General features: G+C 38.6%; 1 protein-coding gene across 4 annotated transcripts; it reads right to left on the bottom strand.

Moving 5' to 3' along the window:
• Window positions 1-26,962: 26,962 nt before the first annotated feature.
• Cnot6l (CCR4-NOT transcription complex subunit 6 like) lies at window positions 26,963-102,875 on the bottom strand. 4 transcript variants are annotated; one of them, XM_041671191.1, is made up of 12 exons: window positions 102,404-102,875; window positions 81,321-81,442; window positions 78,421-78,607; window positions 76,482-76,567; window positions 61,974-62,063; window positions 55,608-55,676; window positions 51,649-51,806; window positions 48,422-48,576; window positions 41,695-41,846; window positions 39,784-40,011; window positions 36,565-36,767; window positions 26,963-34,027 (listed from the first exon to the last, which is right to left on the bottom strand). In XM_041671191.1, the coding sequence occupies exons 2-12, from the start codon at window positions 81,430-81,432 to the stop codon at window positions 33,815-33,817; spliced, it is 1,653 nt and encodes a 550-aa protein (XP_041527125.1). In that variant the 5' UTR covers window positions 81,433-81,442; window positions 102,404-102,875; the 3' UTR covers window positions 26,963-33,814. The 4 variants fall into 4 exon arrangements, with proteins under 4 accessions (XP_041527125.1, XP_041527124.1, XP_041527128.1 ...); XM_041671190.1 differs by lacking the exon at window positions 102,404-102,875 and adding an exon at window positions 102,146-102,201; XM_041671194.1 differs by lacking the exon at window positions 102,404-102,875 and adding an exon at window positions 101,842-101,955.
• Between the last annotated feature and the right edge of the window lie 41,304 nt (window positions 102,876-144,179).

Raw genomic sequence — 144,179 nt, 5'->3', positions numbered from 1 at the left:
CCTGTTTTTTTTCAATAGTCTTTTCAATCACTGCACAGTTATTAGCAATAAAGAAGACAGACACATGATAAAGGTGCGCCTTCTTTTGAAGAGGTAGAGTGAAGGGGAACAGTGTTCCTCCCGTTCTGGAATCCACTGGGAGCTAACACCAGCTTCTGAGTTGAAACAGAGTCCAGCAGGTCAATTGCTGACATTACTAGGAGAAAACCAACCCATTTCAGGAGGCAAGCTGAGGCCCTGAGAACTGTAAGTCTGCTAAGCCTTCCATAAAGAACGAGCGTGAGGGAACCGAACGTCACTATTGCCGACCTCCACTCTGTCAAAGAAGCCCCAGGAGTGTGCTGCACCTCTTGCTCTTATCTTTGAACACACCTGATTGCGGTGCAAGAGAACGCTATTTCAGCTCACAGCCCTCATAAGCATGAGGCACAGGGAGAAGGTCTTTCATATGGAGCTTAGCTTTGGAGTGTGTAGGTGACATTCAGGCATGTATACACGTCTGTGGATGACACGGGAACAGAAAACTATACCAGAATAAAATGAAAGTGGAACTTCAGAGCATTTTGAGTTAACCTTAAAAGAAGGTGAGCCTGGCTTACTTCCAAAAGAGCTTTGGATGAAGCGGGGAAGCTGATAAGCACTCACATGTCATGGCCAAGATGAACAGAAAACTAGTGTTTATAGGTGTTTGCTCTTTATGTCTGTGATGTCTTCAAAAACATCCGTAAATGCAGGCTAAGTGTGAAAAGTATCACAAGTGAGAAACAGTCTACAAAATTCCTAACCAGTAAACTATCAGGATAACGAAAGGGGGGTGTGGAAAAGCAACAGAGACAAGGGGAGCCTGTGCTGCTGGGACAGCCAAATCAATGAGGCATCCTGAATGGAATCTTGGAACAGGAAAAAAACACAGAGAAAATTAAAATTAAGGAATCTGAGTAATTTATGGACTCATGTATCAATTTTGTTTATTTAATATAAAAATGACCATACTGCTGTCGGATGTCAAGAGTAAAGTAAGGAATGCGGTTTTTTGAGAAACTGATCCATGGTAATTTAACATGGTTTCCAAAATAACACCCTCACTAAAAATAAAGAGAAACCTTTCTTGATGTCTGTAGTGTTAACCCTTAATGCACTAGTAAACGAAAATAAGTGCAAACAAGAAACTTGGCAGTGACAAAATGTCCTTTGTCACACTCCACAGGACTCCCTTTCAATTTTATGCATGTGTTCCTGAGTGTATATATGTGTACTACATACTGCAGAAACCCTCTGAGGTCAGAAGAGACGCCGGATCTCCCAGAACAGGAGTTATGGAAGACTGTGAGCTGTCACATGGGAGCTGAAAAATGAAACCCAGGTCCTGTGCATGAGCAGTAAGGGTCTTGACTGCTGAGCCACCTCCCCAGCCCAGCACTACCTTATAAGAGAGAACACTCGATGGTAAGTTCCTTCTCAGACCTTAGCAATCAGATGCCCCATAAAGTTTCCCTTCTAATAGCTTCAAACAAAGTGGGTAAATCTATGGGTCTTTCTGAACTTGATCTGAGAATAGATTCGCCCTGTCCCATGTCAATTCCAATACTATCTTAAACTGTTTTTTCTGCTGTTAGCTCTTTTTTGTTTTTGTGAGATGGGGTCTCATCCCAGTCCTCCTGCACCAAACTCCCGAGTGCTGGGATTACCGGTATGCACCAGGATGCTCAACCCTACTAGTCACTGGATGCCGTCAACATTACATTTTCTTAATTAAAGAAAAAAGAGCTTAGTCTGTAAAATAAAAATGTCACCGGTCTTCAAACCCTGGATATAAATGGTCAATTTTTAACTGAAAAATAGATATTTTCATACAGTATATTCTCATTATAGTCTCCCTGCCTCCAGTGCTTCCCAGATACTTCCAGCTTTCGCATTCAACCAAATCCACACCCTTTCTTTCTCTCTCTCATTAGGATACAAATAGACATTAAATAATAATTAAATGAAATTAGGCATAATATAAACAAAGAAGCCAGAATAGGACAAAAAAAAATGAAGAAAAAAGAGTCAAACAAAAAGTTCAAGGAACACAGACACCGAAACACACATATCTCCTCACAGAGAAAAATCCATAAAACAAGATCATAAAAACCATGATATATAAACAAAAAGTCTCTAGAAACAACCCAGAGAAAGCACTGTGAAACAACAACAACAAAAAAAAACAAAAATATCCTGACTTTGTTTTATGTTGGCTATCTGTTGTTGGCTTGTATACCCAGTGAGACTCCTTTGGAGAGAACTAACTTTGCCTTTACAGGTACTTATCAGCTGGGGATAGCTTCTGGGTTCTGTCTACTTTCCCTCTCAGATGGGTTCCATCTGGCTCAGACATATGCAGGCCCCTGCATGCTGCCATAGCTTCTGTGAGTTCAAGTGTGTGCTAGTCCTGCTATATTTAGAAGGCCTCGTTTATTTACCGTCTTTCATCCCCACTGGTCCTTGCAATTTTTCTGCCTCCTCTTCCACAGAATTCCCTGGTTCCTGAGGGGAGGGATTTGGTGGAGACATCCCATTTAGGACAGAGTGTTCCAAGGTCTCTCATTCTCTATATATTGTCCTGTTGTGACTCTGTGGACTTGTTCCCATCTACAGGATGGAGTTTCTCTGATGATGGCTGAGCAAGACATTGATCTAAGAAGATAGCAGAATGTCATTAGAAGTCATTTTATTGCTATGTTCCTTTAGCAAATTAATTTGATCTTTCCCTGGGATCAAGACCTACCTATCTTCAGGTTCCTGGCTACCGGGGCAGATTCAGGTGTGGGTTCCATCACATGGAGCAGGCCTTAATTCCAACCAGATAGCCATTGGTCACTCCTACAACTTTTGGGCCACTATTACATCAGCGTTGAAGGCAGGTCACCATTGTAGAGCACAGAGTTTTCTCTGGATTGCTGTTTCTGTTTCTCTTTTGATAGATCTTCCAGTGTCATGATCACCAGCCAGCAGGGGTGAAGGTTCTAGGAAGGCACCGGTTTAACTTCACTACATTCAGGGAGTTATGTAGACATCTTCAGCAAGAAGGCCTTAACACTAGTTTGCAGAGAGCAACCCAAAGCCTTGGAAATGGCCTGAGTTGTTTTGGGGTTTTCACAGGGTCCCTGTGGCCAACAACTTGATTAGCTATAAGCGATTCCCAGCACTGGAAGTTCCATTTGATGGTAAGAGACACCTACTAGTTGCAGACTTCTCTTCCCCATTATTTGGAGATTTCAATTTAGAATTTTTCGTGTGTGTGTGTGTATATATATATAAAATATATATATGAGAGAAATCTCTATAAACGTCCTTCAGTATTCCCTTCCTTATCCTCCCCTTTTCTCCTCCATTTGATCCTTACATTCCAGTCTCCTGACCCCATGTCCATTCATAACTATCTGTTCTATCTCCTTCTCCTAGGGAGATCCTTCTCTTTCCATACTTGTAAAACTTTGCACTTCCACTTGCGACAGATGAGTGTTCCTCTTACTCCACATCCTCACCAGCATGAGGGGTCACTTGTTTTATTGGTCTTGGTCATTTTGACTAGTGCAAAATGAGACCTCAGAGTAGTTTTGATTTGTGTTGCCCTGATGGCTAAGGATGTTGGACATTTCTTTAAGAGTTTCTTAGCCATTACTGTTTTGTCTTTTGAGAAGTCTCTGCTCAATTCTAGACCCTATCTTTTAATTGGGTTTTATTTTTGTTCTTGATGTTTAGATGTTTTAGTGTTTTATATGTTCTAGATGCTAACCCTCTATCATGTGTGTGACTGGTAAAGATTTTTTTTTCCAATTTGGTATTCTGCCACTTTGCTGGAATGATGTGTCCTGTGCCACACAGAAGATTTTTGTCTTCATGAAGCCCTATTAATTAATTGTTGGTCTTAGTGACTGTGGTGGTTTGAAAGAAAATGATCCCCAAGTGAGTGGCACTATTAGGAGGTGTGGCCTGGTTGGAGGTGGGCTTTGAGGTCTCATGTATGCTCAGACCATGCCCAGTGAGGCAGACCACTTCCTGTGGCCTGTGCAAGATGTAGAATTCTCAGCTACCTCACCAACACCATGTCCGCCTACATGCCGCCATGTCCCGCCATAATGAGTATGGACTGAACCTCTGAAACTATAAGCTACCCCATTAAATGCTTTCCTTTATAAAAGTTGTCATGGTCATGCTGTCTCTTCACCACAACAGAAACCCTAAGACAGTGCCTATACTGTCAGTGGCCTACTCAGGAAGTCTTTTCCTGTGCCAATGAATTCAAGGCTATTCCCTATTTTCCCTACTATCATATTCAGTGTTTCTGAATATGTTGACGCCTTTGATTATTTGGAGTTGAAATTTGAGTTTAAAAATTGATATTAAATTTGTGTATGTTGAACCATTCCTGCATCTCTCAGATGAAGCAAACATGATCATGGTTGTAATATGTTCTCAGATTTGGTTTGCAAGTATTTTATTTTATTTATTTATTTATTTATTTTGGTTTTTCGAGACAGGGTTTCTCTGTAGCTTTGGTGCTGGTCCCGGAACTAGCTCTTGTAGACCAGGCTGGCCTCGAACTCCCAGAGATCCGCCTGCATCTGCCTCCCAAGTGCTGGGATTAAAGGCGTGCGCCACCACTGCCTGGCCGGTTTGCAAGTATTTTATTGAGAATTTTTGATTTATGTTCATTGTTCATAAGGGAAATTGGTCTGTAATTTACTTTCCTCATAGGTGTTTATTTCAGCCTCAAAAAATATGCAATGTTCCTTCTGTTTCTGTTTTGCTGAATAATTTGAGGAGTATTATTGACATTACTTCGTCTTTGAAAGTCTGGTAGAATTCTGCACTAAAACCATTTGGCCCTGGACTTTCTTTCTGTTAATAAATGTCTTAGCTAGGGTTTCTATTGCTAAAAAGAGACACCATGACTACAACCACTCTTATAAAGGAAAATATTTAATTGTAGTGGCAGCTTATGATTCAGAGGATCGGTCTATTATCATCATGGTGGGGCACATGGCAGCATACAGCAGACATGTTGCTGACTACATCTTGATCAGAAGGCAACAGGAAGTGGACTGACACACTGAGCAGTACCTTGAGACTTCAACACCCACCCCCACAGTGACACACTTCCTCCACAAGGACACCTCCTAACAGTGCTACTCCCTGTGAGACTATGGGAGCTAATATCATTCAAACTATGTCAGGATACCTGTAATTACTGCTTTAATTTCACTAGGGGATATGTTATAGGTTTGCTTAAATCACCTAATCTTGATCTAACTTTGGTAGGTAGTCTATATCAAAAAAAATCTATCCATTTGTTTTAGTTTTCTAATTTGGTAGAATTCAGATTTTTATTTTTTTATTTTTTTTTGAGACAGGGTTTCTCTGAAGCCTGTCCTGGAACTAACTCTTGTAGACCAGGCTGGCCTCGAACTCACAGAGATCCGCCTGCCTCTGCCTCCCGAGTGCTGGGATTAAAGGCGTGCGCCACCCCCGCAGGGCGAATTCAGATTTTTAAAGTATGTTATTATGACTCTGGGTTTCCTCAGTGTCTGTTACCACCCCTTTTCATCTCTAATTTTATTAATTTCTTCCTTCTCCAGTTTTTAGTTAACTTGGGTAAGAGTTTATCAATCTGAATGATTTCTCAAAGAATCAAATCTTTGTTACATTGATTCTTTGTATTGGTTTAAGTTTTTATATTTATGATTATATTTTGTTTGTTTTTATCTAGTTTATTGATCTTGGCCTTGAGTTTTATCATTCCCTGTCATCTACTCCTTTGGGGCATTATTTCTTCCTTTTGTTCCAGAGCTTCCAGGTGTGCCGTTATGTTACTAATATGAGAGCCCTCCAATAATTTTATGTAGGTATTTAGTGCTGTGAACTTGCCTTTTAGAACTGCCTTCAGCATATCCTGTAGGTTTAGGTATGTTGTGTTTTAATTTTCATTCAATTCTAAAAAGGTTTTAATTTCTTTCTTAATTTCTGTCTTGATCATTTTTTTTTTCAGTTGTGAGTGATTCAGTTTCCATGAGTTTGTAAGTTTTCTGCTGTTTGTTGATATTCAGCTTTAACCCATGATGGCCAGATAGGATGCAGAGTGTTATTTCAATTTTCATATATCCCTTGAGACTTGTTTGTCCAAGCATGTGGTCAGCTTTGGAGAAAGTTCCATGAGGTACCGAGAGAAAGTATATTTTTTGTGTGTTTGGGAGAAATGTTCAGTAAATATCAACTAGGTTTATTTTGTTTATGACATTGTTTATCTTGGGCATTTCTGTTTAGTTCTTGTCTTGATGACCTCTCTATTGGCAAGAGTAGGGCACTGAAGTTACCCGCTATCACTGTGTGAGCTCAGTATATGATTTTGGCTACAATAGAGTTTCTTTTATGAATGTCTTTGTATTTGGTGCATAAATGTTTAGAATCATAATATCCTCTTGGTGTATTTTTTGTTTGATGAGTATGTAGTATTTGGATGAAAAAAATAAAAGGAGATGGGCATGGCTACTCCTAAAGCATGGTGAGGATTTTTATTGTAGACATAATAGAAGAAGTAGGCTGAGGGAAGTGTCCAGGCTGAACATGGATGGCAGACTAAACGGGTCATGAGAGGAGGGGGGGGGGGGACAGCAAGAGAGAAACCACTGACCAAGAGAGTTACCTGGACCAAGAGGCCAAGAGACTTGCAGAGCCAAAATGGCAGAGTTTTATAGCAGTCTGGCTGGGGGAAGAGAAACAGACGCCCAACTCCTGGGAGGAAGAGGTTTAGTTAGGGTAGGAGGGAGGAAAAGGAGTACTGGGAGGGGCACAGGTACCAGTGTGAGACTTGTCCTGGGTTTGAGATCTAATAGTGTTCTTCTTTATCTCTTCTGATTAGTTTTGGTTTGAAGTCTATTTCGTAACATATTAAAATGGATACTGTCTGGGAAAAAAACCAACCAACCAACCAATCAAACAAATAAAAATGACTATACCAGCTTGATTCTTGGATCTATTGACTTGGAATATCTTTTCACATCCCTTTACCCTAAGATGGTGTCTATCCTTGATATTAAGGTGCATTTTTTAGATGCAGCAAAAAGATGCATCCTGTTTTTGTCTCCATCTGTTAGTCTATGTCCTTTTATTGAGAAGTCAGAACCAGTGATACTGAGAATTACTGTGAGCAGTGTTGTTCTTATACTGTTTTCCCCCCACCCTCTTTTGATTTGCTGATCTGCTATTATTTATTCCTTACATTTTCTTGGTTGTGGTTAAATTCTTCAACTGAAGTTTTCCTTCAAGTGCTCTCTGCAGACATAGACTTGTAGGTCTACAGAAGTCACTTGAAGGTCTACTGTTTAAATTTGTTTTTATTGTGGAATGTTTTTCTTTCTCTATTTATTGAGATTGAAAGTTTTACTGGGTATAGTAGTTTGGGTTGGCATCTGTGGTCTCTTTGAGTTTATAGAACATCTGTCCAGGCTCTTCTGGGTTTTACTTGATCTTTTTCCCTTGCAGCTTTTCAGTACTCTTCCTCTGTTCTGTATATGTTGTGTTTTGATTATTATGTGTCATTGGGGAAATTCTTTTCTGGTCCAGTCTATTTGGCGTTCTATATGCTTCTTGTCCTTGACAGGCAGCTCTTTTTTAGAGTAAGGAAATCTATGATTTTGTTAGTGTTGCGGGAGGTCCTTCCGCTCCTCCAGCCTATAGCCGCTGAGATACCAGCCTATTGGGGTGTGGTCTCTCTCCCTTTAAAAAAGTGGCCACTTCCCTCTCCTCTCTCTCTTCACTTCCTGCTCCACTGGCGACTAGACTCCCTTCCTGGTTGCGCAGAGGGCTGTTGTCTGGGATGGTGATCTGTAAGTTTTTTCCCCTTTAAATAAATACCACCCTATTAATCATAATTCCAAACTGGTGTGGCATTGTTTGTGACTTACGCCTTCACCTGGCGCCCAAGAATATTTTCTGTGCCTTTGACCTGGGTTTCTTCTCTTTCCTCGATGCCTTTTGTTCTTATATTTGAGTTTTTCACGCTGTTCTAGATTTCTTGGATGTTTTGTATCTGGATTTTTTTTTTTAGATTTAAGATTTTCTTTGATCCATTTCTTCTATCTTGTGTCTTGTTCTCTGTTGGTTAGGTTTTACCTCTAAATTCTTCAACTTCTAAATTTTTCATTTCCAGTTTTACTTCAGTTTGGGTTTTCTTTACCGATACCATTTCACTTTCATGCCTTGAAGAGTTTTCCTCATTTCATTCTACAGTTTGTTTGCATTTTTATAGTATTCATTAATGGATTTATTTGTATCCTCTATAAGGTCCTTGAACATATTCACAATGGCTATTTTGAAGCCCTTGTCTTATGCTTCAGCTAGATTGCATTCCTTGGGGCCTGCTGGAGCAGGGTTGCTGAGCTCTGGTGGAGACACATTGTCCTGGCTGTGCTTTTGTTTTTATACTGGTGTCTAGGCATCTGGGTTTGGGGTGATTGTAATTCTAGGTGTTGATATTTGCTCGTTTTTGTTTTTTTGGTTTTTTTTTTTTCTGAATGAGTACTCAGTTTTTTGGTTTCTATTATGATCTCTGGATCTTAGGAGAGTGTGGTGGCTCTGAGTTGCCTGGTAGGGTGTGCTTCTGATTTCCCAGCAAGTGTGACCCCCAGGTAGGACAGTTTTCCTAGGTATTTGGGTGTGATAGGAAGGAATGGGGATGGACTTGAAGGGGAGTGAATGGAGAGTGTCTATGGGAAGGAGGAGGTCTGGGTCTGCTCAGAGGATTTGTAGGGGGGCATGGACAGGGTGGGAGGGGGGAGGACAGACCCCTGCAGGTGGTCTGCTACAGGGCTGGGGATGAGACTGAGGAATCCTTAATGGAGGAGAAGATGGAGAGGGATTGCCCACCTGACTCTCAGGCTGTCTGTTAAGTAGGCTTCCAGGTAGAGAGAGCCTCACCGTATTGGTGGCTGATAGAAAGGCCTAATGGTCAATTCTTGGCTCCTAATTACAAAGTGAATCAATTTGGAAAGAAGCTCTCAGCATGTAAAATAAAATATTTAACACACCAAGCACATTGTCTGTGCTTTTCTTACCTTCCAAATGCCATGAATGAGCTAACACCAATCTCTAAGATGAAAGTGGAAACACTGTAACTTTTACTTGTTACTTTGAAAGACCCCCACAGTATAGACAAACAGCTAAGCAGCAGCAATGCCAGGCTTAAACTTTGGAGCAACGCAAGTAACATTAGAGCAGGGAAGTTCGACTTGAGAACAAGGGCGGAGAAGCCAGGCAAGATATCTGCGGTCAGCCGGTCAGCCATCTGGCCCCAAGCGATAAGGAACCCGCAGCTGGCCTGCTCTAATGAGAACCTCCCGTTTGCTTAGGGAAACAGGATGCCTATAGTCAGCACATGTGCCCAACTTAGAATATCAGTAATTCACAGAAGAGACAACTCCCCCTATGAAAGATCCCAGCTTGGCTGCTGTAACGTCATTTCACAAAGCTTTTGATGAACGACTGTAAGTGCAGAGTAAGGTCAGGGTCCCTGGCTGCAAAACAGGATATTTATATCCATAGATTCGGGCAGGACATCAATTAACAGGATATCTGTTCCCATACATCTGTGCTGGGAGAGGAAAAACCACCTGTGCCCCTTGCCCCATTCCAACTGACCACTAACGATGCATTTGCTTCTGTAATCTGCTTCTGCTGCCCTCTTTCCTATAAAAAGACCTTCCCCCAGTCTGCAGGCGCGCTTTGTCTTTCGAGAGACTAAGTCGCCCCAGGTACCTGTGTACTGAATAAAGCCTCTTGCTGTTTGCATCCGAAGAGTGATCTCGCTGTTCCTTGGGAGGGTCTCCTTAGCCTGAAAGACTGCCCACCACTGGGGTCTTTCAACTTCTTAAGCATGGAAAACCAGATTTTGTTCAAAATATGATGCAAATTAAATAAGATAATAATATGCTTCTGCAAAGGATTGATTCGGAAACTTTATTAGGGCTATGCAATTTTTTCACAGTGGGGGTACAAAACTGTAGTAAGCAATCATTCATGCTGTACAATGAAAACTCTCAGCCAGCATGAATGTAATATGTCTCAGGCCTATGCTGAGCACAACTGATGTGGGCTCTGTCCTACTGCAGAATAACATCAATCATCATGCCAGATTATGTAACCAACTTGACTGAGCAGTCTCAATGACTTCAGGATAAACACAACCATTCTATTTTTCCAGTAAATGTTTTAAGTCTGCTCTGTGGGTCTTTCTTGTTACTGGATTGTAGGACCTTTCATGTGATCTTAGTCCTAGGCCGTCTTTTGTTGTCCTTCCAGCTATTAAAGCAGAATATTTTTGATTAATATTGAGTTCCATTTATTTCAAGACTTCAGTCATTTCCTTGATTAAGGCTCCCATCGCATCCCAGGAAACTAGATTTACAGTTTAGGGAAGGATATAGCTGGAGTGTGGTAGGATCTTCCACACCACAACCATTCCTCTCTAGATTCACTCCTAGCTCTGACCCAGGACAAAGAAGTTTGGTTGTGAGGCACCTCAGAAGATGCTGGTATTTCTTTTCTCTTGCAGTCATAGCAAACACCATATTGGACAGGCTATGGGAACAGGCATACTCAGCCCTACCAAGACAAGAGAAGAGAAGTACTTGGGCCTGCTGCCCTCAGATGGCCACTTAAGTCAGCTAATTAAACAAAGCCCAGAGCCTGACGATGCCTAAGGGGCTGGAGAGATGACTCAGCACTTGAGAGCCTGCTCTTGCAGAGGATCTGAGTTCAGTTCCCAGCACTGATCTCAGGCAATTCCAGCTCCAGAGCACCTGATGACTTCTCATGGCTGCTGTGGGCACCCGTGTTCATATGCATACTCCTTCCCACAGATACACATGGAAGCATGTAATTTAAAAGAAAAAGAATAAAAGATGTCTAAAGCTGGCAGGCATCTAGAAAGGAGATGTAGAAAATGACACAAGTGTGTGGAAGCAAAGCCTGGGCAATGGAGAAACAGGGTATGCATTTTGTTGTATCTATTAAAGCTGAACTCATGACTACCCTATGGGCCAGCAACTCTATTCCTAGGCATATAATACACACCACACACACAAGCACACACACATACACACATGCACACACACGTGTACACACAAGCACAAATGTGTACACACATACACACAAGCACAAATGCACACACATGTGCACACACAAACACATACACACATGCACACACCATACACACATACCATACACACACACCAAAAAGTTGATGATGGCACAAAGTTGAAAAGAAACAGTGCAAACACAAGAGAGGGAGTAAATCAATAATCAATCACAGCATCACAAAGGAATACTTTGCAGCCAAGACAGAAGCCCAACCGAATTTCATGCAGCACAATCGAATTTCAGAAATGTATATTATCAATGGAAAGGAGCCAAAATCAGGGAAAATGCATAATCTATGATGTGATGTATAGGAAGTTCAAAGCTGGTAATTCAGAAAGATGGAACCTAGCACCAACAACACAGCATTTACTGCTGTCAGGAGGCTCATAGCAAGTTGAGAGAATGGGATGCAAATGTTATTCTGCTCTTGGGTCCGAGTTTCATGTATAAACTTTTTCTTATACTGAAGTTTCATGTATAAACTTTTTCTACATATTTTCTATAAAGTTGGTGATTTATGTTGATGGAGGTTTTCTGTCCTGCCTGGTTTCTGTCCTCCCACCAGGTCCCACAGCAGTGTAGCCCCCAAAGAAATCACAAAGAGAATCTACATTAGTTATAAACTGATTGGCCCATTAGCTCGGGCTTCTTATTAACTCCTATAACTTTTATTAGCCCATTATTCTAGTATATGTTAGCCACATGGCTTGGTACCTTTTTCAGTGGGGTAGATCACATCTTCCTTCTTCTGTGTCTGGACAGGACTGGGGAGGAATGGGCTTCTTCCTTCCCAGAATTCTCCTATTCTCATTGATCCACCTCTACTTCCTGTCTGGTTGTCCTGCCTATACTTCCTGCCTGGCTACTGGCCAATCATTGTTTATTTAAAACATAATTAACAGAATATAGACAGTTGTCCCACACCAGATTTATACTTCAGTAATGTGTTTACTAAAAACAGAAAAATAAGGTGTTCCTAACAATAAAAGATGAGTAGCTACCACAGAGACTGTGTCCAAAGAAAGCAATGTAACGTAAGCAACAGTCATATTCATACTGACACATTAGCCAGAAAGGTGTAACCTATGGAGCAAACTGTCTTCATTCCATACATTTAGAACGTTTGTTTTATTAATTTTTACAGTTTTCAATTTTAATTTATGAGCATATATTTTAATTTTTAAAGTTAGCATATAAAGTGATGGACTTCATTACATTTTCATACATGTGCCACTATATTGTGATTCTTTCTTTCCTAATTCTTTCCCAAGAAGCTTTCATCGATTTTTGTTTGTTTTGTTTTGTTTTAAATTTCAGTATGGGGGCTACACACATGTATGGTTGCCTAAGGAAGCCAGAAGACGGCTTCAGATCCCCTGGATCTATAGTTACAGCATTTGTGAGCCACCCAAGGTGAGTGCTGGGAACCAAATCCTGGAAACTCAAAGAGCAGCATGTACTCTGAACCAATGAGCCATCTCTGTATCCCAAGCAGAACTTCCTTTTAAAAAATTGTTATCAATATGTGTGTGTGTGTATGTGTGTGCCTTCTCAGAAAGTTTATTATTGGTACATAGAAAAGATTCTGATTTTTGTATAGTGATTTTGTATTCCGCTACTTTTCTGAAAAGGTGTGGCAGGCAGGCTTAAGCGTTTTCTGGTAGACGCTTTAGGGTGTTTTACATACAGGATCATGTTGCCTGCAAATGTGAATTCTCTGGCCTCTTCTCCTATTTATCCCCATGTTTTCCCCCTTGTCTTACGTCCTCACTGAAATTTCAAGCACTGTATTCAGTAACAGTAGGAAGAGTGAGGAGTCTTGTATCATTCTCGATTGCAGAGGAGATTCTCTCATTATCACCCCCCAATAGATTAATACAGTGTTGGCTATAATGTTTGTCATGTATAAGCTGTGGTATTTGAGATATGTTCTTATTTTCTTCAGGGCTGTTATCCAGGAAAAAAAAAAAGCTGAACTTTGCCAAGGGCCTCTGTTGAGATGACCATCTGATTTCTGTCCCCACATCTATTTATGTATCATATTACATTTATTGCTTAAAGCATGAACTTTGGATGTGTTAGCTCTATTAGCAGAAGAATGTCTCAGTGTGTTAAATGATAACAATTGTGTATGAAGGTTTTCAGATGCTTCAAAGAAAGCCGGGGGAGTCCAATAATAGCTCATTGTGATCATCCGCAGGGAATCGGGGTTGGAAGTTCACTCTGACAAAAGCAAGACAGCTCTCATTATTGTGAATCTTATTGAAATTCAGTTTAATTCCCACACTGGGGATAAATTTACTCAGCTTTTGTAGTGATATCTTTTTTGTTTAATGTATATCAGTCTATAATATTTTGTTTAAAATAGATTTTACTAAATTTGTAGTTAGCATACCGAGGAACGGTTTTCATTCTGGTATTTTTACTTTCGTACAGATACCATTATTATACTTTGTTCTGTCTTGCCCTCTCCACTGCCATCACATGCCACCCCTGCAAATGATTTAAAGTGGAGCTATTTTGTACAACTGCCAATAAAATAAAACAAACGTTAGAGCCATGTACACGCATATATAATTCTAATGAGGCTAGCAACACTTATTTAAACACTTCCAAACCTTGATCAGGAGAATTAGGTTTGAAACTGCATGAGTAATAGTAATTAATAATCACAGTAAAGGTGCACAACATATCTTAACTGTATTGATGACATTTCATTTCTCTGAAAAGTATAGAAGATTGTTAGAATTTGATAAAAGGGCAAACACTGGGGCTTGTCACAGATGTCTTAGAAACATTTTGCAATAAGAAAATGTCCACTAGTTTGGAGGTGGTGGTGCATGCCTTTAATCCCAGAGCTCAGGAGGCAGAAGCAGGTGGGTCTCTGTGAGTTCAAGGCCAGCCTGGTCTATAGAGCTAGTTTCAGGACAGTCAGGACTGTTATATAGGAAAATCTTATCTCGGAAAACTTAAACATGAAAAAAAAAAAAAGAAGGAAAAGAAGGAAAATGATGGAGGAAGGTCATTGGCTAATAAAGGAACTGCCTTGGCCCATTTTATTGGTTGAAAGATAGGTGGGAGGAGTAGGCAGAACAGAACGCTGGGAGGAAGAGGAAGTGAGGTCAGTCTCGACAGCTCTCCTCTCTGGAGCAGACGCCAGAGAGAGACGCCATGCCCCGCTCCCGGGATGAAGCTCCGACCCAGGATGGACATAGGCTAGAATCTTCCCGGTAAGCGCACCTTAGGGTGCTACACACAGATGATTAGAAATGGGCTAAATTAATATGTGAGAATTAGCCTCTCTTCCCAGCCTGCTAGCCTCCACATTCCCTGGAAAAGAGAGATCCCTGAGCCCAGCTTGGACCAGATCTCAGAAAGGAGAGAAAAGGCCAGGATCAATGACTGGTGTGAGTTCTGGGCTCATGCAGAAGAACCACAGTGTGGTCCCTGAAGAGGGTATCCATCCACCTGAACAAAGAGTTCCTGCCTGAGAACCAATGTGATCCTTGAGAGGTATCCATCCACCTGACATACCGAGTTCATGCCGGAGAACCAGTGTGGTCTGTCCCTGATGTATCCATCCACCTGACATACCGAGTAAAACAGCCTGCGAATCAGGGCGTTCTGAGAGGGAAAGGATGCTATTAAAAGTCACTCTAGGGCCACACAGGTTGAACCCAGGACAGTTTCCGGCAAGGTGAGACTCCACACAGTAAACCAAGTCTAGCAGACTTCTAAGAGCTGGCCTCCCAGGATAGGGACTTCCATTAAGATTCTCAGTAAGAGGCTCCTATGTTCCCTTAGCAACAAAAGCCTCCCTGGCCCAGTTGGCCAAGGAAGATTGCTAAGATGGGAGATCTGCAACACACAGCTGTTGCCCACAGCAGGCCATGGCAGCAGCTGTCCTCAGCTTCTCCCAGGGTTTGTCCCTCAGTGTCCTCTTTATCCTCTGGAACACAAGAGTTCCTTTCCCCTCTCTCGCTCAAATATTTCTAAAACTCCTGTCGGCAAAAAACATGACTGATTCCAGGAAACCTTGGGTAGAAGAATGGGGTGATGTTGCCCTCTGCTGTTACCTAGGAAGCAATGAGCAGCCACACAGCCAGTCAGGGGAAGGGTGAAGAGAAGAAAAGCAGAAAACTCAGCATGCAAGTGTATTTAATGTCATCCTGCTTAATCCTCAGTTTTGGAGAGCTCACTCTTAAATTACTCTGTTTTACTTAGAGAGGTCGGAAAGTTTATTTACAGTGCCATAACAAGGAAGTAGGTCCAAGTTTTAACTTAAATCTTTTTTGTTGTCATTGTGTGTGTGTGTGTGTGTGTGTGTGTGTGTGTGGACAACTTATAAAAGTCAGTTATCTCCTTCCACTATTTGGTTCCTGGGGATTAGCCTGGGCATTCAGGCTGGGCAGCTGGGCACCTTTACTTAATGAACCATCTTTTCTGCTCCAAACTAAAGCCTACCTAGGAGTAAAAACTCATGCCCTTTCTTTATATCGTTCTGTAGGCTTTCTGTAAGTTTCTTCAAGGATTTAAAAGATATTTACTGGACACAGGCTTACACCAGAAACTGAACATGTGCTCCAGAGACCTCGGCATATGTATGCAGTGTGTCTGCACCCAGATGAGAAGCCGACCTTCATGTATGTGTTTATGTGATTTCTTTCATTAGTAATGATCTTACATCCCCTTGACCCTCTTTCTTGCATCCTTTATAAAAGCCATCTTCTTCACAATCCTGGTGTCACTCCGATCTTCCTGACAGTTTCTTTGCAGCCGTCTTCTTGGCTCCCTTGTGTCACAGCCGTGGCCATCAGTCTGATCCCGCTGTCACTCTCACCCGGAAGCTGAGGCTGTCTTGCTTTCATCATCTCCACCTTCTACAGCACTTCGCACAGTGCTCCGCTGTGAACAGACCCGTGAGGCACACGCAGAAGTCGGCCGGCAACAGTCACCAGCTAGTTTCCTCCATGGAATCTGAAGCCCACAGAGGGCTTCCCTAGAATAAAGGAGGTTCTGGGTTGGCCTGCCAGCACTGAGGAAACAAACAGAGGCAACAGGGAGCCAGAGGCTACACCAGCCACAGAGGAGTCAGGATTTTGGGTGAGAATGGGTACTAGAAGTTGGGTTTTCAGGCAGTTACTCTTTTCCAACTGTATCCTTATACTGTATAAACTATCCACGTTAAATACCCTGGAAGGGTAGGAGCTCTCCAATTCATATCCACACACTGCTTCAAAGCACGAGACACCAAATCATGTTTCAGGGAAGTGGGGAGGTACAGACAGTTTCCCTGGGGACGCCCTCTCCACTTCCAGGAGTACTTCTGTCTCTTTCACTTCCCCTTTCCCTTATTTGCCAGCATGGCTGTACCCTGCACCATCCCCCATCATGCAACTGTCCCTTCAATAGACCCTTCCTGCTGCTTTCTTTTCCAGAATGGCTTCTACTGATCTGAACTCCAGGATGTAGTCAGACTGCTTTTAGGAAAATGTGACCAATCTCCTCACCTCTAATTCTGTTCCAGCCCAGCTGTCTTCCCACAGGCCACGTTTAGGCAACTCTTTAAATTCCTGGCATGCTCAGCGTGCGACAGCATTCAAGACCACACCATCTGTCAGGAGTTTAAGCCCTGGCTCACAGGGAAGTCATGGACTGAAAACTCAAGAGTCCACGGGCAGTCAGTCAGACAGAAACTACATAGTGTCTGAATGCTCCCTACAACATCCTAGCAAGGCAAAATTTAATGTTGGAATGCAAACATTCTAGCACATGGTATTTTCACTCACACCAGCAAAACACTAGAATTAATTTAAATATTAATAAATACAAAACTGAGTACTATTACAACACAGTCAAATGTTTTACAAGGCTTCAAAATATTCTGCTGCTTTGAAATGTATTTAATAACCTGGAGAAGGACTTACTCAAGTTCCTCAGGAAAGAAATAGCCAATTTTCTACGTGTATATATTTAAAACCATGGATCTGCTTGGATCTGGTTAATTTAGGAGTATGGAATTTTATTTCCAATTTTTAAAATAATAAAATTAATTTTTAAATGTTTTCAAAACATGGAGAAAGAGCTGTTAGTATAAATGTTATGTTGAAGGCCAACAAGATGGCTCAGTTAGTAAAGCACTTGTCAGGCAAAGAAGGAGACCTGAGTTTGAACCCTGGACCTACCAGAAAGTGGGAGAGCCTCAACTCCACAAGTTGTTCTCAGAACTCCACATGCATGCACTCTGGCACGTTCATGCCCACATACACATCATATACGCACCCAATAGCAAAATTAAATGAAAACTAAAAGTCAAGTGTATATATTTATAATAGTAGTAAATGTCAACATTCCAGCTCTGCTGTGGGTACAACATGCTAAAAGCACAAACCTACAACCAACAGGAGGAACAAATCATTTTATTCCAGGTCTTAGAAAGTGTGTGTGTGTGTGTGTGTGTGTGTGTGTACCTCCTTTCTTATCCTCCTCCTCCTTTTTTTTTCTTCCAGGATCCCCTTCTTAGCTCCTCTCTAGGTCACAAAGAGGAGAGCAAGAGAGGAGTAGAGCAGAGCTGATAATTCTACCCTCGTCTCTGTTCATCAAGACTCCTCCTCTAAAGGAAAGAAAAACCATGAAAGACACAGGGCACTGGTGGTCTGTGAGGACATGGTCCCTGGAGAACAATGGTTGAGCTATGCAGTTCTGAAAGCTTTGTAGAGTAGTTGCATAATTCTGAAAAAAAGGGGGCAAAATCTTGTGGTTGCTTTTGTAAAAGCACAACTCAAGGCACTCCCTGTGCTCTCTCTCATACATGTGTGGTTGCTTTTGTAAAAGTACAACTCAAGGCACTCTCTGTGCTCTCTCTCACACATGTGTGGTTGCTTTTGTAGAAGCACAACTCAAGGCACTCTCTGTGCTCTCTCTCATACATGTGCCAAAAGGATTTGTTTTCAGGATGTGGCGAGTCACTGAGAGCCCACACGGCATGGCATTTGTCCCCACAGACAGCTGAGTATTTCCATGGATAGACCATGGCATCTACTTGGAAGGGCTCCTTTAGTGTGTGTTTAGACAGCAGGTGTTCAAAACACTCAATCCTGGCAGACAAAGAGCCATTTCTAGCCATCCCATTAGGATTTCAATTAAAGAAGATACTTAAGTAATGGAGAAAATGGGAGAGTCAATCATAGATTGTAGCTAAGGCCATCTGCTGGGACTTAGAACTTGAAAAGGAGGTAAAAAATTAACATCAGATTCAAGATGAGTGTTTTGTTGTGCTTAGTGTTTGGTGGCAGGGCAGAAGTGTTTGAGATGAGGTTTGGTAGGTCCAAAGAGTATTTAAGAGGTCTTGGTAGGCAGACCTGGTTGGCCTAGAACTCACTATATGAACCAAACTGGCCTCAGATTTATTGGCGGCCCTCGTGTTTCTCTGCCTCTTGAGCCAATATTGAGACCACAGGCATGCTCCAGCATGCCCAGTTTCTTTGATAAGTTTTCTAATGTTATGAGTTCTTGATTATATATAACCATCCTTATTTTAATATAATATAATAAACACACACACACACACACACACACACACACACACACACTCCCCCTAATTCCCAACTATGGATTAAGTTCCTAAATATCCCTAAAATGGAAGAGGTTGCATCTGAGAAACTGGAAAGCCTAAATCCTAAACTGAGTTGATAAACAGGTTGACAGAGTTTGAGTATAATACTAAACTTATTGGCGTTCCTTACAAACAACAGTAGTGTAATCAGAAGACTGGTAATTAGTAATAGTGGCCTGTACTTAAGAGAATACAGGGAAAAGATACAAGTGTTCAAGTCCTACTGCTCGTTCACAGGTTCATAACTGTGCCTAATTTCCTGGCTACAAACTAACACATTCACATATTCAGAACATGAAGTCCTTCTTTTTCTGAACACAAACTTTCCAAATTTATCTTATCTTTATATGTAAATCATTTTTCCAACAAATGATTAAGGGCACAAGAAAAAAAAAACAAATAGGACTGTTTTTGGCTTAAATATGTGACATTTATATACCCACAGAATATAAATAGATGTGCAAGTACTAAAGTTTAAAAAAAATTCATGATTTTAGCAGAAATAAGTATTTCAAAGCAGGATTCACCAGCCTCTTTCCTCCTCATTTTCATAACATCTTGGCGCTACAGTTACACATTACTAAGGAGAAACAAGCTAGTAGTGGGAAATGTGCTGTGCTTTGCATCTCACAATAAAGACTACTTGGATCTAATTTCATTTAAAAGTTTGCTATTTTAACTTCAGGACTCATAAGAGGTTGTCCTATAGTGATTTTCTACATGTGGATTGCCAGAAACTAGCGAGGATTAGACAAGATCTAATATTCATGTTATGACTAATGGCCTACACACATTTCATAAATACAGGTACTAAGTATAAGAAGTGAGGTCCTTTCTTGTGCTGTCATTTACCTGCTGGATTTGATTCTGCCCCTTTTTACCTTCGTTTGGACTGTCTCTCAGCATCTACATTCCCCAAGCTCCCTTGACAAACGTCTTACAAGTGTGTTTGGCAGATGTCTTTGGGTTTCCTGGGTTGCATGGGTAAAAGGAGAAGATAAAAAGTCAGAGTATTTCTTTGCTTTCATGACATACCTGACATGGCTACTTCCTCTGTATATATTGCTGCAAATGATAGAATTTCATTCATTTTATGGCAGAATAATATTCTATTGTGTATATATACTAGTTTCTTTATCCATTTATCCACTAATAGGCATATAGGAAATTCTCTATCTTGGTTATTCTGAATAAAACTTTAATAAGTGTGAAAATAGATTCTTGAAATGCAATGATTGATTAATATATGCAAGTCAATAAATATTTAAACCACTATAAATACAGAGAAAATCATATTATCTTCTCAATAGATTATGTGGGATGTCCTTCTGTATATGTGTTGCTCTAATTGTTTAATGAATAAAGATGCTTTGGCCTATGGCAGGGCAAAATATAGCCAGACTGGAAGAGATACATAGAGAGAGTAGGCAGAGTCAAGGAGATGCCATGTAGCTGCCAAAGGAGACAGACTCCAGAACCTTTCCAGTAGGTCACAGCCTCATAGTGACATACTGATTAATAGAAATAGGTTAATTTAAGATGAAAGAGTTATAATTAATAAGAAGCCTGAGGTAATAGGCCAAGCAGTGTTGTAATTAATATAGTCTCTGTGTGATTATTCGGGTCTGGGTGGCTGGGAATGAAAGAACAGTCTCTGCTTACAAATAGACGCAGAAAAGCCTTTGATAAAATCTAACATGCCTTCATGAAAAAAAGTCTTAGAGAATATAGGGCTAAGGAGATATTTTTATATGGCTAATATAGGGAACATATTTCAACACAAAAAAAACTATACAATCATCCTAAATAGAGAAAAGCTTAACGTAATCCAACCGAAGTCAATATAAAACAGGGATGTCCACTATCCCCTCCTTTTCAACATTCACTGTTGGTGGGATTCCAAACTGGTGTAGCCACTATGTCAATCAATGTGGAGAATTCTCAAAAAGGTAAAACTAAATCTACCAGCTATCACCACTCCTTGGCATCTCTTTATTTCCTTTTGTTGACAACTACTCCAACGGTGATGAAATAACTCATTGTAGTTTTGATTTGCATTTTCTTAGTACCCATATTTTCTAACAGCTTCACAACTGGTGAGACTTTGCATTTTTCATGTATTTGTTCAATCAATTTGTATGTCTTCTTTTGAGATCTAATTCTTTAGTTCATTTTTTATTGGTCTGGTCTGTGAGGGACTGACTTTTTTGAGTTCTTATTTATATATTCTGGATATTCATCCTGTTTGATAAATAACTTGAATATTGTCTCATTCTGTAGTTTTATTTCTCTAACTTTTTAAATACATTATGTGTATATTGCATGATGTTATGTGTGTGTGTGAGTGTGTGTGTGTGTGTGTGTGTGTGTGTGTGTGTGTGTGCATATGGAGATCAAAGGACAAGCTTATGGATTCAGTTCTCTCATTCCACCTGCATGAGGGTGGAAGGGATTCAGATTACTAGGCTTGCACACACAGCAAGCACCGTTACCTGTTGAGCCATCTCAATATCCTGTTGTTTAATTCTCCAATTTCTCTTAATGTGAAAAACTTAGCTTGACAGAACATTTGTCTCTTTTACTTTTGTTGCCTATGCCTTTGATGTACTCTCTAAAATCATCATGACCTACATTAATGTCTTTAAGTGTTTCCCCTATCAGAAACTGTCAATTCAAGTACACAATTGTTGCATAAGCCAGTGGAACTGTATTGAGTAGCACAGCAAAAAGGGCTCTAGAGAATCTTAGATACCAGTTTACGGAGGAGTCATGATCTGTTTAGCTACTTCTAGCCACATGCTCATCCAGAAAGACTGGAGAATACTCTTTAGTCAAATAGGTATGTACTGTGGAACAAGGCTACGGCCAACTAAAGGAAAAGTGCACCATACGACAGTGTTCCCTAGTGAGCTATGCCTGTGCAACTACATGACTAATTCACCTTCACCGAAGAACACATTTCTCAGAAATTATTTCCATAATTAAGTGACAGATGGCTCTATTAAGCATATCATCAAGAGGAACATGTTTACACAAAGGATAATTGGATCCTATTACATAGCAGCACTGAATTATCGTATTAAAGTTACAATGATCAGACTATAAAAATGGATATGTAGTAAACACAGTCATATGTGAAATTATTTGCTTGCTTGCTTGCTTTCACATGCATAGCCCACCATCACTTTGTTCTCAAAGGATTGGGGACATAACATTTTTTAGGCTTCTTACTGATAACTTCTTGCTAGGACCAGCCACTGAAGACATGGAAGAAAACTAGAGGGGAGGAAAACTAGGGTCTTTTTCTTGTTTAGAGCCTTGAGTATCATTTCTAGTCAGCTCTGGGTCAGTCCTCACAGACAGTCCTCCTCTGGGCCACAGCCTACTCTGGGAAGGATCTGCTAAGGTTCTAGCTGCATGGCTCTAGGTAAATTCAGCCTCTTGGATCTGATTATCTCTTCCCAATTTCCAGTTTATTGCCTTTTAAAACTGGTAATACGTGGAGCTAGAGAGATGGCTCATGGTTAAGAGCATTGACTGCTCTTCCAAAGGATCGGAATTCAATTCTCAGCACTCAAATGGTGGCTCACAACCATCTGTCATTCCAGCCCCAAAGGATTCAACACCCTCCTGTGGGCACTACACATATGTAGTGCAGCCATACAGGCAAAACATCCATGCACATAAAGGTGGTAATATCTTCTAAACATTACTATTTCCCTCACCGTTTGAATTTATTGTTTCCTTATCTTCTTATGGCTCCATGCATTATATAATTCTGATAATTGCTAACCCCTTACTGTAGACTACCTGCATGGAGAGCCTGTGAATACCTATAAATCAGCTTACACTGGCCTTTCAATAAGGTCAGCATGTTTTTACTGATGCATCTATTATTTATTTACTTACTTACTTATTTTGTTTTTTCAAGACAGGGTTTCTCCGTGTAGCTTTGGAGCCTGTCCTAAAACTAGCTCTCGGAGACCAGGCTGGCCTTGAATTCAGAGATCCGACTACCTCTGCCTACCACGTGCTGGGATTAAAGGCACATGCCACCATTGCCCAGCTTACAGATATATTTATGAGCTATTTATACACAGTGTGGTTGTTTTAATGAGAATGACCCCCATGGGCTTGTATTTAAATGGTTGGTCCATAGTTGGTGGAACTATTTGAAAGGATTAGAGGTGGCCTTGTTAGAGGTGAGCTTGAGTTTCAAAAGCCTACACCAGTCTCAGCTCTTCCCTATGCCTCATGCCCATACATCAGATGCAAGCTCTCAGTTAACTGCTCTACACTGTGCTTGATTGTTTGCCACCATGTTCCCTGCCCTAATTCTCTGAAAGTCCCCAAATACTTTCTTTGAAAAGCTGTCTTGGTCATGCTGTCTTGTCACAGCACCTGACAACTAAAACAGAGAATTTATCTTCTATGTCAAGTTTTGTGGTTTTCCATAACAAGACTTTTATAACCCAACAACCTGGTATATGGAACCTCTTCCTCCTTGCCATGGGATAGATTCTCCAGGAAACCAGTTTTTTAGATGCAGACTGACAGTGAGAACGTTTTTATTATACTTCTCAGGATCAAATTTGTTGAGGAAACTGTACTGCCATAACAGTCTTAGAAGTTTGCACAGGGAACTTTGGTGTCTTCAAAATTGCCTACACATTGATACAAGGGAGCTAAGCCTTAATTAACTCCCTTTTTTTGCCAGGGACTGGTTGTAAGTAACCACTCCATAGTAGGTCATGACCTTGAGCAAAGTAGCTCCCTGTCCTCAGGGGAGGAGCTGCCAGCCAACAGCTTCCTACACTCCCAGAGGAGAGAATTAGTATTTGAGTCTTGAAGAGACTACAAGCATTGCCTGAGTCACTTGATATGGTGGGTGGCAAACACATTACAATATTAAAGAATTGGACCACTGCAGCTGCACCACTAATCCAAGCATTCTACAGAACCCATGGTCCAGTAAGAAGGCCTCTTGACCGGTCATGTGCTTCACAGCCCTTTCCTTCAGTCACCCATGCCTAAGAACGAAAAACAGTCTCATCTGAAAGGCCAGCTGGCTTACTGTGAGAATCGAATGAGCTAATATATATTATAGTGTATGACACACTGTGAGCTCTTTAACAATAAACTGTATTTTTACCATGATCTACAAATAGGAGACAGCAGCATAAAAGATAATGCTCTAAAATACATGGGATTCTGTTTGGTTTCAGTAAGAACCTCATCATTTGCTGTTGTAATTGAGTGTATGTCCTTTATTTTCTTCAACAGAAAATTTAAATCTCTATTCAATCAAAATTATAAAAGTTAAACTTTTATCTGTGAAGTTAACCTCTAAAAAAAATAGAAAGAAAAAAAAAGGCAACCTTTGGCCAAAAGAGTGCAGGAGCTATTGGCTACCGTCCAGATGGCTCCTCATAAGGTTCCACATAGGTTCAAACTTCAGTGGCATATAGGTGATTAGTTCAGCAATTCATCTGTGACTTTTTCCCCTTTCTGTGCTATGTGACACTTCCCAGGACCCATCCTCGTTTCTTATGATCACAAGGCAAAATAAACTATTGAAAAGATGATCCTTCGGGTTCTGTTATTTGTAAATGAAAAGGAAGCTAATATACCAGAAATAGTTAAAACAACAACAAACAAACCAAAACCAAAACCAACAACAAACCAAAGACTCAAGATATATCTCACCAGCTTATACGGTTGAAAACTACAGATGCTCTCACTGATGGCGGGTTTGAAATGAATGAAAAAGAAGCACTGGGTTATTGGGGAAGCAGTAGAACTTAAACAGGACAGGAAAAAATTCTGGGGCTGCCTGTGCAGTTTTCAAAGTTAACTTTAGAAAACTTGGGGGGGGGACCTCAAAAGGCTCAGAGCAGCCAGCTATAAGTCAAGGCATATTGTAAAAGTCAGAATGCATAAAAAGACAGTGTAAAAGACCACTGTACTAGTAATTATTTCAGGACAAACAACATTAAAGATTAGACTCAGAAATTCCTTATTAGGAACACATACAACAAATATTGCCTTCAATTTCAAGGTACTGCATGAAACCCTACAATCTAGGATGGGAACATTTGGTTGTGACAGCAGAGAACTTGAATTTCCTAACTATCCCTAACCCTCAAAGCACTATCTCTTCTAGAGGAAGAGAAACTATAACCCACAAAGTTCTCATTGGTAGCAGCTGCTCAGAGTTGTGCTTGTCTCCTTCATCTCTTCTCACTGAAGACCCACAATCTTAACATCACCTGAACAAAAGAATGTATTAACAGTATCTACCTCCAAAGAAAACAGTTGACAAAACCAACCGATTTTAAGACCCAGGCTAACATTTTAGGAACTAAAGCAGCACATAAAAGTGGACTCTATGTATCGTAACTGTACCTTAACTGATGGGGTGGTCCTCTCTGGTGAAGCAAAGCAATGTTTCAGCAGAGTACTAGAAGTAGTACTAACACATCTGAGATGGACTAGGAGTAGACAATGGGTCCAAACTTCTCAGGGGTAGATTCCCCTTGTGCTCAGCCTCACACCATAACTTTATTCTTTCTGTTGCCTCGGCTACACGTTCATTTTCAGCACCCTTACTCCATTTCTGTTGTCACTGAGACAACTGGATGTGATGCATGCACAAACAAGGACAGAGCAATCAACACCCAAAGTACTCGTGTGTCATGCAGACAGGCTCCATCCACAAGTAAATTCTCTTTCCCATTCCTCTAAAACAAAACAAAAACTGTTAAGAAGCATTTTACCCAGTTCCCGAGTTCTAAGAAGGTACTGTTGCCCACAGAGATAATGAATTAAAAAACATCTCCCCCGATTTGCTTCGTTTTCCCTAAATTCATTCTTTCCAGGTCTCTAGGCTTAGATCACTTAAAACACCATTAGCTACTTTGTCCTGGTCCAATTTTTAAAAATGGGCCAGGTGCTGGAATGATGTAAGAGTGCTTTCAATACATGAACAAGGACCTCAGTTTGGATCCCCAGCACACTAAACTAATCCCTGAAGATTTAAGATTATTGCTTCAACTTTACCAACAAGCCTGTTTTGCCCAAGGCCATAAAGTGCACAAACACGCAGTGAATGATTCCAATGTCCTCTCTTAAGAGCTTCTTGAGGCAGTCAATTTGAAACCTGAACATCAAGATCCACTTCATAAATGGCTTCTTAGAGGCAGTCCAACATAATGGCTTCTGAGAAGAGCCCCAGGGTCAACTACAGGCTTGTAGCAAATCTTTAAGTGCCAAGGAAGTAGGCACTGGGCTCCATAGCCTAGGGATTTCTTTGGATGCCAGCAATCTGTTCCAAAATAATCTAAAAGTGTCCTTTCAAGTACTAAGCTGGTTACTTCAATTTCCTCTCTGAATCTGACTCATACCTGAAAATCAGTTTTCAGTTGAATATATCCAGTTCTTTGAATTTCTAATTATACTGCATGACCTCTTCTTACTTTCTTTCCCAGATGCAAAGATTTAGAACTATTTTTATACTTACTCAAACATTTGGGTATCTTCTTGTATCATAAACAAAATATATGGGAAATTATTTCTGGGAGGAGAGGAGTCTATCATCTTTATAGATGTGTTATCAATGCTGAATGAATTTGCTTTGGGTCTTGGCAGCTCTAACCTATCAAGCTTGTTCAGGTCTATTTAACTCTGCTTATTTGTCTGACGGTTGTCACACTGGTCAGACTAATGGCACTAAGATCTAGCAGTTGCTTCATATTCATAGTACATTCCTAAAGCTTATCAGGAGACTTCTGTTCACCAGGAACTCAAGGACATAGGATGAGAAGCTTCATCTCAGCATAAACTTCCATGGGCACCAAGGCACCAAGGTAAGAAACTACAACATGGCATAACACATCCATTTACTACAAACTCAGGGTATTACAAGTAAGTCCCTTTGCTTGATTTCTTCTGGTAAAGTATGTCACATAACTTCAAAATCTATCCTATCTGAAATCCTTAATTTAATTCTCACCAAATAACAAAAAAGTAAAACAAAAAAATACTCAAGTATGAATTTGAAATTGTTCTAGCTAAATCACCTTGATTTCCTAGTTTGCCCTACAAGAAAAGTACCCACCCCAAAGCAGGAACTTAGCATTGCACAAATAATCAAAAACCAAGACAAAAGTATGCAGTTGCAAAATGGCCATTTATTGCCTACAGGGAAAGGAAAAGTGGGAGAAGGGGAAGTACACAGGTGCAAGGAAACAAGCATATATTTAGCCCTATACATCATGTGTGAGCAGTACCCAATCTCCAAAATGGAAAAAAAAATATTTTGTCATCTGACATAATAGTTAAGGTTCTTAAGCACCTCCCTTCTGAGCTGCCACAAGATTTAAAAGGCAGGACTGCTTTGTTTAGTCAATGTTCACATTAATGAAAAAGAATACCACCACCCAACTGTGTCCTTTTTCACACACATCTTCTATAGTGTCTACTATGAAAAACATCTCAGCTAAGCATTTCGGTCAAGATCCAGACCTTATCAACTGTTTAATAAATAGAAAAATAAAGCAGCTGGTGATTTTATCAGAGAATGAGAGTAGAACCATCTTCTCCAGTGATGACAAGAGTTAAATGTCAAGAGTATCACAGAACCAGTCTATCAAACATTAATTATTAGTAAGCTACAATTACATGGCACTTCATTGAATTCTCTAGTAAAGAAAAAAGAAAAAAAGATTGGCTTGTAAATGATTATCAGAATATGTCCATTTAGTGCTTGGCTTTTTCTTAAAAATAAATACACAACTTGAAACAGTAGAATTTACTTAGAATGATATTAGTAGAAACAACCAACTATTCATGGGGAAATTACTAAAACATTTTGTGTAGTTTCAGGATCATGTGCTTTGCTTTTATACCATTGTATGAGTTACAAAAACCACTATATAGGACACAGAATAACTCAAGTGTATGCAAAATAATAAATTAGTCAACTTAATGCCAGGAAATAAAAATAAATAATTCCTTCCCTAGTCAAATGGTAAACTGAGTGGAAAGGTCCATGGACAACTACTTGGCACTTACCCAGTTGAAAATAAGATACAACTTGACCTCTAGTGAATGTAAGCAAATAGCCTGGCCTTTCCAAAGAGAAAAAAAAAAGTGTACATATTCTTTCTTTAAAAAAAAAAAGGAAAAACAAGCAAACAAACAAAAAAAAAGCAAAACATGCTACCCCACGTCAGAGACAGCAGAGCTAATAAAGCATTTGCCCTCCTTGAAATACTCCAAGTATTCCTACTGAACCCAACACCTCAGCTTCTCCTGGATGATAGAACTGTTTGCATTTGGGCAACTGTACGAATGCCCATAGTGCACTTCTCAGTGCTGCTGGTGTTTAAGAAATCTGCCACTCAACACTGAACAATTCCAGACCAGTGTGCAGGAACAGCCATCCAAACCCCTCTCAGAAGATGGCAGAGCACCGCTCAGGAATACACTTTTAGCAAATTAAGCACAGAGAAAGGACAGTAGTTTCTGGATAAGGAGCAATCCACACACTGCATCACTTACCGCATTAAAGTTGAAACAGTAGCAGGACACTAAGTCTGTCTGGTAAGAAGCAAAGTCATTGTTTGGCACACCAATGCTGAGCCAATATTCTGAGCTCAAGTAACTACACATAAATTAAACAAATGTGGTACACTGAACAATTGATAGCTAAGAAAATATGTCAGTGCTCTAATATAGCGAGCAAGAAAGAATCATTTTTTGGAGGGCTACCAGGAGTCCTATACTTTTAGAAGTGACAAATAATATAAACAAGGAAATTAAATTCAGGGCTCTTGCTGATGAAAATAACCAGTAATAGGTGCCAATTGATATCTTTTCAAATATTCTGAAAAGTTGAATATACCATGCTACCATGCCAAGAGGCATATGATTTCTGATGACAAACTTCTAATTCCAGTTCAGTGCTATTCATTTTGTAGGCTGTGCCATAAAAAAAAAAATCAACATTTAATAGGCATGCCCTTAATTCATATCCTTTGAAAGTTATCTTACTTCAGTTTTTCCTTTGGATCCAAGAATAAACCAAGTCTAGTGTAAACCAAGTTAAACCAAACTTATGCCAAAAGAAATAATTATATTACTTAATTATATTACTAAAACATTTTGGGAAGCCATTTTTTCCTACAGGCCTTTAACTGAGACATTTACAGGAATGCATTTAGTTAAAGTAAGAGTACACATGTTCTTCCTTATCAGTGTCCTGAACAGGTTCCTGACTTTTTTCTGTTTCTCTTCCCATCCTCCTCTTTCTGCAGCTCTTGCTCAGAACACCCAAGGGTTTTCTTTTATCTTTTATGCATTTAGTTGACAATTATGAAAGATGCTTTTGGCATCCTGTTCTTAAACAGGCTATAACTTTGGTAAATGAGGTTAAAGATGTAGTAGCATTTACTTGTGTTTGAAATTAAATTTGGGAATTGCAGTGCAATTACAGAATTAAAATTATCCAGAGCAATCACAGACATAAATGTTCTGTCTATAAACTCAAAACTTCAGTTGAAGTTCCTGATTTAGAAAAATAAGTCTAACTTCTCTACTTAATTTATCTATTTCTAATAGACAAAAGTCATACAAATATGATACAAACCAAACGGAAAGTTGGTAAACAAATATTTTAACACATTAGAAAGGTGTTACTTTGGATTTTATGGGAATAGAGAAGAAAAAACCTTACAAACATGACAGCTCACATTTCAGTCAAAACGTGTTACTTTGAATATGTGACAGAGATTTTGCTTGCTACAGGACCACTATTGTAATACAATTTATGGGATTTTTTTTTGTGTGACTGAAGCTACCAACCAGTTAGTATACTTTGCAAAGCTATTAAAAACATTTCAGAAACTGAGAATATAAAATATTAAAATTTAAATCAGTATTGGAACACAGTCAACTTTTAACACTAGGAAATCTAATTTTGTGTTAGAAATGAAGCTCTATGCTCCTGGCTCCTTCAATACATGTACTCAACCTATTTCTCCTTGTGCTTTCCCTTCCCTTTGCTATCTGCTATTGAGTGTACAGGTGGTTTGTGTAATTTTTATGAATTCTTGGAAATAGAATGCAGACTTAAAATTTCACCTATTGGCAAGACATACACAGGAGACAGAATTTTTAAATGGAGCACAATTTTGTCCATGTTCTGGGTTTAATGTGCCACACCCTCAATTTTAACATAATCTGCCACAGATTCAAGTGATATGAGTCTTAGTTTTCAGCTTTCTCCCTTCTCAGTGATATATGACTTTAAGACCAAAAAAAAAAAAAGCTTCATATTTCTACAATTGTAGCACTAAAACATAGTGGCTTTTGAAATACATTCACAAAGGATGCTTATTAGTAAAATTGAATATCTGCTTATGGATATCAGAAACGTAATTTGAAAATAAAGAGATTAGAAGAAGGCAAATGGGAGGGTAGGGGAAGCTGGTCTCAGAACCCATTGTGCCATACCTGACTTTAACATGTGATATTCAAATGAATGTTCACACGCCTTACATCAAATAAATCAAACAAAAATATTTAGCTATGTTGTACAAAATTTTTTTTTTACATAAAACACCATAAATCTTGAACAGATCTACTGTATCTGAATTCTAAAAAGTTGCCTACAGAATGGTGCTGGGATTCTGTTCTCTGCTTGCTTTTAGGCAGTGCTGTTGCTTAAAAGTTGACACCAGGCACAATATTGTAAAACAAAGTCAACAAGCAAGGAGCAGTAAGTGGATTTGAGCCTTTTTCCAGATGTTAGTCCTGAGGATGCTGCAATATTCCCCATCAAAGTGTGTAAAGCTATGAGGAGGGTACTGATGCTTGACAGTGGGTGACTTGACATGCACTTGTATGACTGTTATAATGGCAAACAGTGCAGTTTCCCCTTCCTCAAACAACACCGTTTTAATAAACTTAACACTCCAGTTCTTAAGAAAATTACCAGAAATCATATTTAACAGTTAAAAAAATACATAGCACAATCTAAAAATGCCCAAATTTTCTTTTATCATCAGATAAAATATGCAGCAGCCCAACGGCATAAAGCTTATTAACTTATTCTGAGAACTAGAAAGTATATGAGCATATATGATTCATTTTCACGAATATATACCATGTCATTCACCTTGTCCTTTGGGCTTCTCACTGCCAAAGTTCCAAATGGCATGCATTTAGCAAGACAATGCTGAGGACAGCAGCATTTCTGATCATCTGAACTGGCAGCTCAAAACTAGATACCACTCCTTTTACAAAGGGAACAAAGGGGAAACAGTGTGTGAAATTTAGGCAAGAGGCTAAAGGGAAACCGTGCACATGGAATTTGGGTTACCATGCCCTAGGTGTGTGCCACCCAAAACAAAACACAATCACCTACCTCAACAGAGCTACTACCAACATTTAAGAAAACCACATTAAAATACACAGGATAATGAATGGTTTGAAAGAGTGCATTTGGAAGCAGAGAGACCCAATTACACACCTTCTTGCAACAGAGTGCCTCAATCATACACAAAATAAACTTAAGCTGTTTACAATGTTTCCCAATTTTTTTATTTTCCCCTCCACATTTAACTATTAAAAAAGATTTTTTTATTAATAAATGGGCTCCTCTGTGGTTCATATACAATCATAAGTGAACTTTAAATTTCATTTTATACAAACATCTCAAAAAATATCGGGAGTGAAGTATGGTAGGAAATATTGCTCACATTGCTAATTAACATGCGTCTATGAAAGAAGAATGTTCTGTTAGTGCATATACCTCCAGAGCAGAAAACCCACCCGAAACAAAAGATCTACAACTAAACATACAGTAGCTGATTACAAAAAAAGGTAATGTCCACAAAATTAAGTTTTTCATGCTATTCTACTTTCCAGTACTATGCTTCAGATAATCAATTTGCATGGCTAGACGTTGGATGCTTGAGGTATATAAGAAGGGATACCTGAACACTGAGGAAAATCTGTCATCAAGGGTTTCTTCTTTTTTTTTTTTTATTCAGGTACTTTAACATTTTTTAAAAGAATATTTTATTTACATCAAACTTTTTTGAACTACATTGACACCCAATTACAATCGATGACAACGCCTCTGTCACTAGGCACTTTTAAAAGGGAATTTAGGCTTTACAGAGCTCTTCTGGATGCAATCCTGTGTGATATTACATCATCCCACCACCCTCATCCCACTAAAATTACCCTTTGGGGAAATATTATTTTATATAGCCTGATCAGTAAACTATGGAAGAAATTAGTATAAAATAACCACAGGAAATGTATTATTTAAGACTAATAAAACAGCCTAAGATGTCAGGTTTGAAAGAGGAGACAATTTGTATATAATTAAAACTAATTAAATAATTTAAATTTGACTTTTACTTTATATATTAGTGAGACACAAATATAGGCTATTTTCTTTTAAAATTTCATTCACATAATGGAAAATTTCTTGTTTATTAAAAATATCACATTTTGATACTAGAAACAGTAAAGTGCATGAAAAGTTTAAAATATAAATTTCAGAAAACTCTTATAGCAGCAAAAAAGCAGAATAAAGAAAAACTTAAAAACACAGACACAACCTTTTTCAATGTTACTGTGCCATAATTAACATCAAGCAGCCAACTAATTTTCTCCCCACAAAATGGTTATTTATACTTTCTGCCTCTCCAGTCAGATTTTAAGTGGCCCCTCCTGGCCAACAACAACAAAAGGGGGGTTGGTTTCCAATACATCTAGAGGCATCAAACTTTGGGAATAAACCAGTAGCTCAATTCAAATCTAGACAGATATGACAACAAAGATTAAAAGCATATGATGGCCATTTGGCAGCTAGAGTCAGAAAAAAAATGATCCAAAGTTTTCAACTACTTCCCCAAATCTGTCCTCTCCATTTGTTACCTCAAAAAAAATCAAAAACAAACAAACAAATAAACCAGCCATTTAACTTACTTTGGAAAACATGTGTAACATTATATGGCTTTCCCTTTTACCAGGGGCTTTTCATTCAGTAATCTTCTTCCTTAAACATTAAAACTGTAGTGGTAAAGACGATATGGATCATATCTTTTTCCAGTACAACCAGACAGCAAAGAAGAATGGACATGAAAAATGACAAATATTAGATACTAATTTTGTGGGCATCCTAAAAATACAAAATTCTACTTTCAATATGTATGGCAGTATATATCTGCTATTTCCTTATAAATGGACTGGAGAGATGAGCTTAAAGTTAATACTTCTAAAAAAATTATAACTAACAGGCAGACCAAAAAGGAAAAGGGGGAGGGGGGAGAGAAGATTCCTCAAACAAAACAACCAGCATTTGGCCAACAAACTATCACAAACTAATGCTTGACTTTGAAAGCATGTTGTACAATTATTTTCATTTCTCAAATTATCTTGTTATGGCTAGTGACTATATCACATTTAATGTACAAATCAAGCAAATTTAAGTGCTTTGTTACTGTGCAAATGACTTGGGAGCCAAAAATCAACTTGTTATAAAGGAAACCAGAAACTCAAAGAAGTTTTTCCTATAAGGCATGCCATAATTCAATTGAAAATCTTGTATTTGGAGTTTTTAAAAATCACTTCTTATAAAAATGATTGGCTTATTTGAAATCATTCCATAGAATGTATTTGTTTTTAGAGAAGAAAACTGGTGTTGGGCCTCAGATTAGTGATTTATCATTTGTGAATGCTGTTTTCTAATATAATAGGAAAAAAAATCCAATTTTAAAAAAGTATATTAAACGTTTGGATAGACAGACGGTAATACTTTGGTTCCAGCCCTAGTGCCAAATGATATCAATATGCACAAAACATACAAAGTCTTATAGCAAACACATAATGAAAGGAACCTGAAGCAGCAGCTTAAGGATGGCCATACTTCACTCCTACATACTTTGATTTACAACTGTACAGGTCCATAGCAACAGATCCCCGTCTTGGCGGGGCTATACTCCACTACCTCCGATTAGGCAAGTGAACACCATTGACAAGAGGCAGGAGTGGAGGGTGAAGTTCAAGTTGTGTTAACAGTGAGAAGTGGTCTGAAGGGATGTGAGGGTGTGGACACCCAGTGATGTTGTTCTCAACCAGCCATTGAGGATCTAAAGGCCCCAGGACACCAAGCACGTTCATATGAGTCTTGGAATAGAAAATGTAGTCAATCACACCCTGGGAAGAGAATAGGGGTAACAGGAAGGAGAAAGAAAAAAATATGTTTAGAAAATGAGAAAAATGCCATAAAAAAAACAAGAACAATCCTTAATTTGGAAAAGCTAAATAGCTAAGTAACCTGTATTCCTGGTGCCTGTTATCCTGACTATATATTAAGCAAGGCTCTAATTTTTAATGGGTTATTACATGAATAAAGGTGGCTGAATAAAGAAACAACATGGTTTAGTAAAATCTGACATATATGCAAGCTACTATACTGCTAACTGTCCTAATTTGCTTAGTTTAAAATACTCATTTCTACAAATCCTGGCACTAAAGAAAAGTATCAGTTAGTAGAAACAGATACACACACACACATGAAGACAAAATCCTGTATATATAACATCTGTTCTATTTCCAAAGCTAGATGATTTGATTTATTTGATTAACAGATAACAAAACTAATGTGTCTCCACTGTCCCAGGCCGTGCATAGATTTCACCTAATCTAATGTTTACATATATCAGGAGAGTCCACAACCAAACAGAAAAAAGTATTTCTACATGTGAAATCCACTCATCCATTCATTTAATGTAGCAAGGACTTGCTATATATATAAAACCCAGCTAGGCTTGAATTTAAGATCTTTCTTCCTTACCCTATCAAGTGCTGGGATTACAGTATGTGCCATAATGCCTAATGCAAGAAGAATATGGTAACTTATATGCCATTTTTTTTAAATTTATAGTTCACGGACAAGTAAAAAGTAAGCTTTCAAAAAGTAAGGAAGAAATAAAATTTTCTCTTAACCTACTCATAGACCAAGACAACAATAATAGTTACCCAATTACTGCACACTTATTTTGAGGAACTTTATTTACAGATTTTCTGAGATATGCTGGCAAATGTTTTATATATTATTATAATTTAAAGACAAGATTTAAACTACAATAAACTATGTATCACAAAGTATAGAAGTGTATCTTTCAACTGCAAAAACCAGTAATACGTTAGAGCTGGCAATTGCCAAATTTAATGGTACCATTCTTAACAATGTGAACAAAAGTTAGATTAGAAAAAGTACTTAACTCATGGAAAACACTACAAATCAAGGCTTATGTCCCCTAGAAAGTTAGTTCAGTATTTTACTGCACATCATCATGTATGAGTTATCAAAACAATACAATCTACCAATGAATAGTTATCTAACAGTAAAACTACATTAACTTCTAAGCAGTTTTAGTTCTCATTTCGTAACTATGAAAGCAGACTAATATCAACATAGAGATTTTTCTCCTTCCTACTTTTGCTTAGAAAGGAGTAAACAAACCTCAAAAATTAAAAAGGGAAGCTAGGCATAGTGGTGCCCACCTTTAATCTTTCATCCCAGGAGGCAAGGCAAGTGGATCTCTTGAGTTAAAAGCCAGCCTGATCTATATAGTGAGCAGTCAGGGCATTACAGAGAAACTTGTCTCAAAAAACTAAACAAACAAACAGAAAAGTGAACAAAATAGGAACAGGTTATTGAAGATGTGAATGAACCTATTTAATAATTTTCCTTTTGTATTGTACTATAACTTCTCTAGGCTTTATATACTAAACATCTTTCTACATCTACATATGTATATTTCGGATAGAAGACATGCAATTCATTCTGGAAATAGCAGAAAGCAAGACAGAGCTAAAAAGAAGAGCTACAAGTATAGGAAACGATCAGAAAACAGGCAAAGGGAAGTGAGTAATCAGAGAGACTGCCACCAGTCTTTCAATGAGTATCTTGTCCTGTACATGAACAACAGGCTCCCTTATTTTTAAGACTTCCTTTTCCTTTTAAAAACTAGTTCCATGGGTGACTTGAGAATATACTAGTAGTACTACATGGATAAGACTGACATTAAGCACAACCTGTAACTCCACCCCTACAAGAAACCTGGGAAATTATAAGATATTAAAAAAAAATTGACTGAATACTATATAAATTCATTCCAGGTGAGTTTAGCCATAGTTATATTAAGGGCTTAAGTTCTTGCTAAGCACTGTTGGTGGTAAACAGGTGAGAATTAACTGTATTAATATATACCCAAGTTCTGCCAACAGTGACTGACAAGTAAAAATTTTAGAAATATCACCTATTATCACTAATATCTAAAATGTAAACAAATGAAAGCTAAAAAAGAATTCGAATTATATCAATAATAAACACAAAACCCAACAAAATTTCCTTTTTAGTTGTATATGCAAACCAGACATTTTTTGTGACTGGATTTTGTGTGTTTGTTTTTGAATCAATAATTTATTTTTTCATGTGTACATATATTTTGCCTGCATGCATGTCTGTGGAACATTTGGGTGCCTGGCGCTGACAGAGGTCAGAAGATGGCATCAAATGCCCTATAAGCTGCCAGAGAAGTGCTGGAAATCAAACTAAGGTCCTCTGAAAGAACAGCTAGTGCAATCTCTCTAGGTCTGCAAACTCTTAATCATATGGGTTTATATTCTTTTTTACATGCTTTTATTTGAAATAGTTCATATGCCACCCAGAGACTGCTACTTACTTTGAAATCAAAGGTGTAATTGGTATAAGGCATCAAGTTATTTTCATAGGCGCTCTTAAGTTGGAAGCCATGTGTGATTCTCCCTTCTGAGCTTCCATTCTTTCCACTACAGCTGAAGTTCATAAGACACTCATTGTACCTTAGTTCCTTGAAGTCTTTATGGTTGTCAGCTACTCCTCCGTTGCTTAAATATTCCACAACACCTAGCAGAATAAAGAAAGGAACACTGTATTTTAATATTTAGTGCAAAGTTGTATTAAGCCATACTTTACAGACACACCAAATTTAGAGAGGCTTGGTTAAGTCCTATGACACTCTTAGCAGGGCTTGGTGGTACATATCTTTAATCCTAGTACCCAAAAGAAAGAAAGGCAGGCTGATTTCTCTGAGTTCCAGGACAGCTTGGTCTACATAGAAAGCTCCAGGCAAGCCAGGCCTGTATAATGAGATCCTGTATCGGAAACAAACAAAAGTGTTCCTGTTGCTGGTTTCTAGTAATTTCATGTAACAACCACACTGAAAGGTATTTGTCAATTTAAGAACAAAGTACCAGGACCATCCAGGTATATTGTCAATCTTAGTGGTTCTTTGGGTTTAGATGATTTTTAGAACCTAGACAGCATTTAGCAGAAGTCTTGACCGTGTTTTTGTAATATTACTCAAAACCACCATCTCATGGTAGTTTGAATGTAAATGGTCCACATACAATAAAGAGTGGCACAATTAGGAGGTGTGGCTTTGTTGGAGTGGGTATGTCCTTGTTGGAGGAAGCGAAGGTGAGCTTTGAGGTTTCCTATGCTCAGGGTACTGTCCAGTGTCTCAGTCAACTTCCTTTAGCCTACATATCAAGTTGTAGTCAGCATCCTATCTGCCTACATTCATGCTTCCCACCATGATGATAATGGACTAAACCTCTGAAACTGTAAGCAAGTCATCCCAACTAAATATTTTACTTTGTAACAGTTGCCATGGTCATGGTATCTCTTCAGAGCAATAAAAGCCCTAAGACATCTCTTTAGCAGTAGTTATAATAATCAACAACATTAAAGATATATAAAAAAGAATGTTAGACTTTTTATTCTCAATAATTCAATACTCAAGAGTTAACTTGGAAGTATCATTTATTTATTTTTAATTATTATTTTCTGTGTATGAGTGTTCTGCTTGCAAGTCTGTACCACATGCATGCCTAGTGCCCCCTCAGGCTAAAAGAAGTTCTATCAGGTTTCCTGGAATTAAGATTACTGACTGTTTTAAGTCACTGTGTGGGCTCTAGGAATCAAACCATGGCCCTCTGGGAGAACAGTCAGTGCTCTTAACCACTAAGCTCTCTCTCCAGTTCAACCCCCCCATTATCTGTCTGACAACTATGATGAACATTTTGAATTTAAATAATATTATATGCCAGAGACCAAAAGTATTAATGTGTCTAAAGAGTTGAAAAGAGTAGCAGCTTCAAAGTTTCTACCGAATTAACAAACATGAAAAAAGTCTTACTCTTTTATTAGTTAGCAATAATATTAAATTCATTTATTAGTAATTAAGAATGATAGCAAAACATGAAGTAAAATGATTATCAGTGTTGTAAATAACTCAAAAGGAAATGCAACTTATCTAGCAGTTACGATTATGCTAGGCAAACAATTTAATGAGGTCAATAAAATTACTCCCAGATTGAATAACATGTATAGCACCTAAAAAACAGAACCAGGATCCAACCATGCTTTGAGCAGTGAACTATGCAATGGTAACAATGATGCTAGTAGTTATTATAAATGATTTCAAGAAAATATGAAATAATACAAGAAACACTTGCAGTTTTTAAGAGTTGTATAGAATAAGAAAGAGGGATGTGGGCTGGAGAGACAGCTCAGTAAAGTGATTGCCATGCAGGCATTGGAGTCTGAGTCATGCTTCAGAACCCATGAAAATATAACTGAGAATAGTGGAGAGCTCTTGTAACACCAGTGCTGAGGATGTACAGGCAGACAAATCACTGGGGCTCACTGGTCAGCCAGCATACCCTACTTGGTGATCCCTAGGCTGGTAGAGACCTAGTGTGACAAACAAGGTGACTAGCACCCGAGGAACACCCAAGGTTGACTTCTGGGGAGTGTGTGAGCACATATGCACAAACATACCACCATGTATTCATGCATATACACGTGGGAGAATGAGAGAGGCAGAGGAAAGAAAGAAGGTGCTAGTTGGCCTAAGGGTCAAAATTAAATATTTGCAAAGATTTCAGCATTTAATTACAATGAACAAGATATTTTCTTAGGCTGGTCATTTATAAATTCCAAGTATAGGTATTTATTTTATATCTGCTATTGAGTGACTATTCTGACTACAGCTGGGGACATAATTCAGCGGCAGAATGCTTGCCTAACATGCAACAATCTTGAGTTTAATCTCTACCGGGGATGTGGATTAAATACCTTAATAATAATATGTAGTATTTAGAATATGTTTTGCTAATAGTATAAGACTTATATTATACTCTTTGTTTTGCATTTGAAATCTAGGATCTACAATGGAGAACTCTGTCTTCCAAAGATGAAATTCAGACATAAGGTAGTCCAGTGGTATGATACACAATCTTACTAGAATTTTGATTATTCTTCTATACTTAGTAGTAAGTACAGAAAGATCACTGGAAACTTGCCAAGATTATTAAGTGAGACAGCTATCCAAAATGAATGTTCTCTAAAGAGAACATTCTCCCTTCTCTGATGAACTCTATGCCTCAGGAGGTTGATCTTGCATGGATGCAAATCCTTCCCTATATCTTCTAGCTGGACTTGGTTAGTGGGTAGCCCTGGCAGATCAGAGCAGAGTGAGAGAGGGTATCTCTTCCCATAGCTTCCTTATTATAATCTAGAAAGCATTGATTCTATCAATCAATTCCAAGCCATCACGTCAATTATTGGCCCTCTTCTATACATCCGCGCTCTGATGACAGCTCCCACCACCTTTCCAGTTAAGAGTAGGAGTGGTAAAGTACAAAAGCAATCATTTTGCTTCATTTAAGCTTGACCACTCCTTTGGAATCAGTTTCCTTACTAAACTTTTTTCAGTTAGCTACTATCTCTCCCCATCCCCCGAAATTCGAACAGACGTTTTCCTTAATTTAGAAGAAAAAGCCCTGTTAGGAGATAGGTGGCCTTTCAACCATGATTAAAAACAAAATTGAAGGCAAGGAAAATATGTTGTAAATACCTGAATCTGGCAATGAGTTAAGATCTGCACATAGCACCAGCGGGATGGAATTAGGATCTGCAGTTGGGCTGCCAGGCCTACTTGAGGCTTTCTCTAGAATGTTTTTAACCTCTGACACAAACATCATGGTCTGAATAAGTTTCACATCAGAATACTCTGGGTCCCAATGCATGTGGGCATTTGCCACTATAAGAAGCTGTTTGTCTGCAGAATGAATCGGCTTCATACCTAAATTTAAACATAAAAAAGAAAATGTAGAAAGTTATGTTTATGTTTCTTAAAGAGTAGTACCTTAAAAGTTTTCTGGAAAAGATCCATTGCTACTTCTTTGCTCTTTTCTATAAATTTATATTGATTTTAATCTCAAACTTATCTGAGAAGCTAAAATGTAATTCTGGAAATTGTGGCATTATTATTCATCATGATCATGTTAATATTGTAACCATGGAATATACCTGGTCTATTACAGATTTCTGTTGCAACCTTTGTGAACTAAAGGTAGTTTTATATTTTTCAAACAGACCCTGTGGGGCCCAAAAGTCTGAAATATTTACTATCTAGATCCTAACAGAACAGCTTTGCTGACTCCTGCTGTATATGCTTACACTGTACGTTATGTCATAATATAATAGGTATTTGAGTTACAGTACTTTTCATCTACTGAGTTCTTAGTTTAAGCAAGCAAGTTATTTTAATTTTAACTAGGTTAAAATTAAATGATATGTATCAGAGTGTGAGGGTGTACATGAATACAGTGCTTGTAGAGACCAGGACAAGGGTATTCTATTTCTTGGAGCTGAAATTAAATTAAAGGGAGCTGTGAACCACTCAATGTAGGTGCTGGGAACCAAACTCTAGTCCTGTGGAAAAACAATGCATGCTCTTAACTACTAAGCCATCTCTACAGCACCAAGCAAGCACTTTTAAGTGCTTCTTATTTAATTAGCATAATAACATAGTGAAAGATGTTTCCAGTTGAATTACCAATAAATAATTTCTTGCCACTTCACATTTCTTGCATTTCACAAGCTGAATAGTGAAAGGTCAATAGGAAAATTCAGCAACATTGTGGGAAACTACAGAAAATAAAATAAGGAAGCAAATCTGCTACCCAAATAAATTCCCAAAAAGAAGTAAACATGAAATCTTACATTAAAGGCTGATTTTGTTTAATGATCAATAAACTGAAGAACTGTAGAAAGAAGAAATCTAACAAAATGTATAGTCTGAATAATTCAAACTAGTACTCAAGACAGTCTTTTATTCCACAGGCAGCACAGGAATAGAAGTGCTCTGATGTGGTCTTACCACCACCTTGTTCTTGCCTGAAACATTAATAAGTAATAAAGTGCTCTGAGGCAGGCAGGAGAGAGGCTAACAAAAGATCTTGATAATGCCAAGTACACAATGAATTTCTGATTGTCAGGGAAGCTATAAATAATCTAAAAACCCTGGAAGAATCACATAGATAAAAGATGTCGTTCTCACCCTAACAAAGCCTTGAGATTTAACAAAGAAAATAAAGAAAACAAGCCAACTATTTAACCTTAAAAACAAAGGGTTCATACTCATGAAGCTAAAGCTACACTGGAGAGGACTAAGTCATTGTAATTTCTAATTCATCGTTAACTAAAACATCCCTATTTCAAAAAACTTTTTCAACTAATAGTATGTTAAAAAAAAAAAGGCAGGTATTACCTTGTAAGTAAAAGTAATAATAGAAACTATAGACTATGTCATGAAATCATAAGAAATAAGTGATAATTTATATAATTAATATTATTTTCTTGTTCATCTCCATCAACAGTTCTCAAAAGAAACTAATTTTGTAATAAATAAGGTTTTGTTCTTTTGTTATGAGATAAGGAAGTCTAGGATCTTTATCTTTAACACTGTTTAGAAGACACTCACCTGTTCCGAAGAGCTCCTTGTGGACCTCCAAGACCACAGCCACACCAATGTTATCTTTTGTCATCACTCGGTTCAGCATTGCTTCAGAGCCATCTGAATTCGCCATTGCTACCTGGTTGAATTCCACTGTATGCTTCTGCACCAATGTAAATCTAAAAGGCACACATATTTAGATGACTTAGGTAGTTATACTGCCATGCTAAGACATTAAAAGTGGGAGTGGACATGAGTACAGACACTGGTAATCTCTTTCACTTTCTAGTTTCAAATGGCCATGTGATATAATTCTGGAAATAAGAAATTTGACTTTTATAAACACTTTATTGAGGTCACATCTAGAAAAGATGAAATATATATCCCCCTCATCAATTTATGTCTTTTCCCCTTTTAGCTAGTATATAAAGGATTAATAATCAAGTGTGAACCAAGCAGATGGGTAAAAGCCAATCTTGTAAGGATGGAGAAACAGCTGAGCCAGTTCTATTTCTAGACTGCCTGATGTAGGTGAAAATTCATTTGCTTAAGCTACTGTTTAGACGGCCTGACATTTAAAGGTGCACACCATTTTAACTGAGTTACCAACTTAAAGAGAATGAATAAAATCTATCTGGCAATTATTTTTATACTGTATCAAGATAATTGTCAAGAAAATGCAGGAATACAACCTATTTCCCAGCTAAAAATTATTACATTTGATTAGTTCTTTTCACTGAAAGACTGTAATTATGTTTAAGTGTTCAAAAAAAATAGATTGTGCTACAAAAAGAAATGGCTCTCTGTGATGTGTGATGATGGCTTCTATACTATAGCATTTTTCTTTCCTTAGTGACAAACTTTAAGTATAATAGAATGATAGGATAGAATAAAAATCTAATGCTAACATTTAAGAATTATAAATTTGGTGAAGCCAACTGTACTGGTTGTCTTACCAGTTGAATACAAGCTACACTTAACTGTAAAGAACTTCAATTTAAATAAAAAAAAAAGCTTCTTTCTATCAGGCTGCCTGTTCGCAAGTTGATGTGAGAGGACTCAGCTCACTGGGAGCATGTCACCCTTGGCACGTGCTACTAAGTGGTATATGAAAACAAACTGAGGAAGCCATAGAGTACAAGCCAGTAAGCAGTGTTCCTTCATGGTTTTTGCTTCAGTTTCTGCCTCAAGTTTCATGTCCTGACTTTGTCTAGTGATGAATGGTCACTTATAAGGGTAAGATGAAATAAAAGCCCTGCTCTAAATTGCTTTCAGTCATGGTCTTTATCAATAATCAGGGGCAGCTAAGTAGACTGTAGATAAATAGCACTTGCTGCTCTTCCAAATGTATCAAACCGAGTTTGATTCCAACATGCACATCAGATACAACACAACCAACTGTAACTCTAGCTCCAGGGGACCTGATACCCACTTCTGGCTTCCATGGGCACTCACCATACATAACATTGACATATACACATAAATAAAAATAAGAGGCAGGCACAGTGCCATGTGTCTTTAATCTCAGCTCTTGGGAGGCAGAAACAGGTGGCTATCTCTAAGTTCAAAACTAGCCTGGCCTACACAGGCAGTTCCAGACCAGTCAATGCTATATAGTGAAACTGAGTCTCTAAATAAATATAATACAATATTCTTGTATTTTACAACACTAATAACACAACCACTTATGTTGCTCCCCACCACCATATACCAAATATGCTCCATGTGGCTTTTACTTTCTGATGTACAGAATGCAATACAGGAAACATTTCTGAAATATAGCATTCTTCCTCTATTCTATTAGAATTTTTCTTTCAACTAACATGCACTGGTTTATAGTTATTTTCTAATTATTTATTAAAGCTAAATAAAAGCTTAAATAAAATCTTAAGCCTGTCATTTTTTTCAGTATTTAAAATTCACTTAGTATTTATATTCTGATTGGTGTACTCTGCTTTATAAGCATTATTCCTGATGCTATTTATCATAAGAATTTTTCTGTATGTTCCCCCTGTTGAAGATTTTAAGCAAAATCTCAAATGGGTATACAAAAGTACATACATAATCAAGAATGATTATGACTAAAATACCAAAACTATAATAAAACAGCATCTAAAAACCTTATATATTTGAGAAAGATGATGACAAATGCCTCATGCGCAGGAGAACATGTTCAAAACAAGGAACAATTTCTTAACATTGTGCAGTCTAGAAGTAATGTTTTATGTTGCCATGTGAGGACTCTAAAGCTAGGAAGACAACAATGAACACGAACTGTGAGCAACTAAAACAGGATTTACATTATTAATCTTCACCAAATTTATCTGTAAGTAAAAGAACACCGAACACCATCGAGAAGACAGTATGAACGAGAGAGATGGTTCTGTGTGGTAAAGATCCTTGTTCCAAAAGCTGATAATCTACACCACAGAGGAAGGAGAGAATGGACTCCTGCAAGCTGCTAATAACTTCTACACACATGGTGCAGTCAGTGGTGTGTGTGCTGACTTCAACGACCCCACATGCATCCAAATGAAATATGAATAGAGGAGGAACAGAAGGGGGAGGAAAAAAGTATAGAACCAAAAGCTAACTAGTATCTTCCTTTCTGTATCATTCCTCTGTAAATTTCTTAAAAGTATATTCAGCGTGAAATATATAAAAGATGACCTTGAGTCTTATCAACTATCAGCACTTAAGAAAACTCAGTGAATGCAAACTTACAGGCTAGAAATAAATATGGAAGAAACATAAAGCAAACACCAGTCTGTGTCTGTATAACATTTAATGTTTTTGTTTATTTGGGCTTTTGAGACATGGTCTTTGAAGAATTGCCTGGCCTGGAACTTACTATGTAGACCAGGTTGATCCCCAAACTAACAGATTTACTAGCTCTGCCTCCTAAGTGCTGAGAACTCTTGAAGGCATTTCTTTACCTTTTATTAATTTAAGGCCCATAATGATAGTAGATAAAACAATTTTTATTAACTCACATTTGAAAAGTAGAACTTTGGCATAAAACCATTTTACATCCCAACTTTATACTATTTAAAAGATTATTTCTATTTATGTGTATGTGTGTGTGTGTGCCTATGTGAGTTTATGTGTACCATGTGTGCACAGTGTCTGTAGAGACCAGAGGGCATAAATTCTCTGGAACTGGTGATTGTAGGCTGCATAACATGGGAGCTGGGAAAGAAAGGCAGGTACTCTGCAACTCCAGAGGCACTCTTAACATGAGCCACTTATCCAGCTCCACATTTAACTGATGGCAAATTAGCATTAGGAGCCAGAAATCAAGACTTCATTAAATTCACAGATTAATAAAGGCAATCAAAATAATCAATAACCCAGAGTCAATGAGAATAATTACAAAAAAGTGTAAAAGGTTGGAGTAGCACTACAACTTCCGAATGCCCCTTTTCCAAGAACAAAACTATATTTAATAATACAAAAGAAAATAATATAAAAAGAAAGAAAGCACCTGGCCTTTCTTAGATAATACCTAGAGGCTACGTCATTCAATTAAATTTGGCATTTATTACCAGGGTTCATAAAAAAATTTCCTTGAAGTACTGTGATATGTGATAACAGTAACATGTCTAACAGCACCAAACTGTTTTCCCACCTAGGCTTTCCTTCTTCTCCTTCCTGCACTACACTCTTCCTTTCCTACACATCTAGATAAAAACCTATTTTTATGCCTTTGTCTCTCTCTCGCTCTCACACACATACACACACTTCACATATAAAATGCACGTATGTGTTTGCCTACTATAGGTCATATTTGACATAAAAGACAGAACAAACCTCACTTCTAGTATTTGATCAATCAAAATTTGATTTTCTGGTATTTTTACCTATTAAGAATAATGGTATTTATGATAATGCCTAAAAGGTACTGCCAAATCTTGAGGTCCCAATGAGCATTGTCAAATTAAAACTAGGTTTAATTACAGTGTAACTCAATAGTCAGCAACCACTTCCTATCTTAAAATCACTAGAATGTTTTATTGTATTCTAGTTCTCTACATGTCTATAACCTGTGTTCTAGCTTTTACCAAAAGTATTCCATTCTTTCACTAAATGGGTATTTTGATAAAGATTACTGTCTTCACTGATTTAAGAGACTTTGAAAATGCTTATGGAATCAAAATACTCTTCTACATTTATCACTTTTATTTTGTTCAATTTGTAAACAACATAAAAATGTTTCTTACAAGGTAAAATAAACACGTGAAGAACAGATCTGAAAGGGTAAATAACTTACTCAAGATTATGCAGCTAATTAAATAGCAAACGAGTGATTTCCAAGTAGTTGCACTATTACCACCACTTCCATGAAGGGAGAAGAAAATAAAAGTGGGGTCCCTGAAGCCTCACCCCCAGACAAAGAGCTACAGTCAACTACGAAATGCTAAAAGCAAGAGAAACAGTGTTCCTGAAGACTGAGCCCCTGAACTGGTTATCCTATACCAAGTGGTCAGTCCTGAAATTACATATGCATAAGCAACAGTAAACAGACTCAGCAGGTTCTATTTAAACATTTATGTGCCTATGTGTGTACACACATATGTGATAGTAAAAATTAAAGAAAGAGGCTAGAAATTTGAGAGGAGTAGGGAAGGGGAAAGACATGGAAAGAGTTGGAGGAAATTATGTAAATTTTAATAATAAAAATATTGGGGCACACAAAAAAGGGGGGTCCCTGAATAGTTAGCAAACAGTTTAATAAAACAGTGTGTTACATTCACTGTTATGGAGTCCATGAGACTATACTATTTAGGAAGGACAAAGCTGAGGATGGAAAGAAAAAGAATGCAAGAAAATAATCTCTGTGTACTCATTTTTAAAAATTGTTCACAGTACTTACATAATTTAAGAATGAATCTGCCACTATCCAAAGGCTAAAGTTTCCTATATTGAAGTTATGTGTTACTTCAAATCGTGAACCTCTAGTAACTATCAAGGAACTTAAATTTCTCCCTTCAGGCTATATTGGGAATGATTTTTGGAACAAGTTCTTCTACAACATCTGTAAAGCAATAAGAGGAAATGGTACAGTGGCAAGCATTGTAGTCACAACACTTGAATAGTGTTGGATAGCTAAATAAAGACCCTGTCTAGAAAGACAGAGATCAGGAGAGGAAGAGAACTGGGTTTAAAAAAAAGGGGGGGGGGCAGGGATAGAGGAAAGCAGGCAGATTGGAAAATAACTTGATGTTAATGAAACATTCTACTGTTACCACATAGTATTTAAGTTTACAGTGCGTCAAAAAATTTTTTCTATGAACATTGGTAATAAAGGTCAATTCAAGCATTTTTCCAAATGAGGTATGCTTGTAAGAAGCAAAAGTAATACCAGAGTGGAAACAAAATGCCAAGATTGTACTGTTACAGAAGTTGATGGTGTGAACTATGAAGGGAGAGCTATCATGCAGCATTGCTCATGGAACCTGTCTGCCTGTGTCTTGATTTCATTATCTACATTAAAAAAAAAATGGATATCAACCTGAGTTACTTTAAAAGTTTAGACAATCCATATAAATAATTAGAAAGGGCTTTTTAATCTAATAAAATATAATTTTTAAAAAATAAACAACTGGGGCTGGAGAGATGGCTCAGCGGTTAAGAGCATTGCCTGCTCTTCCAAAGGTCATGAGTTCAATTCCCAGCAACCACATGGTGGCTTACAACCATCTGTAATGGGGTCTGGTGCCCTCTTCTGACCTGTAGGCACATACACAGACAGAATATTGTATACATAATAAATAAATATTTTAAAAAATAAAAAAATAAAAAAAAATAAACAACTATATACATTCTGGCATTAAGTGTTATAGAGTTCTACATCTTACCTAAATGAGCTCATGTTTATTAAAAATTCATGGAAAAGACAAGAAACCGGGTACATACAAATGAGAAGTGGGCCAAATATCTTTCAAGTTCACTGATTCTGTTCACATAAAAATAGTATATATGATGGAAAGATAAGTTTTTAGAAAAATAAAACTGTCTGGTTTTGTTATAATGAGGATATGGTTCTCCTCTATGTAGATAATTGTCAGTGTACCAAGTACAAAGTGCTAAATATGGAATTCAACCTCTCTCACTTCCACACATTTTCTCTTTTACTAACTGGTGTTTATCTTTTAACTCCCCATATCCAAAGTCATATGCTTCACTTCTGTCCTCTTCATACATATAACTACAACTTTCATATATTATATACACATACTATATATGTATACATATATGTGTATGTATATTGTTCTATATTCCTATCTTTTCCTGTTATATTGAAGTCCTAGTGAGATTAGGAATTACTCATGCTTAGTACAGACTTTTCACAAAAAAGTTCAATTAAGTATTTAGTAAATAATTGAATAGATATGAAATAATAATTAAAAATGACAAAAGGGTTCATTATGTAAATTAAATCTCAGAAAGAAATCCACAGTTATTATTCAAAGGTACTAATTCATTTCACATATAAACTATGGTTTTACTTTATGAAAATATTTTAAAAACTGTATTTTCAAATCTATCTCAAAGTTTTAATCTGCCAATAAAAATATAATAATACAATAAATATCTTTATTTCCAGTATATTTCCTAAGAAAAACAGTTTTAACTTTTATAACACTTGCAATCTCTAGCTTCACCTTTTTAGAGTCCCACTAAAGGCTACTGGAGATGTGAGAAAGTTAGAGTCATTAAGGGTACATCCCTAAGCTTTGTTTTCCTGACTTACTTTTCCGTTTTGAAGAATATTGCACAACCATCAACATGCTTTCTTTCCTGCTCAGACATGATTTTGGCACGTGACTTTGGAGAAAAGAATCCATCATATCCACGATCCTTCAATGCTGGCAGAAAGAGAGTGAAGTATTGCTCTGTTTCCACTTCCTTAGATGAAAAAAAAATTATTATATACATGACATAATGAAAGAATGATTAAGACATAAAAGTATTCTGTATGAGTAAGAGGTGACTAAGATAAAGCACTTCATGTAACATATCATCCAACAATCTTATTGTATCACCGGGAGTTGCATTTGACATGACCAGCATTTTAAACATGAAGACACAAAAAGTTAATAATAGGAGTAGGATTATATTTCAGCTCTCCTGACTCCCAAATTAGATTTCAATATATTTCATGTCCTCAAGACTAGTAATTAAACAAACATATATAATAGGTTATGTGGTAGAAAATATTAAATCTTTCATGTTAAGAAAAAGAGATTACTAATTCTCTTAAACTGTGGTGGAAAGCAATGATACTTGGAGTACGACTGATAGACTCAACAACAACAAAAAAACCCTAAGCTTTCAGAAAATTTTAGAAATAGCAATCATAAAATGTTCTACTAACTTAATAATTAAGACCATTTTTTCTTTTAAAAAAAAACCTTTTCAAATGAGATAATCAAATGTGAAAGTGACGATACTGATATAAAAAGGTGTTCTTAACACTGTGATTTTATAGTGGAAATCTGTAAGTGACTGTCCTACAGTAGGAGCTGTACTCCTGTGACTGTCCTACAGTAGGAGCTGTACTCCTGTAAGTGACTGTCCTACAGTAGGAGCTGTACTCCTGTAAGTGACTGTCCTACAGTAGGAGCTGTACTCCTGTAAGTGACTGTCCTACAGTAGGAGCTGTACTCCTGTAAGTGACTGTCCTACAGTAGGAGCTGTACTCCTGTAAGTGACTGTCCTACAGCAGGAGCTGTACTCCTGTGACTGTCCTACAGTAGGAGCTGTACTCCTGTGACTGTCCTACAGTAGGAGCTGTACTCCTGTAAGTGACTGTCCTACAGCAGAAGCCGTACTCCTGTAAGTGACTGTCCTACAGTAGGAGCTGTACTCCTGTAAGTGACTGTCCTACAGTAGGAGCTGTACTCCTGTAAGTGACTGTCCTACAGTAGGAGCTGTACTCCTGTAAGTGACTGTCCTACAGTAGGAGCTGTACTCCTGTAAGTGACTGTCCTACAGTAGGAGCTGTACTCCTGTAAGTGACTGTCCTACAGTAGGAGCTGTACTCCTGTGACTGTCCTACAGTAGGAGCCGTACTCCTGTAAGTGACTGTCCTACAGTAGGAGCTGTACTCCTGTAAGTGACTGTCCTACAGTAGGAGCTGTACTCCTGTAAGTGACTGTCCTACAGTAGGAGCCGTACTCCTGTAAGTGACTGTCCTACAGTAGGAGCTGTACTCCTGTAAGTGACTGTCCTACAGTAGGAGCCGTACTCCTGTAAGTGACTGTCCTACAGTAGGAGCCATACTCTTGTAAGTGACTGCCCTACAGTAGGAATTGTAGTCTTATAATTATACTCACATTCACATACTCAAGAATTGGAGTAACATTAAAAATGTATTAAGTGAAGAAACAAAATATGCCAATAATAGTAGAATCTCATTTCATTTTTTTAAAAAAACTTTTGTCAACCAACAGTAAACAGTAACAATAAAAAAGTATACCAAAAATATTCCAGAGGCATCAACATACTAGTTCTTGGATGTGCAGGAATGTGTTTTCCTTAGTCATAATTTTTAATTTTTCAACTTTCCTAGAATATTTTATAATACACTTTGGCTTTTACAAATGTTTTTGTAGATTCTGATTTATCTTTCAAAGTACATTTTACTTACAAAGGCACCTGCAGGAGGCCACTATAAACACTAAAGCAAAAGCTACTGAACCACAGTCTAACTTCATTTGCTTTCTTCTCCCCAATTCTGGCTGTTCTTCCTGTTCACAAGAACATTTCATCTTAAAGATTTTTCTTTGTTATATTTCAGGTAACGTAAAACACAAAACAAAGAAACAAAACTACCAAGCTATTTTATTTTAAAAAATTGTTTGTTTTTTCTTTTTTGAGAAAGGGTCTCACTATATAGCCATGGCTGGACTAGGGCCTACCATGTAATTAAAACCAACCAACAAACAAAAACAAAAAGCAGGTCATCATTTTTCTTTCCAGGATGTACTGAAAATGTATAAAATACAATAATTTTAAAACATCTTTAAGAAATGGCAACTATTTGAGGTGATGGAGATGGACAAACCTGATTTAGCCATTCCACACTGTACAGATATATTAAAATACATGTCATATCTAATAAATGCTAATTTATTGTCAGTTCAAAAATTTCAAAACAAAAACATTTGATATGCTTTGAAATTAATAAAATTACTAAAAAACTAGTCAAATATTTTGGGCTAATTACTAGTCAAATATTAAAAAGGAATTTAAACCTCAAAAGAATACGTATTTCCTCTTCAGTAAAATTCAATAAATACAGTATTATTAAGTAGAAGACTTTAAAGCATTCCTCTCCAATTCAAAGCTGTGTAACTTGTACAATTGGGTCCTACCGAGAGATCTGAGCCCTTAACATGTCTTTAAAGTAATTGAAAGGGATTTTTAAATTTTTTTGAGAAATCAAGATATAAAAAATTTACTAATATAGACCTGTGTGAATGAACTAGAAAAAAAAAAGAAAATTAGGTTAAGTCTAAATTCTTAAAATAGTTTATAAAGTAAGGCAAAATTTTTTATTTACTGTGCAGTTTTTTTTTTAATATTTTACTTTAAGGAACATGTTTAAGAAAACCCTTTCTTCTGAACTCAACTCTAAGGAAAACTTATATTCCTGAAAGACTAGTAATTTTTTGCACTTTTCTCTAACAGTACTTCCGATAAATCGTTCATAGGGGAATTGTTAACATGGACAAGAGGCAAGATTTATTTCAGAAAACAGTACATGAAAATAAATGCATGTGTGTCCTCGGTAAGCAAGGTAAGTTACACTGTGGAAATCTCTTAATTTATACTAAAATTATCCCTTTTTAAAGGAAAGGAACTTTTTTTTTTTTTTGAGTTTTGCCTTGAACATAGGCTATCTCCCAGAGAAAGGCTCTTCTACTATTTTAGTTCACCTTCAAGTTAAACACAATTTAATTTCTATAGTGTTACCTGAAGACTAATGATATCTGCGTCCCAGTTAACAATTTCTTCCATAATTCCCTTTTTCCTGTATTCCCAGTTTAATGCCCAGGACGGGCAATAGCCATATAGCTGCCGGGTAGCGTATTTATCACATAACACATTGTAACACATAACCGTGAATGATGCTAAGAAGCAGAAGAAAAAAAAACAGACAAAAGGGAGGAAATTAGGCAACTTTTTGTTAATAAGTATCAAGAATATACCGGCATAAGCACACAAATACAGTTCATACATAATTATGGCAAAATGCCAAAAGTAAATTCTGATAAAGTATTTTCCTTTGCTTCACTTGGAATGCAGGATTTCGCACAGAAGTAAGATCTTCTATGACATTTATGTTCACCTTAGTTAAAGAAAATTTCACTTAAGTTTTACCTGATGATTTCACTCAAGTAGATTACACCAGTGTTTGTTTAATAGTCTGGATTAACTATCTAGAATCAGAATTTTGAAGAAAATTTAATAAATTCAAAATTTAAGAATCAGAGTATTGTTTGCATGTTCTACTGAAAAAAGGGGGCTTAGTTTAATTATAGCAAAAACAAATTTTAGCCGGGCGGTGGTGGCGCACGCCTTTAATCCCAGCACTCGGGAGGCAGAGGCAGGCGGATCTCTGGGAGTTCGAGGCCAGCCTGGTCTACAAGAGCTAGTTCCAGGACAGGAACCAAAAGCTACGGAGAAACCCTGTCTCGAAAAATCAAAAAAAAAAAAAAAACAAATTTTAGTTTTATTATATTTAAGGGTTCTAATTTCATTATTTCTTATCAAAATATTGATAGTTAATATTTTGGGGGGCTATTATTACTGCCACAAATCTAAGCTAGAAAGGTGTGAACTAACAAAACTTAACCATAAGAGAATTCTTTTTGCCAATATAATGTTCATTTCTGAAATAAAATTATCATTTTATAAGATTCTGACTTGTTTAAAAAAAACTGTAAGCAAACTAATAATCTAGATGCCCTCACTACTGCAAAATATGCTCTAAGTCCCAGCAGCATCAATGATCACCTGGATGCTTAGAAGTTCACAACTTCTGGCCCCTAAATATTGGTTAAACTAAAGTTTAACAAAATCCCGATTTGCCCCAAAAATTAACATGCATATTAAACTACAGAAAGACCTAAGGTTAAAAAAAATCATCATCAACAACAATAACAAAAACTGATACCAAGGATGTAACTTTATAGTAAAGTCAGAGCATTAGGTTCTTGGATGTACATTTTCAAAAGTGGTATATTTTCATATACCACTTGGTTACAACAAACCTACATGGATGAGAACCACCAATTTAATAAATTTGTAAGCAATTAAGATCAAGTAACATTTGGTGAAGTTGAATTCAGTTTCAATAATAGGAAAAGCAGTACAGCATCTGGTTCATGGCCACTTTGTAAATTGAAGGCCAAGTTTCAATTGGAGTTATTTATATCCCCTGTATTTACTTTGGAAATAACCCAGAACCATTCACAAGCCACTACATTATGAAGTAAAGCAGCAAGAGTTTACCATATTCTGCCTCTCCAGATATGAAATACCATTTTGAAGAGGAAAAGAAGGCAGATTATTATTGTTTTGCTCACATCCAAGACTTTGTGAAGATTTTCCTAGACAAGTCTAACAGTTATAATTTGTTTAACAAAGACTAAACTCAGCACCAATGACATGTTTACAAGTTATAAATGGAAGTGAAAATTAATTAAGCTGTTATTACAGCTTTCTTATATTTCATTTCTGTCTGGATGATTTTTCACTAACTGGTCTTGATTACTACACAGTTAATAATTACAACTATTTGATTATAAATCATTCCCAACTACCCTCAGATATTATACACATCTCTCTATTCAGCACAAGAAAAGGCATTTTCCAATGATGACAGTTAAAATCTATTCAGCCAACACCAACCGCACACACTAAGAAGAATCTTTATTCATTTTTCATAACCACCAACCCTAAGAATTTATTACTTTATGAATTTAGTGATTAGTTAACATAAAGTTCTATGTATTATCCCTGTTCATAATAAAAATGTAGCTGTATAGTAGTAGTTTTCCTTTCAAATTCTGTTCATTTGTGTTCAGAAGGGATTAAAGAGTTCAAAAATGATGCTCGTTTTTAATGTATGAAACTAATTTTTACATTAATTTTTTAATTAATATATGCTCATTGTACAAAATAATGGGTTTCATCCTGACATTTTCATACATCAGATACTTTGTTGATATTCACCCCCATCTGACTGCCCTGACCCCCTACTGTATCCTCTTTGTAAGGTTCCCTTCCTCTTCCCGCACAGCTCCCTATCCTTCTATCTTTATGTTCTATTTGAATATTTCTTCTTAAATCTGAATTTCATGAAGAGAAAGTATGAAATATTTGTATTTCACTTAATCCAAGGCAAAAATCTAATCATGAAGGTAAGAGACTTTCATTTAAAAAAAAAGATGATATGAATATGAAGGACAAAAACCACACTATGGATAATCAATTATAAAATTAATCCAAGGCATTCTAGAAAACCTAAGAGTTCCTTTTACTCAGATTGTTTAATATGCATCATGCTAAAACAAGTGTTATTAATTTTGAAACAATGTCTACTTAACAAGCTAATGTTTTTCTACACTGTGGTGACTTTAAAACCACACACCTATGGAAGACCAACTGTACTGCATAGGATTATATTTCTCAACATCAAAATACAAAGAGAATCATGATGATGTTATACATTCCACATAATTCTGAATTAAAAAAAGAAGAAGCCAAAAGACCAGATGTGGTAGCACACTTTTAGTCCCAGCACTTGGGAAGCGAGGCAGGTGGATCTCTGTGAGATCAGCCTGGTCTACATAGCAAGTTCCAGGACAGTCAGACCTACATACCAGACAGACCCTGTTTTTAGAAAAACAAAAACAAAAATGAAAAACAAAAAGCAAAAACCAAAAACTCAGAACAGAAGGGGTGAATTGTTCAAAATGTAGCTAGTAACTTCTGACTGTAACAGACCTGTTAAAATCATTAAAGGCCCATTAGGTCTTTAATTAAAATCATTAGGGGCCAAGCTACGAATAGTGAAGTTACACTGAATTTTGAAATGAAATTAAGTATCATAAAAATACTTACGGATGTGATTTTTAAAAGGTACTTAAGCAACAATTCACTGTTTTTAAAAAAGATGTTATTGTATGCATGAGTTCCTGTCCGTATCCAACATGCAGCCTTAGTGCCTAAGGCGTCCAGAAGGGAGAACCCGATTCCCTGGAACTGGAATTACAGATGGTTGTGTGCTGCCCTGTGGGCACTAGAAACTGAACTCAGGCCTTCTTCAAGAGCAGCAAGTGCTCTTAATACCACTGAGTCTTCTCTCTTACTCCTTTTTAAGTAGATTTTCCAAACCTAAAATATCTTAACAGACAGTAAAAAGTCCTACAAAAATATCAAATTGTTACTGGTCTGCACAAAAGCATACTAGTTTAAACTTCAAACATAACTACTGTTTTAAACATGCTAGGTTACACTCTAATAGTTATGAAATATTCTCAACTATTCCTATAGTCAATCTTGTCGAATTTCCACTAAGCTAACTTAAACATTAATTATCAGAAGTATTCATTTCAAAAAAGATAAAATATCTAAGAAATTCAAATTTTTTCAGAAGAAAGCTCATGATTGCTCATTTTTCTTAAATCATCTAAGGTCTCTCAAAAGCTGCAGCACAAGGAATAATTTTCGAGCCCAGAGCACCACAGCAAAAGATACAAGATATTTACCCGTACAATAAGGCTATCTTAAATTAATGTTGGGGTTTTGTTTTTGTCTATCAATACTTTAAAACCCATCTACATCCTGGTTGATAAAATGTAAGTCTACCAATCATAAAGCTCAAATAAGTATTTATTTTAAAAGTCAAAGAGGAAAAAACCTACCTGATGGCAGGATTTGGTCTCGTTCTTTTAATGTAATCCATGGCCTCGGAGGAAGCTGCTCTGGATGAACTGAAAGAAAAAAATTAAAAGCAAAAAAAAAAAAAAAATCCAATGTTTAGTTTCTATTACCAAATCAGCCTATTTACTATTTGGCTATGATATCCACAAAAGGACTTAAAAACCAAATCCTAGAATTTAATTAAGACTTCAAAACCAAAAAAAAAAGTCCCAGCACTGAGAAGGGGAGGTAGACACAGTCCTTAACCAAGGAACTATTTACAACTGATGCCTCCTGGGAAAGAGAAAATCCATTTTCTTCAAGGAGTGTTACTGGGTCTATCAACCACACTTCTGGGCAGGCCCCATCCCATTCCATGCCCAGGAACAGCTACTGGCAAACACAAAAAGGATGCCATCTTTCGTTTTTGTGGACTTTTTGTTTGCTTTGGGTAATTTTTGTTTTGTTGGTTTATCTTTTTTTCGCTTTGTTCCTGTTTTTGAAAGAGAAAAAACACGAAATTGGGTGGGTAGAAAGGTAAGGATGATTTAGATAAGGGTAAAGAATATGGTCAAAATATATATAAAAAAAAACTCTTAAATAAGAAAAAGTATTTTCTATGTATTTCCGGCTAAGCTTCAAATGTACCTAAGGATAACCTTTAACTTATAATCTTCCCTTGTCCACCTCCCAAGAGCTAAGATTATAAGCCTCCATCGGCACCACACTCAGTTTTTTGCTTTTTTATTTAAAAGGTTTTTTTTCATTTTACATACCAACCACAGTTCCCTCCCTCTCCTTTTACCACTTCTCCCCACCTATTCCCCCCCATCTACTCCTCAGAAAGGGTAAGGCCTCCTACGGGGAGTCAACAAAGTCTAGCATATCAAGCTGAGGTAGGGGACCAAGTCCCCCCCTCCCCCCCACTGTATCTAGGCTGTGAAAGATATCCCTCCCTAGAAAATGGGCTCCAAAAAGCCAGTTCATACACTGGGGATAAATCCTGGTCCCATTGCCAGTGGCCCTATAGACTGCTCAAGTCACAGAGCTGTTACTCACATTCAGAGGCCCTAGTCTGGTCCTATGCAGGTTCCCTGGTTCAGTTCAGAATCAATGAGATCCCACCAGTTCACATCAACTGATCCTGTGGGTTTCCCCAACATGATCTTGACCCCTTTGCTCATATAATCCCTCCTCCCTCTCTATGACTGGCCTCTGGGAGTTAGGCCCAGTGATTAGCTGCGGATCTCTGTATCTGCGTCCATCAGTTATGGGATGAAGGTTCTAGGATGACAATTAGAGTAGTCAATCTGATTACAGGGGAAGGGCAGTTCAGGCACCCTCTCTGCTATACTTAGGAGTCTTAGCTGGGGTTATCCTTGTGATTTCCTGAGAGTTTCCCTAGCACCAGATTCAGCACACCCAGTTTACATGACACTAGTGATCCAACACAGGCCTCTTTGAATGCTAGCCAAATGCCTTTAGAGTTACATCAGCCTTTCCACACTTGATTTCTAGATGTAGCAATAAAAATCAGTAATTAACTGAAAAATAGAATTATCAGTAAATGGTTCAGAGTAAATAAGAAATACACATATGGGAGGGTCATTACACAAACAACTCCAAGAAGGTTATAGCTCGAAGTAACACAAGTAAAACAAAGGTGTTTCTAGAGTACACATTCATAATCTTAAGCTAAGGAAAAGCTCTTGGAGAGGACACAGGAGCTGTGACCATACCAGGACTACCACTACCCATCCTAATTCCAAAACCAGTAAATTTTATTATGTTAAAAGTTCTATTCATCAAAATATAAACCAAGCAAAGTTAAGGGTTTTGTAACAGAGATACTACCAAATGACTTAAACAAAAAAAAAACTCCTGAAAAAATTATATAAATGGTTGAGTTAACTGGTGACAATGATAAAAATAAGATATTTGCTGTAAATTAGGAATGGTATGCATGTATTATATACACAACTAAAGTAAACATTCACATAGTCCTTGTTTTTTTTTCCATAAAGGATCTCAGATATCTCAGGCTGGCCTGAAATTTGCAGTGAGCTAAGTGAACTTACTTCCTCTACTGCCCAAGAACCAGGATTAAATGTGTATACCATCATACCCAGATTATGTAGTGCTGGGGATAAAACCAAATGTTTTGAGCATACTAAGCAAACCGTCTACCAGCACAGCCACATCTCTAGACCTATTCTTAATTTCTTACTAAAAGGATTCTGGAAATAAGTTTATTAATTTGTCTCCCATCATTCAAATTTAAGTCACTTTGAATAACATTAACTGCTTTTCCTCTTATTATAAACCTTACATTTTATATATGAGGAAGTCATCTTTTGTGATAAAGTTAATTTAAGAGTATAGCTGAAATACTAATAGTGACCTCTCTGACGAAACTCATAATTTCTTTAGCTCTGTTTACAAACTATCTAGGGGCAGGAGAAATGGTCCATTGGGCAAAGGGAGTAAAAGTGACTACAGATAGTTATCCTCTGACCTCTCATCTTCTCATGTGTTTTACAGCACACATGCCCTCACCACAACCTCCACATGTGTTCTATGGCACACATGCCCCTACACACTAACGCCTACCAGGCCAAAAGGAGCCAACGTGGAGTCTGCCTGGAGCTGTCAAAGGTCCTGTCTGTGTCTAGCCAATAAGGAACAACCAAGCTGTGTTCCCTGAGTGCCAAGCAACAGGCGCTGTCAGAGGTCCTAATCGTGCCTAGTCAATGAGAGACGAGCATGAAGTGTCAACTGTCAGTGGATCAGAAACCCCGGGTGCTGGGACGGTATGTAAGTTTTTCCTCGCTGTTAAATAAAATGAGTCTGCTGTAAACCTTCTACCTGACTCCCAGTGTCTGTAGTAATTGACATCGTGTCTTTCACCCCTCCCCCGAGAAAGACATTAGGACCCAGCAACAACATACAACCTTCATATGTGCTATAGCACACATGCCCCCCCCCCACAACAAATAAAATGTTGTCAGGTGTGGAAGCTCAGTTCCTGAATTCAAGCACTTAGGAGATGGAAGCAGGTCACTCTGTGAGTTCATGGACAGCATGGTGTACATAGTAAACTCTACACCAGGCAAGGCTATAGTGAAACCTGTCAAAAAATTAAATGAATAAATTTTTGCATAGAAGTCAGGAAGACAGCTCAATGAGACTATACCAAATAGCTAGATAATTTTTTGTGTGTATAGGCCAAGAAGATGGCTCAGTATGTAAAAGTGCATGTTCTACAAGTATGAGGGTATAGTGGTATATTATTTGTATTTTAATAAAGCTTTCCTGAAGATCAGAGAGCAAAGCGGCCAAGTCAGCCACATAGACCAAGGAATGCTGACATACACCTTTAATACCAGGGCTCAGGAAACAGAGGCAGATGGTCCAGCTACAGAGCATTTGAATGGGGTTTGTGAGCAGACTGCTACAGCTTTCTTGATGGCAACATGGACGGGCTGTATGCCTGGAACTGGGGCAGTGTGCTTAACTGCGAGAACAGCTCCACCATGATGGACTGGGCAGGGCAAGCAGGCAGTAATTCCTTTGACCTAGTAATGTCGCAGCTTAGATTTTTAAGCTTAGATTCTTAAGTGCTTAGCATTTTAAAGCGCAAAGCAAAAGTGCTCCTGGACAGTCAAGAATTACAGATTCACAATAGGACAGATTCAAACATAAAAGACCTCTAAATGGGTCACAGTGTTGGAAAACTGTACGTAGGCTTGGAAGGGAGAAGAATATAGAAAGTCATAAAATAAAGTTAATGCTTTTTAAATAAAAGGGTAAAGTCTTTAAAGAGACAGAGTACAGATATAGTCATAGATTAAAAAAGTTATAAACCACGTAAAAATGGAAAATTCACTGAGAGTCTGGATTTTGTATATTATTGAGTTTTCTTTGAATTTTTTAACTGTGAAGTAGCTAAGTACAGAGAGACATTTCATTGTATGGGCTGCTAAGCTAAAGCAGCATATATATTGTAAAGGTATCTTGAGTTCACAATTTGGGTCTAAGGACATGTTGCTTGAGAAAAGAGGTTCTTCTTTTGTTTTCACAAAAGAGGAGAAACTGTGGATTACCTTCCAGGCGATTATGGTTTCATACACCAAGACCCCCCTGAAAAATCGCCCTCAAAAATTTACTTCACTCAAATGCTGACTGAGATGAACCTAGCATACAGGATACTCCATGAGAGACCTAATTAACAGTGCCCTCAAACAGCAGGAAGTAGTTTGGAGAGAAATAACTACTCCTATATTCCCAAATATTGTTTATAAATGTTCTTTTACATTTAAAGGGAGATATGATATAGATATAATTTGCATTGGTATGGATCTTGGTTTATTGATACAAATATAAGGTCAATTTTGTTATATGTATTTCTGATCTTCATTAAGGTACTGTGATTATGTAGTTCATTTAAAAATGTAATGTATACTTAAATATAGGCTAATAGCTAATCATCTATAATAGTCAAGTTTGTAGTCATGTTAGATTTTCTAGCTATATTTCAATTAGATAGGTATTCTTCAAATCTTTCAAAGACCTTCAGAATATGGCATTTAAAATGTTTTAATAACTTAGGACTTTTCATGACAATGAGGCACATATGCTCCTGGCAGCACCAATTACTTCAAGAGGAAGATGGGCATTGAAGAGACTCCTTATGGAGTTTGTTAGAAGAACTGAACATGCAGGATTCACAGAGAAATGACTGCTGAACTTGCCGAAAAGTGAGACAATCCTTTGGGGTTCCTGCTGCATGAAAGAGTCTGTGAAACCTTTGCAGGACACAGAAGAAAGTGACTGGCAAACTTCCAATATAGGCAGAATGGTCTTTGAAATTTCCTGCTTCATGGAAAAGTCTGCTGGATACAATGGGCCTGTAGGCTAAAAATGGATGCCCAAAAGGCACAGAAAATCTTTGGGTAACTATCCAGGCAGCAAGATGTCTGTCATTTCTAGAGCTCTGCAAGTTGCTTACATTGCACTTCCTGTTTACTTAGGTAATATATCCTCTAGAGTCTTTGATGGAATTAAAGAATATATAGATAGTTATAGCTATAGTTTTCCTTAGCTATAATAAAAGATAAAGTAAATAGAAATATTGTTACTGTAATTATTGCTTGATACCTGTTTTGTTATATGTAGTTTTGCTATGTTAAAGTTAAAGCCTTCCTTTTTGTTTAAACAGAAAAGGGAAAATGTTGTAGGTTGTAGGAGGTCCTTCTGCCTATGTGTTACTTTCACTGGTTAATAAATGAACTTCCTTGGCCTGTTGATAGGGCAGAACTTAGATAAGCAGGGAAGACAGAACGGAATGCTGGGAGAAAGAAGGTTAGAGTCAGAGAGAGACACCATGGATCCTCCACCTGAGAAAGACGCCGGTTAGAATTTTACCTAGTAAGCCACTGCCACATAGTAATATACAGATTAATAGAAATGGGTTAAATTAAGATGTAAGAATTAACCAATAAAAAACTAGAGCTAATGGGCCAAGCAGTGATTTACTTAATACAGTTTCTGTGTGGTTATTTCAGGGCTAAGATAGCCAGGCAACCAGGACAAACAAGCAGGCCCTCCTCTTACAGATTGCAACAGGAAAACTTTTACATAAAGTCAAAATCATCTTGTCTAGGCACTACTAATAGCAATCTTTTTCATTAAAAATATGTGAGCAAGGTTGCAGGTCATCTCACTAAATTCAAGTTACTAATAACTATCTTAGTGATTAAAAGAGTAAGACAATCGTGATTCATAGACTTGCAATCACTAGCCATTTGTATCTCAAAGTCTATACTTGTAAAATGTAAAGATCCTGGAGACAGAGAGATGGTTCTGCAGTTAAGAGCACTTGTTGCTCTTCCAAAGGACCTCGGTTTGCTGTCTAGCTTTTAATATCAGACAGCTCACAACTATGACTAGCTCCAGGAAATCTGACACCCTGTTCTGGCCTCTTTTGACACCTCCACATATGTGGTATATATGAATAATTCCAACCCTTGGGTGACAGAGGCAAATAGATCTCTTGTGAGTTTGAGGTCAGTCTGGTAATCATTATAATGTCCAGACCAACCAGGGTTACACAGTAAGACTATGTCTCAGTAGTATTAGTAACAATCATAATAAAAATAGATCATTTTAAAAGTGTAAAACTTCCTATTAGATAGTGAAATTAAAACTACTACCACATTGCTTCATAAACAGAAAGTACTCATACATGAAAAAAAAAGTCCTGCATGCAACAGGCAAAGGCAGAAATTCTAAACATATAGCCATTATAAAAGCAATTTGTGATATATCAGTTACTGATAACATCTATAGAGTTCACTGCTCTGAGTTACCTGCAAGATTGTCAAGCATGAAGTTCAGTAGCTTTCGGGTTCCATCTGGGTCCTGGTATAAGCTCATAATATCCTGTGATAAAGGATTGCCTTAAACAGAAAACAAAAATAAAACGAGACAATTACAATTTCAGGGCATACGTTATGTAACAACATACTAATTTCCGAAGCTGAATTTTATTGTTTATCTTTGACACACATCTAAAGAAAATTTTATGAATATAAAGAAAAAACTTTAGATAGCCATAAATAATAACTTTAAAAGAGTTATTTCCAGATTTCAGCGCATGAGCCTTAAATCTGCACTTGTCAAAAAGAAATATATACATGTGTATACATAAATACATACATATTAATCATTATTTATTTTGAAATTATCTTATAGTCTACATTATCTTTAAAGATAGACTGCTAAATAAAACATAACCATCCTCTCTAAAAAGGAATGAATGATATCATAAAAAAGATGTCTCAAAAGCCGGGCGGTGGTGGCACACACCTTTAATCCCAGCACTCAGGAGGCAGAGGCAGGCGGATCTCTGTGAGTTCGAGGCCAGTCTGGTCTACAAGAGCTGGTTCCAGAATAGGCTCTAAAAAGCTACAGAGAAACCCTGTCTCAAAAAAACCAAAAAGTCTCAGGCCAGTGCTTGTTTGCTACCAAACCTGAGTTTTATCTGAGTTTGAGCCACAGGAACTACTTGGTAGAAGACAAAAACCAACTCCTGTGACTAAAACATGTATCTCCCTTCTACACAAATAAATAAATGTAAAATAAAAAAATGCTTTAAGTAAGAGGAATCCTTGGATTTTTTTTTTTCGATGCAGGGTTTCTCTGTAGCTTTAGAGGCTGTCCTGACACTAATTCTTGTAATTCATAGAGATCTGCTGCCTGCCTCTGCTTCCCAAGTGCTGGAATTAAAGGTGTGCGCTACTACAACCTGGCTGGAAAATTTTATTAACACATTACATGAAGAAAATGAGAAGATTTGAAATAAGAAGAAAATTGTTGCCAAGGTAACAGGTGAAATGTGGGAGGAAAGTTTTGTTGTAACAGTGATCAAAAATATCTTGAGTATTGAGAAATGTATCAAAACACCTGTAACAGACTGTATAAGTGAAGGAAGCATTGATTAATGGAAACATACAATTTTCTAGCATTCAGACCCAGAAAAGTAAAACTCATCAAAGGTCTAGACATGGAGTTCCAAACCTAAAATAAACCATCAGTAGTTCATTTACCCATCAAAATGCAATTAAAAAAAATAATGACCATGTTAGGAGAATGTATAGTTCTTGGAAATTTCATATATTGCTGAAGTATAAAAGGATGTGTCTATGCTGTAGGTCTGGTTGGCAGTTTTCAGTTAGTTTCAAAGGGGAAAGGGTGATGGAAATGCTCTGTACCTTCATCTGAGTACAGTTTTCAAGCACACAGCCAGTCAAGCTGGATTCATAAATACTAGGGTACTTTGCAGCATGTCATTATAACTTATATACCACAAGAGGAAAACTTTGACAGACTTACTGACAGGAAAACTCAAGAAAGAAGGAAAATAGATTCAAGGGAATTACTAAAAAGATATAAATGGGTCTCAAAATCCTGAATATCAAATAGTAAAAGATATAAAATTTTAAAAAGAGAGAGAGCTTATACATTAGAGTTCTAGAGGAAAAAAAAAATGAAACCTTTGGTTTCTGCTCCAAAATGTAAAATGAGTGAAAGGTGCAACCAATAACTGGTAATCCAATCCACTGTCTCAATGCAAGAGTAGCAAATTTATATATAGTTATATATGTATATATAGCTATACATTAGACATATAATTATATATACATAAAGATATATAACTATATATAACAAAGTACATATACTCCATAATGACATTTTGTCAAGAAACAATGACATGTAATAGTGGTGCTTTAAGATTACAATGGAGTTGAAAACATTTTATCACCATGCAACATTGCCTTCATATCACTGAAGCATGAAGTATTTATTATTCATTATTCAGGTATTTGTAGTGATGTTGGTATTAAAAAAGCCAGTGTTATCAGTTGCTTAAGATTACAGGATATATAATTATGTAGAGTATATAATATTTAATGACAATAAAAACTGTTGCTTGCCCATGTATTACATTATACAAGACTATTTACACACATTAAAAGTTTATTGTAAAATACAGGCCCTATTACATCACAGCAACTTCATCATTTCGTATTTACCATGTTCTTGGACTGAAGTAAGAGATGAAATAGAGTTCCTAACCTCATCATCTAGGCTTATAAAAATACATTTTAGGGCCGGACGGGTGGAACATGCCTTTAATCCCAGCACTTGGAGGCAGAGGCAGGCGGTTATCTGTGAGTTTGAGGCCAGCCTGGGCTGCAGAGTGAGTTCCAGGAAAACAAAAACAAAAACAACAACAAAAAATACATTCTATGATAGTCACACAAAGATGAAGTTGCCTAAAAGCGTATTTCTAAGAATATACTCCTTTCTACAAGCAATACATACTCTATTTGAGATCTTGAGAAATTTTTCAAATGGCTCCAGCACCCAGAAAGAATTCATTTCAGAAAAAAAAAAGAATTTGATTAAGAAAAATGATTTTTGTTGTCTTTATTTCTGATCCTGCATTGCCAGAGCAGTCCAACTGAAGCTCTTTCAGTTTCATCTCATAAGGACTAGTTACTATCTGGTCTGTACTGTGTTTCTCTGACTGTTGTCCACAGTTGAGGGATCTCCCCACATGCTCTAGTAAGAGGGTAGAGAAAACTATTAATGTCACATTACTGACAAATTTTAATTGTGTGAATAGGGGAGATGGCAGAGGTAGAACAAACAATAGGCTAAACAAATGAAAATCTTGAGAATTCAATATCCATAGGGGCTTGAAAACGTTTGATATTTCCTGGCAGTTTAAAAGACCACTCACATGAAAAGGGCTATATATACAGCAAGGAATGAAAAACAGCTCAAGTTTCACCTCTAACCTTGAAACTATGCCCAGTCAGGAAACAAAGCTAACAGACTGTTATAAAGTTCCAACTTAGTAATGAAAGTGTGTTCCAACAGAATCACAAAGCAAAGAAGGAAGATTTATCGGCTCCAGGCATTTAAAGAAAATCTCAAACCCTGAGTAAGGATTTCAGTGCCCACAATACAAAATTACTTTTGAAAGTTCTCTAAAGCAAGAAGAAAAACTGTAACACTAACACATAACCACAGTACAAGGTAAAATTCTGACTTTTGAATTGTTATGTTTACTTAAAGGTGCAGTTATAATAAAAAAAATCTGTAAAACATACAAAGCAATAATAAGTTATGAGCTGAAGTAAGGGAGGAGAAAGCAACAGATAAGGAATTAACAAAGGAAAGAAAACTGCCATCAGTTACTTATGATACTAACAGTCTGACCTTGGGTGGTTCAACTTAACAACAATGTTAAGCTTTAGGACAGTTCAAAAACAGTATGCATTTAGTAAAAACTATATTTCAATTCAAACACTTCATCAGCATAATAAAATGAACTAAGCAATCTTGTGATAATAGACAGCTGTAACAAATTGCAAATTCCAGGCAGATCCAAGATCATAGGGATTTTCACTGTACTGTGGTTGAGTTCAGTGTAGTAAATAATACTTTCCAATGACAATGGCTTTATTATGATGTAATTTCATTATTAAGAAATCAGCCGCATGTGTAATGAGCTTTAAAAATGTGTTAAAAAAAATCATTGGATGGTGGTGGTACATGCCTTTAATCCCAGCATTCAGGAGGCAGAGGCAGATGGATCACTGAGTTCAAAGTCAGCATGGTCCACAGAGCAAGGTTCAGGAAAGGCTTCAAAGTTACACAGAGGAAAAAAAAAAATCTAAAAGCCAGGTATATAATCCCTGGTCTTGGGAGGCTGAGACAGGAAGATTACATGCTCAGGGCCATGATGAGCAAAATAATGAGAAATTGCTCAAAAACAAAAATTAGAGGATAATTTCAAATTGACTTTTTTAAACACCTGAAAAATGTTTTTAAAAACTACAGAAAAAATAGAAAAGAGAAAACATTGAACAACAACAAAATTTTCTAGAATAGCTGAACAACAATCCTGACAGCTAGAAGCAAAGGACCCCAGGCAAAGACAATATAAGAAACAAAGGCATTTCAGATATATACCATGAAGGATACCAACATGATAGGAATCCCAAAAAGACAGAATAAAAAGGTTAAAGAACTAGGGGCCAAAACCATGTCAAATTTGATGAAAATCATTAGCATACATACCCATCAAGCTTACTAAATTCCATGTAGAATGACAAAATGCAAAAGGTGTAGCAAAACTGTGAAAACTCTTAATAATAAAAATAGAAACATAAACATATAAAGAATTTTCAAAAGAGACAGGAAAAGTAAGATACCACAGGCACATCCTCAGTTGTCTGCCTTGCTGACACGGCTACAAGAAACTCACCTTACCATACAAATAGATTTAAAGTGGGCTTCAACTCTCCACTCTTGCCACTATGTGGAAACTGCTAGATCCAGAGACATTTGAAAACTTCACCTCTCAACTCATCACAACTGAGCCAGCAACTTATTCCATAAGCATTCGTTTTATTTCTTATGTTCTACTATTATTTATTTAATCTTCACTCTCGCACACATAACTCCTGATGGTTTTGCTTGTGATTACTCAGTTAGGCATTAGAACTGTTTTTCATGTACCTCCACCCACTTTACTAGAAACCATTCTTTACTACTCCCTTCTGCCACATCTTACATACTTCTTATTCCTCCATCTTTTCTTCTTTCTCTCATCCTTATTCCATCCACTTTTTATCTTCCACAGCTTTAAAAATCTCAAAAATCTGGACAGTGTAATACCAACCCTCCCACCCCAGCTATTTTACCGACCTCAATTTTGTTTTCTTTTCCAAGTCTAATATTCAATCCTATCCTTACACATCCAACTTCTCTCCAACTCCTTATTTTATCATCTAAAATATGAGAACTCTCTATACCACCACTAGTTGCTTATTCTCCAACAGATACTAAAGCCAAATGGGACTATTGCTATTAACTGACTAATACAACACCTAAATAGTGGTACTCCAAGAAGCTACGGCTGTCCTAGCAGTTAATGTCCTATATAGTTTGCACAGGCACACTGAGTATCTGGACCAAGGAATCTAAGTCTTAATTATACACTTAACTCTACCACATTCAAGTCCGACATGAATACTGCAAATACTTCAACTGAAAGAATGAAAATTAGTAAAATCAAGCAAAGTAATGCAGATGCATAAGTAAAGGAAAAAACATAACTTCTCGAAATCATTGCTCCTACAGTAATAGCATCTACTGATATTAAATGAGATGAAATCTGAGAGAACTCAAGAGGATTGTTATGTGTGTTCCAAGAAATCAAAGACAAATAAGTTACCATTTGAGAACACAAAGAAAAGGGCATTGTGAGATACCAAAGAATTCAACAGATTAAAAAAAACCACAGAAATAATCAGAAATGCTGAATATTAAAAACATACTAAGTCAAATAAAAAGCTCTTGAATGGTCTCAACCAATAGTAAAGATCAAGGAGACAGAATATCTAAGCATGAATATAAGTAGAACTAGATCCAGGCAGGGATAAAGCTAAAACAGTTAAGAAAGGTACCAGTGGGACTAAGATATACATGACATTCTGAAACAACCAAATCTATATGTGGCAGGCATAGAAGAAAGAAAAGAACCAGTTCATTCTAAAGGAATGGAAACACTTTTTTAAATAATCATAACAGGAATTTCAGCAGATTTAGGAAAAGAGCTTGAAGACAAGGTCAAAGAACTGGAATAATCAAACAACAACAAAGACAAGGAACATACCAACTGGAATTCCAAGGTGTATATATATGTAAGACTCTGAAAAGACCAAATCTACAGAGAATGGACATAGAAAAGAGGACTCTAAAAGGCACAGAAAATGTTGTTAAAGAAAGCATGATGAGAAATGTCCTAGAATTAGAAAAAGAACTATCAATTCAAACACAGGAGACATTTAGGATTCCAATCAGGAAAGAAAAAACAAACAAAAACAAGCAAACAACAACAAAATATTGAGAAAAGAAACTCCCTTGATCATGTGGTAAATAAAACACTAAACATAAAAACGTTAAGTTTGGAAACAATAAAAGAGAAACCCAAGTCACACACAGGCCCATCAGAATAAAAGTAGATTACTCAACCGAAAACTTAAAACACCAGGTAGCCTGGACAGATGTATCTCAAGTTCTGAAAGACAACTGCCAACTCAGATTAATACAGGTATACTATAATAAAGTATCTGTCATCACTGAGGGAAAAATTAAAACTTTATACAATACCAAAAGCTAAAAGAATTTAAGAATACTAAGTCAGCTCTGCAGAAAACACTTGAAGGAATCTCTCAGACTAAAGAGAAAAATTTACGAGGCTATAGGAAATAAATAACACTAGAATAAAAGTTAAGCAAGAGAGGAAGAAGGGCTAAAAAAACACACTACAGAATCAACAAAGTAACAGGAATCAATACATACCTTTTAAGATTAATTGTGATTATTAATGGTCTCTGAAACTGCTAGAAAAAAAAAGTAGGGAGTACACGTCAAGATATAGGTATAGGTAGGAAATTCCTGAATAGGACTCCAATCGCTCAGGAATAATCAACAAACCAGAGCTCATAAAATTAAGAAGCATTGTATGGCAAATGAAACTCTCAATCAAGTGAAGAGATAAGACAGTCTCAGAATGAGAAAATCTTTGCCAGCTATGTATCAACACAGGATTATTATTTGGAATATACAAAGAACTCAAGTAGCAAACATCAAAAAAATCTAATTTTAAAAATGGACCATAAAATTAAACAAAGTACTTAAAGAAAAAAAATACAAACGGCTGATAAACATTTTTAAGTGTTCAACACCACCAGACAATAGGGAAATGTGAATTAAAACTACTTTGAGAGGTCAAGACCATGAGGGGTTCATCCACTGAAGCAGTTTACCTGAGCTAATGTGAGCCCACCAACTCCAGCGGATTGGGAAGGAGTAAGCATAGGGCCAAGCTAATCCCTCTGAATGTGGTTGACAGTTGCATGGCTGGGGCAGACTGAGGGGCCACTGGCAGTGGCAATGGGATTTGTCTCAGCTGCACGTACTGGCTTTTGGGGATCCTATTCTCTTTGGATGTATATCTTGCTTAGCCTAGATGTAGTGGGGAGGAGGCCTTGGACCTTCCACAGGGCAAGGTGACTTGCCCTCTCTTAGGATTGGGGAAGGGGGGAAGGTGGGTGGGGAAGAAGGGTGTGTGGAGGGAATAGGAAGAGGAATTTGGATTGTTATTTAAAAAAAAAAAATCTAATAAAAAAAACTACTTTGAGATTCCATCTCACCCCAGTCATAAGGGTTATGAACAATAAAACAGATGGCAACAAATTCTGGCATTAGTGTGGGGAAAGACAAATTCTCACTGTTGGTGAGAATTCAAACTAGTGTAGCCACTATGGAAATCAGTGAAGTGGTTTCTCAAAAGCTGAAAAAAGAATCTACAATATGATCAATATACACCACCCCTGCCAGGCGGTGGTGGTACACACCTTTAATCCCAGCACTCAGGAGGCAAAGGCAGGTAGGATCTCAAGGAACAGCCAGGACTGTTAGAGAGAAACGCTGACACACACACACACACACACACACAAAACAAAAAACTACATCACTTCTGAGCATATACCCAAAGTACTCCGTATACTCTTACACCCACATTCATGTTCATTGTTGCCCTAATCAAACAGCTAGTAAATAAATACTCATCAACTGGTGAACGGATGACAATGTGGAACATATACAGAATGGAATTTTATTCAGCTGTAAAGAAAACTGAAATTACAGTATTTGCCGGGAAATGGATGAAATTGGAATACTATAGTAAGTGGGATATCTCAGGCCCAGCAAAACAAACACCACATGTTCCTTCTCAGCTGCAAGACACCCCCCAACACACACACACACAACCCCAAATTTAGTCAAAGTCCCAGTAACTAATTATATGATAGCCCTGTCAAAATGATAAGCTCCTCAGACTTGGTCATATATTTTTAGACTAGTATATCTGAACTGGAGTGACTGTAGTGGTCAAACTAGAAAGTGCTCATGAGAGGTAGAAGGGAAGAGATCTTCAGGGGCAAAGGGATAGACTACATGTGAAGTATTACTACAGTGAGGCTTAAGTGGGGATAGGGGAAGGGGTGCTGAGAAGTCAGTTAAGCATAACTAAGGTTATATGAAAAGCCCTTATGGAAATCCACTACTTTGCAAGCTAATTAAACAATATAATTCAAAAGAAAAGTTTGAACACAGGTACCCTGTTTGGGTGGATAATGCTTCCCCCAGAAGATATGGATTATTAAAATAAAATTCCAGTGCCAGTCAAGGCATAAACTGGTGGGCGGGGGTGGGGAGAGAGGCCCCAAAACAACACAATCTGCTGCCATTGCTTTGGTTGCCACGATAATTAACACAAAAAACATTTTGTTTGTGGAACTGGCCTGAAAACATTTTCCCTCGTGGCTGGTATTCAGAGTGCTAGAAGATGCAATTCAGGCCACTGGAGGAGAAAAATCATTAATGGTATTACTCAACAGTGTACCCAGAATGCTATAGTATCTACTTGCTAGGCAAAATGTATCCAACTGGTACAATAGAAACATGAAGATTATCCGGGTAACCAACTGCTTTCTGATTACATCTGAGGTCTGCTCTACAGGAGGAAATTCATGCCAGGTACTGTAACCTTGGTCAAATATTACTGTTGTTTTGTTAAGTGGACATTTTATCAAACTGCCTTCTAAATAATTTTGTTTAAGCCTATATATTAGTGTTGTTCACTGCTTTGGCAGAAATGCTCTTTATGTAGTGGGCAACAGTTTGTTATACAGAGCCTCATAACCAGTCGAAGTCTAAGAACACTTTAACTGTTGAGTGCTCAGCATTTACATCAACCCTCTGATATCCAAGACTCAGCAAGCAGTATCACAGAATGGAGGACAGAAAGATTGTAACAGCTGTAAGACAGGAAGAGTGCGGTAAAATGCTGTCCTCTAAACATGACATGATTGTTACACTCAGGACTCAGTGTACACAAGATGAAGCCAACAACATCAGTCAACACCCCAGCAAGCAGGCACTAATTAGACTCAGTGGATCCCCATTCCACAAGAAAAAGACAATACAGGAATGTAGGAGGAAGACACACTGAGGTGTCTAGAGAAAGGAGAGGGGAGCTGGGGCAAATATAATGAATTGTATACATCATGAAACTGTCAAAAGTAAATTTTTTTAATGAAAGTATTGAGGGCTGAATGTTGATATTCCATGGAAATGGATACAAGGAGCTACATTTACAAAAGAATTTAAGTTAAAAATTTACAAAAGAAAATAAATTCATGTTCACCAATGGACAGAACAGAAAGAGATACAACAGAAACATGAGAGTTCAAGTATGCTATAGACCAAATGCACCTAACAGACATTTATAGAGTTATCTCAATCTACTGCGGAATATATATTCTGCTCATCAGCACACAGAACACTCACCCGAGATAGCCCATAATATATTAGGGCAAAAACACTTCTCAACAAATCTGAAAAATACAAAATTATATGTTTTCTCTGACATTCTCTGAAATTGTCATGAATTTCTTTAGGGAAGAACTACAGGAATTATATGAATACACAAAAATTAAAGAACATGTAACCCAAACCTTCTAGTTCCAAAAACTTCAACCTATTGATGAACCAGAAAAAAGCAGAACTTAAACTTAGAAGGTTGAAAGAAATAAAGATGATTTTAAAAAAGAATGTAAAAATAGTAAAAAGATTCACAAATCAAATAGTTTAAAATATAAATAAAATCTCATGTGAACTAAAGAAAATAGAAAATCTCAATAAATGAAAAGAGATGAAAAATGTGCTATTATAAGTGATACCACATAAATACCAATGATCATTGGGAACCATTATGAATTACTATATGCAAAAAACCCTAAACACATAAAAGCCATGTGTAATAAACTGACAGCAAGAAACAAAATTGACTTAAAATGAGATTAGACCTCTTTCACTAGTCAGAAAAATCAATTCAAAATGGATAAAGAATTTACCATACAAAACTATGATCATATAAGAAAATATAGGATAATTGCTTTGGGATACTAATACAGATAAAGATTTTTGGTATGTGACTTCAAATACAAAAAAATGGGACTACATCTTTATAAAAACAATCAATACAGTAAAGAGGCAGCCTACAAAAGATTTACAAACTATTAATCTAATAAGGGATTAATATTTAGATAGACTTGTCCCTTGAGCCAAGATATTTGGAGCAGGTCTGCTGACAGCAATAGACACTATTTCACAAAAGAAAAAAAAAGTATTTCCAATTATAGATACAATATGCAACACAAGACAAAACAATAAGACAATATATAGCCATAAACATTTATCTGAAAATAATTTAAGATAGAGAAAAACTCAAAAATGGCTTAAAATGGCAGGTAATATAGACACAAGTAGACTTTAAAAATATATCAAGATTACAGACTCTTTTAATAAAGTACACTTTTTCTCCTTTTTCTCTTTTTATTCAATAGGCAAGTAAATAAAAAAAAAATTAGCTGGATGTGGTAGCACACTGTTAAATAACCAACTGCAACGGACAAGGCCGGAAAATTTAAAGTTCAAGTTGTTTGGTTCCATTTTAGCACTGGTATAGCCTAGCACAACTCAATCATTAACTATTAGAAATTCTCAATCATAATGCTGGAGAGATGACTCAGCTGTTAAGAGCATATACTGCTCTTGCAGAGGACCTAGCACCCAAAATAGGCCCCATTCACAACCACCAGTGACTCCCAGTCCAGAGGATCCGGTACGTTTTCTGGCTCCCCTGGACATTGCACTCACAACCATCAACTTACACACAGGCACACACAAATACACATGATTACATATATAATTCCCAATAATCAATCTTATAACTCCAAATATATTGAAAAAGTATTTTCCAAAGGAACATACACAAGTAATGATAGTTTTACAGAAATATTCTACTGAACTTTTTCAAGGAACAAATTCACTCATCATATTCCAATTGATATGAATTTGCCCAATGGTTTTTGTTTTTCCTTTGCTGTTCTTTAGTTTATTTGTTGCTGCTGCTGTTTTTATGAAATCTATATTTCCCTTACTGGCCTGGAACTTGCTACCTAGACCAGGCTGGTTTAGAACTGAGACATCATACCTCTCAAAAGTACCGGTAGATTAAAGACATATCATACCCTTGTTAAGAATAATGAAAAGAACAAGGTCAACTTTCTTCTCAAAAGTACAGGAAAAAAAATCTTTACAGTGTTTTTGGGAGACAGGTCCTATGCTTGTGTAGTGCACACCATTATCTAGAGCTTTATCTATTTCTACTAGGAAGTTTCTGTAGCTACTCACGTGAGCAACTAAATAGGTCAAGGCAACCACAGTGTAACTACCATGTAACTATTTTCCAGGCAAAGCATAACTAGCTTTATGAAGCTTGCTACAGAATTTGCTACTTGCTGGAAACATACTGAACCTTAGCCAGAATTACTCAATTGCATTATGCCAGCCACTACCCTTGAAAATGTGGGCAAACAAAAAAGTAGCTAGTGAGTATCTCTGCCTCCAAGAGAGACCCGCCTGCCTCCTGAGTGCTGGATTAAAAGGAGTGTACCACTACAGCTGAAATAGAATGAAAAGTTTAGAATGAAACTTCTAAAACAGGGCCGTGATGGCGCACACCTTTAATCTCAGCACTCAGGAGGCAGAGGCAGAGGGATCTCCATGAGTTCAAGGCTTGCCTGGTCTACAGAGTGGGTTCCAGGACAGTTAGGGCTACACAGAGAAACTCTGTCTTGAAAAACCAAAAGAAATAAAACTTCTAGAATCTAAATGCGTTCATTGTTTTTCAAACAACAAAACTCCACTAGGAAAATGCCTCTCCATAAAATTAAATAAATTAATTAGAAATAAAAATTAAAGACAATTTAAGAATTTTGTTTTCTAATCCTGTGTGTGTTGGGGGTGGGAGTATCTGTGTGAGTGAATGTGCACGTGCGTGCGAGGGCTTGACAACCTGAATCTGGAGTTACAGGCACCAAACATGGGTTCTGGGGACCAAACTCTGGTCCTTTTGGAAGAGCTGCTCTTAACTACTGAGCCATTTTCTATGGCAATATTTGGACTTTAAGTGCCTTATGGGAAACATTTCCAATTTACTATCTTGGCCATACCTATAGTTGTAGGGCACCAGGTAGGATCTGGGAGGGCTTGGGGTAGAAGAAAGACTATGATAAAACTCTACTGTATGAAAAAAAGTAAAGTCAATAAAAAAATGGTCATTTCTGTTTTTCAAATAACTTATCCTCCAGACACTGTCCTCAGATATCAAAACGTAATTTTTTAAATGAGTTTGTTAGACCAAGACAATATTAATCATTATTAAAATTTCAGTAACTATGATTTCAAAGAAAAAAAGAAATAAAAATATTCAGGCTGCAATCCCAGAGCTGCTCATTCACACTGTATCTTTTAAGCTTCACAGTGCCATGTCAAATGCTTTGTTCACTTTTCTTTCTTTCATTCTATGTAAAATACTTCAAAATCGTTCAAAACCGACTAAAGAATTATTTTGAAAGTTATGTTCCTGTATATATAAAGCTACCATTTGTTAAGGACATTTCATTCCTTCAATCACTTAAGGAAAAAAGTTTTAACAGGCAGGAAAAGCTCTAGCTTGATTTCTTTTCTAAAAGCTTTTTGCCCTTGTGTATATAATCACTTGAACAGAAAATAAAATGGAATGAGAATTACACAGATCCTCAAAAAGGAGAAAACTACTGAGGACAGTTTGAACATTCCTACTGAAAATAAGAATCCAGAAATGCAGCTGGGCATGATGGCACATCTCTATAATCCTAGCACTTGAGAGTTGGAGATGTCAGTCCTACACAACAAGGTATCTCAAAAAAAAAGGGGGGGGGGAGCGGACAAGAAAGTAGAATGATTTACCATATTGTTACTGACAGGTTATGTACATAGTATACAAAAACATGAATGAATTATATCCTCAAAATACCTTGTTACACATTCATAAATACAGAAAACTCAAAAGAAAAGAAAAACAAACACTATTGCACTCAGTTTGCAACAGAATTAACTGTAGTTTAGTAAGAAGGATGTCTTCATAGGCAAGAATAAAGCTAAGTTATAGTTAGTTGGTGAAGAATAGCTAACAACTAACAGATTAGATATATTAAGTTTTTTTTAATATATTAACTCAAGTTCTTATTTCCTGTAAATGGCACAAAGTTCCATATTATTTTTCTTTTATGTAGTCTGACAACCCTGATCTTTAATCAGAGAAGAGATGTTAATGAACTTTAATCAGAGAAGGGATGTTAATGAACTTGTGTTAGCAGAAAAATATGCCACTACAATGAAGACTAGCCAAACAGTAGTAACTTTCATTTTTTGTTCTGCATTTGGTATTGCTTAAAATCAAACCCAGGTCTTTGTACATGGCAGGTAAGCACTTCAACCACTGAGTTATATACTCAGCCCTAGAAACACTAGCTTTAAGACTTAACACTTTAATAAAATAAACAACAGTAAAATTAACAAATATTTAGAATAATCCATTCAGTTGGTAATATAACAAACTTTTGGGAATATGTAAGGTAATATAAAAAGAGTCATATTAAAGTATTCAACACTTACATTTGCTATTTCAAGAATGTTGTTTGGCTCAAAGGTTAAGCCTGTTAAATTCAATTTTATATTGCTAATTTTCACTAATGGGCTCTCTATCAATTATATCAGAATGTAGAAAATTAGCTGTTCTGAAGGTTCTAAACAACATAAGAATTATTCTTATTAAAGACAATTATAAATGGGGTGAAAAGTATTAATTTCTTAATGAATCTAAGCTTATAAAAATGATAAACATTCCATAAGTTTTCAATCAAGAGGTATAGGCCTGCCCCTTCATCCTACTTCTAGCTAAATGACTGTTTTAACTACGTAAGATTTAACACATAGAAAACAAAATGAAGCTGGAAGTGGTGGCTCACATCTGTAATTCCAGTATTTGGGGTGGGCTGACACAGAGTGAATATGGAGAACTCAAGGTTAGCTGTGTTACAGAGTAGAAAACATTACCTCCAAAACAGGGACGAGAAATGGGGAGGGATGGGGGAAGTGGGGAGGAAGAATAGACAGGAGAATAAAATGTCTCAACCACTACCTTTCTAATGCCTTCATATATTCCTCCTCACAGTCTCAAAGTCATACCAAAACTGACCTATATTTTAACAAAACGATTTTTAAAACATTATAATACTTCAATACAAGTATTAACATTTTCTTCTTTGTAAGTCACTCACCTGTTAAACCTAGAGTTTGTAGCTGGAAGAGCCGGCCAAGTTCATAAGGCAAAACCCGTAAATAATTGTCATTTAAAAGCAATTCCCTGTTTAAAAAAAAAAATTAAAGGTTTCAGTATAATGTAACATGCCTTATTAATACATGTAGATTTGTCATTCTTAGCTTTCTTCTAACACATCATGAGTGATGGTTACATTCATGGCATTTCTTCATGTTAATCCCAAAATGCTGTATACTACTATTAACGTGCTACAATTACTAAATATTTCTATGACTTACTCATTCTGTAGCACAGATTAAATTCAGAGGCATATGAACTGCACATCAATCTCAGGCTCACTCAAGTTTTTCTTTCATCTACAATGTCTAGAAGATGCCAGTCAGAGTGACAGATGTTATTAGTATCAAAAACCTGTAAGATTCTGAACCAAGCTAATTTACAGATGGATTTTAGTTTGTTGTGGGTTTTTTTTTTTGAAACAGGGTTTTCTATGTGTAAATTTGGCTATCATGAAACTTGTTCTATAGATCAGGCTGGCCTTGAACTCACAAAGATCCGCCTGTCTCTGCCTCCCACACACTGACACTAAATATGTGTATGCATGGCCACCACCCAGCGTGAAGAAAGGAGATTAAAGGTATGTGCCGGCATCACCCAGCATGAAAAAAGTAAATTGTTAAGCAAACTTGAGGATTAAACTACAAATTAGTAGCCAATTGCCTACATCAACTATTGTAATTAAATCATGTCAAAAATACTATAAGAAAAAAAATTTGAAAAATATAAAGAAATACAGAACAAGGCAGTATATTGCAGAAGCTAATGATAATTAAATAGAAAACATAAAAAGGGGCAGGCAAGATGGCTGAATATGGAAAGATATTTGATGTCAAGCCTGACAACCTAAGCTTGATCCACAAGACCTGTAGGAGGGATAAACTCCCACAAAGTTGTCCTTTGACCTCCACATGCAAGCTGTGGACATGTGCAAACTGACATACATGAACAAATACGTTACAAAATAAAAAGGCAAAATATTAAAAAACAATGTACTCTGGAAAACAATCATTAATATAGAATATATGTACTTAAAGCACAAACAGAACAGACAGGAACAAATCAATAAAGAAAAATGAAGAGAACACAGAGAAGAGCTAAGTTTGTAACTATAATGCCTTCATTATAAAGGAAAAAAACTAAGCATTCATATAATCAGTTAGGGAGTAGCAAAAGAACAAATAAATAACATATTGTTAATAATTTTAAACATGAAAGAGCAACTTAAAAAAACAATTATTACTACAGTCTGGATGTAAAAAAAAATAAATACACACCAAAACCAACAGAAACAGTAACAACAATAAAACCATTACTCAATAGATGAGATAAAAAGTAACTAATGACTGGGCAACATTTAATAATGTTTTCTCCTGTAAGAAACATCCCAAATGTAGTGGCACATGTCTGCAGTCCCCAGACTTGGGACCAGAGCAGAAATGCTGCAAACTGAGGCCAATTGGGGCACCACAGCAAGACCCGGACTCAAGAAGAGAAGTCTTAAAGATTCTTGAACTATAAATTCATTTTTATCAAGTTTTTAGGTTTCATCAAAAAATTGTAATATAAAATATAAACATGTATTTTCTAACAGAATTTTGTTTCTAAAAGTTTCATTTATAAGCAAATCATATTTTTCTGAAGTTTTTCTGATTGGTCTTACTAGACTTGACTCTAACTAAGAAAGACCTTCCCCTACCTCAAGTCTGTCAAAAGAAACTAGTAGCAAGAACCTACAATGCCTAGGAAAAGAAAGATTAAATTCCTATCTTTTGATCTTCACAGACATGGAAATCCTACCATAAAATAACATCCCATAACTTTCTTATTTGGTAAATTGTAATTTTATATAATGAATCATATCTTTAATGTTTCCTCACCTGAGAGACACCATGTTTCCTAGTTCTGCTGGTAAACTTCTGAGTTTATTGGATGACAGATCCAGGTAAACCAGATTATGAAGCTTGGCAATATCAGGTGGAATGCGAGCAAGGTTATTGTCATTTAGGTGCAGCGCTGTCAAGTGTGTCAGTGACCAAAGTGATGTACTTAAGCTCCGCACTCTACCTAAAAGGCAAAATACTAAAGCATAAACTCTAGACTCAATACAAAAGTTGAATCCCAAGAACTGGTAAGTACTAGAAAAGATGGCAAATACTCACAGGTATATTATCTTTGACATTAACTTTATATCTGAAGCTATGATTGCTACAACATCTAGCCTCCTTTCATTTAACTCCATTTTCAAGTCACCCTTTTTCAAGGAATAGAGAGAGGGAAGGAAGAAACAGAGCAAGAGACAGATAAACAGCAAAACAAAGACAGAGAGAGAATGAGAGTGACTGATGTTGACTGAAACCTCTCCCAAAGCCAGGTCTGAAGGATAAAACAAGGCTGAATTGAGCTCTGGTGATAGAATAGGCATCAGCTTTCATTTTATTAAACAGTCCTAACAGTCTTCACACACTCCATTGACCTAGATTGGTCAGCAAATTTTAAATAAACAATGAATTTTAGAACCGACCTTAGATTAGCCATCAGGAAAATCATTGTATCCTCAAAGAAAACATCTTTCCCAGGTTTCTGATGTTAAGTTAGAAATTAACAACCATAGTTTAAAATTTTACATTAAGGGAAACATTTTCAAGGAAATAAGTTTCACATCAATGCCTATGAACAACTGGGCATAAAGCATGCACTAAATAAGACCTGCTTTAGAGTTCAGATTTTTACCAGCAATACAGGTCTGAACAAATCACCTAGCCTCGGGGTTTAAAAAATGGGATGTTATCTTATCTCCTCAGTTGTTCAATGTTTTGTTTTATGATGGAGTCCTCTAATGTAACCCCAAATGGCCTCTAACTTGCTATCTTTGTAGCTGAGAATGGACCTTAAACTTCTTAATCTTCTTGCCTCTGTGTCCCAAGTGACAGGATTACACGCCTGTGCACCATACTCAGTTTATTTGGTAGTGGGAACTGATCCTAATTCAAGGGTTTATGAATGCTAGGCAAACACTCTACCAGCTGAGACACATCCCAGGCCAAATAAAGAATAACTTATATAGATTATTTCATAAATTTTAAAAGCAAAGCAATCATCTTTAAGATTTGTTTTGCTTTTAGTTAAGTGAGTATATGTGTTTGTGTGGCTATGTGCCCATGGCTACAGGTGCTTTCAGAGGCCAGAGTTGTTAGGTTCCCCAGGAGCTGAAGTTAGAGGCGCTTGTAAGCCACCTGATGTGGGTGCTGGGAACCAAACTTGTGTCCTTTAGAAGAGGACTATGTGCTCTTAATAGCCAAGCCATCTCACCAGACTCATAAAGTAATAATTATATTTATCACTTTCAAAAAAGATTTAGATGAGAGATGGCAACAGAATACAGAGTACACAAACTCTCGAAGGGAAAAATGTTATTTTTATATAATTAAACCCAATGTTTATTTCTATTCTACCACAAACTCTTTCCTATTTATTCAAATATAAAGTATCAACTAGGATTTTACATCATTTTAGTGCAAAAACAAAGTATTCAATGCTGAGGCTATGAGTAAAAGAAAAAGTTGTTAATTTAGGATTTAACACAGATCTTGGGAAGGAGTTTGCTTCTCAAAGGACTGACATTTTAGGTTGATAAACTGAAGGAGGACCCTGGGTATTTACTGGGTAAAAGCCAACTTTTGGCTTCTTATATGTACTGATAAGTACTTATATGGCTTGGGGTTCTTATATGTATTTTGCTTAAATTCCCTAACATTAGAGTCTCATAGTCGACGGCATATATAGCACAAGAAAGAAGCCAACACTGATACAGTAATAGTAACTAAACTCAGGCTTTATTTGGAATTTACCAGTTTTTGTATCTTTTGGTTCTTTAATTCAATTCAGGTTATTTTAAATATGTCTCTTTAACCCTTCTCTGACTTAAGGTACTTTCTGTCTTTTTGTTGTTTTTCACAATCTTGATAACTGTGAAGTGTATCAGTTGGGTATTTTATATAATGTCTTTCAGTTTTAATTTGACGTTTTTCTCATTTTCAGACTCGGTTTTGTAAATGGACGCTACTCATTCACTTACTGGCCGCCCAGACCCAAATAATCACACAAAAACTGAATTAATTACAACACTGGCCAATGGCTTAGGCATATTTCTAGCTAGCTCTTACGTCTTAAATTAACCCATTTCTATTAATCAGTGTATCACCACGAGGCTGTAGCTTCCTAGTAAGGTTCTAGTCATCCCTCTTGTTCGGCAGCTACATGGTGTTTCTCTGACTCTGCCTACTCTCTCTATATATCTGTTCGGATTTCCCACCTGGCTTTACTCTAAGTCATTGGCAGAAACAGCTTTATTCATCAACCAATAAAAGCAACACATATGCAGAAGGACATCCCACATCAGGGGTGACAATTTTTCAAATCATATTCTACTTCAACTAATTCTGAACATGCCCTATTCACAACTAGCAGGTATTGCTACACAGAGTTCAGAGTTCCTTCTTTGCCAGCACTGAGATAACAGAAGGATGGCAAAAATTTTAATTTGCAAAAACTTACTCTAGAAAAGCCAACACAAAATTTATTATATTATAGAACCTAATCTCAAAAGAAAGGGAAAGTATCTAGAAAGATCAAAAAAACACTAAGTACACCTCAGGATTCTTACATGTTTCCAATTAGTTCATTCAGTTTAAAGACAACCAAGAGCCTATAAATAAAGCAATACTCTTGCCAATTATTGCTATTATATCTCACACAAAATGCTGCAGATTCCACTCACCCGAGATTTCTAATTCTGCCCAGTGAGATTTCTTCCCATTGGCTACCTCCTCTGCTGACATGATGGTATAAATTCTGCGAGGATCTGGAGGATCATATTTTTCCTTTGGCATCCCTATTAGTCTGTGGGAAAAAAAAAATATTATAGTTAGGGCTGGCAAGAGTGCCTACTGCAAAATCTTAATGATAAGAGTTCAAGCCCAGAAACCCATGGTAGAAGGAGACCACTAACTTTGGAAAGTTGTCATCTGGCACCCCCCGCCCCCAACACACACACACACACACACAGCTTTTTTAAAGTTACGATTATTATTATTATAATGATTTGAGGAAATTAGTCAAAATTAAAATATAGTACCAAAAAAAGAAAACGTGCTAAGCTTTCTTTTTCTCTCCTTTCCTGTTTCCTGCTTGCAAATCTTAAGAATCTGGCTGCAGCCTCTGGTGAACCTCCCCATCCTCAAAAGGTATAAGAAAAATCCCCCTTCTCTGTCAAGTGGGCTCTTATTCTCTTCAGAGATATCCCCACACTTCTCTGGTGCTGTGGCTGGAACTCACCTCAAAGCCTCCACCATGCTTTTTCCCTCTGTCCATGGCATTATAATAACTCTTCTAAGAAATGTCTTACCATCCCTCCACACCCAGTAATCTGTCTTGGTGTACTCTTTAACCAAACCACCAAGCTAGTTAAATCATCTTATACTACAATGTTCTCACTTGAAGAAAAACACTAGAGTACTAGGCTTTGAGAAACTCTTTTAACAGATGCCTATGGGGAAAATGCAAATAGACTGCAGAAAACACTGTTGCTCCCCAATTCCCTTCTGCTGTGTCAAGCTGCACTGCTTTCCTAGAAAAGCTGATCTTACAACTAGTTTCCTTAATAGAACTCCAAATAGTCTAAGAGTTATGTAATTCTATCCCTCCATTTGAGTAATACTCAGATATCTCAAGACTAATAGCATATGATTTTTTCCTTGACACTGGCATTAGTTAAGACAATGCTCAAGACTCATTCTGTTTGTAAGAAGTAGGATCCTCTTTCCTGCTGATCATAAACAAGAGTATAGCCCAGATAGTTCCACATAGCCACCCAACGACAAGCAAAGCTGACCTCATAAGGCAGTCTAAAAAACAGACAAAAGGCAGATTTCTCAATAAATCACACGTGCAGCACCCACAAACAGTATGCTTTCCTGACTACTGCAAGCTAAGTTTTTCTTCTGTTACTTGCCATCAACACATCCTAATAGGTAAATACATATCTGTTCTTCTGAAGCAATTACTGCCACTCCCTTTTGCTCTTAAAAGTACTAGATAAATTATAGAACCATGCCAACTAAAACAAAAATGTGGACTGACTTCATAATGACAGCACAATCACCGATAGTGACGAAATCAATCATTAACCACTTCTAATGTGCTAAGTATGAAGCAGATGACAAAAAGCCCTGATAATAACTTTATTCAAGGCGTCCAATACAAAACTTACTGCTTTGATAGCAGACAGAAAATCCACTTCAGATCAAACAACAGCAAATGAAAACGTCACGAGTCTAATTAAGAATCTATATGTTATCCTTATCACAAATTACATATAGTTAGTTGATTTAATTTTTTATTTTGTCAGTAACCTGGCACATGACATGTAAGATCCCCACCACTAGACTGCATTCTCAGCTCTACAGTTGATTCTCTGCTCATTTTTCTTTGTTCTTTCTCACATATGCCCTTAAACCAAGTATTCAAATCTGTGCCTATTTCTAAGTTAAGAATAGTATTCCAAATATAAGAGTTACTTTTAGGAGGTGTAAAATTTTTGCATATCAAAAATAAAGCATAGTATAGTATTCCATCCTGCACCAAGAAATCAAAGCTAGCTTTATAAGACCACAATCAAAATTTCTTATGTCAGTTTTCCTTCTACTTAAAGGAGTAGAGGGCAAGCTTTCTTCATTGGTTATTTATCCCCAGTCTCCAGGTGAACTCTACAATTCTAATTTCAGCATATTATGTTATTTGGAGCTACAATGTTAAGGTAGGAAAAAAAAAATCCGTCTTGTCAAGAGAACAGAATCTCTAGCCTAACATTCCAGTTGGGCTAAGTCAATCACCTGACCACACCTACAAAGACAGGCTCAACTTAAGCCATGCTGAAAAGATAGATAGATGCAATAAACTTTCTTTAAATGAGATACTAGACTCTCCCTAGAATTCCTGCTCCCTGCCCCTTGCAGTCACTATAAGCTACCATGAAGTTTGACCAGTTTGCCTACTTTCCTGAGGCCTGAGTTAGAAAGGTACAATTTTTCTACTTTCTTTTCTTTCTCTTTCTTTTGGGTATGGCCCAGAATGTAAATATGCTTTCCTAATACTTTGGATTTCCTTACTCTTTTCCTAAAATTCCCCTCCCTGCCACGTGGCTGCTTGGTACATATCTGGCCTCCATGGTGTGACTTCTTTTCTTCCCTTCCCTGCACCTACTGAGGATTTACAGCTTGCCATCCTGAGATGATGTTTCTTTCTTTTTTAAACAAATTATTTATTTATTATGAATACAGTATTCTGCCTGCATGTATCCCTGCAGGCCAGAAGATGGCACCAAATCTCACTGCAGATGGTTGTGAGCCACCATGTGGTTGCTGGGGATTGAAAGCAGGACCTCTGGAAGAGCAGGCAAAGCTCTTAACCATTGAGCCATCTCTCCAGCCCAGATGTTTTTTTCTTTAAATTCTAATAAAAATGCCTTGCGCTTCCCTTTAAGTTCATTCCTAATTTTTTTTATTACTGACACCAAGAATCCAAGGGGCGGTCCTGATGTTCTCTGAATCATCTGGTAACCCAGTTGGAAACCCAATTCTAATAATAATAATAATAATAATAATAATAATAATAGCTATTTCCTATAAATGTTGCATAATTACTTATAAAGCACAAAGAATATAAGAATTTTTCATAGAGATAAATTTGATTTCTACCACATTTGGCTTATTTTAAATATTTCTTATATTTTTTAGAAAATAAAAGCTTTATTTTATTACACATGTAAATTCTGTGGGCATTATTCCATTCTAAGATCATATACAGTATTAAGCAAAGCAAATAGAACTACATTCAAACGCATGATACATAATCCTTACATACAATAAGGATGGATGAAAAACATGTTTCATTAATGTTTTATCATTTTTATAAAACTTAACAAGAAGGGATTATGATAGATGTTATTTATATATTGTGTTAGGTTTTTTTTTTTTTTAACAACTTGGAGAAACTAGATACGGTCATCTGAAAAGAGGACACCTCAGTTGAGAAAATACCTCAACTTGGTTTTGTGACCTTGACAGAAACCTAGACATATGTAGGATGAGGAAATCTTAATCGAGAAAATGCCTCTTTAAGACTGTCCTATAAGCAAGCTTGAAGGACATTTTCTTAATGACTGATGTGGAAAGATCCAGCCATCATGAGTGATTCTCTCTTACAAGAGCTAATTACTATCAAATTAAGCACACAGAAAAGTATCTCAGTAAATTCACGGTGGTACAATCTGGAAAATGTACAGCAAACACAATCCTATATTACCAAGTCCTTTTCTTTAGATAACCCTAGAAATAATAACATCTCTAGATGCTCTAGATGCTCTTATAAACAAAGTCAACCATAAATTATATAGAGACCCAAAATAAGACAAACTGCAGGAGTGCCTGTAAAGGCATGACGTATCCTACGGAACTGCAAGAGTGCCTGTAAAGGCATGACATGTCCTACAGAACTGCAGGAGTGCCTGTAAATGCATGACGTATCCTACAGAACTGCAGGAGTGCCTGTAAAGGCATGACGTATCCTACAGAACTGCAGGAGTGCCTCTTAAAGGTATGACATATACAGAACTACTTTTGGCCCAACGTCTTCAAACAAAAAAGGGACCAAAAACCTGAAGCAACATAACAATTTATACAAATTCCTCCTATTTTCCTTCCATTTTCAGTCTTTGTCTCAGACCAGACATAAATCAATGACTTAAATAATACTTCACATTTTTTTTTTTTGTATGTGTGTGTAGACAATTACCTATAGCAGGTGTGGTCTCAGCACTCAAGAGACAGGCAAGCGGATCTCTGTACTTCAAAGCTACACACAGAGTTTGGTCAAGGCAAGGCCACATAATAACACCCTGCCTTAAAACAAAACAATCTCATATATAAACTAAGAAAATTATACTGCACCTAAAAAAAAGAAACAGGGGGGCTAGAGAGATGGCTCAGCGGTTAGGAGCATTGCCTGCTCTTCCAAAGGTCCTCAGTTCAATTCCTAGCAACCACATGGTGGCTCACAACCATATGTAATGAGGTCTGGTGTCCTCTTCTGGCCTGCAGGCATATGTGCAGACAGAATATTGTATACATAATAAATATATAAAAAAAAAGAAACAGTAATTTAAATTACTGTTTGTTTCAATTCCTAGAGAACAGTATAAAAACTGAAAGTTTGGGCTGGAGAGATGGCTCAGTGATTAAGAGCACTGACTACTCTTCCAGAGGACCCTGGTTCAATTCCCAGCACAGACATGGCAGCTCACAACTGTCTGTAACTCCACTTCCAATAGACCCAACACCCATAACAAAACACAAATATATATAATAAAAGCTTTTAAAAAATTAAAAAGAAAAAAGCTGAAAGTTTAACTAATAAACCGTTTCATCACTTTAGTTTTCTGATAAAATATCTTAAGTTAAACCCTGAATATAAAATATGAAAGTCTAAAAATAATCAGTAATAATTGTCCCATATTTTTGAAATGAACCAAATTATAAAATGTTCCAGTGTTAGATGAAAACAGTAATATATGAAGAGTTAATAAAATTAATATTACTTTTCTGAGAACCAAAGTCAAGAACATAGGAAAGCATTATCTAAATCTGTTAGTCTCCACTAGAAAGAGTAGTGTAAAACAGAAAACTTTCAATAATCAAACTGTCCAGGATAACATTCAAAAAGCACAAAGGAAAATGTTCCACATTTGCTTATGAAAAGATTCTAAAGAAAGGTAGATTCAATGCTGATTCACAATCATCCAAAACAACACTTAAACAAAAGGATCAAACCTTTGGGGGAGCGAAAATGGGGCATGATTAATTTCTCACCAAAATATCCATTCTACTCATACAAACCCCTATCAATAGGCAGTGCTTTGTGCAAAAAGAAAAAAAAAAGGAAAACTTGAATAGTTCCTTCTAAAATAAATGGTTAAAAGAATAAACAACTTGAGAACTTACAAAGGCTCTGAGTCAAGAATGTTCCCATGCTATGGCCCAAAGTAAAAACATGCTGGCCACTGAAAGAGAAACTTGTATCTTATCAGAAGAAATTAAATTTATTTGTTCATTTCCTACAAACGCCCCAGAACCTTTTTCAATTTCTGTTTTCTTGGCTCTACAAAAGCAACAAAGCGCACAAAATATAATGTTCTTCCAAATTTTAGACCTAGATAATAAACTAGTAAAAGGTCACAGAGGAGCAAATGTCTAGTTCTGTTATTAAAAACTACACTTTTGTTCCATTAGCTAGTACAAAACAGTAGCAGTATACACATTTAATATACTAGGAATAACAGGTAGTTGTAGAGTCAAGGAATGGTATTTGCTATCAATTTTTGAAACTTAATTACACAAAATCCATATCCAGTATTACAACCGAAAAAATGCTCAATATGTTTTCTAGATCCATCCATTTGACTGCAAATTTCAAGATGTCGTTATTTTTTTCTGCTGTGTAGTACTCCATTCTTTGGTTGAGGGGCATTTAGGTTGTTTCCAGGTTCAAGCTATGACAAACAATGCTGCTATAAACATAGTTAAGCACATGTCCTTAGGGACGATTGAGCATCTTTTGGGTATATACTCAAAAGTGGTATTGTTAGGTCTTTATTGGTTCCTAATTTTCTGAGAAATCACCATACTGATATTCAAAAGGGCTGTACCAGCTTGCACTTCCACCAGCAATGCTGGAGTGTTCCCTTTACACCACCATCCTCTCCAGCATAATTTGTCTTCAGTGTTTTTGATCTTGGCCATTCTCAGAGTTATTCTGACTTGCATTTCTCTGAAGGCTAAGGATGTTGAACATTTCCTTAAGTGTCTTGCAGCTATTTTAGATTCCTCTGTCGGAAGCAGATCCAGACCAAGTGACTTAATTACTAGCTGAAGATTTGCTCTCTTTCCAATCAGTACTAATCCCAAATGACTTTCCTAGTTTTGAAAACTGAGGATCACACTATCTTGAAACTCTTAGCTTCTGAACCCAATTTTATTAAGATAAAGAAAGATGGGGTTTATAAGTTAGAAGACATGACTAAATGCCCAGCACATGCCTAGATGGATCTGTATGTGCTCTCATGTTTCTTTTCACTAACATTATGAATTACATATTAACTGATAGTTTACAGGTAAGGAAATTGATATACAGAAATGCTGAGAAACATTCAATACTCCACAGATGATGAGTAAGCTGAATTTCTTTTTTTTAAGTTCCAACAGCTTACTATTCTTGCAATACCAGGTCGATACAAGTACCGAATGCATAACATGTTCCTATTCTATTTACTTATTCCAAAAACATATATAATATATTGGTGCGGGAGAATTGTCTGTATTCTGTCAATCATGTATTTTAATAAAACGCTGACTGGCGGGGCAGGAAGTATAGGTGGGTCAACCAGACAGGAAGTAGAGACGGGGCAATGAGAACAGGAGAATGCTGGAAAGGAGGAAGCCCATTCCTCCCATTCCTGCCCAGACCACCGAGAAGCAAGATGTAATCTGCCCGACTGAAAAAGGTATTGAGCCATATGGCTAACACAGATAAGAACAATGGGTTAATATAAGCTGCAAGAGATAATAAGTTGCCCAAGCTAATGGGCCAATCAGTTTTATAACCTATGGAAATCTCTGTGTGATTTTCTTTGGGGCTTGCGGGCCCTCGTGTTACAATATATTCCTGGAGAGATAATACATCAGATAGAAAACTGACAAAGACAGATGCTACACTTGATGTTGGTCAAAAGCCCAAGAAGCAATTAGCTGGAATTTAAACACAGATTAAGTGCTGGAGATAAGCTCAGGAATAATACTTATGTAGCCTATTATTTGACCTTTAACATGGAAAAAACAAAACTAACAAACAAAAACCCACCACTGTGAAAGATAAATTAAGTCTAACTATAAAATCTAAGCTCTGACTAAGTCATGCTAAGTTCAGTTCTGTACATTCCTAGAAAAACAAGCAGAAAAAGCAAGTTACAGTCTTAGTGTACAGAGAACTTTTCAACAAGGCAAAGGTCATTATAATTATTACAGATGAGCCAGGCTTGGGGACACACACTTTAATTTTAGTACTCAGGAGGCAGAAGCAGATAGACCTCTGAGTTCAAGCCCAGTCTGGTCCACAGAAAGAGTTTCAGTCCAGTCAGGCCTATACAGTAAGTAAAACCTTGTCTTAAACATATATATTTATAAGTGGCAGTACCATGGATTCTTTTTTGCTGTTTTTAATATAACCCCTGGGTAAGAAAAACTGTATATATTCCAATAGAAATATTTGGGGTCATGACCAGGCAAGTCAAAAAGCATCACAAAAGCATCCAAAAACATAGACCAAAAAAAAAAACCCTTAGTATTTTAAAATATTATACATATATATATATATATATATATATAGAGAGAGAGAGAGAGAGAGAGAGAGAGACTGTTCTCAGAATGGCAATGATTAACATGAATAGGAGTTTGGAGACAGGGGAGGGTGGAATGAGAGAGGGAAGGAGGGACGGGGAGTTGGGGGAAAATGTATATCACATTCTATACAAACAATTAAAATGAGAAGGGAAAAAAAAGAGCTTAGAGAAGCAAGCATTTTTTATAAAACTGGTGATTTTTTTTCAGTGCTGTGAATAGAATTCAAGACCTCAGGAATGCTAAACCAAGCACTCTACCACAGAGTTTTCAGTCCCCAACCCCCATGGTAGTAAAATTTTATACATATCTAAAGAGTAATATGGCAAGGTTTATCAAAATTCTATAGTTTTCAATTCTGAAAATCCACCTGTAGAAATTTATCCTTTAAAAAAGCATATGGGAGCTGTGGAGGTGATGAAATCGAGTGCTTGCTAAGAAAGCATGGAAGTCTGAGTTCAGGATCCCAGCACCTATGTCGGGTCTAGAAGGGAACCAAGGAAGACATCCCAACATTCTGGCCTCCACAAACATCAAGTGAGCAACCCCATACACAAGCAAACAACACATACACAAAAGCATTCAAAGACATTATATACATTTTCACTTTGATAACCACCAAAAAAATCAACTCAATTATCAACTATCAGGAGATTGAATAAATTAATGAAGTATCAAATAAAGTGGAGCCACTAAAAATCTTGACTTAAAGAAATATAAAATATGTTCATTACTCACAACCTCATACAATTACCATATGACCCAGAAATTCCATTCTTAGAAATATACTCAAAAAAAATTAAAACGTATGCCCCAACAAATATGTATGCACTAATATTACAGCAAAATTATTCAGAATAGCCAAAAATATCCACATGCAAACAAAGGCATTTTATTTAGCCATAAACATGAGGACCAGGCAAGTAGATCAGTTGTACAAAGATTGCCTATACAAGGCCCTGAATTTGATCCCCAGCACTGCATAAACTGGGTATAATGATTCACATGTCTGTACTGGCAACACTTGCAAAGTAGAGGCAGAAGGACACAGAGTTCAAGATCATCCTTGGTTACATCCTACACAATATCCATTGGCATCTTGGAAGCTAGCTTGTGACACAGGAGACTCCGTCTCAAAAAAAAGTACTATTACATGTTACCAAAAGGCTTATTCTTGAAGCATTCATTATGCTAAATGAAAGAAGCCTGACATAAAAGGTCAAGTCTATGCTTCCACTTTCACTAAATGCCTAAAACAGTCAATCCATAAAACCAAGTATGAATCCCAGCACTCAGGAGGTAGGTGCAGACAGTTATCTGTGAGTTCGAAGTCAGCCAGAGACACATGATGAAAATCTATCTCAAAACAGAACTTTTTTTTTCAAAACAACCAGAAAGTAGCTCATAGCTGCAAGCAGAAAGGGGAATTAGACATGATATTCAATATTAGGCTTCTTTTGTGATTGATATGCTATGCATGTGATATACTTATAATATGGCTATACTAAAATCATTGAGATACACTTTAAAACAGGAAATTTAGCATTTTGTAATGTGGCACATGAAATTTTAGTGGTATTATAAAAATTTGAAAGTATAAAATATACCTGTGGATAAAAAATTAATGTGATGTGTTTTAATAAAAAACATATACAATATGATTTTACTTTTATTTGTATGTAAAATATCTGTGGCTATATAAGCCTATTGCCCAGATAACAGTTCCATATACTATACTAACAGTCTTAATTACTATCAGAAAAAATTACCAGGAAATGATCCCCTTTAGTATCATTTCAAGTTTTTCTTTTTAAAGGAGCATATATTAGTTTCAAAAAGACAAAAAGCAACAAAATTATTACCATCTGTAAAGAAAAGTAAATAACTAACACAAAAAAATACACAAAGTTGAGAAAAATCCAGGAGACAGTAAGCATATATTGTTAACCTGGGGTCCATGAATATCAGGGAATCTGTGAAACTGTATACAGGAAGAAACTATATCACAGATTTCAGAGACCTAGACAACCTACACAGTAGTGATAGCGGTAACTATGACCTTTGTCAAAAACGGAACTTAATATTCATGTCACAATATAGCTGTTACAAAAATCTTAGAATATTTTCACTGTTTTATATATAATGTAATAATATAGGAAAGTACAAACACTTTCATATCACATTTGTTTTTATTAATTTTGGTATTTCAATTAAGAGTTTTGTTTGGTTACGAATTTTTAGGGGAGGAGCTAATTTTCTTTTCTTTTTTTTTTTTTTGAGACAAGGTGTCATGTATCACACGATATCCCTGAACTCCCCTAAGTGGCCAAGGAACCTTGAACTTCTGATCCTCTTGCCTCCATCTCCAAAGTGCTGGATTACAAGTGAGGGCCATTACAGCCAACTATATATGGTGGTAACAGAACCAACAGTAAATGATGCTAATTTGCACTCTACACCAAATAAGATAAACACTCAGCACAACAGGTTCCTTTTCAATCCAATTTATTTCCTTTCATTTACCTTTAATTACTATGCAAAAGAACACAGCCTTCTCCAGGCTATCAATGGTGTTCTCAGAACCTAGCAAAAGTTAACCTATAAAGTTTACAGGCCAGGAAGTCAATACTGAAGACACTTGGTCAAAATTAAGGGCCTAAATTACGAAAACCACTCCAGTAGAGATTGCAGCAATCTATTTCTCTATTTTTTTTTTTTTAAGACAGGATTTCATTATATAGCCCTAGCTGGTCTGAGTAGAACTCAGTATACTGGTAAGACTGGGTTCAAACTTAGAGATCTAGATGTTCTGCTTCTCAAATGCTAAGAGTAAGGACTTGTGCCACCACTAACACAAAATTCATTATTCCCTTCCCTGAAACGACTTTTCGGCATATTCTCACTTACTCTGAGTTCTCTCCTTCATATAAAATAACCAATGTGCCTTGAAAGCTTTCTTTTTTTCATCCCAACATAAATCTATTTTATTAGTTCCTTGAGAATTTCATTCAGTATTTTGATTATTATCTACAACACCACTTTAAACCTATTTATTGATTATATTTTAATTCTAAATCTTAAAAGAAACTTATTCTCATTCCAACTGATACCTCTTGTCTACCAGATTAATCTTCTAACTAAAATTTTCATTTCCTGAAAATTTCATCCATGAGCAGTGTACTTACATCATTTCTACTTTTTCTCCACTTCATATATATATAATGTGTATCCATCATTTTGTGTTACTTGATTAATCAACATGTGTTTGGGGCTGAATATCTAAACTGGCTATCAGAGGACTTGTCACTGGATAAAGTTCCTTCTCCCTCTCTCAGAGCCACAGAGTACCCTAAAGCTCCTCATGCAGAAGTGGATCTTGTGAGATTAATCCATTTATATTGGCATGTCGAATGGTGTTGTCATTATGCAGGTCTTGTTAAGGCAACCATATTGTTGAGATTTCATGGTTCTGCTTCCCTGCCCTGTCTTTGCACCAGGCAATCTGGTTTTCTGGCTCTTATAATCTTCCTGACCCCTCTTCATAGGGGTTTCATTGCAGATCTGCCCAATGGGGTTGAGCACTTCACAGTCACTTATTTTTTGCATTCTGATCAGCTGTGGTTTTCATGTGGCCTCCGTGTGCTGCAAAAATAAGCTTCTTCGTTGAAGGATGAAAGCTATACCTTTCAGGCTGGACTGGTATTCAGGTTGCTCAACTCAAGCTAGGCCTTCTTCAAATGTTCAGGTTAATATTTTTAACATAAATCCCAGTAATCAGGTGCTCACCTGTGTGTAAGACCCAGCTTCCATCCCTAGCACAGTTTGAAAAAGAATGAGTAAACTTTAAACTTTTATCAACATGCTCAAATCATCTAATGGTTCCCAAAGTCTTTAATAGTATAGGTCAAGTAAGAGATTTTGGAGCTATACAGTATCTACCAGTAAAATTAAGTGTGTGGTTAATTAATGAATGCTTTTAAAATAAAGCCACATTATAACTTTCAAATTAAATATTAGTAAAAAAAAAACCTCAACATCAGTATTTTAAAAATACTTGCTGCTCTAAAATTAAAATCTGTGTCAATGACCAAAGACAAAACTAACATCCCTTATGTAGAAACAGATCCCACTTAAAAATCACGCTTTAATCTGCCCCATGTTCCTATTATTCAAGTTAGCCAGAAGTTAAATTGACTTTCCAAAAACTTAACATCTGCAAATATATATGTTGATGTAATTTCCACTGCTTACAAAGACACTTATGTATTTAATACACATTTCCTAATCTCTTACTATATACAAAGCATTATATATTTCTTATTATGTTTCAAACACTTGAGTCACAAAGATGAAGTATACATCATCTTTATGTTTCAAAATGACATAGTCTAGAAGCAAAGCCAAGACATAAACAAAGTAATTTTAAGACCCTGTGGCAAATTTTATCAAAGAGGAACAGGCAGGATGCTAAAGGCACACAAGGAAAGTCATAAAGCAAAGCCTGGAAGTGTCAGATAAGGTTTCCCAGATTAAGCAGCACCTGAGGTGAATTATTGAAGCAGTCAGTGGGGTCATAAAGTATAAGGTACTGCAGGCACATTTCAAGCACAGAGCAGACTGTAAGTCACTCACTATGCTAAGCTAGGGAATATGTGAGAAGAAAGAGGAATAAATAATAAAACCGGAGAGGTACTCAAAGAAAAGATCTTGTTGGGCCTTCCTTATAATGGTATGAAATGTGCACTGTATTCTAGGAGACTAGGAAAACATCCTGGAAAACACAGGCTAGAAATTTCAACAACCTAATTGTCAATCCTCCACTTAATATATAGACGATCATGAAATCCGTTTCAGCATTCTCATTAAAATATACAGTAGGGATTAATAATATCAATCTCACCAATACTATAAAGAAAAATGGTATTTCATTTAAATCTAACATAGAGACAGTAAATGTTCACACCCCTGACTTGATAGTAGTTACTAATTTTTATTTATTTTTTGCTTTTTGTTTTTTTGAGACAGGGTTTCTCTGGGTATCCCTGGCTGTCCTGGAACTACCTCTATAGGTCCAACTGCCCTCAAACTCAGAGATTCACCGGCCTCTGCTTCTTGAGTGCTGAGGATAAAGGCATGCACCACCACCACCACCCAGGTAAACTTGTATATCTTTAAGTAATAACAAAAAAAAAACCTTAGCTGAATATGATGGCTCACATCTGCAATTCTAATACTAGATAGATTGAGACAAGAGGAGTGTCTTGAGTTATAGAATAACCTGGACTGTAAAGTGAAATCCCACCTCAGGTGAAATAACTAAAATTACAAAAATAATAATAACAGAATATGTAATAAAGATCTTACTTGACCCTCAAAATCAAAATATTTACATCTTTACTGAAAGTCTACTAACTCAATCTAGCACACAATGTATAACCAGAAAATATTAAAATATTAACTATTATTATAGCTGAAACATTTTAAGTATGAAATAGAAGATGCAATAAAATTTACAAAAATCTGATGATAACAAATATAAAGGAACAAAAGGAATGAAAGAAAATGATAAGGATGTTGCTGTAACTTATTTCCTTGCTGTCCTTTCATTTCACCATAAAGGGGAAAAAAAGGACTTCTACCTCTGCTTACTCATCCCTGTAAGTTAAAACACATTATGTACTGTCCGTAACAGCACTAAATGTTACCGTCAGTTAGCATATTCACTTGTTTGCTATAACCAGACTTAAATGCCCTATGCATGGAATAATAGGGACTCTGGAGTCAAACATGACCCAATGTAAACAGGAATGTTAAGTAACTTGTATGTTTACTAATAAGAAGCTGCAATAGCTAGCATATATTGAAGTTATCAGATCTGTTAGCTATCATTCTAAACACTTTATGAGAATTAGATCATTTAATCAGTATTTAACCCTGAGATAAGCGCTATTATTATCTTCTCATTACAGATGAAGAAACTGAAACATAGAGAAATTAAATGAATTTCTGGTAGCTACAACATGGAAGGCTCATGGCTCAAATTCTTAAGAATCATACTGTCTATATCACAGTATTTTCAGAAAGATTAGTTTAGATTACATGTGCAGAGTCTGTGGGAGTGAATTTTCTTAGTTCTTGGTATTTAGTAATCTAAAAAGTATTAGTTCCATCCCACAGTAAAGACTTGATCCAAAAGGGAGGGAGGGAAAGAAAAGCAGGCTATTTTAACTCAGTGAGTGATAGGACACAAAGATAGCATGCTTAGCACCCTAGGTTCAACTTCAACATTACATATGCTTATTACACACAAAACATTGTGCTTTAAATGTCTTCATTTCCTAGACCCCTAAGTTCAATAGCTTATAGCCATTTTAAAAATTAATAAATACATACTAATTGGCTAGGTATGGGTTTGTGGTTCCTTTTAAAATTATTTCCTATGCCGGGCGGTGGTGGCGCACGCCTTTAATCCCAGCACTCAGGAGGCAGAGGCAGGCGGATCTCTGTGAGTTTGAGGCCAGCCTGGTCTACAAGAGCTAGTTCCAGGACAGGAACCAAAAGCTACGGAGAAACCCTGTCTCGAAAAATCAAAAAAAAAAAATTATTTCCTTTATAAACAGAGTCTTGCTATATAGCAGAACCTTGTCTTGAACTTACTACTCTCCTGCCATAGTCCTCCAACTGCTGAGATTTCAGGTGTGTCTCCATGCCCAGTATGGTTGTATGAATGTATTTGAATGTTTCCCAGTTGGTGGACTGGGAAGGACTAGGAAGTGTGGCCTTGTTGGAAGAGGTGTGTCACTGGAAGGTGGGCTTTGAGGTCTCACACCAATCCCAGTAAATGTTGTTCTCTCTCCAACTTGCTGCTTGGCTACCTGCTTGCCTGATATCATGCTCTCTGCCATGATGGTCAAAGGCTCATCCTTGATAAATATAAGCAAGTTCCCGATTAAATGTGACACCAGCTAAATAATACTCGTCCTGATTCAGAGTTTTCAAACCTGGAACAATTTTACAGTTACGTTACTCTTATGTTATTCTTATGATGTGGATCTAGAATGTTCTCTGCAGACTGGATTAAAGGTTTGGTTAGCAACTAATAGGCTCCAGTTTTCAAGATGCAAAACATTAGAAATATTTACCATAAAGAAATTACTGAACCACTCAAAACTCCTCCTCAGAGGGGAGTAAGACAGAGAGTGAGGGAGAAGAGCTGGCAGGAAGAGAAGGAAAGGAAAGAATAAAAGAGAGGAAAGGAGTGAGGAAGGGAGGAATGGGGAAAGGTAAAATGAATGCGATCCATAACCAAGGTAAAGGAATACTAAGAGATACATAGTCAAATTCTTAGGGAAGAAGTAAGCAAATGAGTCAAGGTTTCACACTGTAAGATTCCTGGGCAATGAAAGAATACACTATGACTCAATTAAAATTGAAGTCACCCAAAGATAAAATCTATTTCATGTACTAGAAGTCCAGTGTTAGTGCAGTTAGTAAAGCAAAGATGTAGTATTTTCATTGTGAAGCATAGAACATGGATTAATAATTATATTTTTGTTGTTTACTTTGATGTCTTTATTGTTATTTCTGGATTAAGACTCACATATATTATTTTAATAACTTTAAAATTACTAAATAGCAAAAGGAAACAGAATATGGCATGGTTCACCTAAATGGCATTTCTTTGAAGTAAAAAAAAAAAAAATAGTAAAAGAAATTTAGAAAGGAAAAAAAGTTCTCTGTGAAATTAAACCCCAGAAACTGAAATTCAGAATTCTGGCTCACAGTTCCAATTGATTTCAAAATATAGGAAACAAATCAAACAGCCAGAACCAAGTAAACCACAATAACTACCAATTATTTCACAGTAAAAGACATGCCTACCAAATGCAACTAAATTTGTAAGTTCTCATAAAATTGCAAACCTTTAAACAGTTGGTAAAGTCCATTTGCCACTCAAGCCTTTCCCATCAGGGTTGTGTCCCTGTCTCCTTGTGGCTCCTCATTCCCTTTCCTCTCCTTTCCTACCCTTTTCCCCTCAAATTTTACTTTGAGGATGGAAAGGATTTCCTAAGTATTATAACTTTTAGATGTAATTTTACAAGTATGCATGTTGCACGTATTCTACTCAGTCTTAATAAAAACCCAGAGCAGAGTCAGACATCAGGGAGTGAAAGCTGGGAGATCAGAGAAGCAGAGCAGTCAGCCACAAGAGAGACCTTTTACCTCTACCAGAGCCTCAGAAAGAAAGGGTGATCCTGTCCCTGAGTCCTCAGACTGCATGTGAGCTCCTGTCTTCTCCCACCTTATATTCCTCTCTCTGCCCAGCCCTATCACTCCAACTCCCTAGTGCTGGGATTAAAGGCTTGTGATCCCAAGTGCTGGGATCATCTTTGTGTGAGCTGTTTCTCAGATTCAATCTCATGTAGCTCAGGGTGGACTTGAACTCACAGAGCTCCGTCTGCCTGTCTCCCCAGTGCTGGAATTAAAAGTGTGTGCCACCAATGCCTGGACTCTTTGTCTAACTAGTGGCTTAGCTCTACACTTGATTTTCAGACAAGCTTTATTTGTTAGATCAGAAACAAAATATCATTACATATATACTATCATCTAAACTAATACCCCTGAAGCCCTCTGTAGCAAGAATAAACTTACTTCCATCCAGGGTTATTTTCCACATTTGCTGTATTTAAATAATGCTCTATAACAAATTCTTGCCAATGAAATTAGAGGAAATGTCCCTTTCAGTTCTTAAGAAATAGTCTGTGAACAATAAAGAGAATCCAAGATCCTAGGAATGGAGGAGTCACAAAACATAAGGTGCACTAAAAGTAGGTTACCACAAGACAACAACCATGTTAACCAGTACATTCAAACTTCTGCATGTTAAAGCACTAAAATTTTATGGTAAAGTTATTGCCATAATCAGCATTAGCAGTAAAGACAGAAATTTCTAAATATTTTAATCCCTCTTAATTAAAGGTGTTTATAATGAATATTCTGGAAAGGTTGTTTAAAATTCCTTTAGACCACCTTTCAAAATCTAATAATATTCCACCTTGATTTTGTTGTAATTTCTTTAGTTTAAACAAAAAGGATGAATATTTCCAGTTAAAAATAAACTATCCACATGCTTGGCTCTTTTGTTTGTTTGGAGTAGGGGGCTTCCTTTTTTGTTTTCGGGGAGGGCTGGTTTGGTTTGTCAGCCTGAACTGACCTGAACTACAGGGTTCTGCCTCTGCCTCACAAGGGGTGAGATTATAGGCATGTACCTATAATCAAAGCAGACTGAAGAGGATGTGACGATAGAGGAATTCCTACTCACTGCCGGTGGGAGTGTAAACTAGTACAGCCAGTATAGAAATTACCTCAAAAAAATTAAAAACAGGGCAGCCATATGATCCAGCTATTATCATTCCTATATATGTCTACTCAAAAGACTCTATGTCCTGACAGTAATAAACATTCACATTCATATTTATTAAAGCTATATTCATGATAGCAAGGAAATGCAATCAGCCTAGATACCCATAATGAAAATGTGGTATACAAACACAATAAAATTCTAGTCAGCTGTAAAGAATAATTTTCAAGAAAATGAGTGGCCTGGAAAACATATTAAGCCAACTAATACAAATCCACAATGACAAAACCAACATTCTCTCTTCGTATGCAGAGTCTAGCTTGTGCATACATATGTATGTAAGTGGGAATAAAGTTGGATATTTATATTCCCATTTATACTAGAATGGACTCCAAGAAAGAGTAAAGAGACTCTGAGGAGGGAGACGAAGCATGAAAGAACATACATGACATGAAATCAGACAGGGGTACAGGAGTAAAACAAAGGATTAAAGGGCTGGAGTGATAAGAGGGAAATCAAAACAAATTTCTTTGAAAATACAACAGTGATACTTAACACCTTGTATGTTAAAGTTTTATGTAAATCAAAGTATGTTTTGCCTTCTAATAAAGCTAACCCTATAAACATGTATATATATACTCACATATATATAATTTTCACTAGTTATATATATCAAAACTTTCACTGAATTCTTTGAAATTTTAGAAAACCTCACTGTATATGTACAAAATTTAGAAAATATATTAAGATTATTGTTAAAAACAAAGATAAAATCTAACTAGAGGCACTGATGTTTCTAAGAACCATTTTTTATTTTTAATTATAAGTGTATGTGTCTATAAATAATTATGTGGAAGCCAGAAGAGTGTCAGATCCCATAGAGCTGGCATCAGTTATCAGCTGCCCAACATGGGTGCTGGGAGTACAACTCTGGCCCTCTGTGTAGCACTATGTCGCTCAGTTGCCTCTCTAACCTCAAAATTTGTATTTTTCAAGAGACATGAACTTAACTCTCAATGAAATTATTCCCACATTCTCACTGCTCTGTCTTCACCCCCATCCCAAAAAAGAAAGAGGGGCACCTTAAATTAGAACCAAGTAAAATGGCAACTGCCTATAACTGCATAAGGAGGCTGAGGCAGGAGGAGGATAAGTCTGAGGTAAGCTTACCTCACAGGGCAAGCCCCTCAAAAAATTTTTAAGAAGCAAGCAATTTTAAAACTTGCGATTCTTTTAATCTTTCCTGGCTTTACTTTATACTCCTCACTATTACGGTTTTCCCAAAACATAAATCAAAATTAAATTTAAAAAAACTTAAAATTCAATGACTAACACATTTATCACTCTATACAAAACAATGTGAAATAGCAAATTATCATAAGATGGTAGAAAAGCTTTGCTGACACTCAGAAAGGGACTTCTAAAGGTTTTATTTACCAGAATTAATAATATGAACTGGAAGACCACTTTTATAAAAGACACAATTCTAGTTCTCTGATCCATTTTAACATTTGATTGCATTCAGACATGTACAGAACTTAGAATCCTCCCCCTGGGGATATGTTACAAAAATTCTCAAGTAATTAAACTAAGGGACTATTCAAAAATAGTAAGCACATCAAATACAGCTATTTACTATAAACTCACACGTAAAGCTCCAATGAAAACTTTATTTCTAGAAAAAGTACATCTCATATGCTCACAAACACTTTCTATATCTCGAAGGCCTAAAAAAAAAAAAAAAAAAAAAAAAAAAAAAAAAAACTTCTTTTGCCCTTCAGTGTTGGAAACCAAACCCAGGGCTTCACACATGCAAGGTGAGTTGTACACAAAGCTACATCCCCAGCTGTATTTTCTTGGTCCCTAAGTCAGTTAAGCAATCGTTCTAGGTAATTAATGAGTATTTGGACTTAAAAATGCGTGCCACGCATGTTTTCTCATCCTAGTCTTACAACCTTACTGAAAAGATTAAAAACAAACAAACAAACAAAAAAAACACCTCTAGATATTCTAATGAGAAAGAGAATAGGAGAACAAATACGAATTTCATGGCCATGGTTCTAATAGGTCTGTAAAAGTTAAAGAGCTTTTCCATTGAACTGCACACATCAGGCTGTTCTTCAAGTGCCGGTAATAGAAAACAGCTTTAACTCCTCCTATCCCCCACCCCCAGCTTCCCAGCGAACAATATACCGTTTCTTTGTGAGACCAGGTTCAGAAAGAGCAGTCTCTGGCCATCACACTGACCACAGCCTAAAAACATCCAATCTGTCCTGGAACTCCACCCACAGGCAAGGTCTAACTGTGTGGGCTAAGTAAGCACCCCTGTAAAGACAGTGAGGTGAATGGGCAAGGCAATCAGAGGCCGTTTATAAATAGTTCTGCGAAGCACTCCGTCTATCAGCAGGTTTACCTTTAGGTCCGTTTTCTGACTTGGTCCTTCTAAAATAGCTTTCCAGGAGCACCCCGGGAAGCCGCTTGGTCTAGGTCGGGGAGACTTGAGGAAAGCATGTTTGGTTGTCCAGGGAGGGCTATGCTGACGGGCAACTGAGACCCCGAGAGGATGAGGTAGCATCTCAGGGCGCTAGGCTGGGCTGCCCCTGTGTACACGCAGCTCAGCTAAACTCCTGAGCACAATCCCCCTAAACAGCCTAAGCTACATAAGCTGGCCCGGCGAAGGTGACAGCTCGGGGAACTTCCTCTTCCTTGGCGACCTCCTCAGATCCAAGTGTCCACGCCTTTCCCTCCAGGAGGCAGGGCAGGAGCAATTTCAAATTCCCCAGATCGATCCGACCCCACCAGCAGCACAGGCCACGAAGGCCAGTTCCCCTTCCTGCCCCCGCCTTTCCTGGGTGATTCTCTCCCTTCGCGTTAGGGAAAAAAAAAAAAAACAAATCTGGCCAACGCTAAAGTGATCTCCAACAACAACAACAAAGACGTCTTTACTCGGGCTCGCCCCGCACGCAGCCTTCGGGGAAGGGCGGAGAGGGGGGCTCCGAGGAGCCCGTCTTCCGAGATGGACTGTTTGGATTCACTTTCCCTCGGGGTCCCCCCCACGCCAGCCGGGGAAAGGCCTGCAGTTCGAACGCCCCAATCTGCCTCCGTCTCCCCTCGGGAGCCGTGGGGACGGCCCAGGCGACCGCCACCCGCGTGTCCCGCCCCCGACCCTCACCTGGCCAGGCCCGGGGCAGCGCCCAGGGCCCGCGCGAGCACGGCGTCCCGGGAGCGTCCGGGGAGGCCGGCGGGCGGGCGGGCGGGAGGCCGGCGGGCGGGCGGGCGCGAAGACGGTTAGGCCGCGCTGCAGGCCGGCGCGCTTCCTGCCGCGGTCCCAGCCTCGGGCAGCGCGGCCCGAGACCCCGCCGCCCGCCGCGGGGGCCGCGCTCCCTCCCGCATCCGCCGCCCGCCGCGGGGCCCCGCCGAGCGCTTCTCACCTGCGAGGCTCCCGAGCTCCGGGCCTCGAAGCGGGAGGACCACGCCGCTCAGGGGTCCCCCGACGCCCGCCGGCCCCCTCCCCACACGCACACGGCAGGGAACCCGCGCCCCGAGGCGACGCGGGCCGGCTCCCGCCACCACACTCACACACACACGCGCGCACACACGCACACCCACTCGCGCGGGGCCGCCTCCCGCCCGCCAAAGTCCCAACTCACACACCCACACACGTACGTCCCTCGCCCACCTCACTTCCCCTCGCTCCACTCCCGGTCCTACTCCGGGGCGCGGAAAACACTCTACCTCATTCTCCTCCGCGGGCCCAGGACGAGCAACAGCAGCCATTTCCCCGCGGCAGGGGAAACACCACACACACGCGCACACACAAACACGCGCGCGCGCACCAGGCCCCCACAGATGCTCCCCTCCACACCTCAGACGCAAACACAAACACCCACGCCCGCCCGCCCGCTCGCCCCAAGGGCCCGCGGCGGCAGGAGGCCGGGCCCCGGAAGGCGAGCGCGCCGAGCCGGCCGCCCAGGCCCGCGCCCCTCTCCTCACCTGCATTCAGCGCGCCAGGGTCCGGGCGGCGACGGCGACGGCGGCGGCGGGGCGACTGCTGGGGCTGCGGCGGCGGGGGAGGCGGCGGCGGCGGTGGCGGCGGGGCTGAGGGCAGTAAAGACATGCAGGCAGCCCGCCGGGGGGAGAGGCACCGGCCGGAGGGGACGCGGGGCGGGCGGGCCGGGCCGGGCCGCCTGAGGAACCACCGAGGCGGCGGACGGAGGCCGAGGGGAGCGGAGACCAGACGGATCGGGACGGGGACGGGGTGAGGGGAGACGCGGGCCCGGCCGCGCCGCGCAGGAGAGGGCCCCGCCAGGCGCCGGAGACGCGGCGAGCCGCTGCTGCGAGAGCCTCGCGGAGCCCGGCCTTGGCCTTGGCCTTCTCCTGTGCTGAGGCGGCCGCCGCTGCGGGGGTTGCTGCCGCCGAGCCGGGTTTGCTTGCCGAGGCCGGGCCGAGCCGAGAGAGGGAGAAAGAGAGAAAAGAGAGAGACGCGAGCGTTCGGTGCCTTCGCTCTAATTCACACACGCTCACACCCCCGAGGGCCGGGGGAGAGGAGTCCGGGCGCTACCGCTTTGGAGATTAATAACAAGGTGCAGAGAGTGCGAGGAGGAGGAGGAGGTTGATTGACGTGGAGGGGCTGGCGGGAGTCAGTCACTCCCCAGCGCCGAGGGGTGAGGTGACGGCGGGAAGGGGCGGGGCTCCGGCACCGCGCTGCGGGAGGTGCGCGTGCGCGCGGGGCGGCCGAGCCGCTGGCTGGCTTCCTTCCTCGCCCCCGCCGGTGGTGTTTTGGAAAAAATAAAAATTCTCCCTGATTAGATTGAGCTGAGGAGACTTGTAGGATTATCAGGACCTCGGTGTTGACGGGCATGCGGGAAGACACGCGGGGACCTGCGTGGACTCCGCACTGATTTCCCCCCCCACGCTCGCCCCACGCAGGCCCACTGCAGAGCCCAGGGCGTTCTAGCTGGTTAAGGAGATGGCAGGTGAGGCGAAGTGACCCAAGGAAATGTTTTCTCACGTCCGCAGTGGGTTTCTTTCCTTCTTTTCCTTTTTAACAGGTAGCGTATCTAAGTTACGTGGCGGGAGGTGAATTTAAAACCCTCTGACGCTTTGCGATAACCCCGTCCTATTTTTAAAGCCTCCCTTCTCGCGATAAAACTGTATTTGGCAGTTTGCGGCAGTTACGGCATGAAAACATTTAAGGGTAAACTAGAAATATTATTGGTTGCCGCGTGAATGGAGCTTGCTATTTTAAGTTCGGAGGGATGTGTTTTGCCACTTGAAGGTTTTTCCACCAACAGACCAAGAAGCCAGTTGCATCTGCTCTTCACGACAGAACGCCGCCGTGGATTTGCACTTTCCGTCCCTGCCGGTGCGTGGCTCTGGGCTGGGTATTTGCCGAGGATGGTCCAGAGGTGTTTACACCGTTCAACACATTTTATCCGCGAGAAAAACGTTCTATTTAGCCCACTAAAGCAACCGTGTGTGGTTGCAGCTTACATCATGCCCTGTTGCTGAGTGTTTAAAGCCTTTATCGCTTGCGAGGGGAGAAAAGGGATGTGATTAAAATGCAAATCATTTATGAAAAACTGAACTGCCCTTTTCATCTTGTCACCAGGAAGTGTGAATGACTGAAAAAGCCCCTCTGGGCCAGAAAGACCTACAAGCTACCTGTTGTTTTTCCATCCTTGTTCAGTTTCTTCTTCCCTGGCTAGCAACAGCCCCCACCCCCACCCCCAAACACATACACACTTTTTGTAAAAGGTGTTAAAATAGTCTTAAATTCTGCAAGAAGTCTATTCAATCCCAACTATTTTAGTTGAGGCTGACAAAAATACAATAATTAGTAATCTTTAGCTCTGGAAACAGCACAGTCAAACAAGTGACTTCAGGAGGCCAGGGCAGTCAGTGAACCTGCCTTCGCTGTACCTTATTTGCCATCAAATTTCTTGACACATACCCGCAAAGTAGAGCTACTATCAAATGTTGAAAAAGATAAGTAAATCCTTCAAAATTTAAGTCAGATAAATGTGATACTTACATGTCTCGCCCGTCTTCGAACACCTCTAGATGGATTTCTAGCTCATCCACAGTAAGCAAACAGACATGCCAGGCGTGGTATGTGCGCTCCCAGTCCTGGAGAGACAAACATGTATAGTACCTCACAGTCCTGGCAGGGGAAGCTGAGACATAAACAGGAAGTTCTCAGAGAACGAGCCAAAAATGAAAGGTGACACAAATTATCGAACAATGCCTAGAAGGACAGGTTGGAAGCACTGACATTTTTACCTCAGCCATCTGATACTACCCATCACCGGCTGCTTTAGTAGAAATAGCACAGGGAGAAGAGAGAGGGCCATTGTGGATTTTTAAAAAGCACTAATAAATCTTGAGGCCCAGACTTAACGTAGGTAAATGTTCGTTGCTGGTGTCTAAATTTAAGTAGTAAATGTTTCACAGCATTGGGGGCAAGGGGGCTAATTAGAACCTTTAGAATTTAGAGTGTAAATGGTAAATAATGTTTTTATTAAAAGCTCCATTGGAGGTGGGGGCTGGAGAGATGATTCAGTGGTTGAAAGCACAGGATGCTCTTCCAGAGGACCTGTTTGATACCCAGCACCTACATGGAGGCTCACAAACATCTGTGACTCCTGTTCTAGGGGATCTGATGTTCTCTTCAGACTCCCTTGGGCACCAGACACTCAGACATACATTTGAGCAAAACAAGTACATGAACGTCAATAAATAATTTTTAAAACCTCATCTGAATCCAGTCACATTCAGATAATCCCTGCTCACAGAGGTATTTTCTGTAAGATAGCAAGTATATTGACTCTCTACAAACAAAAGTAAAAGACTAATTTGGACACATATCCCATCCTTGGCATGTTGGGAACTCTATCCAGGGATTTACAAGGCCTCCAGCATCCTTTCTTTCCAGGTTTTTTTTTTTTTTTGGTTGGTTGGTTTTTTTTTTTTAAATATTTTTATTTATTATGTATACAGTGTTCTGTCTTCATATATGCTTACTCGCCAGAGAGGGCACCAGATCTCATTACAGATGGTTGTGAGCCACCATGTGATTGCTGGGAATTGAACTCAGGACCTCAGGAAGAGCAGTCAGTGCCCTTAACCTCTGAGCCATCTCTCCAGTTGGTTGGTTTTTTGAGACAAGGTGGTTTCTCTGTGTAACAGTCCTTCCTGTCCTAGAACTCGCTTTGTAGATCAGGCTGGCCTTGAACTCACTGAGATCCGCTTCCTCTGGCTCCCGAGTGCTTTAAAGGCTGAACACTACCACCCCAACAGACTAGTGAGCTACGATCCTTAGCTCTAGATGTTAGAACAGAGACAATCTCCCTGCACTCCCCAGGCTATCCTTCAACTCTCCTCCTCCCTCCTGAGTACTAACTTTACAGCGTTCTACCACTGTACTGGTTTCCCTAACCATTTTTAAAAAATAATTTTTATAGAACAGAGGTGGTGGTGCATGCTTATGAGCTCAGGAGGCAGAGGCAGGAGGATTGCTGCAAGTTCAAGGCAAAGGGCCAGCAGCCTGGTCAACATTCTTGGCCTACTGTGACTACAGAGTGGGATCCTGTCTCAATAAAAGAAAACTTGTTGGGTGTTTTTCATGTTTGTCAGGTTTTACCTTTTTAAAAAAAATTATAAATTAGAATAAAATAGAAAAACCTCTGCTTTGGCGATTGGGAATGGAGCTGTAATAAATAAACACCGGAGTACAGATCTGTCTTTGGCATACTGAGTTTGTTGATGTTATCTCATTTGTTTCTAATTTGTATTTCCTTGTTGACTATCCATAGTGATGGGTAAACTAATTTTCTAGAATTAATCAGCATACAATGTATACACTTAAAGAAATGTATTCTGTAAATAAATACAATTATGTGTCAATGAAAATTAAAAGTGTTCCTTTTAAAGAGCTTTTGGAGCTAGAGATATGGCTCAATCATTAAAAGCCCTGTCTGTACTTGTCCCTACAATCCATATCCTGTAACTCAGGCTCCAGGAGATCCAACACCCTCTTCTGGCTTCCAAGGATGAGTGTTCATAGGCGCACGCATGTGCTCACACACACACACACACACACACACACACACACACAATTAAATCTTAAAAACAAGAAGGGGTAGTTTATCCAATTTAAATTTCTTAAGAAAAATTTTTAGGCCAAATTGCCTTAATAGAAATTTTGTTTATATGATTGCAGAATTGGTTCATTCTTTCTCAGTGAAGAACGTACTTGTTCTGTGATTTGTTCCAAATTAGCATTTGAAACATTTTATCTGAATAAATCTTCTCATCCATGTTTTCATTGGTATCCTACTGCTATCAAATTCTGTTCAACAACTTACTCAAAAGCAAAGATTTCATGTTTTTTTAAACAAAATTACTACTGTTTGATTAATTTTATTTTATTGGTTTTATTACTTATGTTTATAGCTACAAGTTCATAACTTTTAAGAAAATTCACATTTAGATTTATTTAAGATATAATTAGTAAAATAGGACTGGAGAGATGATTTGGTGGCTAAGAGTGCTTGATGCTTTTCAAGCAGACCTGAGTTCTGCTCCCAACATCTATGCTGGGCTTCTAACTCTAGCTCCGGGGGATCCAAGGCCACATTTTCTGGCCTCCAAGGGCACCTGCACACACATTGTAAACATACACAGAGATAAACACATATACATAAATGAATAAAAATAAATATTAAAATGTTAGTAAGGTAGTTAAATGTATTTTTACTCCATGTTTATGGATACAGAGTAACTTTAACTTGCTCTTAACTGTAGTCATGGACATATCACTTTGTCACACTCACTTGGCCCGAGTTTTGATTCCCAGAACCATAAATAAATAAGTAAATGACTTTAACTCTGAAATAAGTAGTGTGTTTGATGATAGTCCAGTCAGTAAAATGCTTGCCTTGCAAGATAGAGGACTCAAGTTTGATCCTCCAGAACCTACCCAAAAAATGGGGGGTCTGGATATGGTGGCACAAAGCAGGAGCCAGAGGGGACTGGAAGATAGGCAGATCCCTGGGACTCACTGGCCAGTCAGTCTAGCATACTTGGTGAGTTCCAAAGCAATAAAACACTCTGACTCCAAAATAAAAACACAAAACAAGCAAAAGGGAAGGAAACACAGTGGTTAGAACTTCAGAAGCAACAGATGAAGTTGTCTTCTGGCCTCCACCCACGAGCTTGTGCCCACTTACATATGAACATATCATACAAAATGCACGCAAATATGTATTTTTTTTTACTTTCCAGACCTCCTCACAGGACTTCCAAACTATATTTTAGTAAAATGACAGTCAATATTTCCCTGAACTGCATTTTCTGTGCTCTTGTCATCTACATCACCCTCTCTCCTCCTTTCTTAATCTATTTTTTGTTTCTTTTTGGTGTTTTTACTTTGGGTTTGAAATTTGTTCAAGTGTGTTCATTCCTTGCATGTACTGATGTGCACACTTCTGTGGTATGTGCATTTGGAAGCCCAAGGGTGTCTTCAACCTTAGGTGTCTGATGGAGGAAGGTCATTGGCTAATAAAGGCACTGCCCTGGCCCATTTTATTGGTTAGAGGATAGGTGGGAGGAGTAAACAGAACAGGACTCTGGGAGGAAGAGGAAGTGAGCTCAGACTCCACAGCTCTGCTCTCTCGGGAGCAGACGCCTCAGAGAGAGACGCCAGGCCCCGCTCCCGGGATGAAGCTCCGACCCAGGATGGACATAGGCTAGAGAATCTCCCCGGTAAGCGCACCTTGGGGTGCTACACACAGATGATTAGGAATGAGCTAAATTAATATGTGAGAATTAGCCTAGAAGAGAATGGGCCAAGCCGTGTTTAAATGAATACAGTTTGTGTGTTGTTATTTCGGGCATAAGCTAGCCTAGCGGGCGGCTGGGGAGCTGGGGTGCTGGGGACGCGGCCCCGCCGCCCCTAATACTACAGGTGTCATTTCTCAATGGCTATGTACCTAATTGGTTTGTTGGTGTTTTTGGAGGGTTTGGTTTCTAGGATATTTTTGTTAGTGGTTGCTTGGTTGGGTTGGCTTTTTTGACCTGGAGCTCACCAAGTAGGCTAAGATAATAGTCTAGCAAGCCCTAATCATACACCTGTCTGTCTTTTCCTGGTGCTCTGGGGTTACAAAAATGCAAGACCACACCTGACTTATTTTTTTTTCATTTAGTGAAAATGTTTTTTTTTTTTAAATATAACATACCTGGTTATGGTTTTCCTTTTTTCCACTTCTCCCACTTCCTCCCCAAAACCTGACATTTTTAATGTGGGTTTTGGATGCTGTTGTTTGGAAATAGAAGTTAGTGTGACCCAAGTTGGCTTTGTATTTGCTATGCAGTGAGGATGACCTTGAACTTTCAATCATTCTGCTTGCAAGTGTTTTGATTATAGGACTGGGCCTCCATGTCCGGTTTTGTAGGTTCCTAAGGATCAAACTAAGGACTTTGTGTGTGCTAAGCAAACATTCTACCAACTGAGTTATAGCCCAAGCCCCTGGGGTTTGTTGTGTTATTTGCTGGTTTGTTTTTGAGCCAAGATCTCACATTATAGTGAATGATGGCCTGCTGTATAGCCAGACAACCTTGGAAGTCGTGGCAATCCTACATCCTCCTCCCAAGGGCTCAGATTACAGGCATGCACCAGTATGATGAACTGTTTCTTATTTTTCTTGAAGGTATCAACTGCCATTGGTGTGTACATCCACGGGTGGTGACTTATTGTTTCCACCCTTCTCCTGGCTCATCAACTCTTTCCATTGCCCTTCTCCTTGTTCCTTTCTCCAGATTGGCTATGGCTATCACCCAGTACACTGCTACTTTGATGTAATAGCTACTTTTCTTGTTGCTAAGATGAAACATCTGACAAGCATCATCTTAATGGAGGAAGGGTTTATTCTGGCTTATGGTTCAAGGAGATACAGTCCATCATGGCAGCAGGAGCAGGGGGAAGCTAATCACATTGCATCACAGTGAAGGAAGTAGGGCTGAGCTTTAAAATCTCAAGACATTCCCCCCAAGTGATCCACTTCCTCCAATGAAATTCCATAACCTTCTCAAACGGCACCACCAACAGCCAAGTGTTTAAAGCCACGAGTCTATGGGACATTTAACATCCAACTCACAACTGTTAATAGATGAATATGCTTCATTGCTGTTATTGTTGTAGCGTATATGTCATCTACCATAAGATGGTAAACAGAATTCTTCTTAATGACCTCTCCAGCACAAATTCTAATTGTTATTAATAATAAAAACTCAAAGTAGGAGATAAGGATTAATGCTGAAGATCAGAGAGTTCTTTTGCCTCTACCAATGCTCAGACCAAAGGAGCGATCCTGTCCTCAGACTGCATCTCCAGACCCATCTGTCTCCACCAAACCTCAGACTGCCATGAGCTTCTGTCTTCTCCCTTCTTATATACCTCTCTCCACCTCCCTAGTGCTGGGATTAAAGGCATGGGACTCCTAAGTACTGGGATTAAATGTGTGTGCTACCTCTGCAGTGTCTTAGCTCTGCACTCTGATTTTCAGGCAAACTTTATTTGTTAAAACGCAAACAAAATATCACTACAGTCTTCCTTATCCTTTTTTTTTTTAAATAAACTATCTGGTTCAAGCCCTTGATCACTATTCTGCACCTTGATCCTGTCAGGATCATCAGCACTCTCCATACTACTTCGCTGTAGTTCAGCTATATGTTCTAGCCAGGCCATCATTACTACCAAAATACATATTTCATGCCTCAGTGCATCTGGGAAGTGGCCAACATACTATCCAATCAATAAAATCCACTATTTTAATACTGTATGCTACTAATGTCATAGGATTTTCAAAGCTGTGCTTCAGAAGCTATCTATATACACAGGGGGGAACAAGTAGATAAGACCTGAGCTGGGCCTGGTGGTGCATGCCTTTAATCCCAGTACTCAGAGACATACAGGTCTCTGTGAGCGCAGGGCTACCTAGTTAGACCCTAATGTAAATAAGTACACAAAATTTAAACTAGTAAATTAGAAAGCTTCTTCTATTTGTCCTCTCTACCGCCACTTGTTTGCCCAGAAACTTTCCTTTCTCTCTGGTACTCCTCTACTTTGGGGAAAGTATTTCTGCCTTTTTCAAAAGCAGGTTGTTATAGTGGCAAGTGGTGCTCAAAGCATTCCTTCCTCCTTGAAGCTTTATCTAAATCCTCCTAAAATTCTAGACACAACATGCCCAACTCTGCTATAGAAAGTACGCTTAGATTAACCAATAGTTTCTCTTTTACGTAGAATGTAACTTGTTACAAGGAGAGGGGGCCCTTTGTTTGTCCCTGCCACCCAGCTAGCTTACACCCGAAATAACCACACAGAAACTGTATTCATTAAAACACTGCTTGGCCCATTAGCTCTAGTTTCTTATTGGCTAATTCTTACATCTTAATTTAACCCATTTCTATTAATCTCTATCTCCACGTGACTGTGGTTTACCAGCAAGATTCTAACCAGTGTCTGTCTCAGGCTGTAGATCTATGATGTCTCTCACTCTGCCCTTCTTCCCAGCATTCAGCTCTGTCTTCTCCACCTAAGTTCTATCCTATCAGGCCCAAAGCAGTTTCTTTATTCATTAGCCAATGAAAGCAACACATGAACAGAAGACTCTTACACCAGTAACTTGAGTTGACTTCTGAGACTAAAACTTGCAGACATTTTTTTTTCTGTATAACCACATGTTCTTTCAAAGAAGACTAAGTGATACTAAATACATTTGGAAATCGAGCAGAACTTCTAAAAGACAGTATCATTGTCATCATCATCATGGGTTCAATCATAGTCTATAAACAAAACAGACATTCCATTTATGAAGATAAATTAAGAAAGATTCTCTCTATATATGATCTATTAGGGCATAGTACCCATTTGCCTCTTGGCCAACTGTGTCTATGTAGTATATAGAGTTACAACCATGGGGTAGTATCCTTAATTACTTGTGCATGTATATCTCTCTCTTACATCCTGTATCATGAGCTCTGTCATCAGCAAATAATAAATATGATATTCCTTATCATTAATGTTTAATAAAAATTCTCAAGAAATATTTGATTAATATTAGCCCTCCTAACGTCATACCATCAGCATTTTTTCTTTGTTTATTATTTCTCAAGACAAGATCTTACTATGTAGCTTGGACTGGCTTGGAACTCACTGTGTAGCTCACCCCAGGCTAGCCTCAAACTCATGATCCTCCTGCCTCTGTTCTTCTGACTGCTTTTTACAGACATGGTACCACATCTAGCCTATCTCTTCTTAGTTTACTAGGAATTATCTGATAGTGAAATAAATGGGAAATAACATTGGTTTCTCTTACATTAGAGAAGTCTGCTAGTGGTCAATCCAGGGACCGTCATGGCCAACAGGACCATGTTATCTTTAAAGCATAACTTCCTCTCTTGTTTCATAGTCCAGCTCCTGTGTCAGGGCCCACCCCACATAGTTGTGCAATTTACTGCAAATGCTGCTGGTCAGGATGTAAGCAGGGGATGCATATTCTCAAGGACTGCTTGCACTCTGAGGAGGAGCTTCTAACTCATCTCCAAGAATGGGAGCGTCTTCTGCTCAAAGACTGAAAAAGATGTGGAAGTTGGAATTCTCACCATCTGATTCGTTTTCTTGACAATGCAACATTTATCTTTATCTGTAAACACTTTCCTGGAAGGTCTGCCTAAAATACTTGCTTAGATTTTATTAACCATAAACTTAATGAAAGTCACCAACTAGCTGGAAAAGAAGCTGAGAAACTGTTTCTGTTAAACACATTGCTGTCGTAAGTAAGCCGCAGGGCAACATAGACAGGATCCCTCACTATAACACTGAATGGCTTGGGGATCCAGAGAAATAAAGTGGAGAGAGTGTATTAATTTTGCAAAAAAAAAAAAATACTGGCAAAACTTTATGCTGGCAAAGCAAGCATACTATTATGCTCATCTAAATTAAAGTGAGGCTTTTTCAGCAAAACTTTCGTGGTCTGTTTTTAGAGGCTCATAATTAATTACTCCCTTTTTCCCTTTGTTTCTTTATCTCTCTGAAAGGTCAGAGGAGCTTGTTTCTGGTATCCTCAAGAACATCTATATTTAAATTCTGAGATGTCAAATAGAAGGATTCCCTTACTCTGTAAATTTTAAAAAGAAAAACTGTTTTTTCTGAAGAGGAAGGTCTTTTTCTTGTCCCAAATACCACTGAACTTATAGGAGTGTGTGCATAGTATGCTTGTAACTGTTTCTGGACCAGTAAATTGTACAGGATTCCCCACTGCCTTTCCAGGATGGTTAGAACCTGGACACAGACAATTGCAAACAGAGCACATTTCTCTGTCACTCTCCCTACTTTATATCCAAACGTGTTACACATGCCCCAGCTTTCCCAGTCTAATTGTTTGGTTGACATTGTTCCTGGCTTCCACCATTTGACCTTCCATTTCCATGCTCTCAAATAGCCGCCCTTACAAGCACCCACCCCAGAATTCCCTGCAATCCTCCTTGATGCTTGCATAACAGGCCACATTCCCATTGCCCCGGAAAACCCAACAGTGTGTTGAGGACAGGTACTCGGCTAGGTGTGGCTAGAAACCAGTGATTTTAGAAAAGGATATAGCTGAATACAGGTTTTTGACTCTGCCAGTTATACAATCTTGGAGAAACTGCTTCACTTCATCTGAAACAAAATATCCAATTTCAGGGAAACAGCATTTCTCATGCAGTAATGAGAATGCAGAACTAGCTACAGCACTACCCTGAGCCCCAGTAAGGAATTCTTCTTAAGATAATGAAGAAAACTGGGTTAGCTGATTTATTGAGTCATGTGTAAGAAGCTGAAATGTCATAAGCAGAGTTTGTGAACAGACAGCTGCAGGAAGGAGAGACAATGGCAGGCCTTATCAACGTGATGAGAGGTGCTTCCTTCAGATAAAAAATGAGCTCTAGAGCTCAGGTCCATCCATCCTCCAACCCAGGATCCCACAGTGCGTCTTGTTACTAAGACTCTTAGGTCTTACTTTATTTGACACTCCCTTTTTTATAGCTCTGACTTGTTGAAGGAACCGTAGTTCCAATTGAAGGAACAATCGTTCCAAACAATGTCAAACTTTGGGTTTGTTTGATTACTTAGACAAAGATATTAGCATTTGTTTTGATCCATTTTCTTCTGTTTCCTGGCAACTATATGTTGTAACTAAGGATTTATTGGATTAAAATTAAACATTTTTGTTATATATCATAGGTATGTTCTGGGCTTCATTTTATCTAATCAAATAATCCAAATCTGGTTTAGTCACAATAAATGAATTTGAATCCCGGATTGAGTGGTGATGCTCCACTCCCACTCCAGAAATCAGCTTCAGTGACTTGTGCATGTAGGGGCTTAATATTTGGGTAAAGTATAGAATTCAGTAATTGGTTTACCCTCAGGGACTTTATGTGTTATGAAGGAAACCTTGACCTGACATATCACCTGGGATGGCAACAACTTAACAATAGAACATATGTTTAACATGGTCAAGCCCTAGGTTCAGTCCCCACCACCAACAAAGAAGGAAATGGGGGAGGAACAGGAAAAGGGAGGAGAGAGGAAGGAACCAAGTGCTGATACACCTATGTCAAATAAATTAGGAGAACTTCTAACAGCTAGCCTTTAAAATGATCTTAGTTAAAGGAACTATGTTTTTTCTGGGTGGAGATTCTTTTAGAATTGTATTCCAATTCTTTGTTTAACTTGTCTACATATTGCTAGCCCATTCTCCTGAAAGACCCAGGAAAGAACAATATTTCTTATATCATAAATTTTCTAACTTCTTTCTGTTAGTTTTCCATATATAATAACACATTCTTTCTATACCTACAATTGCTGTCCCAAATCGCAATATTTGAACTGAATGAACAACCACACATTTTTTCTCATGCTTAGACAGTGTAGCTAATTTTTGCTACGAAGAAGGAACTTTAGTTCTGAAATGGCTCAGGCTAATCACACATTCTAATTTATGTTCTCTGGTTAACCTTCTCAGTTCCTTCTTTTGTCAACATGAAGTTACAAGTTAGAATCCCTTCATATGGTATAACTTGGGAGAATCACTACACAAAACCCCTATCCCTTTGCATGCTATAGTGCCTGAAAACATACCTTGGGAACTTTTATTTGAAGATAAGAAAGCCTTCCGAAATACCCCCATATTACCGTAATTAGTCAGCTGCCACAACTGCTCTGCTAATCATTTCCCAAGAGGTTCTCGGTGTGTAGAAAGAGGGGAGTCCATAAATCAATATAAAAGCAGGACATGTGACCCGCTGCATTTTTTTACTCCCAGAAACTGAAAATACTCACTAATTCAGTAAGAAAATTAGTTTTGTTTTTGTTTGTTTCTTTGTTGTCTGTGACTTTAGCCTAGTGACATAGCACTTGTCCAGACTGCATGAGTTTTAATTAGGTCTTACTAAAACATGTTTAGTTTTGTTTATCCCAGTGTTTCCCCGAATATATTTTTGTGGCTAATCTTCATTGCCATCTAGACTGGATTTTGATTTGTCTGTGTAACGCACAGCTAGGGGTGTCTGTGAGGGACAGTTAACTGAAGCGAAGGCCCAGCATGAATATGGTAAGTCACTCCATAGGCTGGGAACCTGGACTGAGTGAACCGGGAAGGAAGAAATCATTCAAACAAACATTCCCTTTTCTCTCCTCCTGTGGTTTGCTCAGCTGGGAGCTTCTGCCATCTTCTCCTCTGCAAGAACTCTCAAACTGTGAGCCAAAACATCTCCTTCCTTCCTCAACTTGCTTCTTCTTGTTGGGTGCTTGACAACAGCAACTAGAAATGTAGTCACTGTGTATCCTGGCCATAAACACCTGCTAGCACCTGTGTGTCCTACTATACTGGTGTTTGTTCGCAGGCTCGTATATGCCTTTTGTGGCTTCTTTGTTTTTGTTGTTTGTTTGCTTAGAATGGTAATGTTTATTCGTGATTCATTTTCTTTTATTGAAAATAGACTTTTTTTCATACAGTATATTCTGATCATGGTTCCCCTCCCCTACTCCTCCCAGTTCTTTCCCACCTCCTCACCCATCTGTGTTGCCCTTGAAGTAAGAAGCCACATGTTACTTTAATAATTTGACTCAGGAATGTGGCCTACAAGCTCATGTTTTGAGCAATGGATTCCCAACTTGAAGTCCAGAACAATTTTGAAGGCTGTGGAGCCAGGAGTTGAAACCTAGCAGATAGAAGTAGGCCTCTAGGGTGAGCCTTTTGGAGGTTATACCTGCTCAGGTCTGGAATCCCTGCCTCCTGGTCTACTGTGATGTGAACCAACGCTTCACCACCATAAGCCGATCTGCTTTCGCCATGCCTTTCCCACAGTAAAGGAACTGAAATCACAAGCCAAAATAAACTTTTTCCTCCTTTGTTTATGTGGTCAAGGGAACATGATTCAAAGGAAACTACTAGATAGAGCAATACTCTGGTATTTCATCCTGAGTTCTGAGGGACTGCTAGCAACTGGATGGGGGAAATGTCATTTTCTTCAGTGTCGTAGCCACTGATAACTTATCCAGAGTTCAGTAAATAACTCTACCTGTGCTCATGCCAGCAACTCTAAACTCAGTGGGTCTCTGCCTCTCTCTCACGCACACACACACACACACACACACACGTATCAAGGGATAAAAGTCAGAGGGACTTGGGAAGAAGAAGGGTTTCAGTGAGAGGAGAGACACGAGAGGGTTAATGAAAGGTGAAAATTGCTAAAATTCATTACATACATAAATAAAACTCAAATGATTAAAAAAGGAAAGAAATGGTGGGGTTGGGGGAAATTGTCTGGTCAGAATTAGAATTTAAATTTTGTTCCCCATCTGACTCCTAAAAACCCAAACAATGCACTGCCATAATTCTCTGCTTGAAGTGAAGAACGTGGATTTTAGTACTGAGGGGCATAGAGAAGAGGCCTCTTTAGTGGAGTTATTGGCTCTCTTTTTCTTAATAATCTGCAAGATATTATAAAAGGAGTGTAGCTTTTGGTGCGTGTCTGTTTGTACATCTGTGTATGTGCGTGTTTGAGACTAGACCATAGCTAACACTGACGTTTACTTTTTCCCACTCAGTGTCAGTGTTAGTGTAATGTAATACCATCAAATACAATGCTCAACCCCTTCAGATCCAGCACTCTCGTTTAATAGAAAGTGTTCTGTAATCTTTCTTTATTATCCTGACCTGTTCTGACCTGGTGTGCATAAACAATATGTTTTATGTACACACATAATTTCTTTAAAAATAATGTAATGTCTTAGTTATAAGCTATATGATAATTAAAAGCGAAGTAATTCATCACTAAATACAATGATGAACTGCTCAGACTTGACTACAATGGATGCCCAAATAAAGGCATTAGAAGCTTGTATCTACATGTAGCTTTAGCGTGAATCCCATGGCTCTAAGAGCAGACCGGCTGATATATAGGTGTGGCAGGTTATAAAAGTGACATGATAGTTCTAAAATGGTAAGTTACTTTTGGTAGAATTCCAGGCAAAACAATTATATTCTTTCTTAGTTACATAATAGCTGTGTTTCTATAAAAAGATTGTATTAACCTTCCTCCTTAAAATCCCAAGTCCTTTGTAAGTAAAACTGAGTTTGTTCTAGGTTTGAACCATTGTAGACATGCATTTCCTGTTTGTCCAGGGGGAGGTTTTCCCCATTGTGCTAGGGATTGAATCCGTGGTCTCACAAATACTAGGCAAGTGATCAAACACTAAGCTACACCATCAGCCCTTGATGGCAAGAGCTGGTGACCCACAGGGCTTGACGCTTTTCATAGTGACATTTAAAGGTCATGCATGATGCATCCGGTCATGTGTAGGACTTTCCTGAGAATTTTTGGATCTTCACTTATCTCAAATATTGTTTCCTATGACAGCTCCCTCTCCTGATTGTGGTATCTAAAAACCTTCCTTATCAATTCTTAGTGGCCATACTTGTAAGTAGAGATATACCACCTACAAGTCATTAATATAGGAAACATTTTAAAGCTCACCTAGCCTAATAACATTCCTGTTGTTTAATATGACATTGGGGGTTACCAACTAATTAGATATTTACGTAATTAAACACCATTTCCTTAAATTATGGAATGACAACAATAGACACCATTTAGTAAGAGCTCACAATTTCCCAGGTATTTGTGTTTGCCTATTTGACCTTTACAAACACCATATAAGGTAAATGTTATTATTTCTCCTCAAAGATGTCAAGTAACTTTCTTCATGGGAGCCAAGATCCAAGCCAGGTCATTGTGCTGTTAGTATTCATAGGCTTTGCCACTACAGTATATTGCCAAATACAGTCTTAGAGCAGCCAGGCTCCTTCGCTCTCGCTCTGCTTACCTTCTGCTGTATCTTCTCTCTGTGATCTCTGTAGAACAGTTCTTGTCGGGAAGCATGGGAGGCTGCTTCCCACCTCTTCTTCCTCCACCCTTTTAAGTGCTCTCTGCTGTATTTGGATCTGCTACAGTTGGTTTTAATTAATGTCCCTACCCTAAGGCTATCTCCGAATGAATGACTCAATATAACTAGCAAATTCAATTTTTAAAGGAGCTTGAGAATTTTAGACCTGCAGCAACATGCCTGGGGAATATACTGTTTCATATTCATCATCTCCCTCCCCACATCAGTTGTTTGCTTCTTAAGCTAATAGATGGCTGTATCTCAAAATATTTTCTCATTGTTAGAATCCACCCCCTTCTCTCTCTCCCTCCCCTTTCTCTCTGTTACTAGAAGGGAAACAATTTGAGAACAGGGTGTATATACTGATTTCTTTCTTCTGCAGTGCCCTGTAACGCTTGTACATAACAAATCCACAGTAACTATTTGTTGACTGATTTACACGAAGCAGAGTTCAGTGCAATACAAAAAATTATAACCATGTGTAGTAGATGAGCAGTCTTTGGTATAGTTTGAATCTGTAAAGTTTCCCAAAAGCTCAAGTGTAAAAGCTTGGCTCCAGCTTACTCCCACGTAAGAGATGGGGTGCAGTGGGAGGTCTCCAGGCCACTGAGCGTATGCTCTCAAAGGGATTGTGGGAAGGGGTGAAGTTCACTGGTAGAATGCCTGTGTGGCTTGTGTGACGTCTTGAGTCCAGCAATCTCCAGCACACAACTCCAATACAAATACAAAAACAAACAAGAACAACCAAACAACCAACAGAAGAGGAAGAGTGGGGTAGGGAGGAGCACTAGAAGGAGGAAGAGGAAGAAAAGGACTGTGGGACACTGGTCTCTTCCCCTTTCTCTCTTCCAGTTTAGGCTATGAGTAAGCATCTTTGTTCTGCTACATGCTGCTGTCACAGGCCCTAACCAACAGGGACGAGTGACCATGGACTGAAGCTCCAAAGTGAGGAGCCCATCAATTGCTTGCTCTTTATGAGCTGACTTTCTTGGACCAACAGGGAGCAGTGAGTAACAGACTCACTCGCATCTCCGTGTTTTCATTTCTACACCTATAGAACACACATAATGCTTTCTGCTTTATGGAGCTGTGAGGATTCCATGAGATAGTGCTTATAAGCATTGCTGGAATCACACCAACACACAGGATCACACCAACACCAACACACAGGATCACATAAATAACAAAACACACAGGATCACACCAACACCAACACACTGGATCACACCAACACCAGCACACAGGATCACACCAACACAGGATCACACCAACACACATGATCGATCACACCACCATCAGCACACAGGGTCATATCAATACACAGGATCACACCAACACACTGGATAACAGGAACACAATGGATCATACGAACACACAGGAGGCATTTCAGAAGACAGAGGAGCTGTTTCTTTTCCTGGATCCTTTCCATGTAACCCTCTTACCTCTATGAGTACAGCTGTGGTTTAAACATGGTTTGTCCTCTCAACTTCCAACTCATACTGAGTTAATCCTTATATGTTTATGGTACTCTTCTTAAGATGGTGAAAACTCGATCTGACCATGGTGCTTAGATGTGGGACCTTTGGAAAGTGAGTAGGTTTGATGTGGGATTCCTTTCCGTATGCTATGAATTTGTTTTTATTACCATTGGTTAATAAAGAAGTTGCTTTGGTCTATAGCAGGGCAGATTATAGCCAGACTGGAAGAGATATAGGTGGAGTCAGATAGATGCCGTGTAGCTGCCAAATGAGAAAGACTCCAGAACAGAATCTTACCGGCTAAGCCACAGCCTCATAGCAATAAACAGATTAATAGAAATGGGTTAATTTGATGTAAGAGTTAGTTAATAAGAAGCTTGAGCTAATAGGACAAACAGTACTGTAATTAATGTAGTTTCTGTGTGATTGTTCAGGTTTGGGCGGTTGGGAAACGAAAGAGCAGTCTCCTATCTAGCTTAGATCTGGATATTAGGGTGGAGTCCCCATTATTGAACTCTGTGATTTGTTTGTTTGTTTGTTTTCAAGACAGGGTTACTTTCTGTAACAGCTCTGGCTGTCCTGGCACTTGCTTTGAAGACCAAGCTGTCCTCTAACTCACAGTGATCTGCCTCCCTCTGCCTCCCTAGCTGGGATTAAAGGTGTGTGCCGCCATGTCTGGCTTGAACTGTGTGATTTTTATAAGGAGTAAAGATCACACATGAATGTGTGCACACACACACACCTTTAGGTTTTTATAAGTGTTATATTTGGAATTTGTACAGCCTGTTTATTTGATGAGAAATAAAAGAAGAAATTAAGGAACTATGTTTCATGGTAGAGAACTAATTTTCCCACTTATTGTATTACTGTACATGTCTTTGGAGGAATTTCAGCTCAGTGTTATATGATGCAGTTGTCACAAAGTATCCTCAGACAGCACATAGAGTTTTGTCTGAAGGACTGTATCTTCCTTGATAGTTTCAAAGGGAAGAGGGTAGTCTTCAGATAGAAAAGCTTTTCTGAATGAGCCAAAACTGATGGGACATGAATTCTGATATCCAAAGGCCAAGAAATCCACATGTTTGGAAATATAGGATTAAGTAATTGTTATTAAATATTACTCCCTCATCCACCATATGAGACCAAACAGTAAGCCAAAAAATAAGGATACAGATAATATGTTTAGTTTCTAGCTTCCCCTTCCCCCATACTCCCCACTTGTAATTTTATACTCTAGTAATACATGAACTTTGCAGAACTCTAACACTTCAATATAGATTCTGCAAATTTATGATATTATTTAGGCTTATTTTCTTGAGAGAGAGAGAATCTTAAGATGAAGCTCACTCTGTCCCAGGTTGGCCTTGAACTTACGATCCTACTGTTTCACTCAGGATAGGATTACAGGTGTGCACCAGCACAACACCATGCTCAGAGGGTTTTTCTTTTCAAGTCTCATTGTTTTGCTCAAACTGGTTTCAAATTCCTGGGCTCAAGCAACCCTCTTGCCCCAGACTTTTAAGTTACTGGGATGACAGGTACACCATGTCCTCTGCCATTTCCTTTTCTATAATCCTCAATTCTCTTTTCTTTATTTGTGGTGCTGGAGCTGGAGCTCTGGGCCTGAAACATGATAAATGTATGTCTTACTATACTGTACCCCTAGCTTCCCACCCCTCAAGTCTTGTCAGTTAATTGTTTACAGTCAGGGTCTTGCTATGCTTCCCAGGCTAGTCTCAGAAGCCTAAGCTCAAGCAATCCTCCTGTCTCAGCCTCACAAGCAGGCATCACAGTAACTTACTGAGTCTCTTTCCTATTGCTAAGACAGGATGCCTTGACAAAATCAGCTTAAAGAAGAAGGGGCTTGTTTATCCGGGCCCACATTTCAGCAGGACAACTCGTGGCAACAAAGCCAAGGAGAAGGAGCTTCCGCAATCAGGTGCAAGAGAACAATGAACATTGGCTGCAGCTCAACAACCTTTCTTCAATTAAACAGTGCAGAATCTCAGCCTGGGAGTAGTGCCACTACTAGGATTGATCTTTCTACCTCAATTAATGCAATACTGTCCTCACAGTTATTCCCAGAGGCCCATCTCCCAGATGACCCTAGATCAGTGGTTCTCAGCCTGAGAGTTGTGACCCCATTAGAGAGATGAAATTACCCATTCACAAGACCATCCCAAAACACAGATATTTACATTAATATTCATAACAATAGCAAAATTACAGTTATGAAGTAGCAATGAAAATAATTTTATGGTTGGGTTTACCACAACACGAGGAACTGTATTAAAGATTCTCAGCATTAGGAAGGTTGAGAACTACTGTTGTAGAATATTAGTTTAGCATGTGTTATATTTGTTTATGCTGTGGAATATTTGTGTAATGATGCAAAGATGTTTTGTATTCTTTTATGTTGCATTCGTTTTAACTCTGAAACTGTGTTACTTTGTCTAAAACACATGCCTGATCTAATAAAGAGCTGAATGGCCAATAGCTAGGCAGGAAAGAGGATACGTGGGGCTGGCAGACAGAGAGAATGAACAGGAGGAGAAATCTGGGGAGAGGGATCAAGGAGTGAAAGAAAGAGGACGACTCCAGGGGGCAGCCACCCAGCTACAAAGCAAGTCACGGAGTAAGAAGTAAGGAAAGTTATATAGGATAAAGATGAACGCCCAGAGGCAAAAGGTAGATGGGATAATTTAAGAAAAGCTGGCTAGGGGGCTGGAGAAATGGCTCAGTGGTTAAGAGCACTGCCTGCTCTTCCAAAGGTCCTGAGTTCAATTCCCGGCAACCACATGGTGGCCCACAACCATCTGTAATGAGATCTGATGCCCTCTTCTGGCCTGCAGGCATACATGCAGACAGAATATTGTATACATAATAAATAAATAAACAAATATTTAAAAAAAAAAAAAAAGAAAAGCTGGCTAGAAACAAGCCAAGCTAAAGCCAGGCATTTATAAGAAAGAATAAGTTTCCATGTGTGTGATTTATTTGGGAGCTTGGTGGCAGACCCCCCCCCCCCCCCAAGAGCCAAAAGACTTAAGAGTAAAAAACAACCGACTACAAACCACTGCTGTCATGGTGACAGTGCACCATAAGCATCAGCCAACGCTTCCCCTGGTCTTCAGTAAACTTTTCACTGTAATTTGGGAAACCAGGAGAAAGTCATTTATCCATGATATTTGGCCCAGAATATTTCTTTCCCCTGTATGTGTGTTTCAATAGCATTTCATTAAGAGACCATACTGGGACAGGAAGCCAGGAAATATGACAGGGCCACATGGTACAGTTGTTTCCCAAACATCTGGCCCTGTACTTGGAATGTATGGGTTACATTTTTATAAGTAAAACAGATTTGTTGCTATGTCTTCAGAGCCTTCCTAACTCAGGGTGCTTGGGAAGAATTTGGGGTTTTATCAAGGAGTTAGTAAGTAGTTATAAAGCTTTATTTCTGTCCTTTTTCCTGTATGAACTACAATGCAGGTCACTTTTGGTCACTTTCAACCCAACCCCTGTGGGGCCTACCTGGAATCTGCCTGAGGGTCTAGTAACAGGCACAGTCAGAGGTCCTGATCATGCCTACCAATGAGGGGCAACCACACAATGTCAACCACCGGGAAAGCAGCCTGGATGCTGGAAAGAGGGTATATAAGGCTCCTCCATTAGCTGAATAAACAAGTCTGTTGTTTGCCTTTTACCTGCGTCTATGCCATTGATGCCGGCCCTTCTCAGCCCCTCCCCCCAGGGAGCTATTAGGGCACAGCAACACCCACAGAGTACTTCTATGAGCTGAGAACTGAGTTGGCTGCTCTGGAGAACACAAAGATGATAAAGATATGGCAGCTGGCTTGATGGAGCCAAATACTCGTTGACAGACAGAGACACTGACAGAGATGTAGACATTGACATAGATAGCCCTTTCCTCTCTGACTTCAGGATTCTGAGCTTCTGGGCTTAACAACTTTCTCTGCCTTTGAAGCGTTTTTCAGATTTTTCTCTGACTTAAGAACACTGCTTTTGCCTCACTGTTCACTCCCTTGATATCCTTCTTTATATTCTTTTTTATTAACTATTCTTATTACAGTGATAGCTCTTTTCTACATTTAAATTAAGCATTGAGTGCATCCTCGGCAGAAGGGTTTTCCCTGGAGGCTTTTCTTTCATTATCTTTTTTTCATTTCTTTTCAAGTTTTTCTGTACTGTGAGAGATGGCTATTCTTAACTTTTCAAAGGTAGAATCTTTTAGATCATTAGATTTCCCCAGAAGATATTTCACTTTTCTCGTCCTCCTTCTCTTCCTCCTCCTCTTTCTCCTTTCTCTTCTTCCTCCCTCTCCTTTTCTTTTTGATGTATGTTGCTAGGGATTGAACCCAATATATCCTACATGCTAAGCATGAGCTTTATCACTGAAGTAACTCCTATCCAACTCTCAGAATATATTAATAGTAAACACTTTCAAAGTAAAGATGAAAATCTGTCCTATGTATTGGTGTTGGTTTTTGACTTTGCAATGTAGCACAGAAGATGGTTAAGATGATTGAGGATAGAGCTATGCATATGTCTTATAAACAACATAGCTGGGCGGTGGTGGCGCACACCTTTAATTTCAGCACTTGGGAGGCAGAGGCAGGCGGATCTCTGTGAGTTCGAGGCCAGCCTGGTCTACAAGAGCTAGTTCCAGGACAGGCTCCAAAGCCACAGAGAAACCCTGTCTCGAAAACAAAAAAAAAAACCAAAAAACATATACAGTATTTTCTCATTAAACCCCAAAGGACAACAGTTACTTCAAATCTGAACTATATAACAAAAGGCCAAAAAATGAATTACAGCAAAAAGGGAAAAGCCATTCTAAATCTCTCTGGTTATCATGGTATAAAAATGAATTGTACCATGCTTTTCTTTTGGGCCACCAACAATCTCCCACATCACGACATGGAAACTTATTAAACATAAATGTTGAATGTTTGACCTTGCTTAGGCTCGTTCCTAGCTAGCTCTTTTCGTATAAATTAACCTGTCTATTTGCCTTTTGCCTTGGGGCTTTTTACCTTTTCTTTCTCTCTGACGTCTTACTTTCCTGCTCTCTGTCTTGCTGGCTGATGGCTGCCTGGCTTCTGGCCCCGGGTGTGTCCCCCTCTTTCTTCTCATTCTCTGCTGGCCAGCACCTCCTATCCTTTCTCTGCCTACCTATTGGCCATTCAACTTTTTATTAGACCAATCAAATGCCATAAGAAGGCAAGGTAAAACAAATGTAACACATCTTTACATAATTAAAATAATATTCCACATCAATGAATGAAATAGTACTTTGAATTTTAACAAATTTTATGATTCTATTTCTTATTTTGTATGCTGTTTTACAACTTATGAAAACAACTTATGAAATGCTTTTATGTCCAATGAGCTCAGTTGGTATTTACAACAATATTGCACCATAATCTTTTATCTATCATTTTTAGTGGAAAATTTAGAGGTGACTGGGAATGAGTAATAGAGTGTAAGATTGGCAAGTATAAGGCCCTGGGTTTAAGCCTCATTGCCCCCCAAGTAAATAGAGGTGCCAAATGAGGTCTCCAAATTTATAAAATCTGTTTGAATATAGCAGGTTTATTTCCAAAATCAGACATTCTGACTTTTAGGACATGAGCCTTCTGTTTTTTAACATGGTACATTATTTCATCAAGTCATTTATATTTACATTTAAATATGCTTTTAATTGGGTGTGGTCGCACATGTCCAAAGTGTCAACATTTGGGTGGGGGTGAGACGGGGAGATTTCAGAGAGCTCAAGGCCAGCCTCAGTTTTACAATGAATTCCAGAAGTATAACATATAGTGGTATATTATTTGTGTTTTAATAAATAAAGCTTTCCTGAAAATCAGTCATACTAGTCAGCCATACAGGCCAGGAAGTGATGGCGCACACCTTTAATCCCAGAATTTGGAGAAAGAGGCAGATGGATTTCTGTGAGTTCAAGGCTGCTCTGGGCTAAACAAGATAGAAACTCTCTAAAAGAGAAACAGAGCTCGCACAAAGGTGATTCCAGCACTTGGGAGTCACAGGTCTTTAATCCCAGCACTAGGGAGGTGAAGACAGGAGAGATATGGCCGGGCAGAAAGAGGAATATAAAGGAGAAGAGACAGGAACTCAACGGAGTGTGGAATTTGAGGATTTGTGGAGACAGGACCTCACTTTTTTAGTCTGAAGACTTAACAATTATTACTTCAGACAGTACTACATGAAGCATGGGAACTAAAGAAAACCAGAAAGTGACATCTAGATCTAATTAATGGTATTAGATTCAAAGATAGTCACTATAAAGTCTGATTAGTGAGCATTTGTATTGCCTATGCCTGAGGTAGCAGGCATGTGGCACCATGCCTGGCTGATCTATTTCTTCCTTCTCAGTTTTGTGGGATAAGGTATTTGTCTCAATGGAACAGCATATGATAGTTTGACAAGTTCTTCCTTTTCCCTTCCCTTCATGTATGTACTGCAGGGAATTAAACCCAGGACCTCACACATGCCATTCAAGTCCTCCCCCACTGAGATTCTTTTTTTTTTAATATTTTATGGTTTATTTAACTTTATTTATGTGCATTGGTACAAAGGTGTTAGATCCCCTGCAACTGGATCTTCAGACAGTTGTGAGCTGCCATGTGGATGCTGGGAATTGAACCCGAGTCCTCTGGAAGAGCAGTCAGTACTCTTAACCAGTGAGCCATCTCTCCAGCCCCCCCATTGAGATTCTTACCCATTCTTCCCAACTTTCTTGAACTCTAAATGTATATGAATCATTAGTTTTCAAATTGAGTATTAGATGGAAACTACAAAGTAAAAATGAAATAAAAATGGAAGAGTTATGGCGCATTATTTCCAAATCTCTTCAGTAGCTGCACATATGTCTAAGTCACGGATGGCTGATGATTGGAATGCATCTTGCTGTCTGCTGTATTGATAAACTGCAAACCAGTTAATGCCCCCCCCAAAAAAATAAAGTCTATTATTTACTATAACTTTCACATAAGAGCAGTTCCCAACCAAAAATGTTTTTAAATGAGAATCCATTATTTGTTTGTTTTGCTTTCATAGACAAAGTCTCACTGTATGGTCCAATCTGGCATTAGCCCACAGCCGATGAGTCTCAGCTTTACCAGCGCTTGGATTATCAGCATGCACCACCATTCCTATTTCAGTTTTTTTAGTTTTTGGCACGTGGATGTGTGTGTGCGTGTTTATATGTATGTGGTCACCTGTGTATGCAAGTGTTTATGTGCATGTGTGAATGTGTGTGTATGTATATGTGTGCATGTTTCTATGTATGTGAGGCATGTGTCGTGTGCATGTAGAGGCCTCATGTTGACACTGGCCTCTGTTTCCCTTGGTTACTCCTCACTTTATCTATTGAGGCAGGATTTCTCAAACTGAATCTACAGTTCACCAACTGGCTAGTGTAGCTTTCTCCGGGGCTCTCATCTCTGCCTCCTAAGTGCTAGCTAGTGTTACAAGTGGCTGCCACATCTATTCATCGTTCTTGTGGTTCTGAGTTCAGAACTCCCGTCCTCACATTTGCAGGACAAGCAATTTATCCACTGAGCTGTCTTCCCAGCCCTTCAAAATTGACTTTTAAGATAGTTGTGTAACTGTTTGTTTTTATATCTTAGTTGCTTGTGAACTGAGTGTCCTTCCAAGAACCTGATATTGTCGATATCAGGTTTAGAAAATCGGCAAGTCTCGTAAGATGTGGATGAGAGGCTGGAGAGATAGCTCAGTGATTCAGGATTTGTACTGCTCCCAGAAGACCTGAGTTCAATCCTCAGCATTCACATGAGGTGGCTCACAAGCACCTGGAACTCCAACTTCAGGGGAATCTGATGCCTCTGGCTTTCATAGGTACCTGCACTGAAAATTTAATAAAAATAAAAATTCAAGGACATGGATTAAAATATCAATGGTCTCTTATTTCTATCATAATACATTTCTGCAGCATCAATTTCAGACCAAGATGTGAGTCCCCTTTTACAGAACAGGGTGTATTGTCCAAGCTGATGATCAATGGTGCAGGCTCTTGTACTTCTAGACGTTCATACTGTTACTATTTTCTTTCTGGTCGTTTGAAAGTCTTTTGATATAAAACCTCTTAGGGGTAGTTTGAATGGTGAATTTAGAATGCTTTTCTCAGAAAAGAGAGTAATTGTTCATCTTACCTTTGATACTTCTTGTACATTACTCTATTTTTCTGTTCTCTTGAGTAAGTTCTTGGAAGCTACAAAAGATTATTAAGCATATAATCACACTGAATTTAATATATTTTTCTTAGCATTTCTTTTAAAGGTCTTATTTTATATTATTGGAGAGATTATACTTGTTCCTAGATTTTTTTTTTCCTGGACATGTTCTCTTCTGGCCATAAACCCATGGGGCCCTGATTGGTTCTCTCTGCCTAAGTAGTGTGTGATTAGAGAAAAGTGTCTTTACCTCTCAGCCTAAAATGGAAAGTTCAACTTTAGCATCCTCTCATGAAACTTGTTTTTAATAGAAAGCAAATATTCAAAACACCACCCATGGAATAAGCATTAGCATATATTGCTGTGCCTGCTAGGCTAGACATTTAAGTAGCTCTCTGATATCAATAGCATGAACAGACTGGCTGGGAATCGGGACTGTTGAAGGCCTTCCTGCTGCAAATATCCAACATTTGGTATCATGATGTCCAGTTCTAGGGATTATTAGCAAGTTGATGTAAAGCACTGCCGAGAGTGGCGACCAAACTTCAGTGTGACAGTTTTGAAGTTTTCAGCTCCTCTTTTATGGACTTACATACCAGTATAGTATGGCAGAGGAGAATGACAGGTTAGAGATCAACTGAAAGAGGCAGAAACTGGTGGCAGTCTTTGATTACCTTAATGTTCTCTGCTGTGTCCTTGCATGGCTCTGGTGACTGATATAACTAGGGTGGTAAGGGACACACACATGCATAAAAGCTGGGGTCTAATGCTCTGTGCTTTCTGATGGAGAAGCTTCAGCACTGAAAAGTTCAGCATGTTTCTTATAGAGGTGAACAGGGAGGCTTTCCATCCTGCTGGGTCTCACCAGGGGGAGGATCTTCCATCCTGCTGGTCCTCATCAGGGTAAGGATCTTCCATTCTGCTGGTCCTCACCAGGGTAAAGTTCTTCCATCCTGCTGGTCCTCACCAGGGTAAAGTTCTTCCATCCTGCTGGTCCTCACCAGGGTAAAGTTCTTCCATCCTGCTGGGCCTTGCCAGGGTAAAGCTCTTCCATCCCTCTGGGCCTCACCAGGGGAAGGATCTTACATCCTGCTGGTCCTCACCAGGAGAAGGTTCTTCCATCCTGCTGGGCCTTGCCTGGTTTAAAAGCATTTGGAAGAAAATCATTTTCATTTTTCTTTTTGATTGGTACAGTCAAAGATTTACACCTAAATTTTTTAAGTGAGAAACTACATTTGCATGCATTGTAGATGATTAACATATATTTGTTTAGTGAGTGAATCGATGACAGAAGATACAAAATAATTCCACACTAGTTCAGAATTACATATAATAAAAGGTTATTTATTTAGGGGAGACTTAAAGATCACTGTCCGAGATCACAGTCCTCTGCACAAACAGGGAACAGGAACAGAGTCTGGCAGTCAGAAGTGAGAGCTGGAAGCAAGGGAGCAAGCACAGCACAGGCTTTACAGCTGCATTTATAGTATAAGAGACCATGCCCAAGTGGGCTGGTATCTTAAAGGCTACTGGCTGACGGAGCAGAAGGAGCTCCCACAGCACCTCCCCCTTTTGTTTAAATAAGAGAGTTCCAAACCCAGTACAAAACAATATACACCAGGAACAGATATCAAGTATAAGATTAGAATTAAAACCAGCATAAACAATATTAAGCAAGGAACATATGCAAAATGTTTTAATAAACATTCTATTCTAAGGAGTTTAAGTCTTGTATTGGAAATGTCTTGGCTAGATCATAAGAAGATGGTAACTACAACTATCTAATCTTAAGTGAATTAACATGAATTCTTCTATTTGGAAAGTACAATAAGACAGACCTAAGAGAAAAGGATTTAAGTTTGTGGTCAAAAGGATTTAGTTTGTGGTCCAGGCTTCTCTGCTTAGGAAACTAAATGATTGTGTGTCTTTAAAATGTATCTTGCAAAAATTCCTCATTGACTGTCTTAGGTGGGATTTCTGCCACCGTGATGAAACACCATGGCTAAAGCGACTTAAGGAGGAAAATGCTTACTTTAGCTTACATGTCACAGTGCATTGAGGAATCCAAGACAGGAACTCAAAGAGGGCACAAACCTGTCCACATGAGCTGATATAGAGGCCATGAAGGGGTGCTGCTCATTGGTTTGTTCCTCAGGGATACTCAGTCTGCTTTCTTGTAGAACCCAGGACCACCAGCCCTTGGATAGCACTCCCACAATGGGCTGGGACCTCCCATATGAGTTAGTAATTAAAAAAATGCTCAAGTGATGCTCCTATGTCAGCTACTCAAGTGCTAAGACAGCAAGTGACCCACAATATACAACTCTGTGTGTCATAGTGCAAAACAATTAAATTTTATTAAAGCCCAGTAAATCACTCTTTTTCTTTCACCTAGATTTTCTTCCCTAAAATCTATAGTATTTCATATTTAGGTCTATGATAATTTCTTGTTTCCTCAGAAGTGTGTGTGTGTGTGTGTGTGTGTGTGTGTGTGTGTGTGTGACAGAGAGAGAGAGAGAGAGAGAGAGAGAGAGAGAGGAAGTAATGGAGATTGAATCCAGAGTGTTATGTATGCTAGGAAACTATCCTATCATTGAGCTGGACCTCTAGCTCACTCTTCCATTCTTTTAATATCTCTCTCTCTCTCCTCCTTCCCTACCTCCATCGCTCTCCCTCTTTCCCACTTTGTTTATGACAGATTATCCCAGTATGGCCTGGAACTTGCTATGTAGTTCCTCTTTACCTCCATCTCTTTCTATGATCCATTTTAAATTAATTTTTAAAGTGTGATAGCTATGTGAGGATACATTTTCAATAATGTAGGTGTACAATTATCCCAGCACCATTTATTGAAAGGATTATCATAATTTTAGAATTAAATTCTTTATTTCACTCTCAAAGAAGACATAGCCTTTTTATAGCATGACTCAATGTCATACTTCCCTTGATTAAAAAAAAAAAACTTACTTGTTCAGTTAGATCCATGGTTTTGCAAATGAATGAGTTACATACAGTTTAAGAGACAGGACAATGTCTGAGGTATGTACTTTACTAAACCTTTTTTTAAATATGGGCCTGCTGACTGATGCCATGAATTGTCAACTTTTTCTTTCATGCACCACAGTCATAATGTTTAACACCAGAACTCGGAATTCTCAGATTCAAATCCAGGCTGCAAAACATAAACTCTAAATGATTTTTACCCAATCTCTTTGTGCTTTAATCCCCTCACCTACAAAACACGGTAGCAGTGTTCATCTGATAAGATAATTAAAAATGAGCTAATTCACATTGAGCACTTAGAGGATTTGTCTGGCATCCGGTAAGCACAATAAATATTTGTATTAAAGTAGAATGTGTGATTATGAATCAATACGAAGATGAATTCACCCAGATAGCTCATGCTTTTGAATTACTGTGGGTAGGGATGAGGGTTTGCTAGGGTTTGGCCTCATAGCCTTACACACACTAGGGGAATGCTCTGTCGGTTATTACCACAGTTGTCTTCGTACCTAGAATTTGGCAGCAATGGTGTTGATGTGTGGCAGCTTGCCCGAACCATGTCTTCTCAAGGTGTTCAAATTAGTTTCCATATTTTTAAAAAATTATTTTTGTGTACATGTTTCAGCAATAATCATAAAGAGGTTTGTAATAACAATAAACTCTCCCACACAGACTCTGCTAGTTGGGGAATGGTGGGCTGTTGTAGTAGGAGCAGCGGGGCTGCATCCCCGGCACCCCAGCCGCCTGGCTAGCTTATGCCCCGAAATAATTACACGGACATTGTATTCTTTTAAACACTGCTTGGCCCATTTCTATCTAGCCTCTTCTAGGCTAATTCTCGCACCTGGACTAGTCCATTTCTAATAATGTGTGTAGCCCACGAGGTGGCTTACCAGAGAAGATCTTAACCTGCGTCTGTCTGGAGTGGGAGAATCATGGCGACTCCCTGACTCAGCTTCTTTCTCCCAGCATTCTGTTCTGTTTACTCCACCTACCTATGTTTTAACCTATGAGGGCCAGCCAAGCAGTTTCTTTATTTTTTAACCAATGACCTTCCTCCATCAGTGGACAGACTAGAGAGAGATTGCAGGTAACTTTCCATAGTGTTGAGTGACTCCATGATTATATTTACACTGGAGAGGCACAGTGGGTATAGCTAACTGACTAGGTGAATTTGTTAAAGAGCGTGCATAGTTACAAAATCATGGTTTTCTTTTTTTTAAGTTTTGACTCAGTGGAGAATAGAACATGGCCAAGTTTAAATGGGTACTGTCTTAAAAGATTTATTACTTTCAAAAGAAAGAATTCTTTATCAGTGGAGAATCCAGTTAGAAAATTCCTACAATACAGTATCAATCTTATAAATTAAAAGGCATTGCATTATATTGTTTTATATATAGTACTAAATTGTTTCAGTAATATGAGTAAAAATGGGTTTCAAACAAAACTCCTAAACCGCAGGCAAAGGGTGTATCAACTGGAACTATATTACATTCTATAGAATATAAAACTAACTCAAAATGGATCAAATGCTACAGGATTGAAATAATCCATTCCATTAAAAAGCATGATACTAGTGTGTTCCGACCAGTCTTCTGAAACCTTTACCTAAAGCTATTTGAGCAAGAGAATCTAAAAAAGGATTTCATTCCAATACGAAACATTCCCCTAGTTATCAAAGAATCAAGTTGCATAAATACTATTGAGTGTATAATATTCAGATGCAAGAACTCGTAGAATTACTTAAAATGTAAAAGGGAAGTGGACCTTACATCTCCTATTTGTTCCACAAAGACCCTTTCAAGGGGTAATTTCAAAGCCTTGATCATTGGTTTGGACTAATGGAATAATGATTACAAGGTTTATTTTGCAGCGCTAGGCCTATTTCTTACTAACCAGACAGAGCAGAATTCTAAAGGATCAGGGTGAGAGTTGACAAAGCCAAGTGTCTGCTGAGTGCTGGCAGACAAGTGCAGCACACGGAGAGGCACTGCTGAGGGAGGAGCATTGTGCTCCGGAGCTAGTGCCTCAAAAAAGAGTGCAATGTCCTTACATTCCAGTGGATTCCAAGCATCTAGAAAAGGGGCTTGGCGTGCCTGGGTCTTCCAGTTATTTTCAAAAGAATACAAATCTAGATCTTCAGGTTAATTGCCCATCAGATCTATTAATTACTTTAAAAAATACTGTATCAACAAAGCATGCTAAAGAATTCATGTACTTCCTATTTCTTTTTAAGGGCAAGTGTGCTTGTGTGTGCACATGTGTATGCATGCACATACATGGATGCTAATAGTTATTTGCTAGGTAACTAAAACAACAAAGAGCTTTTTCTTCAACTCATGCTACGAGAGAATATTAGAGGTTAGATTGCTGTACGTATATCCTGTGGTGTGATTCTGTGGGTCTTGTGGGTCTTCTAGCCACTTAGAAACAAATGTGTGGGAAGTGAGAGTTGGTGGGAGGCAAATCAGATTTATTCTAGGCATGGCTGACATCTTACAAGGAAGAAAGGAGCTGTCCTGCCTACTCTAAACCAAACCTCTCAGGGAAGTAAAGTACGAGAGAGAAAGGCTGTTCATAGGGAAGCCGATGGGGCGCAGAGGACAATGGGCAGGAAGACTGCGCTCTGGATAGGTTCTTCATTGGTGTAAAACTCTTGTCAAAGAACTGGATTGAGAAGGTCTCTCCGGAAACAATAGATCATGAGGGTTCTGACCTAAAGGATGTTTTCTGAATTTGAACAGACTATTGGAAGGTAGTAGGATTGATGAAGGCTGATCTTAATCAGCAAAAGAACCTGACTGGCAGCATGTCTTTAAGAGCACACCTTGTCCTGGTCCCTTTTCTGTATACGTGTTGCTTTATTGCTTGATGAAGAAAGCTGTTTCAGCCTATGGCAGGGCAGAATAAAGTCAGGTGGAAAAGCCAAACAAAAATATTTAGAAAGAGTAGGTGGAGTCGAGACACCATGTAGCTGCCAAAAGAGACAGAAGCTGGAGAACCACAGCCTTGCAGCAATACACAAATTAGTAGAAATGGGTTAATTTAAGATGTAAGAGTTAATTAAAATATGCCTAAGCTATTGGCCAAACAGTGTTGTAATTAATATAGTTTCTGTGTGATTATTCTGGTCTGGGCAGCCAGGAACCGACAAGCAGCCTCTGCCTACACCTTCCTGTCTTTGTTTTGTTCCTTGGATGCCATGAGCTGAGCAACTGTGACCCACTGTGTCCTCTGTCCCTGCTCTGCTATACTGAAACCATGGAAACCTTCAGCAAAATAAATCTTTGCTCCCTCCAGTTGCTTTTCTCCTGTATTTGGTCCAGTGAGAAAGCTAATACAGTTATTTCAAGTTGGGGAAGGAAACAGTTCTGCTACGGACATCTAAAGGGGGCACACGTCGCCACCGTTACACGGCAGGAGGGCTATGGGCATAAAGATCTGTAGTGTTAGAAGTTCTCAGAGCATTTTCCCTGAAACATACTATGATGGAGGGAAAGGAATCACGCACGGGCCAAGGCTGCACCCTCATCTGGGAAAAGGTTTTCAGCATGATTCATTGGAAGGAGCATGTTCCTACTGCATGGCACAGACTTCAACACAGATTTAAGATGTAACATCAAATTAAAGAGGATCTCAAAAGTAATTTGAATTCTTTCTTATATTTCTTTTGAATTATAGAAATTATTATTAGTATAGTGTTTAGTCATTTTTCCCAAAGTAAATAGTTCCATTTGTTTACCCTACTCAAAGAACTTAACTCAATGCAGCTTGATAGGGTGGAATATTTACAGAAGCGTGGGAAGGATTAATGATGATAACAAAGAATGTCGAAATTAATACTGAAAATAAATATTGACGCCAAGTGTGGGAGCTACACTGACACATAGGTCACGAGATCAAGGAGAGAGGTGTCATGTCATTGGAACTAGGTGCAAGCACTATGGGCAGAGTGCCCCCCCCCAAAGTTCATAGACATCTCCATGACTATGGGCAGAGTGGCCCCTGAAAACAGAGACATCTCCAATCTCCATGACCAATCAGGAGGGAGGGAGCTGGTCCAAAACCTGACTTCTTTCTTCCTGCACTGTATTTATTTCTGGAGCTCCATGTGGCTAAACTCAAAGAGAAGCCAGAGGGCAAGCAATTCCAGGCTGTCCACCTAAAAGGATGTCATCATGGGTACCAAGCAGAGTGGGCAAAGATGGAGAATGAATGCTGTCGGGATCCCACACAGGACTCGCTCTCTGGGCTCTCTTCATGCTAGTTGTTTCTTTTGCTTTCTTTTATGCCAGGAAATGAACCAAGGACCTCACATATACTAAGCATATGCTTTACTATGAAGATATATCCCAGTCCCAAAATGTCTCTTAAAATGAGAAATCACTAATAATTCACTGTAATGTAGAAAGAATGGGAAAATCTTTTAAAAAAATAAAAGAATAAAGATAATGAACCAGGCAAATTTACAGGAGACTATATAAGAACAGTAATACAAAAGTAAAGTTACCTTCTAACCTCTTCAGTTATGTGATAGAGGTTGCATAGGTGACAAAGGAGTTATTCAGTGATTATAATTGAGTCAGATTTTACAAAGAACCTCATACTATCTCCTTGCAGCCTATGAAAATTACTTAATTCTAGCCAGGAGTGGTGGCCCGGCCCTCTATTCCTAGCATTTGGGAGGCTGATGTGGGGGGAATAGTTCAAGGCCAGCCTGAACTACACCGTGAAACCCTGTCTCAAGTGGTGGGAAGCAAACAGCAGTTTCATTCTCGTGCAGCGAGGGATAAGGTGAACAATCAACAGCTGGGGAGGACTTGATGAAGTTGGACACGGCAGGAAAGGTTTTCATGGTTAATTCAGCCAATAGTTAAGATACAGGGAACAACCTATCGTTTTAATCCCTGACCTAAGATGCAAGCCTTTTATAAAAAGGTTCAATGAGACAAACTGCTTATCCCAATAGAAGAAACCTTAGGGAAATGAGACAGTGAATAAAGCCTGTCAGTGTCATCATGACTGTAATCACCACGCCTACTTATGTTACGGGAAGGCTATCTCCATACGGCTGCTGTTTTCTAAGCTGTTTCTCTGCCTTTGTGATCCACCAGTAATTATTGGTCCCGTTCCACACCTTCAAAGGCTCTTTGGCTCTTGATGCATGTACCAAGGGAGCACACACCGTATTCTTAAACAGAGCTGAGATGGCATGGCATCAGTCTTTTTTCTTTCTCTGAGGCATGCATCTGGTTGCCTCCTCTAAAGGAAAGAACCAGAGTCATGGAGACTGTTAGTGTTCTGAGTGTGTCTCACGCTGCAGAGACATCTTGCATTGAGGGATTTACGTCCTGCCTTCTTCAGTACCTTGGTTCCCTCAAGTAAGTCTTGTGCTCATAGCCCCGCTAAAAGTCCATTGAAGCGATTATTTTACATATATTTCTATTGTTTCTTCTTCCTGGGTTCGAACACTGATCCTGGGAAGGCACTGGGCACAGCAGTGCCTTGAGCTACACACTCAGAATCACCATTCCTCTTTTGCTGGTCCTATGCATTTAAAAATGCTCTTACTCACGTCAGGGTGAATTATGACTCGTCAGAGCCATGCAAATGTCCCTGGAAAATGTTAAGATGTCCTTTGTTTGGCTAGTGTGTGTCTGATCCTCAGGCTATCCCGAGTCTCAGGGGGGAAGGCTTATATTTAACGAAGCACTTCTTTTATACAGTCGCTATTTCCTGAGTCCATTGTGTGTGCTATTTACGCAGTGAGTTATGGCTGAAAAACTCCCCATGCTCATTATCAACCCTGAAGGCATTGAACCTTTATCTATGGCAGAGCTTTGAGCATCAGGGCCTCTTATTCTCTCTAGTCTTCTGTAGCTAATTTTCTAGTGTATTTTCAGGGAAGCAATGTATCTGGATATTTTCTTAAAGAATCACGTACTATGATCCTATAACAGCACAAACTAAAAAGTTATGTAGTGTATGGCTTAGATCGCGATTAAAGTTTTTACAGAAATTGTGATTATTCTACTTAAATATATCTGCTGTGGTCATGATTATTTTCTTTTGGCCTTTAGATAATATTTTTCTAAATAGAACCTACTTTTTTTTTTTTTTGGGTTTTTCGAGGCAGGGTTTCTCTGTGGTTTTGGAGCCTGTCCTGGAACTAGCTCTTGTAGACTAGGCTGGTCTCGAACTCACAGAGATCCACCTGCCTCTGCCTCCCGAGTGCTGGGATTAAAGGCATGTGCCACCACCGCCTGGCCGAACCTAATTTTTTCTGATGCTTTAGGATGTTAAACACTTCCTATTCTTGGCCATTTGTGTATCCTTCTGGTCTTTTTTTTTGTTTGTTTGTTTTTTGTTTTTTGTTTTTTTTTTCGAGACAGGGTTTCTCTGTAGCTTTGGAGCCTGTCCTGGAACTCCCTTTGTAGACCAGGCTGGCCTCGAACTCACAGAGATCCTCCTGCCTCTGCCTCCCGAGTGCTGGGATTAAAGGCGTGCGCCACCACCACCCGGCGCTTCTGGTCTTTTCTTCGCTAGAGAATAGGGTTTGGTCATCTCTTCCAAAGAAGCCGGAAATATTTTTTTCTTCAAAATTATTGTATATGTATGAATATTTTACCTGTGTTTGTGTCTGTGTTCCACAGACACATGCCGCAAATGCAGAGGCCAAAAGAAAGAACTGGATCCCTTGGAATTAGAGTTATAGACAGTTATTAGCTACCCTGTGAGTGATGAGAATTAGACCTGGATCCTCTGGAAGAGCAGTTAGTGTTCTTAACCACTGAGCCATCTCTCCGGCTCTGAGAAATGGATCTCTTATTTATACATTGAAAATAAACTTTTAACAAGTATACACAGTCATTCACAATAGTCACTGAATTTTGAGAAACCACAGTGGAAAAGTGTGTGTTCCAAAAAATATTGTCATTTCTGTTTTCTGAGGGAGAAACCGAGGCTCTAGGTAATGGCACATATTTTTAGTTGGTCATGCTAGGAAAGTTTAACTTGACCCCCTGACTCCTTGATTATTGAGCACACTACCTTCAGAGTGTGTTTTCTCCTTGTGATTGATCATTTGTCCAACTTAACCAGTCTTAGAATCCCCTAGGAGACACACCTCTGAGCATTTCTGGAAGGAGTTTCCAGAAAAATGATCTGCTTTGATTGTCAATATAAGCATACTGCAGACTGGGGCCCAGACTAGATAAAAATGTGTGAAAAGGGGACAGTCAGCCGAGCAGTACCACCCTCCATTCTGCTTTCTCGTTGGCACCACAGACCAAATTGCTGCACTGGAGTTTCTTCTGTGGTGGTGGGATGTGTCCCTCTAAACTGTGAGCCAGAGTGAACCCTTCCTCCCTTGAGTTGCTTCTGGTCAGGTGTTTTGGTCATTGCAATGAGAAAACTAATCACTAGGCTCTCTTTCCATTGTGGTCTACAATCTCGGTTTCTACAATCTCTGTCACTATCACTTGGCAACCCTTGTGTTCTACAATCCCTGTCTCTATCACTCAGCAACCATTGTGTTCTACAGTCCCTGTCTCTATCACTTAGTGACCATTGCGTGTTTGTCAGACTCTTTGTCACTGTGACAAACACCTAAGATAACAATTTCAGGCAAGAAGGTTTGCTTTGGCTCACCGTTTCAGAAGCTGAAGTCAATGTGCGTGTTGGCCTCACATTTCTGGATCAGGAGTGAGACAGAATACCATGGAAAAGGGCGTGGTGAAATGGAGATGCTTATTTCATGGCATCCAGGACACCAAAGAGGGAGACAGGCAGGGGCTAGGACAAAATAACCTTTAAAGACACACGCAGGTGACCTAGTTCCCTGAACCATGTCCTATCTCCCACTACTTTTTGATTATGCCATCAAAATTTAAATATATCAATGGATTAACCTATTAATTTGGTCAGAGTCCTCATGACCCAGTCATCACCCAATTATTTGAGTTGGGAGTAGGAAACCAAACCTTCCATACATAAGCCTTTGGGGGAATACTTCCTATCTAAGCTGTGCCATAGGGAGAAAAATACTGAGCCAGCAGCAGCAATAGAAAAACTAGAGGAATGAAGAAAGCAGTTCTGACTATGCTGTGATACTGTTGTGCACAGGGGAGGCCAATGTATTTGAGCTCAGTGTTCTGAGATAAAAATTAATAAAAGGCAGGGTCCTAGTTTGATTCCAGGTGCTGTGATAAAACACTGACCAAAACCAACTTGGGGAAGAAAAGGTTTATTTCATCTTCCACTTCCAGGTTCATAGCTGAGGGAAGTCAGGGCAGGATTAATTCCAAAGCAGGAAGCTGGAGAAAGGAACGGAAGCAGAGACCACAGAGGAATCCTGATTTCTGGCTTGGTCCCCATGACTTGCCCAGCCTGCATTTTTATACAACCTAGGACCACTTGCCCACTGTGGGCAGGCATCACATGTCTGCCATCCCAGCACTTGGGAACTGGAGTCAGGAAGTTGAAAAGCTCAAGGCCAGCCTGAGCAACATAGCCAGACTCTGTCATTAGAAGAGTTTCCCTAAAACACCTCGGACTAATTTCTAAAACAGTAGAGAGAGAGAGAGATGCCTAGAGATAGGGGAAAGATCTCATTAACTCCTAAGGCTGGAATTTGGTGAGGTTCTCAGTCTTGAGCTGACCTAATAATCTAAGGGAAAGGCCAGGTCTAGAGGGAGTGTAACAACAAAACGCTAAATTTACAAAAGAACAAAGCCATGGAGAACAAAAGGGGGGAGGAGAGTCACATCCTTCCAGTTGCTTACTGCCACCCCCTGAGTTCCCTGCACTGTGGTCAAAACAAGAAGTCCTTCCGAGAATTGCTTTGTTGGTGGTGTGATTTTTGTCATGTGTACAGCTTTTCAAAATGCAGCTGTTCATATTTTAGATAAATATTTCAAGCATTTTTTTTACCCCTTCATGTGTTCGAGATAAGTAGTTAACCCTAATTAGTGTTTCGTTGTGGTGCTTGTGGCTTAACACACTTAACTTTGAAGATCAAAAAATACTGCTTGTGTGCTTGTACCTTGCTTGCCTTCTCCCACACACTCTGATGTTATCTGGTCATTCTCTTTTTTAAAATATCAGCAAGAAAAATATTGACTCAGAGTTTGGGGTTAGCAGTGAAGTTGAGAAGAAAAGTTCAAAGGTCAGATACACTGACTCTGATTCAGGGTCTGCTACCAACTTGTGTAGCTGGACTTTTGTTTGGACCACCAGCTCCCAAATAAGGTCATGGAGATTTTTTTATTAAGAATTAAAGCTTGGCCAGAGCGTAGGCTTGTTGACACCTAGCTCTTTTAACTTAAAAGAACCCATTTCTAATCTATATTCTGCTTGTTACCTCTCCTCCACACTGTGCATCTGACTTTCTTTGCACCTCGATGGTGAATTTCCACCTCAAATTCCTTCCCAGAGTTCCTATCTCTCTCTGGAAGTCCCACTTATTCTCTCCTGCCTAACTATTGGTGTCGTTCAGCTCTTTATTAAATCAATTAGGAGGTGCCTTGGCAGAGACATATTTTCACAGTGTACAAAAATATTACCCCACAAGTTGATGGTCGTGGGGCCTTCGTTTCTTCCTCTGTGAAAGGGGACTATCCATAATGTGTATAGTACTTAGCACATAAGACCCCATGTGACATATACAGATATGATATATATATATATGATAGCACTTAAGGATACAAGTCTGGAGCCAGTCATCATAGACTCAAATCCTAACTTAACTAGCTAGACCAGTTACTTAACTTCTCAATGACTCTTGCCCTTCATCTGTAAAATGAGAATAATTACAGTGCCCATCCCAGAAGCAGTTGTGAGGATCTAAGGAGTTAAACTATGTAAACCCTTTGGAAATGTGGCTTCCATGCAGTAAGTATTCAATAAGGTCTAGCTATCACAATGGTTATTAGTATTTGAAAATTGTGCTGGTCCATAAAGTCGGCACAGATGAGCATTTGGAATGCAGTCTTGTGCTTCAAGTGAAAATCACATGCTGAATTTCGATTACTTAATCTAAACAGAATGAGAAGTATCTCAATTTTTGGTTGAATTTATGGACATTTTTATGTAAATAAGTTATTAAAATCAGTTTTCTGCTTTTACATGTATTTACATGGGTGTGTGCACACGCCTGCTTGCATTTCATGGTGCATGCTATGGTGTGGGCATTCCATGATGAATGCTTGCATTGCATGGTGCATTCTATGGTGTGGGCATGCCATGATGAATGCTTGCATTTCATGGCGCATGCTATGGTGTGGGCATGCCATGATGAATGTTTGCATTTCATGGCGCATGCTATGGTGTGGGCATGCCATGATGAATGCTTGCATTTCATGGTGCATGCTATGGTGTGGGCATGCCATGATGAATGTTGCTCTGGTGCACAAGGGAGGTCAGACAACAACTTTTAGAAGTCAGTTTTCTCCTTTCATGATTTGAGTTCCAGGATCAAATTTGTGTTTGTAGTGCTAGTTTAGAATATAGTAAGAATAAATAAAAAGTTCATCAGAAAGTTTACGCTTGATTTAATCTAAAATTCAAGATACCGGTGGTATCTTTTTGGTTTTATATTTTTGTTTGTTTGTTTGGTTTTGATTTTTTGAGACTGGGTTTCTCTGTGTTACAAACCTAACTGTCCTAGAACTAGCTCTGTAGACCAGACTGGCTTCAAAATACCAAAAATCCTCCTGCCCTTGCCTCCCAAATGCTGGGATCAAAGGTGTGAACCACCACCACCACCCAGCTGTGATATGGTTTTATCATAAATGATCAAAGGCTGAAGAAAAACAAGATAATTGCAAAGTAGTAAGTGAAGCCATTAGCACTGCTGAATAAGTTAATCCAATTTTAGAATGCAGCAATGTTTCCTGATCAATGTTACTGCCATGAGGTGTTCTTTCAGTTTGTGACTACATTTGCAGGGACCATAGGCAAACTAGAGTCCTTGGTAAAGAAGGTTGGAGGAAAGTGAGTTTCTTGCTGCCACTCAATGGGAAGGAGAAGCTGGGTAATCAGGGTTAGGAGCATGTCATGGTTTGAAAAAAAATGGCCCTCATAGGAAGGGGCACTATTAGATGTGGCCTTGCTGGAGTCGGGGTGACCTTGTTGGAGGAAGTGTGTCACTGTGAGGCAAGCTTTGAGGTCTTATATGCTCAAGCTATGCCCAATGTCACAGACTGCTTCTGCTGCCTGAGAATCAAGATGCAGGACTCTCAGCTGCTTCTCCAACACCACGTCTGCCTGTATGCCACCATGCTCTCTGCCATGGTGATAATGGACTAAACCTCTGAAACTGTAAGTGAGCCCCCCACTTCAATGTTTCCCTTTATAAGAATTGCCATGGACATGGTGTCTCTTCACAGCAATGGAAACCCTAACTAAGACAGAACATATTCAGCCAAGTGAAGGGAGCACTTAAGGTGTGTGTGTGGGGAGGGGGGGCGCATAGATGGCCTCACATTCCAGAAAGTTCCCCACAGGAAAATGGAACTGTCCAAAAAGATTCCAACAGGTATAAGTTACAGAGAGCTTTTGAATTGAATATACACAAGAACCTCTAACAATTAGAATCCACTACAGATGTAGCAAACTCCCTCACAGGAGAGTTAAGACTTTCTCACCAGCATTAATCTGAGAATTACAGTGAATGAGGTAGCTGGAATAAGTCCAAACGCTTTTCAAATTCTGAGATTTGGTAAGGATTTGTTACTAATTCTGGAGTAGAGCTGTCAATTCACACATCAGGACTAGAACAGCGAGGTTCCTACCAGCTTTTTCTGGGAATGTGCTTTTTACCCTTACTTTTTATCTTTATTCTTAGGAAGGGTTTTACTCTGCAGCTCAGGCAGGCCTAAGATTCCCTGCATAGCCAAGAAGGACCACCTTCTTGCCTCCACCACCCAAATGCTGGGGTTACAGGCTGTGCCTCCATACCCAGTGGGATCCCAGTGCGTTTCCTACGTTTTTATTTTTAAAAAAAAATACAGAAATTCACATATACTATTTTGAGGGGATAAAGAATTATCGTAGAAGCACATAGGGCAGACAAAGGAGCTCACAAGATCATTGATACAGCGGCTAACAGACACCGCAATAGAACTGAGGCGGCGGTGGCACTGTTGGTAAACACTATTATGGAACTGAGGGGCATGGCTGATAGATGCTGTGATAGAATCGAGGCAGCGGTGGTGCGGCAGATAGACACCACAACAGAACTCAGGCAGCAGTGGTGCCGCAGATAGACACCACAACAGAACTCAGGCAGCAGTGGTGCCGCAGATAGACACCACAACAGAACTCAGGCAGCGGTGATTATCTTCCTCTCCAAGGCCCCGGCTCTCTTTCCGCCTCCCATTATCTCTGGTTTTTCTCACCATCCCCGCACCATTTCTATTCTCGCAACTGAGTGATTCAGGCATCGCCTCCCTCACCATTTCTGTTCCCCAATAGCTTCACTCTGTCTTTCAAGACTTCCCTTGCTCTGAGTCAACTTTGTGACTTTGCCAGCTTAAATCCTTCCACCTACAAAGTTCAGTCCTTCATTTTTCCAATCCCAGTTTTATTAGAAGAGTGATTGGCTCAGGAGTCTTGTCCTTGTTGCTTGTTTTCTTCAAGTCTAATTAGGATCAAGCACAGACAGACATTCCTTATGTCAAATGATATTTTGTTTTCTGTTCCCAGAGGAGAATACCCGTGGCTGTGTGACTTATAAAGAGTGTAGGCTTTATCTGACTTGGTTCTGGACAAGACTAGGAAGTTCAAGAACATGATCATGACATCTGCTTGGTTTCTGGTGTAGGCCTCAAGAAGGAAAAGGGAAGAGGAGGCACATGTGAGAGAGAAAAAGGGTAAACCCCTGATGTGTTTAACCCACTCCAGAAGGAAAACCTTAACCCACTCACCAGGGCTCTACCTCTTGAATTTCAAAACATCTTTGCTAGGTCCTACCTCCCAACATTGTGACATTTAAGTATTAAACTTCAACATGAGCTTTGGTGGTGCTAACCCAAGTTTCAAATAACTGGCCCTGGAAAGTTATATTGAAGTGAGAGGAGGACGTTCAGATATGGGTGGGACCAGAAGTTGCTGGTATGTCTACTGTCTCCACTGAAGATGAAAACCATGGTGTCCAGTCTCAGAAATGCAGGTATCCACTTACTCTTGTTTCTTGTTGGAGAGAGAGCATCTATGCAAAACAATATGGTTTAGAACTAATGATGATTATGTAGATTTTGTCCTAGAACTTAGGAGGCTGAGGCAGGAGCATTTCTTTAACATGGAGATCAGCCTGTTCAGGGTTCTGAAACCCTTTCTCAGAAAAAAATAAGAGCAGAGAAGCAAATAAACCCCCAAGAAATGGAGATTTTGTTGTTTGGTGTGTTACGGGAACTTTTGTATTTAAAGTACAATCCATGGACCAGTCACATTGTTGGTTCCTAGAAACCAGTATCTCCAGTCCTGTTCAAGATTTATCAAACAGTAACCTACATTTTAGTCAGATTTCCCAGTGACTTGTATTCATAAATTTTAAGAAGTGT

Source organism: Microtus oregoni, unplaced genomic scaffold (assembly GCF_018167655.1).
Source record: "Microtus oregoni isolate MIOR12 unplaced genomic scaffold, Mior012 000021F_ref0000039, whole genome shotgun sequence".
NCBI classification, from domain to species: Eukaryota; Metazoa; Chordata; class Mammalia; order Rodentia; family Cricetidae; genus Microtus; species Microtus oregoni.
The sequence above is the reverse complement of the archived record's forward strand: the minus strand, read 5'-3'. Positions and strand labels throughout refer to the sequence as shown.

Excerpts from the sequence above, each read along its gene's own strand:
- Cnot6l (XM_041671190.1), bottom strand. Across the intron at positions 62,064-76,481 it reads ACAAACTCTAGGTTTAACAG|GCAATCCTTTATCACAGGAT; the intron begins GTGAGTGACTTA and ends TTTCTGTTTAAG. Across the intron at positions 55,677-61,973 it reads CATGCTTGACAATCTTGCAG|TTCATCCAGAGCAGCTTCCT; the intron begins GTAACTCAGAGC and ends TTTTTCTTTCAG.